We start from the raw sequence: 101,820 nt of genomic DNA, 5'->3' as shown, positions 1-101,820 counted from the left end.
TTTTTAAAAAGTCAACAGATAATATTAATTCAGTGACAATAGGTTAGATGTATTTTAACTGTGATTAATACAATTCTATCATAAATATGATAATTTAAAAATATGTTCCCAAAAGACATCTAAAGCAGCATTAGGAGTGCATAAGTGCCACCATTCCCTTTTTTCCCTTTACTTCCCTTTTTTCCCTTTACTTCCCTCTACTGACTCATGTTGTTGCATGCTTTGTCTGTCTCCTAGGCGTGTTACTTGGTTACAGAAGTAGATTGTGCAGGTCTGATCTGCAGCACCCTTTTTGTTGTACTTTGGAGAGCAGTGTGAAAAAAGGTAAGACTGAATGTTTGTGCCGTTGATTATACAACAGTAGATTTTAGTCTGATGTATAATTTAAAAAAAAAAAAGTGAGACGCAAAGTTGTGTATGTTAACTCTTTAGCAAGGGTTACTAATATACTTCACAATTTACTGCTATTGCTGAGCTATCGTCCCACAGCTTGTAACACAGTGGTTAGAAATTGATTAGAAATTTTTAATGCAACTGGTGTTTTAAAACAGTAGCCATAACAAATATAACATATTATATACTATGTCACAGCTATGGAATCAACCCTACAAATGACAAAACTGAAACGTATTATTTGTATGGAGACTGACGGCTCGATTTTTTTGCAAGAAAAAAAAAAAATAAGCAAGTTGAAGTTGTAATAACAAAGGTTGCACAAAACCTTGGGTATTGTGGGGACCACAAAAGAAGTAACATTTTTGACATTGTCACAACAGCATTGTCAGGCACTCAGCTTTACCGAATCTATGTGTCAGCTGACTGATTGACATTGCTTAGAGTTAACTTGTTACACACAATACAGCTCCCCCAGAAGGATTATTGGAAATGCCAACAGTTCAAAATATCTGCGATAACAATTAAGACTTTTAATAAATATCTGTAATACACACTTTTACGGCATATTCCATAGTTTAAAAAGACAAGGGGCTAGATTCAGAAAGATCAGCGGATCTTTCTGCTGGCGTAACGTATCTCAGATACGTTACGCCGCCCTAACTTTGGGTGCAAGTTCCGTATGCAGAAAGAACTTTCGCCCTTAGTTACGGCGGTGTAACGTATGTGTGGCGGCGTAAGCCCGCCTAATTTAAATGGGGATGTTGGGGGCGCGTTTTATTTAACCACTTCCATACAGGGCACGTATACACCTTCCCGCCCAAGCCGATTTTCAGCTTTCAGCACTGTCGCACTTTGAATGGCAATTGCGCGGTCGTGCTACACTGTACCCAAACAAAATTGGCGTCCTTTTTTCCCCACAAATAGAGCTTTCTTTTGGTGGTATTTGATCACCTCTGCGATTTTTTTTTTTTTGCGCAACAACTAAAAAAAGACTGGAAATTTTGAAAAAAAAATACGTTTTTATTTTTTTCTGTAATTTTTTTTGTAAATAAGTAAGTTTTCTCTTTCAATTATGGGCACTGGTATGGCGGCACTGATGGGCACAGATGAGATGGCACTGATGGACATCGATGAGGTAGTACTGACGGGCACAGATGAGGTGGTACTGATTGGCGGCGCTGGTATGCGGCACTGATGGGCGCTGATATGCGGCACTGATGGGCACTCATAGGCGGCACTGATGGGCACATGGGCGGCACTGATGGGCACACATAGGCGGCACTGATGGGCACATGGGCGGCACTGATGGGCACTCATGGGTGGCACTGATGGGCACTCATGGGCGGCACTGATGGGCACTGTGGGGTGGCACAGATGGGCACTGTGGGGTGGCACTGATGGGCACTGTGGGGTGGCACTGATGGGCACTGTGGGGTGGCACTGATGGACACTGTGGGGCGGCACTGATGGACACTGTGGGGCGGCACTGTTTTCCTTTTGTTGCCAGTCAGTGCCCATTTGTGGGCACTGATTGGCATCTTTATTTTTTTTTCCATACTTATTTTTATTTTTTCAAACTTTTTTTTTTTTTTTCAAACTTTTTTTTTTTTTTTCAAACTTTTTTTTTTTTTTTTAGACTTTTTTTTGCCCCGTTTTTTTTCTTCCTGCCCTTCCCTGGTGGTCCAGGGTGGGCTTCCCTGGTGGTCCATGTGGCGATCCGAGGTCAGGAGATCCCTGTCAGGAGAGCCGCCGATCGGCTCTCCTCTACTCGCGTCTGTCAGACGCGAGTGAGGAAGAGCCATCGACGGCTCTTCCTGTTTACATCGTGATCAGCCGTGATTCGACACGGCTGATCACGTGGTAAAGAGTCTCCGTGAGAGACTCTTTACCGAGATCGGTGTTGCGGGGTGTCAGACTGACACCCCGCAACAACGATCGCCGCGATGCGCGCCCCCGGGGGCGCGCAGCGGCTCAGAATCCTGAGGACGTCATATGACGTCCGGTCAGGATTCTACAACCACTTTGCCGACGTCAATTTGTCATTGGCGGGCGGCAAGTGGTTAAATTTGACTTGACCCCGCGTATTTGACATTGTTTCTGAATGGCGCATGCGCCGTTCGTGAAAAAATCCCAGTGCGCATGCTCGAAATTACGCCGCAAAGCCTCATTGGTATCGACGTGAACGTAACTTACGCAAAGCCCTATTCGCGAACAACTTACGCAAACGACGTAAAATTTTCAAAAAACTTGGTGCGGGAACGACGTCCATACTTAACATTAGCTACGCCGCATATAGCAGGGGTAACTTTACGCCGAAAAAAGCCTAACGTAAACAACGTAAAAAAATGCACCGGCGGGACGTACGTTTCTGAATCAGCAGCCTAAGATACGACGGTATAAGACACTTACACCAGTCGGATCTTAGGGGTATCTATGTGTAACTGATTCTCTGAATCAGGCGCATAGATACGACGGCCGGCACTCAGAGATACGACGGCGTATCAGGAGATACGCCGTCGTATCTCCTATCTGAATCCGGCCCATGGATTCTTTAAGGTTTGGCTCAGTGATTTAGAGATAATTAAGAAAAGGGTATCACAAAAAAAGAGGTAATACTACAACAGAAAAAAACAAAAAAGGATTTAAGAATGAGGGTACTTAAAGCGATTGTAAAGTCATATGTGAACATTCTTTTTTTTTTTTTTTTAAACAAAGATGTCATACTTGCCTCCTCTGTGCAGTTGGCTTTGCACACAGTGGCCCCAATCCTCCTCCTCTGGGGTCCCTCAGCAGTGTTCCTGGCTCCTCTTCTCAAGTGCCCAGTTTGAAAGATGCTCTCCCTCGAGGCACATATGTGGGCATGATCCCATGTCCTGCTGCTGTTTCCATTGACTTGGCTCCGCCCCCGGTTTCCAAGACATTGGATTTGATTGACAGCAGCGGGAGCCAATGGCTGTGCTGCTATCAATCTATCCAATCAGGACCCGAGACACCGGCTGGAGTGGTTGTGCTCATCCCTGACACAGGAACGATCGGGCTCAGGCAAGTAAAAGAGGGGATCTGGGGGGCTGGTGCACTACAAATTTTTTTTTTCATCTCAATGCATAGAATGCATTGAGGTGAAAACCGTGGGGTTTTGTTTTGTCATAGTCTTGTTCACATTAGCGCAGTTTACACCACATTTTCATACTAGCTCATTATGCTTTTGTCTTGCAGGTTTTTATTTTATTTCTTCAGAGGGTTTACAACCAATTTAAAAGACACAAGATTATCTTTAAATTCCTTAAAGGGGTTGTAAAGGTTTGTTTTTTATTTTCTAAATATGTTGCTTTAAGCTAGTGCATTGTTGGTTCACTTACCTTTTCCTTCGATTTCCCTTCTAAAAAATGTTTTCTTTGTTTTCTTTGTCTGAATTTCTGACTTCCTGTTTCTCCTCAGTAAGGTGTTCAGTAAGCTGTTCTGAATGACTTTCCACCTCTCAGATGATGGTGGAAAGCTTACTGAGGACAAACAGGAAGTGAGAAATTCAAACAAAGAAGAAAAGCATTTAGAAGGGAAATCGAAAGAAAAGGTAAGTGAACCAACAATGCACTAGCTTAAAGGAACCTATTTAGAACATAAAAGAAGAACCTTTACAACCCCTTTAATCTCTTTGTCAAGAGCAGAAAGTCTATTCCTTTTCCTTGTATTTGTCATGTTCCTCATTCCAGCACCTGGGTGTTGGCTGTTGCTTTTCCTCCCTGCCCTTGTTCACCTATTAGGTGATTGATCAGCTCAGTCACCTGATATAAGCAAACCAAAAACTCTATCCCTTGCTTGTGATAGAGACAGACCTGCATTGTTCTGATCAAGCCTTCCGTTTGCCTGCACTACTTTGCTGTTGGATTTCCATGTGTATGACCTGGATCAGATATCCGACCACCCCAGAACTCTGCCTGCCTTATTACCTGGACCATCTTAGAACCACACTAATTGCTAAACTGCAAGTACCGTATATACTCGAGTGTAAGCCGAGGCACCTACTTTTACAACAAAAAACTGGGAAAACTTATTGACTCGAGTATAAGCCTAGGGTGAGAATGCACCAGATCTTTCAGATTCTGCAGGGGTAGGTGCTTTAGATATTTACTGCATCATAGTTTTAGTGCAACAAGGTCACGTATGCACTTGCATCAAGGGCCTTTGTGTAGATACCCTGTTTGGACTGGCACAATAAGAGATGGGCCTCCCAGCTTGTTGAGAATCTTTTGTGAATAAACTGGGGCTGCAGATCTGGCAGTCTGCTTGAACTCCCCCTTAGTTCAATAACGTGTTCGTTGATGTCTTGACTGAGATTAAGGACGTTGGTGTGCATTTGACATGTGCAATTCGTTTTGTTTCTAATTAGTTTTTTTTCGAAAATGCGAAAATTCGTTAATTACGAATTTTCGTATTTACAAATTTTTTATTTACGAATTTTCGGACTTCCGAAAATTGTGAATTTACGAATTTACGAAAATTCGAATTTACGAATTTTCGTATTTTCGAACATACGAATTTACAAATTTTCGTATTTCCGTTTTTTTGAAGAATTTTCGAAATTCCGAATTTTCGAATTTTTCAATCTTCGAATTTTTAAATTTTCGAATTTTTCCATTTTCGAATTTTTCCATTTTCGAATTTTTCAAGTTTCGAATTTTCGAATTTTTCGAATTTACGAATTTCGAAAATTCGAAATTTCGAAAACTGAAAAATGTTTCAAATTTCGAATTTTTCAATTTCCGAATTTCTAATTTTCCAAGTTTCGAATTTTAGAATTTTTCAAATTTTAAATTTTTCGAAAATCAAATTTTTTAAATTTCCGAATTTAGAATTTTCGAATTTTTCGTATTTCCGAAAAATCTGAATTTTTCAAATTTTTCAAATTTCGAATTTTCAAATTTCAAATTTTCGTATTTCCGAATTTCGAAAATTCGAAATTTCGAAAATTGAAAAATGTTTCAAATTTCGAATTTTTCAATTTCCGAATTTCGAATTTTCGAATTTTCGTATTTTCGAACTTTCGAAAATTGAAAAATTCGAAATAAAAAAATTGAAAAATTCGACATTTCGAAAATTGAAAAATTCGAAATAAAAAAATTGAAAAATTTGAAAACTGAAAAATTAAAAAATTAAAAAATTCGAAAACAGAAAAATTCGAAATTTCTAAAATTGAAAAATTCGAAATTCTTGAATTGAAAAATTCGAAAATTGAAAAATTCGAAATTCGAAATTTCTAAAAATTCGAAATGTCGAAAATTGAAAAATTCGAAATGTCAAAAATGAAAATGTTCGTATTTCCGAATATCGAATTTTCCAAGTTTCGAATTTTTCAAATTTTAAATATTTCAAATTTCGAATTTTCAAATTTCGAATTTTCGTATTTCCGAATTTCGAAAATTGAAAAATGTTTCAAATTTCGAATTTTTCAATTTCCAAATTTTTCAATTTAAGAATTTCGAATTTGAAGATGAACTTCATTAACAGTGACTACTGAGCAACAAGCATATTTTGTACAATATAGCATAAATAGTACAGGGGTCAGGAGCATGTAATATACAGCCTTTAGCATAGGTTTGTTGGTGTAGGAAAATGTAGTTCAGCTCAAGGCTAAGCCCGAGCTGTGAATCTGGGTCAGGGTTCAATGACTCAGGGCTGGATAATTCATCCTAGCAGCCTCTCTGGTGGACCCCCCCCGTTTCCTATGGCATTGAAGAATGCTCTGGACATAGTGGGCGGGGGTTAGGAGAAGCTGCTTGGTATATTTATGAGAGCCTCAGCCAATCCCCAGCAAAGGGCTGGCAGGGCCACCTCATAAATTGGCAAGATGCCAGCAGGGGCAGTTGGGTGGAAGATGGAAACTACTGAGGAGGCTGTCAGTGGCCCTGAGGGTGCCCCCTAGTCTTGTGGGGTAACCTTGGGCCAGAGCTCAGGTGCTGGAAGAATACTGGCAAAGCACAGAGGAAGCCCTTCCTGGAGGCACAGGAGCAAGGACAGAGGACAGCAGGGGCAGGTTAGCACTACTGGGAGATCTCCTGAGAGTTAGCCGTGCGGGCTGGTGGTAAGTATCAATCTGGAGGACTGTGGGGAGAAGAACAAAAGAACCTAGCCTAAGAACAAAAAGATAAATACCACTCTAGGTCGGTCCACACCAATCTACTGCTTATTTTCGCTGGATGCTAGTTCAGATTCTACATTAATTGGTGCGCCTGAAAAGTCAGTAATTAAACGTGTGAACCAGCGCACATTGAAGCGTAAATAGCGATAATAAATACCCACATATGTAAACTGTTGCTAGGGTAACTGCGGTTTTCTCATTAACCACTTGCTTACTGGGCACATAAACCCCCTTCGTGCCCAGGCAAAATTTCAGCTTCCGCCACTGCGTCGCTTTAACTGACAATTGCGCGGTCGTGCGACGTGGCTCCCAAACAAAATTGACGTCCTTTTTTCCCCACAAATAGAGCTTTCTTTTGGTGGTATTTGATCACCTCTGCGGTTTTTATTTTTTGCGCTATAAACAAAAAAAGAGCGACAATTTAAAAAAATATATATATATTTTTTACTTGTTGCTATAATAAATATCCCATTTTTTTTTAACTATTTTTTTTCTCAGTTAAGGCCGATACGTATTTTTCGACGTATTTTTGTAAAAAAAAAAAAAAAAGCAATAAGCGACTGGTTTGCGCAAAAGTTATAGCGCCTACAAAATGGTTATGATTTTTTTTTTTTTTTTTTTACTTGTAATGGCGGCGATTTGTGATTTTTTTGTCAGGGCTGCGATATTGCGGCGGACGTATCGGACACTTTTGACACAATTTTGGGACCATTCACATTTATACAGCGATCAGTGCTATAAAAATGCACTAATTACTGTATAAATGTGACTGGCAGTGAAGGGGTTAACACTAGGGGGTGAGGAAGGGGTTAAATGTATTCCCTCATTGTGTTCTTACTGTGTGGGGGGAGGGGGTGTTTGGGGGAGGTGACCGATGCTGTGTCCCTATGTAAAGGGACACAGATCGGTCTACTCTCTCCCTCACAGCACGTGGAGCTCTGTGTTTACACACAGAGCTCCACGTCCTGCTGTGTTACCGACGATCGTGAGTGCCTGGCAGACATCGCGGCCGCCAGGCACTCGCATCGGCTCCCGAGCGAAGCGCCGGGCACGTTGTTTCCCCGCTGCGCGCCCCCAGCGGCGCGCACAGGGAACAACAACAGCAGGACGTCCAGGGACGTCCACCCGGCACTTGAGAGCCGCGCTGTGGACGTCTTTCGACCATAGTGCGGATCTCAAGTGGTTAATAATGCACCCCCAATACAGTTGGTTAATGTAATCTCATTGGATGTCTTGTTAGGCAATTAGTAGGTGTTCTCAGTTAATTAACCCTTTTCATGCTAATCTCATTCCTATCACCTCTAATATATCTTTCAAATGTGTTTTTTCTTTTTTTACATAAATCTTTCAATACATTACAAAGAACAGAGAAGTGTTTCTAAACCCAATGGCCCAGATTCACAGAGAGCAGGCGCACATTACGCTGCCGTAGAGTAACCAATGTACGCTACGCCAACGCAGCGCAGAGAGGAAAGCAATGCATTCAGCAAGCTTTTGCTCCCAACGCTGCGCCAGCGTGGCATGGGATTCAAAGATGTATACCGGCGTAGGTGGAAGTGGGCGTGATCCATGCAAATGAGGTGTGATCCCATGAAAATGATGGGCCAAGCGACAGACAGATACCTATCACGAACTGCGCATGCGCCGTGACGTGGACGCATCCTCCTGTGCATGCTCACAACCACGTTGGAACAACTGCCTAAACTACGCCGGATCACTGCGTACGGCGTGAACATAACCTACGCCAAGCCAGACACAGGTCCAACGTAAAATACGCCGGCTTGTGTTCCCTGGTGCAGACCTTTGCATGTCTGCTGCTGGGTTACACCTCCTTTATGGGGAATAACTTTACGCCGGACGTACAACTTACGCGCACCTCGCTGTTTGTGGGTCTGGCGCACAAATACGGCGGCGCACATTTGCACTTACGTCGGCGTAACTTGTTATACCTCGGCGTAAGTGCTTTGTGAATCTGGGCCAATAAATTTATATTTTTAGACCTTGATCTTTAAAAGGTCACCATACACTGTAATCAGTTATGCCCTGTACAAATAATTGGTTTGTCTGATGAAAACGGGCCGATGGATTTTTTCATCAGATATCCAATGAAGCTGAATTTCATCAGCCTTGCCTACACACAATCGATTAAAAATCCGATCGTGTCCAACCCTGTGACGTAAAACACAACGTCCTGCTGAGAAAAATGAAGTTCAATGCTTCCGAGCATGCGTCGACTTGATTCTGAGCATGCGTGGATTTTTGACCGATGGATTTCCCCACAGACAAATGTTTTTTTCTATAGTTTTTTTAACCATAAGAAAACAGGTTCTATTTTTTTTCACCGATGGGGACGGTCCATCGGTCCGTTTTCATCAGACGAACCGATCGTGTGTACAGGGCATGAGATCGTAAAAAAATTTGATTTATTGCAAGAGCCTGTTTGATTTCCTATAATTTGAATTGTTCAAGTTCGTCTTCCTATTATCTATTTTGAGTTGTACAGAGATTGGCCAATCAGATTGCATAGTGCATGACCATCTTAGGTGCCAAATTTGGAATGTAGATGTGCCATGACCAACTGGTATTTTCCAAACGATATTTCTTGGGCATTATACAAAGTACATGAAAAAACACCCTTTTTCAAGACATGCTAAAGTGATCAGGAATCTTCAAACTACGGCTCTCCAGCTGTTGCGGGACTACACATCCCATGAGGCATTGTAAAACTCTGACATTCACAGACATGACTAGGCATGATGGGAATTGTAGTTCCTGAACAACTGGAGGACTGTAGTTTGAAGACCCCTGTAATAGACCATTATTATGCCTCCAGAATTGGGAGTGTGGCATCTACCCAACTTCTCTCTGCTGATGGACACAAGAACCTACATCTATATATATATATATATATACAGTATATAGATATATGTATATATACATATATCTATATATATATATATACACACACAGAGACACTGAAGCAGTAAGCAATATATATTAGCCCTGGAAGTGAATCTGTACACAGGATGTAGGTGTGTGTTTTGAGGCCAAATCATTTACACATACACACATGACCCACACAAACACCACCCCATGTAAAAATATAATAAAAATGATCTTAATTTGCAAATGAGGATCATCTCTTCCTCAGAGAACAGTGAGCGGGGCATTGTGGTGGGAAGAGATTAGCAGCAGTACAAGCAACTTACTGGAGAGGTGCAATGTCATTCTTGTGTGCTGGCCACCGCTTCCGGGGACCAGATATGCGCCACGGGTACATACCTACGCGCACACAGCAGTTGCACATCTCACACACACAGCGGTCGTGCATCTAGATGCATTTGGCGCATCTGCCTGCAGAAACCCAATTTTTATAGAAATTATTAGTAAAGCAGATGGAGATTTCCAGGACCGGACTAACAAATGTTTATAGTGAAACGCAACTGCGGTTTTCTATTAAACAAGGTCTAAATGGGCCATCACAGTAGAACTTAGGAATGTTTCTTTGCAAAGTTAAACAAAATTAAATCCTTTCCTATTATTTCTTGGGTATAGAGTGCAGAGGGATTAGAAGTCTTGTTAGTTTTTGGGGATGTCTGCACCCCTGATAGAGGGAAGACACCACCCAAATTTTGCCAGTTTCTCCTTCAAATGTATTCACTTTCTTTCACATAGCCAAACAGGAAGTGAGGGTAAAACCCTACTTATGTCTTTCCTTGGTGACACACAGGTCAATCTAAAATGTTTTTCCATTAGCTAAATTGCACTTTGCATTGCATTGCATTGCATTTTGCTGTGTACACCCCAAATTATTAGGTATCTTGGACTTTGGGGTTTATTTACTAAAGGCAAATCCACTTTGCACTACAAGTGCACTTGGAAGTGCAGTTGCTGGAGATTCAAAGGGGACATGCAAGAAAAACAAAACAGCATCTTTGCTTCTACATGATTGGATAATAAAATCACCAGTTTGTCTAATGGGGACACTAGTTAGATTGACATATGTGTCCTGAAGGAAAGACATTGGTAGGGTTATTACAGGTTATTACATTAATGAGCTGCTGTGGTATAACCATCCACTTCAAAACCTCCCACAAAAACCCATTATTCGCTTTATCATATGCCTTCTCTAGGTCAAATGATGTAAGGATAATCAAACTATTCCTATCTTAACAAAAAGAGACAGAATTTCAAAGTGGATACACCTGTTTAGGATGTCCTTAAATTACTAACCCAAAAAACACACTCTCTGAGCATGCCCAGAAAAATCCAAGTGCTGTTCACACACAAAATGCACAAAAAAAACAAAACAATGTCCCTGAGCATGCCCAGAACAACCCAAATGCAGCTAGCACAAAATAAGCCACCCCCTGTCCAAAATTAAGCACATCACCCAACATGCTACAAAATTACAGATGGGACAAACACCCCCCAGTCCAGGGGGCAAACAAAGAGCCTAACATGGGCAAAAGTTATACAACAGATACCATTGCAGTCTATGGGAACTGACTTGTTAATTTTGCTAGTCCCCACTTGCCTGGCTTATATTCTAGTAATCGGCCTTAATATTGCTATAGGGGGTAATTTGGGGGGGGGGGGAGCTTACTCTGCCTGTAAAGTGGTGCATCTGTAGCATGTATCCAAAAATGCTGCTTCAAAGATGTACGGCTTTAGAGAAAACGTATACATCTACATTGTAGCTGCAAGATTTTAACACAAAACAAATAAATAGCCTGCCGCCCCGTGCCCCAATACATACAAGGCCATTTGGGTCTGTTAAGGCTTAAAATGAAAACCCCTACGTGAAAAATACCACCCCCAACTTAAAAAAATATTGTGCCCCCCCCACACACTAACAAACCCCTAGTCAAACACACAGCAAGCCAGCCCATGAAATTGGGTGGATGCTTGGGGGCAGGAGGGGCTCGGGCACTTCCACACAACCCTAGGCTGGGGTTGTGGGGGGCTGCCAAGAGGGCGACTTACGGAATGTGGAAAACCCCTTTAAACTAGTGGGTATAAGGTGCTCTGTGGTTGGTATTGGGCTGAGCCCAACATGCCCCAAAGGGGAAGGGTTAAATGCCCTTTTAGGAGGAGCTAGAGGAGCGAGAGTCTTTTTAAATTTCGGGTCAATAGATTTTTATTTAAAAGTTTAAAAAATGTATAGAGATACAAATAATATATTGATATAGAAAGATACATTTATTTTGAAAGGAAATAAAGTATAACAAAATTAATTAAGATAAATAAGGAAAAAGAGGGGGAGGAAGTGAAGGAAATATAGAGGAGAAGAGCAAAGGTCAGTAATCCAAAATAGGAGTTATTTCATTAGGTCCAGATCTCCCCATTATTCAAATTTAGAGATTATGGCGTTTGAAGATATTTCATCCAGGGGATCATACTTTGTCAAATTTGGTCTGTTTATCTTTAAGGATGCTGGTCAATTTTTCATTGACCATGATCCAAGAAATGTAATGTTTTACTAGGGCAAGATTGATTATCGGAGTTTTCCATGCTCGTGCTATTATAATTTTTGGTGCTGAGAAAATTTAAAAAATGAGAGTTCGAAGATGTCTAGGGATCTCGTGTAGTTGGTCTGCAAATAGTGCAGTTTTCGGATTTTGAGGTATGTTCTGTCCTGTCACAGAGTGGATCAGGGTAAAATTCTGATCCAAAATCGTTTGACTTTGGGACAGGACCACCACATATGGAACATGGTTCCCTCTTGTCCGCATCCTCTGAAACAAAGGGGCGAAGTGTCGGGACTAATTTTTTCTAGTTTCGCTGAAACTAAGTACCATCTAGACCAGGGGTGGGCAATTATTTTTTCGATGGGGCCACATGAGAAACTAAAAATATTTTGGAGGGCCGGGCCAAAAGGCTAAACTCAATACTGCATAAAATCAATTGTATTTCTAAATATCATTGTTGGAAAACTGGGGGACAGAGGCTGGGGACATGGCACAGGAGGGGGACAGAGGCTGGGGACATGGCACAGGAGGGGGACAGAGGCTGGGGACATGACACAGGAGGGGGACAGAGGCTGGGGACATGACACAGGAGGGGGACAGAGGCTGGGGACATGACACAGGAGGGGGACAGAGGCTGGGGACATGACACAGGAGGGGGACAGAGGCTGGGGACATGGCACAGGAGGGGGACAGAGGCTGGGGACATGACACAGGAGGGGGACAGAGGCTGGGGACATGGCACAGGAGGGGGACAGAGGCTGGGGACATGGCACAGGAGGGGGACAGAGGCTGGGGACATGGCACAGGAGGGGGACAGAGGCTGGGGACATGACACAGGAGGGGGACAGAGGCTGGGGTCATGACACAGGAGGGGGACAGAGGCTGGGGACATGACACAGGAGGGGGATAGAGGCTGGGGACATGGCACAGGAGGGGGACAGAGGCTGGGGACATGACACAGGAGGGGGACAGAGGCTGGGGACATGACACAGGAGGGGGACAGAGGCTGGGGACATGGCACAGGAGGGGGACAGAGGCTGGGGACATGACACAGGAGGGGGACAGAGGCTGGGGACATGGCACAGGAGGGGGACAGAGGCTGGGGACATGGCACAGGAGGGGGACAGAGGCTGGGGACATGGCACAGGAGGGGGACAGAGGCTGGGGACATGACACAGGAGGGGGACAGAGGCTGGGGACATGACACAGGAGGGGGACAGAGGCTGGGGACATGACACAGGAGGGGGATAGAGGCTGGGGACATGGCACAGGAGGGGGACAGAGGCTGGGGACATGGCACAGGAGGGGGACAGAGGCTGGGGACATGGCACAGGAGGGGGACAGAGGCTGGGGACATGACACAGGAGGGGGACAGAGGCTGGGGACATGACACAGGAGGGGGACAGAGGCTGGGGACATGACACAGGAGGGGGACAGAGGCTGGGGACATGACACAAGAGGGGGACAGAGGCTGGGGACATGACACAGGAGGGGGACAGACGCTGGGGACATGACACAGGAGGGGGACAGACGCTGGGGACATGACACAGGAGGGGGACAGACGCTGGGGACATGACACAGGAGGGGGACAGACGCTGGGGACATGACACAGGAGGGGGACAGACGCTGGGGACATGACACAGGAGGGAGACAGACGCTGGGGACATGACACAGGAGGGGGACAGACGCTGGGGACATGACACAGGAGGGGGACAGATGCTGGGGACATGACACAGGAGGGGGACAGACGCTGGGGACATGACACAGGAGGGGGACAGACGCTGGGGACATGACACAGGAGGGGGACAGACGCTGGGGACATGACACAGGAGGGGGGCAGAGGCTGGGGACAGGCAGCCACTGTTTAATCAATAACAATTGATTAAACAGTGGCTGCATGTGATGGCACAGTGGCTGCGTGTGATGGCACAGTGGTTGCGTTTGATGGGCACAGTGGCGACAATTGATGGCACAGTGGCTGCGTGTGATGGGCACAGTGGCAACAATTGATGGCACAGTGACTGCGTGTGTTGGCACAGTGGCTGCATGTGATGGCACAGTGGCTGCATTTGATGGGCACAGTGGCTGCGTGTGATTGGCACAGTGGCTGCGTTTGATGGGCAGAGTGGCTGCGTGTTATTGGCACAGTGGCTGCGTGTGATTGGCACAGTGGCTGCGTTTGATGGGCACAGTGGATGCATGTGATTGGCACAGTGGCTGCATGTGATTGGCACAGTGGCTGCATGTGATTGGCACAGTGGCTGCATGTGATTGGCACAGTGGCTGTGTTTGGGAACAGTGGCAACAATTGATTGCACAGTGGCTGCGTGTGATTGGCACAGTGGCTGCGTTTGATGGGAACAGTGGCTGCGTGTGATTGGCACAGTGGCTGCGTGTGATTGGCACAGTGGCTGTGTTTGGGAACAGTGGCAACAATTGATTGCACAGTGGCTGCGTGTGATTGGCACAGTGGCTGCGTTTGATGGGAACAGTGGCTGCGTGTGATTGGCACAGTGGCTGCGTGTGATTGGCACAGTGGCTGCGTGTAATTGGCACAGTGGCTGCGTGTGATTGGCACAGTGGCTGCATGTGATTGGCACAGTGGCTGTGTTTGGGAACAGTGGCAACAATTGATTGCACAGTGGCTGCGTGTGATTGGCACAGTGGCTGCGTTTGATGGGAACAGTGGCTGCGTGTGATTGGCACAGTGGCTGCGTGTGATTGGCACAGTGGCTGCGTGTGATGGGCACAGTGGCTGCGTTTGATGGGCACAGTGGCTGCGTGTGATTGGCACAGTGGCTGCGTTTGATGGGCAGAGTGGCTGCATGTTATTGGCACAGTGGCTTAGTGTGATTGGCACAGTGGCTGCGTTTGATGAGCACAGTGGCTGCGTTTGATGGGCACAGTGGCTGCATGTGATTGGCACAGTGGCTGCGTGTGATTGGCACAGTGGCTGCGTGTGATTGGCACAGTGGCTGCGTGTAATTGGCACAGTGGCTGCGTGTGATTGGCACAGTGGCTGCATGTGATTGGCACAGTGGCTGTGTTTGGGAACAGTGGCAACAATTGATTGCACAGTGGCTGCGTGTGATTGGCACAGTGGCTGCGTTTGATGGGAACAGTGGCTGCGTGTGATTGGCACAGTGGCTGCGTGTGATTGGCACAGTGGCTGTGTGTGATGGGCACAGTGGCTGCGTTTGATGGGCAGAGTGGCTGCGTGTTATTGGCACAGTGGCTGCATGTGATTGGCACAGTGGCTGCGTTTGATGAGCACAGTGGCTGCGTTTGATGAGCACAGTGGCTGCATGTGATTGGCACAGTGGCTGCGTGTGATGGGCACAGTGGCTGCGTGTGATTGGCACAGTGGCTGCGTTTGATGGGAACAGTGGCTGTGTGTGATTGGCACAGTGGCTGCGTGTGATTGGCACAGTGGCTGCGTGTAATTGGCACAGTGGCTGCGTGTGATTGGCACAGTGGCTGCATGTGATTGGCACAGTGGCTGTGTTTTGGAACAGTGGCAACAATTGATTGCACAGTGGCTGCGTGTGATTGGCACAGTGGCTGCGTTTGATGGGAACAGTGGCTGCGTGTGATTGGCACAGTGGCTGCGTGTGATTGGCACAGTGGCTGCGTGTGATGGGCACAGTGGCTGCGTTTGATGGGCACAGTGGCTGCGTGTGATTGGCACAGTGGCTGCGTTTGATGGGCAGAGTGGCTGCGTGTTATTGGCAAAGTGGCTGAGTGTGATTGGCACAGTGGCTGCGTTTGATGAGCACAGTGGCTGCGTTTGATGGGCACAGTGGCTGCATGTGATTGGCACAGTGGCTGCGTGTGATTGGCACAGTGGCTGCGTGTGATTGGCACAGTGGCTGCGTGTAATTGGCACAGTGGCTGCGTGTGATTGGCACAGTGGCTGCATGTGATTGGCACAGTGGCTGTGTTTGGGAACAGTGGCAACAATTGATTGCACAGTGGCTGCGTGTGATTGGCACAGTGGCTGCGTTTGATGGGAACAGTGGCTGCGTGTGATTGGCACAGTGGCTGCGTGTGATTGGCACAGTGGCTGCGTGTGATGGGCACAGTGGCTGCATTTGATGGGCAGAGTGGCTGCGTGTTATTGGCACAGTGGCTGCATGTGATTGGCAGAGTGGCTGCGTTTGATGAGCACTGTGGCTGCGTTTGATGGGCACAGTGGCTGCATGTGATTGGCACAGTGGCTGCGTGTGATGGGCACAGTGGCTGCGTGTGATTGGCACAGTGGCTGCGTGTGATTGGCACAGTGGCTGCGTGTGATTGGCACAGTGGCTGTGTTTGGGAACAGTGGCAACAATTGATTGCACAGTGGCTGCGTGTGATTGGCACAGTGGCTGCGTTTGATGGGAACAGTGGCTGCGTGTGATTGGCACAGTGGCTGCGTGTGATTGGCACAGTGGCTGCGTGTGATTGGCACAGTGGCGACAATTTATGGTGGCGAAGTGGCTGCGTGTGTTGGCACAAGTGGCTGCGTGTGTTGGCACAAGTGGCTGCATGTGTTGGCACAAGTGGCTGCGTGTGATGGGCACAGTGACCCCTCCCGGCCCTGCCTACTGTTATCACCGCGGCGGGGAACATAACAGACAGCGTTCGTTTGAACAGCTGTTTTCCCCGCTGCGCATAGACACTCCCCCTTGGACGGATCTGTCCAATCGCGAGCAAGGGGGAGTGTCTGTGTGACTCCCCCTTGCTCGCGATTGGACAGATCCGTCCAAGGGGAAGTGTCTATGCGCAGCGGGGAAAACAGCTGTTCAAACGAACGCTGTCTGTAATGTTCCCCGCCGCGGTGATTAACATGGCAGCGGCGGCGGGGGTGGGCCGGATTAAAAGGTCCGCCGGGCCGTATACGGCCCGCGGGCCGTAGTTTGCCCAGGTCTGATCTAGACAGTACCTTGTAATTTTCTTCCACTAGGGAAGTATTGAGTATTCCCCTGTGCACCATGGTCGACCATTGTCCCCAAACCTCTTCTTCTATAGTTTCGCCTAGATCCAATTCCCAAGCTATTTGGTATGAAGACTTGGCTTGTTGACTATTGAAGAGGTTATAGAGTTCCGAGATCCCTCCCCGTGAATCAGGTCTGCTTAAACACTTATTTTCAAACAAGGTCCTAGTGGTTATACTGTATCTGTCAGATCAGTTTCCAAGGATTTAATGAAGTGAGTAATTTGATGTAGACGAAAAGATTTCGTCTGGGGCATCTGTAATGTTTCCTGGAAGTAAGTTTGTAGTTTGATTCCTTTGTGATCTATAAAATGTGCTATCCTGTAAAGGCCTTTATTGGGAATTTTGTACAGGAGGAAATTGTGGATTATGAAGTATTGGGGCTACAGGGGAATGACAAGATCTCAGTGGATTTAATTTGCATACTGTGTCCCATAGATGCAGGGAATGGGATAATGTAAGGCTTAAAATGGCACAATGTTCTCTTGTTGGAAGCCACAGTAAGAGGTCCATAGTTAGTGAAGGACTGGCTTGCGCTTCCAATTGTATCCAGTCAGGTTGGTATATTGTAGAAAAAATTTGGTATAGTTGTACCAGTTGAGCAGCTCTATAGTATTTCAAGAAGTGGGGAACTCCCAGTCCACCAGGGGGGGGGGGGGTCGAGACAGCTGGTAGGCAGCTGGCAGCCCCCCCCCCCTTATCTAGGCCCCTTGTCTCTCCACAGCTGTAATATCTCTTTCCAAAAGAGGGTGGTTCAACGACTGGCTTAGTTTCTCCTAAACCTAAAGCAAACTATGCCCTCTGCACATCAGTAAGGGGTTAGGGGGGAGACAAGAGCATTTGAGAATGGATTGTGGAGTTCCCCTTTTAAAAGCAAAAGCTAGCCTAAGAAAATAATATCTATGCCCCAAAGGCAGCCAGCTATGTTGAGTGCATATGGCCTTGTATGGTTCAAGAGAAGGTTGGGCGATCGCTCTTCTTGCCCCTTTCCTAGCTGGCCCTGTTGTATGCTCTGTAGGCCTCCCCACAAGGATTGAGTCTTGTTTCTTCCTGTCCAGCAAGACTTCTTCCGCTTGCACAGTTCTGTTGAATTCAGGACGTGACGGACCTCCTAGCACCCCACTTGGGTGCGTCCGCCAAGATACAGCTTCCTCCACTCTGGAACCAGGAACCAGGTATTATAGCTGAGCATTGCACCCAAGAACTAGATGACAATAGCTTTATTGTAAACTTACACAGAATATATACCACACAAAATCAGGTAAGAGCTTGATCAAATTATCCTAAACAATGCGGTTAGCATACATAAACAAACAGTAAGCTAAATAACAACTAGTCACCTAGACAAGCCTAGGTGACTCAGGTCACTGCCCACTCAGACTTTGCTTTGATTAACCACTTAAGGACTGGAAGATTTGCCCCCTTAATGACCAGGCCATTTTTTGCAAATTAGCACTGTGTCGCTTTAACTGACAATTGCGCAGTTGTAAAAAAAAAAGTCCTTTTTTCCCCACAGTTTTTATTTGGTGGTATTTGATCACCTCTGCGGTTTCTAATTTTTGCGCTATAAACAAAAAATATATATTTTTTAATTTTTGCTATAATAAATAATGCTCCCAAAAAATTAAAAAAAAAGAATTTCTTCATCATTTTAGGCCAATATGTATTCTTCTACATATTTGTGTTAAATAAAATCGCAATAAGCGTATATTGATTGGTTTGCGTAAAAGTTATAGCGTCTACAAAATAGATAATACATTTTTGCCATTTTTATTATTATAAAAAAAAAATTAACTAGTAATGGCGGTGATCAGTGATTTTTAGCGGGACTGCGTTGGACAGATCGGACAGTTTTTGGGACCATTGACATGTATACAGCGATCAGTGCTATAAAAATACACTGATTACTGTATACATGTCATTGGCAGGGGGTTAACACTAGGGGGTGATCAAGGGGTTAAATGTGTTCCTTGGGAGGTGTTTCTAACTGTGGGAGGAGGGGACTGACTGGGAGTACAGAGAGATCACTGTTCCTAATCACTAGGAACAGACGATCACTCTGTACTTCCCTGTCAGAATGGGGATCTGTTTGTTTACATTGACAGATCCCCATTCTGGCTCTCTGTTGAGCAATCGTGGGTGGCCAGCGGACATCGCGGCCGCCGGCCACGCGCATCGGCTCGCATTGGCTCCTGCTGTTAAAGGGATCACCGTACAGCTACGGCGATTCGCGGGAATGAGCCGACCTGCTGCCGTATAATGACGGCGGCTGGTTGGCAAGTGGTTAATCAGGGATCCCACCCCAACACAGACTGTCTGGTAACAGTCTACAACAGTCTATGAAAACAGTCTATTGGTGCCTCCTACATTGCTATGAAGATAGTGCTATTAATAGTAGCAAGCATTAAAAACCTATTGGAGTGGTAAGCCTTGTATACAGTGGTAAGCATATATACAAACTATGGCCCGGATTCAGAAAGGACTTACGATGATGTATCTCCAGATACGCCGTCGTAAGTCAAAATGTGCTCCGTCGTATCTTTACGCTTATTCAGGAAAGCAGATACGCCTGAATTTTGGCAAGATACGACCGACGTACGTCTCCTACCCTGTCGTATCTTGGATGCATATTTACGCTGGCCGCTAGGGGCACTTCCGTTGATTTACGCGTCGAATATGTAAATGAGCTAGATACCCTGATTCACGAACGTACTTGCGCCAGTCGCAGTAAGCTACGCCGTTTACGTAAGGCGTACGTTCGTCGTAAGTTTACCCCTCATAAAGCAGGGGTAAGTCATGTTAAGGTATGGACGTCGGAAACGTCGGGAACAGCCGTCGTATTTTACGTCGTTTACGTAAGTCGTACGTGAATGGGGCTGGGCGTAGGTTACGTTCACGTCGCATGAATGGACCCGGTGTATCTTAGGGAGTAAATTCGACGTGATTCTGAGCATGCGCGCGCAAGTGCCGTTCGTTCGGCCATGCATTTACATGGGGTCACGCTTCATTATAATACAACACGCCCACTGCCTTGCTACTTTGAATTACGCTGGCTTACGCCGGCCCATTTACGTTACGCCAGCGTAAATATGGGAGCAAATGCTTTGTGAATACTCAGCTTGCCTCTCAATGTTACATTGGCGTAGCGCATATGAGATGCGCTACGCCTATCTAAAGATGCGCCGATCTCTCTGAATCCCGGCCTATGTATTTGCAGAAAAGGAATTTAGATAAATAGCAAAGTTCAACATTAATAATGTTGCTACTAACAGTATAAAATTGAGTACTGTTCGTGATACTTTTTTTATTTGCACTAACATACAATTTTTCAGGAAACAGTCTCTGCCACAATTGCACTAATACGGCTACAAACACGTCAAGTACTAAGGGCCAAATCCTCAAAAGAGATACGACGGAGTAACTGCTGTTACTCCGTCGTATCCCTGGTCCTAACTATGGAACTGATCCACAGAATCAGTTTTCCATAGTTAGGGAGAAGATCCGGCATGTGTAATTGAATTACACTGCCGGATCTTAGGATGCAGTACCGCATTCGCCGCTGGGGGCATTTCGTGTCGAAATGCCGCCTCGGGTATGCAAATTAGCACTTACGGAGATCCACGAAGCTTTTCAGCTTATTTTTTTCTCCGTAAGTATTAAGTTGCATGTGTAAAATTAGGGCTGCTTTTACAAGGTGTAAAGTTAGTACACCATGTAAAAGCAGACCCTTCTGTCTAGCGACGTGTTTTTTTTTCGAATTTGAATTTTTTTTTTCGCGCCGTATCTTTTTTTTTTCCCGACGCAACTTTATTGACCCGTCGCAATCCACAAAGCCCGGCGTAACGTAATTTCGCGCTATGCACGTCGGGAAAATGACGTCACGAGCATGCGCAGTACGGCCGGCGCGGGAGCGCGCCTCATTTAAATGGGAATCGCCCCCATGAAATGAGGAACGCCTTGCGCCGGCGGAATTTAAGTTACACGGCCAGAAATTTCTAGGTAAGTGCTTTGTGGATCGGGCACTTAGCTAGAAATTTTAAGGCAGTGTAACTTAAATTAGAATTTTGCCGTTACGCCGGGTCTTTGTGGATTTGGCCCTAACAGTATAAAATCCTGTTCCATTACAAATAATAGCTAAGTAGACCCATAAAGACAATTACTAAGTTTAATTAAAACAAATTTTTAACAGGTAAACATTTTATTGAATTTGTACAATGGTACACAAGGCAGTTTACAATTCAAGTGACAAATCTTGTACACAGTTGCATTGTTACCATAGCAAGTTTAATTTAGTTTTAATTAATTGCCATATACTTCAAATTCTAGTTTAAGTGTATTTTTGGTTTCCTTTTTTAACTTTTTCAGGACAATGCCAAAAAGGAAAAGTACCCCCAAGGGTAAAAAAATAACCCTTAAAGCTGCTAAGAATTCAATCAGGATTACATTTGATGGCCGTCGAAGGTTGGATCTATCAAAGATGGGTATTGCAGTCATTCCTAAATGCTTGTTGAAGCTCTGTGATGTGGAAGAGCTGGATTTAAGTAGAAATATAATTCAGAAGTTGCCTAATTGGATACATCGTTTTCAGAATCTTCGCTTGTTAGACCTGCATAGCAATCAGATTGAGAAACTTCCAGAATCTTTAGGACAGCTTCACAATCTTCTTCATCTTAATGTTAGCAACAACAAACTCACAGCAAAAGGTGTCCCTATGGAACTGTGCCAACTTAAGAACCTTCGACACCTTAATCTTGGCCTCAATGCTATTGATGTTCTACCAACTACAATAGGTGCGCTTAAAGAGCTCAAAGAGGTAGGTCTTTTTGATAATCATCTTACTACAGTGCCCCCCAGCATCCTTAAATTGCCTAAATTGAAGAAACTGAACACCAAGAGAAATCCCATATTGCCAACAAATGAAGAACTGGAGGCAGAACAACAAGAGGCCATCCAACGTGTTGCAAATCTATATCTTGTAAGCAAGAAGAATTTGTGCAGCCTCTGTGTCGCAGAGTGTCAGGCCGAAAAAAGCAAGTTGAATAAACTGAAGAATATTGCAATTCCTATGGTAAAGAAACCCCTCTTTACAAACATGCTGACCCCAAATTCAATAGCCAAAGAAATCCAAGTAAAGGATTAATAAATAAATATTAAATTGTTGCTTTGACCATAGCACCTAATACAAACTGTTATTTATATACTGTAAGCATATAAGCATACACAAATCCATACATTTTTAGACCAAGAATGCAAGTAATGTTCTATTTAGCTCACTCACCTTGATCTGAAAAGGGAGTTACCGCTCCAGGTGGGTATGCTGAACAATCAATGGCTTCTCAGGAGATAAAGGGTGCCGGCAATGCACAAGGCAAATTGTAGAGGCCAAAAATTAGTCATGGCTTAGCACTGATCTATAGTGTGAAACGCGTAGGCTGCTATCCCCATTTTTTGCTGTATTTTGTAGTGCATTTTTCCATACGTTTTACAATAAAGACAACCTAACAGGTTTTTTGGAGTGCGGCTGTCCATTTTTCAGCCTCTACAATTCACCTTGATCTGAGTTTGATGTTTCATGAAAAGTAATTTTATATATGTGTGTATATGTGTATATATATATATATATATATATATATATATATATATATATATATATATATATATATTATATTTAATATATATATTATATTTTTAACATATATATATACACACACATATACACACATATACAGTACATAATACACACACACACATAATCCCTTCAGAACACGTTGATAGTATAATGATCAAATGCAATGTTTGGAGAAAATTTGGTACAAATAAAATTGTGATAAAAAATTAACTTGCAATTTATTAGTTTAAAATCTCAGCTGCATAATTATTGTCAGGACACAAAGCTACAGTGTAAAGCGAGCTTGTGGTCAACTTTAGACTATTAAACGGGCAGAAGACTTGGAAAGCAATCACATGGAGGCACTATATACTACAAAAATACTTCCTGTTCCTCACCAAAAGACCATCGTTGTACTGGGCAGCTTCACAGACCTAAAGTAAAGCATTGGAGACTCAGGTACTCTGAAGCCCCATACACACTATCAGTTTTTCTGTTGGTTTTTCTCTTCAGGTTTACCAAAACCATCTAATATGACGAAATCAAACCTTAAGAGATTCAATTTGTTTTCAATCAGGCAGGCCCTCGCACTACTGTACATGGTTTTGGTAAACCTGAAGATAAAAACATGCAGGAAAACTGATAGTGTGTATAGGGCTTTAGGTCTCTTTTACACTGCTGTTAATGTGTCCCTGATAAGTTTTTCCCAAATGTGATCATTTTTAATTATTTTTTTTTAATTGGAAAACCAACTTTATTGAAAAGTATATGCACAGTACATAAATCAATATAAACCAACGTGACCAAAAAAGTAATACAAACATAAACACATTGAAGTATCTGAGTGACATAAAATTAAATACCCAACGGAAGTGGAGCCAGCACACACTAAAGAAACAAAGAAGAAGAGAGAAAAGAAATGAAAAAGGAGGGGTGATTGAGGGATAAACATATCAAGTACACGTTTCACCATTTGCCAATCATCTGCTCGAGACCTTCTCATACTTAAGCGGACACCCTCTATGTACATAAATAAGTTTCTTATATGGAAGTGTCGTTAACCTCTTTTTTCCAGCACTGAATTATGGGAGGCAGGGCCTTCATCCAATTACGTCCACCACCTTTCTCGCCAAGAAGAACGTCTCATGTAAAAAAGTTCACAGGGGTTTGTCAGTGTCTAATTCCAGCAGCAGACAGAGCAGGCACATCTTTGGGTCTAGAGTAGCAGGAGAGCCCATCTCGTTGTGCCGGAAACATATAACCTGCATCCAGTATGCTTGGATAGTTGGGCAGAACCATATAAGATAGAAGAAGGAGGCTGGGGTGTGGTTGCATAGGCTGCACCCTGGATTGTACATGGGTTTGAAGCGCGCTATCCTCTGAGGAGTCAGGTACTTCTTATGTATAATGTACAACTGTGTGAGGCGGTCTGACAGTTTGGGGGAGACTTTTTTCACGTCCTTTAAAATTTCATCCCAATCCTCATCCTCAATTAGTCCAACGTCCACCTCCAATCTAGTCTTGGCAGCATAGGCCAAGGCTGTGGTACTAGGGAGATGGATGGCGGAGTATAGGGTGGAGATTAGTTTGGCTGATTCAATACCTGTCACTGTGTCTACTATGGAGGGGACCTCCAGGGATGGGTTGGAGCCAGTGAACTGGGTTTCTATAGCGTGGCAGAGTTGTAAATACCTCAGAGAGGAAACCAGCATCCATTGGCTGGTGAAACTAGTCAGCTTGAGGTCAGCACGTCACAGGGGGACTGCTAGCTGTTTGCTGGAGTGAAGTGTACCTGCTTGCCTGAAGCTGGTGGTGCAAATTTTTGATCTACTGTGGACTACATTTGTTTACTGCCTGACTGACACCTTACTTAACAGCGAAGTATCTCTTCAGGCATTTCCTGGCTAATCTTGAGAGTGGCTGAATGGGTCTAAGACTACCAGAAGGACGACTGGTTTAGCAAAGTGCGGTGAGAGTATCCTCTAATCATCTCTCCTTGTTATAAACTTGCCCAATTTGTTTGGTCATTTGTCTGCCCTGCCATTAAGCTCTGCTTGATTTACCCGGATTACAAGTCATTGTCCCTGTGCATTTGCTCAACAATTTGGTATCATTGCCTGTGTCTGGACCTTGCAGTGCTCTCCTATCCGGCTATATAATTCACCTGTTAAAAAGACTGTATTATCAATTTGTGAGACTTCTCATCCAACTCTCTCAGCTGTGGATAGGACAAGCCATCAACTCATTTATCTACCCCCGGCACTTCACAACCATAGAAGCCGGATTATATACATACCAGGAGCTCCTTCCTTTTCAAGACTTCATGGCTGCATGCAATTAAGTATATAAGCTTTAATTTGCAGATCGGTTCTGAACTGTCCAATATCCTTTTGATTTACCTGGGGGTGGTATTTGTGGGTCTATTGTGTCTGCCTGCCCATTGCAACGCCATCCAGCACGGTCATCAATGTGAGCCCTCTGTGGTTTGCACTACTGCTTGATAGCCGGACTTCTGATCCAACAAGCCCTTTTGGAATTATATACACATTGCTCTGTGGGAACCCCCTCTCCCTTCTGTTTAGGTACAGTGGTATTCAAGTGGACTTGCCTTTTTTTTTTCTTTTTTTTTTCACTTGATGAGTAATTTCCTTAATATGTGCTAATCCAATTATTTTTCTTGCATGTGTGTATCCTTGGTGTGAATGAGGTATGCGCAGCTGCAATCTCACCTTGTTTTTAGATTGTATGACAATGTTGTCCTATTTTTAAATCAGTTTGTTTTGCACAATCTATTTGCTACTCTTTGATTCATTTAATTGTTGTAATCTAATTTTTTGTAATCAATAAAGTCTTTTTGTATTCATCCAAAATGTTTTGGTATACCCACTTGAGAGAACTATATTCTCTCCTTCTGTTTATGCGATTTGGGTCTACCTCAACTGCGTCCCTTGGGCCCCCTTGTGGACGAGTTTTGAATACTTTTTTTTTTTTTAACATGAACAGAATGTTCTTTTATTGAAAAAATATAAAAATACAGAAGGAAAAAAAAAGACAGTACAGATTAGTGATCAATGCATGGTAGTCATGACAAGCACATGTAGGAAGTCTGGCAACAGTACCAAAGTCATACACAGTATCACAGAATTACATCAAGAAAGGCACAAACAATTTTCTCAGGCAGTCCAGGGTTGCCAGACCCTGTCATATTTCTCAGGACAATTCCGATTCATATAGGTCATTTTATACAAAGGTAGAGCCCAGCTAATAGATTTTTCCCACAAACCCACAGAGGAGGAGGGGGGCCGGGAATTCCATTTCAGAACAATTTCCCTCCTAGCATAAAAGAAAAGGAAACATAAAAGTATTTTGGTGTACCTGGGTCTTTGGTCATCATCATGGATACTGAGAAGAAAAAGAGTAGGGGAGAGCGGCAAGTCTAAATGGAGTCGATAATTAATGAGCTCAAATAGGTTCTGTGCAGATACTTGACCTGAATCAGCCTATCCCTGGAAGATATCAGCGCCTGTGCGCTTTCTCCAAGACAGTCGTCCCAGTCCTCCCTGTCCAAGTCAGGCATGTCCTCCCTCCATTTCACCCAGAGGAGAGCCAATAATAGCAGCCTCAAGACATACCGCAGCATTGGACCTCAACCGCATGAGCCACCAGCGGACAGTTACCAGGATCGCCGCCCAAAAATAGACCCGCAGGTCCGGAAGCGCCAAGCCCCCACACCGCACCGGGAGGACCAGGGTAGAGTTGGCTATTCTAGCCAATGCACCCCCCCCCCCCCCAAATAAATCTGCTCATACATTGCTCTACCTCCTTAAAAAATGAGTTGGGCAGCCAGGTCGGACAATTGCGGAAAACATAGAGAAATTTAGGGAGGAAAACCATCTTGAGGAGGCTGATCCTGCCCATCAAATTTAGAGGCAACGAAGCCCAAGTCTGGCACTTTTCCTTAAGTTGAGTAAGTATGGGTAGTAGTAGCACAATAAGACCTGAGTACCCCGCTGGATTCCTACCGACCCGGATGCCCAAATATTTGAATTGCTCCACCCACATCAACTGACTACCCAGGGCATCATCCGCATATAAGGAGAGCTTTTCTTCTAACGGACCTATCCTAAGACCCTTAACCTGAGCTGATTCCCTGATGAGGATCGCCAAAGGCTCGAGGGCAAGAGCAAAAAGGGAAGGGAAAAGTGGGCACCCCTGCCTAGTACCCCGCTGTAAGGGAAAGGTGTCGGACAATCGAACATTTGTACGAATCCTAGCCCTGGGAGAGTCATATAACAACTGTATCCAGCGGATAAAACGGGGCCCAAACCCAAATCTTTTAAGAACCTCGCACAAAAACCCCCACTCAACCGAGTTGAAAGCCTTCTCGGCATCGAGAGAAGCTATGACTCTGGTGCCACCGTTAGAGTGGGCGACTGAGAGATTCAGAAAGAGGCGGCGGAGGTTGATGTCGGTGCCCTTGCCTGTAATGAATCCAGTCTGGTCAACATGAATAATGTCTTCCATCACCATCGAAAGTCGGAACCTTGGCCAGGATCTTGGCATCAACATTGAGTAGAGAGATCGGCCTATACAAGGCACAGTCCTCAGGATTCCGGCCAGGCTTAGGCACCAACACCACCACTGCCTCATACATAGAATCCGGCAGCACCCCCAACCACTGAAAGTCTTTGAAAAGAGAAGTGAGTCTAGGGGCAAGGAGCTCCAAATGTTGCAAGTAAAATTCCACGAGCAACCCGTCCATCCCAGGTGTTTGGCCCGGTTTAAGTTGGGCTATGGCCTTTTGAACCTCATCCAACCCTATATCCCTCTCCAGGTCTAGGCAGGTCTCGTCCTCAAGTCTAGGAAAGTCAACTCTGTCTAGATAGGCCTGCAAGTCTGCAACTGCATATGAAACCTTAGTAGAATATAACTATTTGTAATAAAGGAGAAAGCAGTCATTAATTTCAGAGGGCATACGCAGCACCACACCAGATTGATCCCTAACACCACTAATAGTAGTCACTGCAAACTGCCCCTTAGCTAACCATGCCAGTAACTTGCCGTTCTTATTTCCAAATTCAAAGATTTTTGGCGCCTGGTGCAAGCGGGACTTATGAGTCATATCTATCAGCAACAGGGACAACTGCTGCAGCGCAAACTGCCAGGCCCCATAAGCAGTGGGATTAGGGTTGGCCAGATAAGCAGACTCCTTCTGAGCAACCTCCCTCTCCAGCTCCGTCGGTGAATGCGCCAGGGCCCTGCGTGCAGCTGTTATGCGGGAAATATAGGCCCCCCGAGTCCAGGCTTTAAAGGCATCCCAAGTAGTCCCAGGGGTGGCAGAGCTCTCATTGTTAAGCCAATAGTGGCAAACACCCTCCTGCACACTTTCCTGAATATCAGGATTCTCAATCCAATCCCGCCAGGTGGCGGGAGCGACTCCCGCCAGTCAGTAGCCTCCCATGGGGAGGTAAAAAAGCTTACAGTCTCTCCATCCACCACCCGCAGTTTAGCTGGGAAAATCACACTGTATCCAATCTTCCCTGCTCTGAGCACAGGCTTAATAGCATCAAATGACCTGCGAAGTTTCTGTGTTTCCACAGAATAGTCAGGGAACAACATGAGACGAGTGTTCTGATACTGGATATCTCCAGCCTGCCGAGCAGCCCTGAGCAGTTCATCCCTGTCCCGAAAATTCAACTGGCGCAAAATAAAAGTGCGGGGGGGGGGGTGCTCCCGGAGGACCAGGCTGCGGCGGCATACGATGAGCCCTCTCCACCGTGAAATGTGGCGACAATTGAGCCGCAGGCAGGATGATGCGCAACAGCCCCTCCGTGAACTCTGTGGGGTTCTTACCTTCAGCCCCCTCCGCCAGGCCGATGATGCGGATGTTGTTGCGACGGCAACGATTTTCGGCATCCTCCTCACGGTATTCCAGGGTCCTCAGCTTGGATTGCAGCATGCGAATAGGCCCATAATGCTCCGTCACCATGTCCTCCACATGCCCGATCCTCCCCTCCGCGGTCGTCAGGCGGGAACGGACCTTGTCCAGGTCCTGGTGAACAACAAGCCCCACGTCAAGTTGCACAGCCTCTATCTTTCCAGTCAGGGTGGTCTGGCACGCGGCTACGGCCAAATGGCATGCAGCGATGGCCGCCATAACCTCCGGTATCCCCGGGGTAGCGTCCGTGGCCTGGTCAGGAAAGTCAGTCTGTGACGCCATGCTGGCACGAGTCGCGGAAGGAGCTCAGGGCCGGGAAGGACCGGAATTTCGGGGGAAAAGTGCAGTTTTTTACCGCCCTTGCCTCGGCCCGATGACCTGGACGGCATCCGCCGAATCTGGATGTCGATTTCAGTTACAAGGCCTCAGGCAAAGAGAAATCTAGGGTAATTCTCCAGCAGAGCTCTGGGATGTGCGTCCAGTCACTCCGCCATCTTAGACATGCCCCCTGAGTTTTGAATACTTAATGTACCATTACTCCCCTATATTGTAGATTTAATTGCGGTTGATCCAGGCACCCCCTCCCTTTTTTTCATTGTGCCATCAGTCCATTCATAAATGTGCATCTTCTCTCTCCGGCACTGTTCTGAGATCCCATGAGATTACAGTGTCAATCAGTTCCTGAAACATTCCATGTGACTTGCAACGTCACAGGGGGTGTAAACATCAGCACAATACAAAGCACTCCAGAGAAAGGAGATCAGCTGCATTATGTAGTCATTTGCATTTTACAAAGTTAAAAAATTCCTACACAGTTAACAGTTGCTGAAATGTTTGCCGACTTGTCTGTGCCTTACAAACTGATGGGCACTGATAGGCAGCACTGATAGCACTGATAGGTGGAACTGGATAGGCAGCACTGATGAGGAGTTACTGACAGGCATTTGAAACTTTGATGGGGCACTGACAGGCATTTATAGAGGGGGGTAGCTTGGTCTCCTCTGAAAAGGAAAGCTGCCAATCGGCTCTCCCTGTCAGCGTGAACTGAGGAAAGCTGTTTACCAGCACTTTCTGGTTCACGCGATGATCAGCTGCGATTGGTCACAGCAGGGCCGTCTTTAATAAGGTTTGGGCCCTGGGCAAACATTATTTTTGGGCCCCCCTCCAGCTTATTTTAGGCCTGGCTGGTTCACATGTATGTTTTGGCGGTCCTCATTTGTGCAGGCACAGCAGCCCATTGATTTGAATGGGCTGCCATGCCTTTGTTTCCTGCAGAAAAAAGGTGCATTCAGCATTTTAAAAATACAGTTGCCTTGAAATCCATTCTGCTTTTGCACCATGCTACTTACCTGCAGTTCTTGCACACACAAACGCACTGTGTTTTTAAAAGCGTGAACTAAACGTCTAAAAATGCAGCAAGTTTGACAGTGCGGGAACTGCAGATAAGTCACAGCAGAATAGACAGACAGTGCTGTATTTCAGTGCTTGATGGGCATAGGTGTGCCGTGTGCGCAGCCTATTACATGAGGCATGCGCTTTTCTTTGCAGGAAACGCAGGCATGGCGGCCCATTCAAATGAATGGGCTGCTGTGCCTGCGCAAATGTGGGCTGCCAAAACACATACATGTGAACCAGCCAGGCCCAAAATAAGCCCATCAAGCAGTTAAATACAGACAGTAATGCCATGTGCTGAGGCCTTACTCAGCCTGGACTTCAGGTCTGGTCTGTGATTTAAAGAGTTCCTCTATTTTACACATGGCATGGCATGGGGTCCCATGGTGCTAAAGCAGAATGGACAGACGGTGCTGTGACCCCCATGCCATGCCATGTGTAAAATAGAGGAACTTTTTAAAACACTGACCAGACCTGCAGTGAATCATCAAATACTATAAAGACTTTGGGCACACTCTACAGAAAACTTCTATTTACAATATAGATTAGCAAACAGTGTTATACCTTGAGGAGCAGGACATGAAGAAGTCAGCCTCGGGAAGAGCAAACTGGGGATGTTATCAAATCACATTCTAATTCACTTTTATATACAAGCAGCACCCAGTGGCAGGAAGGGAGAAGTGCACATCTAAAGGGAAGCCAGGGGTGCTGTACATTTTAAAACTCTGGGAAGGGAAGCAGTACTGTCACTGGCTGCGTGCCGCTGATGATTTTCAGTCTGATTTGTGGGCAGCAAGGGGCTTTATAAAAAAAAGGGGGGTTGTCATCCGGGGCCCTGGGGAACTACGGGCCCCTGGGGATCCCTAGACCTCTAAAAAAAAAAATTGGCCCTTTAATAAAAAATAAAATTAAAATATATAAAAAAAATATATTTTTTTTATTTAAAAATAAATAAAAAAAGGGGGGTTGCCATCTGGGGCCCTGGGGGCCTCCGGGCCCTTGGGGACCCCTAAAAAAAATTGTCCCTTTAATAAAAAATAAAAATATATTAAAAAAAATAATGTTTTATTTAAAAATAAATAAAAAAAAGGGGGGTTACCATCTGGGGCCCTGGGGGCCTCCGGGCCCCTGGGGACCTCCGGACCCCTAAAAAAAGGGGGTTGCCATCTGGGGCCCTGGGGACCTCCGGACCCCTAAAAAAAAAAACAGTGACAGGGCCCTGGGCAGCTGCCCCATTTGCCCTGCCGTCTTTACCACAGGGCAAAGGGGGTTGCTTTGGGCCCCCAACAGTGACAGGGCCCTGGGCAGCTGCCCCATTTGCCCTGTGGTAAAGACGGCCCTGCCCAGGTGGGTAATAAAGAGCACAGAAAAAGACACCTGTCGTGGACGTTCCGTTACTACAACTTTCACCAAACACCCCTAGACATCAGAGAAACACGAGGTAACATGCCGCCCAAAACAAACCAGCAGCTCCTTCGGGGGTAGTGCTACATAATAAAATATCACAATAATGATAATAACATGATATAATAATAGCATAAAAGTTCATAATGTAAACAATATAAAGAACCAAATTCATTGAAATATTAAAGCGGAGGTTCACACAAAAAGTAAATCTTCGCTTTTTGGATCCCTCCCCCCCTCCGGTGACACATTTGGCACCTTTCAGGGGCGAGGGGGGTGCAGATACCTGTCTGAGACAGGTATTTGCACCACTTCCGGGTCCTGATCCTCGCGGGGAATCCAGCCTGTCACGTCACCCCCCCTCCCCCGCTGTCTTCTTGGAAACACTGTTCCCGGGAGAGATAGGGGACCAGTGACATGCACAGTAGGGAATCAGGAAGTGAAGCCGCAAGGCTTCACTTTCTGATTCCCTCACCGAGGATGGCGGCGGAAGCAGCCGAGGACCAAGCGATTGCTCAGCCGAGGCTGCTGGCATTGCGGGCGTGCTGGACAGGTAAGTGTCCATTTTTTAAAAGTCAGCAGCTGCCGTATTTGTAGCAGCTGACTTTTTAAAAAAAAATCAGCGGAACCTCCGCTTTAAATATGACAATAATAATAATAACATGATATAATAATTGCATAATAAGTTAATAATGTAGACATTATAAAGCACCAAATTTGGACGTGGTCAGGGTGTATAGCAGGACGGACGTATGTCTCTGGAGCTCTGTGATCCATATACATCACCCTGTATAGCAGCGTTTCTGCACCTGCACCAAGTCCTGCGGGAACGTGTGGGAACGGAGTCCCTGCACTTTTTTCACAGCAGGAACGCAGTTCCCTTTGCAGGACTAGAGCAGCCGAGAGCCGCCGGAGCCAATCCTTCACTAAGCGGCGATGCCCAGCTCGAGTCACTGTCAGGGGAACCTTAGTAATCCTTTGTTACTGGCCGCTTCCTGTATATGGATTCATCGGGTAGTGTGCGGGTATTCCGTCACTTCCTCGATGCCGCAATGTCTCCTGGGAGCTTTGGTCATTGTTCCCAGGAGACATTGCGGAGGTCTGCCGCGAATTATCGCGGGATTTAGAAAGAACTTGCTTAAAAAAAAACCATGCAGTTTAGTAATTATGCATATGAGCGTTTCATTTTTTTTTTTTTTTTGGTGGTGGAGTGGATCTTGGGTGGGAGTTCCCACACTTTTTTCCCCAGGACTTGACCCCTGACCTGCACGAATCATGGCATCTCGCAGGATTTCATTACGCATGCCAGTCCGACTTCAGAGGGCGATTTCAGAGACATCTGTGCAGGTTCCTTGAAATTGCACCTGAAGTCGCCAAAAGTAGTACAGAAACTACTTTTGGGAATCGGTGCGGCGCCGCAAAGTCAGTGTCGCACCGATTCGGACGGTGCCACTGCCCGTCATAACCACCAATTTGCATAGCTTCCAACTGTCCCTGATTTCGAGGGACTGTCCCTCATTCTGGTCTGATCTCTATAGTTGTATATAAAATGCACTATTTATCTTTCAATAAGTGTTTTCCAGTGCTAAACCTTTCATACAATTTCTAAATTGCTGCATTAGTAAATACCAAAAGCCAATGGGGTGGATTCAGTAAGCAATTGCGTCTGCGTATCCATAGTTACGCAGCGCAATTGCTTAGTTGCGCCGGCGTAACGACTTTTCTGTATTCAGAAAGCTCGTTACGCCGACTGCAGCCTAAGATATGACTGGCATAAGGCTCTTATGCCGTCGTATCGTAGGCTGCATTCTTACGATGGCCGCTAGGTGGCGTTCCCGTAGTGGTCAGCGTAGAGTATGCAAATTGCATACTCACGCCGATTCACAACCGTACGCGCGCCCTGCGTACGCATTTTACGTCGTTTGCGTTCGTCGGGTTCCGCGTAAGGCTGCTCCTGCTATTAGCAGGGGCAGCCAATGCTAAGTATGCCCGTTGTCCCCGCGTCGCGATGTTTGAAAATTACGTTGTTTGCGTAAGTGAATCGTGAATGGCGCTGGACGCCATTTACGTTCACGTTAAAGGAATTGACGTCCTTGCGACGTCATTTGCCGCAATGCAGTTTCCCGACGGAGCATGCCCACTACGTTCGGTGCGGGAACGCGCCTAATTTAAACGATCCACGCCCCCTACGGGATCATTTAAATTACGCGCGCTTACGCCGGCCATTTTTATGGAGCGCCAACGCAAATTACAGAGCTACTGCTTCGTGAATGAAGCGTAGCGCAGGTAATTTACGGAGGCGCAGCGTTAAAACGGTACGCTGCGCCTCCGTAAGAGTGCGCAGCCCTACCTGAATCTAGGCCAATATGAAGGAATAGTAGTGGTAAAAAGCACTTGTGAGTTAAACCAATCATTTTTTTTATACAATTCTCCTTTAAGGGGGCGTGGCAGGGGTGTGTCCTATGCCTACATACTTATGCTAATAAGTGTCCCTCATTCCCATTTGAAAAAGTTGGGAGCCCGGGAGGTTTGGATTTGGCACGTGATTTGACATGCCACATTGCATTCCAAATCACATGAACTTGAACCTAGGCTACTGACCCCTGCCTGCATAAAGTGTCATCTCCATCGGGAAACAAACGTGTCCTTATCACGTGACTACATTCTTTACATGCAGTGTAGTGTACATAGACGATAAATCTTCGCTAGAAACATGTGGGAAAAAAACTTTCAGGCAAAAAATACTTTTCCAGACGTGACTTTCGCTAAACTACAAACAAACAGTACTCATGACGTCACTTGCCACGGAAGCGGAAGTATAGGAAGCCGGAAGCTTAGTGTGTTGAATTGGCGGCACGTTGTTTCGCTCATTTTTTTTCTGTGCATCGGGGTTTGTCTGGAGTTGAGCGATCCGAGTGGTGGAAGAGACGCAAGAGCCTTTATTGCTGCGGATTTACTGAAGGAAGCTGTGTTGCCATGTCTCTGACTTGCTTTAGTGAGTGTCCATTCAGCTGAATTTCATATAAAAGACGCTGATATGTGGATCTCCCGTATAGTTTCTCCGTTGTGTGGGATTATTATTGTTTTAATAGCTATGTTTTTCTTGCTGTGGCCAAAATAGATGTTTGCCAGACCCAGTTAGCTATCGGCAAGACTGCTTTAGGGTTCTCTAACATGTGTGGGCTTATAAATGTGTCTGATAGGTGACATTTGGTGTCCCTCCACGATAAAGTGTTGTGTGGCATGGCTTTTTATTGCTGCATAATGCCATGGGGGTTGGGAGTAGAAAGTGAGAGAGAATCTTTTTGTGATTGCACATTAATGTTTTTCGGTTTCAAGATTTAACCTCTTCCTTACTGGTCACTTTAACCCCCTGTCTGCCTAGACCAATTTTCAGCGCTGATGCACTTTGAATGACAATTGCGCGGTCATACAACACTGTACCCAAATGATATTTTTATCATATTTTCCCCCACAAATAGAGCTTTCTTTTGGTGGTATTTGGTCACCTCTGCAGTTTTTATTTTTTGTGCTATCAACAAAAAAAAGACAGAACATTTTGAAAAAAACACCATTTTTTTTGCTATAATATCCCAATAAAAAAAAAATGTTCTCAATTTAGGCCTATACGTATTCTACATATTTTTGGTAAAAAAAATCGCCATAAGCGTTTGGCTTGTGCAAAGGTTATAGCAGCTACAGAATAGGGGATAGATTTATGACTTATTTTTTATTTTACTAGTGATGGCGACGATCTGTGATTTTTGTCAGGTCTGTGATATTGCAGCGGACACTTTTGACACTTTTTTGGGACCATTCACATTTATACAGCGAACAGTGCTATAAATATGCACTGATTACTGTATAAATGTGACTGGCAGGGAAGGGGTTAACACTAGGGAGCGTTCAAGGGGTTAAATGTGTTCCCAGGGAGTGATTCTTACTGTGGGGGGAGGGGACTGATCGGTGTCCCTATGTACAAGGGACACAGCATCTGTCTCCTCTCCCTGACAGGACGTGGATCTCTGTGTTTACACACAGAGCTCCACGTCCTGCCTCTGTAACTGCCAACCGCGAGTACCTGGCGGACATCGTGGCCACCAGGCACGCGCATCGGCACCACGTGACACGGTGAGCAAAGCTTATCCTCGGCGGGCGTGTGGTGGGAATTTTAACAGGAAGACGTCTTTCGTCCTATAGCACGGCTCTCACGTGGTTAAGCTGAGTACACACTTTTCATTCAACTCTGCTGCATTAACCTCTTGCCGACCAGCTGCCGCAGTTTTACGGCAGCAGGTCGGCTCCCCTGTGCGAGAGCACGTAATATAACGTCGGCTCTCGCGCAGGCCACTAGGGGCGCGTGTGCGCCGCCAGAAGCGCGCGCCCATCCCTCGCTCCCGTGCCCGGCAGTCGCGTTAGACGCCAGGCACACGCGATCGCTCATTACAGAGCGGGGACCGGGAGCTGTGTGTGTAAACACGTAGCTCCCGGTCCTGTCAGGGAGAGAAATGCTGATCTTCTGTTCATACAATGTATGAACAGAAGATCAGTCATTTCCTCTAGTGAGGCCACCCCCCCACTACAGTTAGAACACACCCAGGGACATACTTAACCCCTTCCCCGCCCCTAGAGTTAACCCCTTCCTTGCCAGTGGCATTTTTATAGTTATCCAATGCATTTTTATAGCACTGATCGCTATAAAAATGCCAATGGTCCCAAAAATTTGTCAGAAGTGTCCACCATAATGTCGCAGTACCGAAAAAAAAATTGCTCATTGCCGCCATTACTAGTAAAAAAAAAAAATATATATTAATAAAAATGCCATAAAAATACCCCCTATTTTGTAAACGCTATAACTTTTGCACAAACCAATGAATAAACGCTTATTGCGATTTTTATTTTAATTTTTTTTTGTACGAAAAATATGTAGAAGAATACGTATCGGCCTAAACGGAAGGCAAACATTTTTTTTTATATATTTTTGGGGATATTTATTATAGCAAAAAGTAAAAAATATATATATTTTTTTCAAACTTGTCGCTCTATTTTTGTCTATAGCGCAAAAACTAAAAACTGCAGAGGTGATCAAATACCACCAAAAGAAAGCTCTATTTGTGGGAAAAAAAGGACGCCAATTTTGTTTAGGAGCCACGTCGCACGACCGCGCAATTGTCAGTTAAAGCGACACAGTGCCGAATCGCAAAAAGTGCTCTGGTCTTTGGCCAGCAATATCGTCCGGGGCTAAGTGGTTTAAGTGGTTGTAAACCCTTTTTGACTACCTCTACCTATAGGTAAACCTAGAATAAGTCTTTCATATAGGTAGTGGAAATATCTCCTTTCAGTCGAGAATCCCCTGTGCGCATACGCCGCTGCATAAAGGCTTTTTATTCATGTGTATTATGATTATTTTTATTTTATTTTTCTCCCTTTTCTTTTTTTTCTTTTTTCAAGAGCCGGTTCACACATGGGCGACTAGTCAGGTGACTCAGCCACCTGATAAGTAGTCTCGTTCTGTTCAATGGAACCGTTCTAATAGGAGCGACTCAAGCACAACTTTGGGGCCGACTTGCATTGGCTTCAATACAAAAGCCATTTTGCAAGTTGCCTCTGAAGTCATCTTGAGATCGCCGTGCCGAGTCGCCCCCAAAGTTGTGCCACCCCTGTGTGAACCGGCTCTTATTGTATTATTACTTTTCAACGGTACATTTTTAAGATATGCAATTGTTGATAAAGTATTGTGCACTGGGTATTGTTACTATCCACTTGGGGCGCTATGGGTGACGGGCTGCTAGCTCCTCGCCCCACTTATGCTTCCGGATCGGTGATGTGTGACGCTCTTTGCTCCCTTGGCAGTCCCCAATTGGCCCCAGCTGTAGGGTTTGCCCATACTGTTCGGATTCCCTTGGCTGACTTCCACCAGGCTGTGACATCACTTCCGGGCTTTGTACACAGTGCGAGCGGCTGCTGTATACTGGCCCCAACAGTTCCTGTGCCCGCAGTTTGGTGACCCCTGGCCCCACGGTCCTGGATGAGCCACTGACCAGTGGCGCTCCTGTATTCTTTGTGCTGGGTTTCCCTGAGCCCCTGTGTCATTCATGCGGCTCCAGCCTCCAGGTACTGTCAGTTTTTTAATCCAAGTCTCTGCATGACCATCAATTGACTGCTGTATGCCTTGGTGAACATCTTCATTAAAAAAAAAATTTTAAACAATAAAAAACATTTTTACTTTGCCTCTGAGGGTCCTATTTACGTCTGCCGATCAGCGCTGTGCACCCCTTTTTGATCATATTTTCTGTCCTCATTTGACTGAGTCTTGGACAGCAATGGCCACATTTAATTTTTCTTTTTGACTTTTAAAGGGGTTGTATGGTTTAGGAGATATTCCCCTCGCAATGAGCTGCTGACTGCAGCGGCGCATGCGCACAGGGGATTCTCGGCTGAAAGCCCGGCAAACGCCGGAAAGAAGTCTCCCGCGCACGCACGGGAGTGACGACATTGCAGCTCCAGCCACAATTTCCCTGGAAGACACGCTGAGGCAACATGTTGGCTACCTTGGCGTGGACCAGGTTTGTTACCGATGCCTTGTTCTAAGGTAAGTATTTCATAATGAGCTAGTATGCGCTGCATACAAGCTCATTTGTGCATTTTGCTTTACAGGGGTAAAAAAAAAAAAAAAAAATCTTCCGAGGGTATACAACCGCTTTAACTTGGCCTCTGGTTTGTGTCTCTGTGTTTTTTTTGTTTGTTTTACCACTCATCAGATAACGGTAATAAGCCTGTATTATGCCTTAATCGCTTTGATCCATTAAACTAGGGTTGTTCCAATACCACTTTTTTGAGACCGAGTACAAGTACCGATACTTATTTTTTCAAGTAGTTGCCGATACTTTTTTATTTATTTTTATTTTTTATGTCGTGTGACAGTGGCAGTATTTTTTTTTTTTTTTTTTTTTTTTATAGTGCTTTCTACATTTATTTATTTTTAGGGGGGGGGAGTGGATTGTCAGTGTGTTTTTTTTTTTTTTTTTTTGTTTTTTATTTACATCTCCCCTTAGAGACAGAGAAAGGGACTCGGGACACAGATTCCCCAGTCCCTTTCTCTGCAGCCTCAGCTAAAATGAATGGAGAGAAGCTCCTCTCCATTCATAAACTGAAGTATTGTAAACACAGGCTAGGATGCTCAGTTATGTGAATGGACAGGGTCAGTGATCACTGACTCTGTACATTTGGAAAAGGTAGGAGTTGGATTTAGCGGCTCCTAACTAGTCTCTCCATCCTGACAGTCAGTGGTGATCGGTGCGGCTTTGGGGCGAGTTACAAGCACCGATCACTGCTGTATAACTAACTCAGCTGAAAAGGGGGCAGATCAGTGCTTGTAACTCCCCTGCCGCACCGATCACCCTGACTGCCCAGGTATCGGGTGAAGCATCGGAGCATTTCCCTGAGTACAAGTACCCAGGGAAATGCTTGGTACCGATACTGGTATCGGGACAAACCTACTTTAAACGGATGGTTAGGAGCAGTGCTCTTTCCTATGTCTCCGCTAAGTATGGTTCTTAGGTGCTTATGTAAAAACAAACGGCCATCATTGCACAAAATTATACACATTTCTTAAAAAGCCATTAAAAAGTTTACACTCACGTTTTTATGTGCCTTAGACTGAGTCTATCCAGCGTTCCAGTAATGGCCTATGCTGGAAGCCAAAGTTCCTATCCTTAAAGCGGTCCTCCACCCTAAAGTGGAGTCCCGCTGATCGGAACCCTCCCCCCCTCCGGTGTCACATTTGACACCTTTCAGGGGGGAGGGGGGTGCAGACACCTGTCTAAAGACAGGTATTTGCACCCACTTCCGGCCACACGATACGGGCGAAAGACGGGCATTCCGTCACATCCCGTCTGTCGCCCGTTGTGTGCTGGGAACACTCGGCTCCCAGCACACAGCGTGTGAGCCAATCGGCGGGCGCAGCGCGACTCGTGCATGCGCCGTAGGGAACCGGGCAGTGAAGCCGCAGCGCTTCACTTCCTGGTTCCCTGAGCGTGGATGGCGGGGGGAGCAGCAGAGTGACGAGCGATCGCTCGTGCTCTGCTGCGATCGGCGCTGGACTCCAGGACAGGTAAGTGTCCTAATATTAAAAGTCAGCAGCTGCAGTATTTGTAGCTGCTGACTTTTAATATTTTGTTCCCATGGCACATCCGCTTTAATTTGTTTCTTCCACATTGTGGATAGGGAGTTTGAACCTCCCCAAACCACAGCAGCTTCAAAACTCTTATAAAAGCCTATATGTGCATGCACACAGACTTTTATGGAGTTTTGTTTAGGAGCTTTGGCAAAAAAATTGCCAGCAGCTGTTAAACTCAAGTTTAGCACTGGGTGGATTCTAAATGCAGCAGAAGGCTGTGCCACATTTCTTCACAGCTTTCTCCTTTGAGTCCATGGTGTGGGGTTGTGTTATAATACCTTGAGCTTAAAGCGGTAGTAAACTCTCTCGTTAACATGTTCATCTTTACCAAAAAACTCCCAATGCAGATAAGTCCATTTTTTAAAGTCCATCCTCCTGACTGTGGATAAAAACTGTGCAGTTCAGACTTAAGTTGACACATGCCCCTGCAATAGGTGTAGGCCATTTAAATACCTCCGGAAGTCTGACTGTAAGGCTGCTTTCACATTGGGGATAGAGCCGCGGTGACTGTATAGCCGCGCTATTTGTAGCGCGGCTATACTGTCGTATTTACCGCGATATTCGGGCGCTAGCGGTGAGGTTTTAACCCCCGCTAGCGGCCGAAAAAGGTTTCCCATTGATTTCAATGGGAAGGCGCGGTATAGGAGCGGTGAACACATCGCTCCTATACCGCAGTAAAGATGCGGCTAGCAGGACTTTTGGAGCGCTCCTGCTAGCGCACCGCTTCAGTGTGAAAGCCTTCGGGCTTTCACACTGAACACTACAGGGCAGGTTTTTTTCATGCGTTATAGCAGCGCTATTTTTAGCGCTGTACCGCATGAAAAACGCCTCAATGTGAAAGGGGCCTTAGGCTTCATTTACTGAACGATTTAACTTGACAGATGGTAAACCATGTTTAAAATGTTGGTTTTTGCAGCGTTTACATGCCACGTCTGCGTTTTAGAAGCAGTTCAACAAAATGCCGCGGGTTACTGCGTTTAGCCGCGCTTAGAAGCGTTTGGCGTTGGAAACTTCGGCGTCTGAACTCATTTTTTTGCCTTCACAAAAAGACCTAAAAACGTCAGTAAACAAACCGGTAACATGTACACATAAGATAACACTGAATGAGTTCAGGGGCAGGTGAAAAAAGTGTCCCAACTGCTTCTGAACGTACGTTTAGCAGCAGCAGTGTACATGGGGCCTTGGGCTTCATGTACATGGGAAGTTTTACAACCTCCCCCGAACGATTTAACTTGACAGATGGTAAACAATGTTTAAAAACGTCCGATGTGCCACGCTTAGCCGCATTTGCGTTTTTTTGTTTGTTTTTTTTGTAAATGGTTTAAAATGAGAAATGTGAGTTACCACGTTTACAAGAGAGTATTAGGCATTCACTCATTTAAAGTAGAACTACAGGCAAAATCTTTTTTTTGGATAGAGCAAGAGAAGGTCATAACCCCTGTCAGCGTTTTTTTCCCCCTGCCATCTGTGTCCCATTGCGGAGATTTCCCTTCACTTCCTGTCCCATAGCCAAACAAAGTGGGAGGAAATCCCTGCAAATTGAGTCCTGGTTTACAGCTATGAATTTTTAGTGTGTTTTGTTTTCAGTTTTGCAGAAATGCACTACAGTCCATTTTTAGCATGTTTTCCTATGGATCACGTTCACATCCTATGCATTTTATGGAAAGGGCCAGGGACTTTTTTCTGGTTTTTGGTTCCATAGACTTCAATGGACCAAAAATGTGTATTGAAAAACTCAAAATTCACCTGGCATATGCAATCTGCATAGGTGTGTACCAGGCCTCAAGGAATTTTATGGGGACCCTCAGGTCACCAGAACTAGTGTTCCCATTTGGAAGATTTCCCCTCTATTATTTTTCTGAAGCCAACCCAAAATTTGGGATTTTGTTTATCTTTCAAAGATAATGGTAAATGGGATAAATAGCAGGTGAATCTCCTTAATGGGGGGCAGACGGGTGTTCTAATGCTCCGCTCCTATCAAAAAATAAAACACCTGACTGGGTTGCTTTTAAGTTTTGCTCCAGTAAAATGAAAACCCCTCCCTTGAAGTGGAGCTGCCCCCACCCTGTTAGGGATAACTGCTTGTTTATGTCGAGGGGATTTGGTAATGTATGTTGCACATCTGATCTCTGCAGCCTCTTCTCTGGTGCAGTCTAAGGTTCTCTGGAGTCATCAAGACTTATGCAGGGTCCTTAGCCCTGCACTGGATGTGAGGATGCTGAGGAACAATGCACTGCTGGTGCATGGGGGCAGAGGACCAGATAAGTAAAATACTTTTCCTCTAGACATAAAAACAGTCAAGGGAGCCATTTTTTTTATTTTTTTTTACTGGGGTTAGGTTTTAAAGCAACCCATTCAGGTGTTAAAAAATGTGCCAAAAAAACTGATTTAATTTTCCTGTCCTTTGGCAAATCATTAAATAATTAAAAAATTATAACTGCTTTTATAATAGCCAATAGCTACGTTAAAGGTATCTTGGTTTTATTCTTTCTTTAAAGTGGATGTAAACCCAATTATTTTTTATTTTTATTTTTTTGCTGGCACAATTTAGAGTAGATGATTTCCTATAATCTGTGCCCAGTCTTGCCACACAGAGTTAATCCAGCTCTGAGCAATCCCTTTTTTATTGTTCAGTGAGATAAATCTTGACAAACGGAGAAAAACTTTGTCAAATCCTCCCCCTTGCTTTGAATGACAGGTTATTTGCATATCTCATGCACTAGACAGGCATTATTTTTTTATTCCAACCCTCACTCCTTTTCTGAAGTCATGTGGTTACTTTTCGGGATTTTGACTTTGTTACTGATCATAGCAGAATTTAGTGTAAGGAATACACAAGAGAAAATGCATGTTGACAAGGGGAGTGTAGAGGTGGGCAGGGAGTCTACTGACATCACGACTCCACCCACCGAGTTCCAGACAACAGACCCACCCACAGAATCTGCAGTTTTTCAGTTCTTAGAACAGACAGAGGGGAGACATTTGACAGGTAAGGATTAGGGATGAGCAGAACCCCCCCCCCCCCCCATTCGGTTCCTTCCCCAAGGGACATGTATCAATGCAAAAAAAAAGTTTTAAAAAGTGCAGTTTTTTCGGAATTGGTAATGGGGTACATTGTACCCCTACCATTTCACAAAGAAAGTGTAACAATTGTAAAAAAAAAAACACACCGTTGGCTAAGTTCTTTATTAATAATAAAAAAAAAAAGATTCCAGCGGTAGTAATCCACTCTCGATCTCAGCTCCAATGCTGTTGGTATCCTGCGATGGGTGATCTCTCTGGGGTCCAGCGATGAGAAGATCTCCTCTTCATCCAGGTCCAGGATCCAGCGATGAGATGTCCATCCAGCGCAGCGCATCACCTGTCTTTACCGGAGACAACCTGGGAATTAGGGTTGTCCCGATACCACTTTTTTAGGACCGAGTACAAGTATCGATACTTTTTCAAGTACTCGCCGATACCGAATACCGATACTTTTTTTTAAATGTCCCCCCACATATGCAGCCATGTCCCCCCACATATGCAGCCATGTCCCTCCACACCTAGATGCCGCCGCCGCATGGTTAATCAGCGTGCGGGGAACATCACAGCATTCATTTGAATAGCTGTAGTGTTCCCCGCTGCGCCGCGTATAGACACTCCCCCTTGCTTGGGATTGGACAGATCCGTCCAATCCCGAGCAAGGGGGAGTGTCTTTTTTTAACCCCAAGGGGGAGTGTCTATACGCGGCGGGAAACACTACAGCTATTCAAATGAAAGCTGCGATGTTCCCCGCACGCATTTTAACCATGCGGCGGCGTTGCGGTATGTGACAGCATTCGTTCCGGGGGGCGAGTATCGGATGAGGAATCGGGGGCATTTGCGGGAGTACAAGTACTCCCGCAAATACTCGGTACCGATACTGGTATCGGTATCGGGACAACCCCACCAGGAATGATGCGGCTTTAGCCAGTGACCGCTCTTATGTAGGTGAGGGCAGGGCAACCCGTCACCTGACCCCCTCTGACACTAGGGAAAATCAAGGCTTTCCCAGTCACCCCGCCCCCTCTGATGTAACGGACCTGCGTTACATCAGAGGGGGCGGGTCACCCGCACGTCACTGGGAAAGCTGTCACTGGCTGAAGCCACATCATTCCCGGGCTGTCTCCGGTGGAGACAGGTGATGTGCTGCGCTGGATGGACATCTCATCGCTGGATCCTGGACCTGGACCACTGAAATTATTATTTTTTTATTACAATTGTTACACTTGTTAAAGGGGTCTTCCAGATTCCGATAAGCCCCCCGCCAGTAGACCCCCACAACCACCGGGCAACGGTTGTGGGGATGACTCCCAAAGCATCCTCCCAATGTTGAGGGCATGTGGCCTAGTACGGTTCAGGAGGGGGGTGCTCTCTCGTCCCCCCCACTTTTCCTGCAGCCTACCAGGTTGCGTGCTCAGATAAAGTGTCTGGTGTGGATTTTTGGGGAGAACTCAACGCCATTTTTTTTTTTTTTTTTTAATTTGATACGGGGTTCCCCTTAACCACTTTAACCCACCTCCATATCAGGCCTATTCTGGCACTTCTTTCCTACATGTAAAAATCATCATTCTTTTGCTAGAAAATTATTCAGAACCCCCAAACATTATATATGTTTTTTTTAGCAGACACCCTAGGGAATAAAATGGCAGTCATTGCAACTTTTTATCTTGCACGGTATTTGCGCAATAATTTTTCAAACGCCTTTTTTTTTTTTCTTTTTTTTTTAAATAACAAAACAGTAAAGTTAGCCCATTTTTTTTTTTAAATATGAAAGATGATGTTACGCCGAGTAAATGGATACCTAACATGTCATGCTTTAAAATTGCGCACATTCGTGGAATGGCCCCAAACTTAAAAATCTCCATAGGCGACGCTTTAAAGATTTTACAGGTTGCCAGTTTAGAGTTAGAGGTCTAGTGCTAGAATTGTTGCACACGCTCTGACGCACGCGGCGACACCTCACATATGTGGTTTGAACGACGTTTACATACGTGGGCGGGACTTGCGTGTGCTTCTGAGCGCAAGCTACCGGGGACAGGGGCGTTTTAATTTTTATTCTTCTTTTTATTTTTTTTTTATTTTTTTTTTTTACATGTTTTTATTTTTTCGATCGCTTTTATTCCTATTACAATGAATGTAAACATCCCTTGTAATAGGAATAGTGTGTGACAGGTCCTCTTTAAGGAGAGATGTGGGGTCAATAAGACCTCACATCTCTCCTCCAGGCTGGAAAAAAATTCACAGATCTTATTCTTACTAGCCGCAATTGCAGTTTGTTTACTTACGGGTACCCGGGCGTGACATCATCACATCGCGCCCTGGCCTCCGACGGTCATAGAGATGACTGGTGACCATCTGCCTCCCATCCGGCGCATCATCTCATCTCTCCGGGCCTCCGATGGCGGCGGGAGGGGGGGGTGTCTCCTCCCGCCGCCTATAAGAACGATCAAGCGGCGGAACCGCGGCTATAATCCTACTTATGGTGTGCAGGATCGCTGCCGGAACAAAATATCTTAATGATGCCTCTAGGTCAGGGATATGCAATTGGAGGACCTTGAGCTGTTGCAAAACTACAAGTCCCATCATGCCTCTGCCTCTGGGTGTCATGCTTGTGGCTGTCAGTCTTGCTATGCCTCATGGGACTTGTAGTTCTGCAACAGCTGGAGATCCGCTAATTGCATATCCCTGATCTAGGTGCAGGCATCATTCACATATCACTGCACAAAGTACAGGACGTCATATGATGTTCACCCGGGATAAGAGATCCCCTTTTTGAACGTCCTATGACGGCGTGTGGTTTTGAAGTGGTTAATATCCATACCACGCATTTTTTTTAATTAATGTCTTTTTCTCTGTATTGCTGGGGGCCGACAATTCATTATAGCCGCTAGTGATTTTGATTGACTTTTTTTCCTTCAGAAATGACACTTTGTGCAGGGACAGTTCTAAGCACGGGAAACAAGCGCTGCTTTACAGGCATACTATAAACCAACCCCCCCCCCCCCCAGGTACGAAATTTAAAGGAATATTTCACTTTTATTGTTTCACTTTAAGGCTCCATGCACACTGAAGCTGATAAACTGCATTTTTTTTGGCGTTTTGTCTTTTTTTTTTTTTTTTTTTTTTAGCCCATAAACTGAACTCTATGTTAGTTTTTTAGTGTTAATGAGCTTTGGAGTTTATTGCCATTTTTCTGAACGCCCGAAATTTGCATTCAAAGTGCTGTTTTTCGGAGGCAAAAAACGCTTAAACGCTGGCGCCAGTGTGTTTTTGCGTTTTTGTTTTTTTTATCCATTAAAAAAAAAGTAAAAAAAACAAAGAAAAAAGCTACACTCAAAAACGCTGATTAAAGCTATTGCAAAAATACTAAAAAAAACGTTGAAAGGCTCCCTGCAAAGCTACTGGCATTTTTTAATAGTTTTTATCAGCTTCAGTGTGCATGGAACCTAAGCATTATTTAAAATCACTGCTCCCGAAAAAACTTCAGTTTTTGAAACTTTTTTTTTTTTTTGCATTGATACATGTCCCCTGGGGCAGGACCCAGGTCCCCAAACACTCGCTGTTTATGATAATAACTTGCATATAAGCCTTTAAAATGAGCACTTTAGATTTCTTCCATAGACTTTTACAGGGTGTTCCGCGGCTTTTCGAATTTGCCGCAAACACCCCAAATTGATCGCTGTTCGCCGAACAGGCAATGTTTGAGTCGCACATGAGTTCGACTCGAAGATCATCCCTAGTAAGGATATATGCAGGAGGCATGTATATCCTTATAGATCAGCACTATGGCAGTAGTTTAGAAAGGATGAGAGTGGCTTTACATCCACTTTAAAACATAAGATGAAGCCAAGGAAATGTTAACATGCAACGCATGTTAATGTGCATTGCAACACCCGTTTGTGATACGTGTATAAGTCAGTGCTCGACAAATCCCGGGCGCCAGGTCGCCATGGCGACTAGAAATAGTGTCCTGGCCACTTGGCTTGGAAGGTGGGCAAATGTGAGCTGGCGCCATCTGGTGGTGAGCCGTTGGTATTACAAGTTAAACAGCAATTCTAATGTCATTTTTCACTATTTTCACTGCCATCTTCTTCCCTCTAATTAGAACCCCCCAAACATTCTATATATTTTTTATCCTAACACCCTAGAGAATAAAATGGCGATCGTTGCAATACTTTCTGTCACGCCGTATTTGCGCAGCGGTCTTGCAAGCGCACTTTTTTGGGAAAAAATTACACTTTTTTTAATTAAAAAAATAAGACAACAGTAAAGTTATCCCCATTTTTTTTTTATATTATGAAAGATAATGTTACGCTGAGTAAATTCATACCCAACATGTCACGCTTCAAAATTGCGTCCGCTCGTGGAATGCCGACAAACTTTTATCCTTTAAAATCTTCATAGGCGACGTTTAAAAAAAATCTACAGGTTGCATGTTTTGAGTTACAGAGGAGGTCTAGGGCTAGAATTATTGCTCTCGCTCTACTAATCGCGGCGGTACCTCACATGTGTGGTTTGAACACCGTTTACATATGCGGGCGCTGCTCATGTATGTGTTCGCTTCTGCGCGCAAGCTCGTCGGGACGGGGTGCGTTTTCTGGCTCCTAACTTTTTTAGCTGGCTCCTAGATTCCAAGCAAATTTGTCAAACCCTGGTATAAGTGACGCTTGTAAATGGTTATCCTTTAATAAACATTTCCACTGTTATCTGTAACACTAATTCTGTGATCTTGCTGCCGACATTTCTTTTGGCTCTGCCTTACACAGCCATCCGGTTTTATGGAGAGGCCATACTCCCAAGTGCTACTGGAGGCTGTCTAGAGTATGGATGCCTATAGGATGGTATGGGGCCATGACACGCTTGCACAGTATAAGGGGTAGCTGGCTGGGTCAATGTCAGCAGAAAGATTGCTGGATAAGAGCAGAAGGGAAATCCAGTGTAGTGGGGTGTTTAGTTGCTTTGGACCAGCCTTTTTGATTTTATTTTATTATTTCAAACTTTATTGGAGGCCCAGCTGGTCAGGAAGTTATCAGGACAGAGGTAAGCATATGACTTTGGTGTCTTTACAGATCAACAATAGAAGTACTTGTTGCTCTTTGTGGTATATATTTCTATGTATGTATTTTCAAACTTATCATTTATACTGAGACTGCATAACTTTTTACACATTGTTTTCCTTACTTTGCACTGACAATGGGTAAAAACTAGTCTTGTGCTAGTTGAAATGAGCCTAAAAAAAAATGGGCTGTACACTTTATAAGCTAGTGCTTATCCATACACTTTTTCATTAATGTCTGTATATACTGTGTGTGCTTTTTCTGCAGTCAGTAATGAGGTCACAGATCGCCCTTGCGTTTCACCTGTATCGGGTCATGTATTTGATCGAAGGCTCATTGAAAAGTACTTGGCTGAAAATGGCACAGATCCAGTCTCAAATCAGCCGTTGAGTGAAGATCAGTTGATTGATATCAAAGGTCAGTAAAAGTTTGAGCATAAGCCCTGTCACAGTATCTGTTTATCCTAAAATCTTTTTGCATACAAATTGGCAACATGTGCATATTACATGCTTTTGTGTATCTTGCTCCATAGGAAACCTAAAAAAAATTTTTCATGCGTCTCCATCACTACTACAAACTTTTAAACCTTCCTCTTACTCTCCCCTTCCCTAAGTGGCTGGTTCTTAGAAAATCACTAGAGAATTATAGGAAATAATTAAAGCTAACAGCCTTAAAATTGTTTTTAAGCACTAAACCCCTTCATTACTTTATCATTATGCTGTCTATACAGCAGCATTAAAGTGATTGTAAAGGAAAAAACAAACAAACATGTTTTACTTGTCTGCTCTATGCATTGGTTTTGCACAGGGTGGCCCTGATCCTCCTCTGAGTTCCCTTCAGGCGCTCTGGGCCCCTCCCTCTTGCCGAGTACCCCCATAGCAAGCCGCTTGTTGTGGGGTCACTTTTGCATGCTCACTGAGCCGGTTCTCTGCTGCCGTAAGACACACAGAGTGCGGCTCAGCCCTGCACCCTCCTCACTGGCTGTGACTGATAATGGCTCTTGCTGCATCTCAGCCAATCAAGAGTGACGCTTTAGCGGAGTCAATTAGAATGTCAGTGAGATCTCCTGCCCTTATTAACTTGGCCAGACGGGCCCTATGGTTTAAGACCTGGTCCAAGGACTCGGTTTCAAAGTTATAACTTTGTGGGATCCCATTTACAGGGGACTTTTTTAGTCCAGAGCTGGAAACCATTTTGGACAGGACGGTGGACAAAAGGCCTTTCTGCCTAAGAGTGCCACAGAGGTAACATTTTTGTCCTTTTCAGCCACCCCAAAAAGGGCGCAGGGTCAGAAGAGGGGGCGTGCTCTTCAGACCCCCAGAACATAATGCAAAAAAGCAATGACTATTGCCTTCTGGTGGGCAGAAGGCTATAGGCCTTTTCTTTTCTGGGAGAAAGCAACGTGCTGAATATCATCAGGCAAGGTTACGACCTAGAGTTCTCTCTGGTTTCCCCAAGCTGGTTTTATGTAACCGATCTCCCAGGGGATCAAGAGAAAGCCCTGGCCATGGCATCCCTTATCAAGGAAATGGTGCAACAGGGTTATTATCCTGGTCCCCAGTGAGCAGGAGGTGGAGGGTTTCTTTGGTCAAGAAACCTACAGGAAAATTACACCTGATCCTAAATTTGAACATTCTGGACAGGTCCTTAAGATGCAAGAAATTCCAAATGGGCACCATCTTTTCTGTAAGTCTGCTCACCCCTAATTGTTTTATGGTGTCAATCGAATTTAGTGACGCTTACCTGCACATCCCAATTGCAAGCTCGTCGCAAAGTTTTCTGCGTCTGGCAGTCAACCTAGGAGGGGCAATATGTTTTCTCCAGTTCAGGGCTCTGCCCTTTGGCCTTTTCTCCTCGCCCAGAACATTTACAAAAGTTATGGCAGAAGCCTTGAAGCCCCCAGGACTGAAGAGGGTCACCATAGTCCCTACCTGGATGACCTGCTACTTTTTGAAGAGTCCAAGGATCAATTAACAGCTAATCTGCAAGTAACCCAAAAGCACCTAAACAATTTGGGCTGCCTCCTGAATCAACAGAAATCAAATCTAATCCCAGCTCGGTGAGTGAGATTCCTAGGGTACGAGATGGCTTCGACACAACAGAGAATTTTTCTCCCCTGGGGAAAAAGAGAATATTCAGTTAGCCATAAAGTTGGTACAATTCAATCTGAAAATGTCTGTACGGAAGGCCATGTCGCTGCTGGGGCTATCTACAGCGGCAATTCTGGCTGTGCAGTGGGCCAGGAATGCTTGATGCTTTCGGTGGGATATACTCCAGAGGTTGCATCGGGAGTCACTAGAAAAAAGGATCAAGATGGGTGCAAGAGCAAAAAGGTCCCTATCGTGGTGACAGGATCATGGGAACCTCTCAGGGGGTCTTCCTTGGACCTTTTCAGTAACCAAGCGTTTAACAATGGACGCAAGCGTATGGGGGTGGGGAGCCCACCTCGGAGAACTAACCGTGCAGGGCGAGTGGTCCAAGGCACTTGTCTGGAGATTCTCCAATTGGAGGGAACTAAAAGCAATACACCTTCTTCTTTTCTTCCAGCGGTCCTTGGGAAATCGGCATGTGCAGATTCTGACAGTCTTGTATCTGACAAAACAAGATGGCACAAGGAGCAGGGCTCTTATGGAGCTGGCTCATCAGATCCTATCTTGGGAGGACTGCAATCTAGCTTTACTATCAGCAATTCACCTGAAAGGTATGCAAAATGTTCTAGCGGACGTTTTGCAGAAAAGTTAAGCGGTTCCAAACGGTCATTGATTTGGGAGATCTTTTTGGTGATTACTGAGAATTGGGGATTGCCTCAGGTGGCTTTATTTGCGAATTGGTGAAACGCAAAGACGCCTGTATTTTTTGCTCCAAAGAGGCTCATGTATTAGGGTTGAATGCTTTGGCCCCCAAACGGGACTTCACCAGCCCTACGCGTACAGGAGATTATACTGCCTACATTCTGTCCAGCTCCCTCTGGCCCAGGAGAGAGGAGGCCTTTCATGCCGTAGATGTCGGAAGGTGTTTTTTGAGGTAATGAAAGACCTCGGGAAACGTCCTGTCGGCGGGAGCACACAAGGAGCATCCAAGAGTACCCTGGGAAGATGGCTAAAGCAGGCTATCGAGGAACCGTACCTGGCATTGGGTAAAGATCCTTATCAGTGCACAGTATTGTACATTTTTAGTTTTGGGTTAAATACCGCTTTTAAAAATGCATATATTTTATTTTTGTGACTTTAGATGGTGATCAGAATTTAAGGTCTTTGAGTATATCTGAAGTTATTTGTAACTGTTTAAACGGGTCACAAATCTTAATTCTATGTAATATGAATACCTCAAAAAGTTAGAAAAAACGAAACTGATTTATTTTCTTATCCTGAGCGAGCGAGTCCAATGCGCCTTTATTTAATCAGCAGAGGCCGTGCTGTCAATTCAGAAAGTAGAGGCCAGTGCTAGTTGTGATCAGCAGCTAATTAACGAGCTAGAAGCATGCGAATCAGTAGTGACAACCCTGACAATCTTCTCCCTTTGCCTGTGATGTGGTGATGGCGCTGCTGTAAATTTGTAGGCAGTGTGACAGCGCTGTCGCGGCATCACAGAAGGCTTCCTAACGTGGTGCTCACTTTCAGCATAAACTGGTATTTGTGAGACTCTGCAGGGGTATTGGGGTAAAATGATAGGTGCAAATGTACACAGCTCTGCTTCACTTAATAGATTATGGCTCTAGTTCAGGGGTGCCCAACCTTTTGAAGAGCGAGGGCCACTTAAGCAACTTTGTAACCAGTCGAGGGCCACAATGAGCTAAGCGAGCGAATGACAGGTCACGGCTACTCTATAGGCCCTCTGATCCGCCTAGATAAAGGGGGACAAACTCCTTTCTGTTTTTCGGATTGGAGGTAGGTGGGTGTAAACAGACATCTGTCACTCTATAGAGTCGAATTGAGGGTCCCATTTGGTTGGGCTGATCGTGTGAAAAGGGCCCAAGACTCCTTTCACACTGATGTGCTGCAGTTTACCCACACCGCGGGTGCAACTTAGTGCACCTGTATCATCCTGCGGGTTAGCTGAACTTTGCCATAGACTCCACCTGTGGCAAAAGCCGGCACTGTAGTGGACGCATTGGCTTATGGGGCTCTGTTTCGCAGCCACTTTCTTCCTCTACCACCAGCTTCATTCACAACACTGATTCTGTGGTATGGCAGGTCGGAAACCTGCGATCTGGGCTTGCCAACCCACCATTCCAGAGAAGGAGGACACTGGCCACATCAGAGGGCTCCGCGGGCCACATGTGCCCCCGGGCCACTGGTTGGCCACTCCTGCTTTAGTTTAAGCATTACATGGAGGTAATCTTATAACAGTAAATACTTTGTTTTATTTAAATTGATGTCTTTTTTTTTTTTTTGCTGTCTTTGTTGCCATCTTATAGTTGCTCACCCAGTTCGTCCAAAACCACCCTCTGCAACAAGTATTCCAGCAATTCTGAAGTCTTTGCAAGATGAATGGGTACGTTTTTTTTTTTTTTTTTTTTTTGCATATGATACTAGAAAATGTAATAAGAAATCTTCTATGAAAGCTAGGGGTGTAACGGATCGTCACCGATCCGTGATCCGAACGGGCCACCCCGTTCGGATCGGCACACCCCGCGATCCGCGGAGCGCTCCGGAGCCTAGGCCTAGGAAAGTACCCGGCTTCGGCCTAGCTCCGGAGCGGCGGCCAGTCTGCTTGCCAGAGCCCAGCGTGACACGCCTCCCCGCCTCCCCGGGGAGGCGTGTCACGCTGTGCACTGGGCTCTAGCAAGCTGAATGGGAATGTTGGCAGTGAAGCACTGGTGTGAGAGGAGGGGGGGGGGGGGAAGGGGGAAAAAAGAGCACAATAGCAATTCACAGGGGTGGATTAAAGAGGAAGCAGGTGAGGCTGTTTGGGACTTAAAGTACAATCTTGATGTTTTTACAGCAAAAAAAAAAAAAAAAAAAATATATATATATATCTATATCTATATCTATATATATCTATATCTATATATATCTATATCTGTAAAAACATCAAGATTGTACTTTAAGTCCCAAACAGCCTCACCTGCTTCCTCTTTAATCCACCCCTGTGAATTGCTATTGTGCTCTTTTTTCGGATCAGCAAAAAAAAAAAAAAAAAGGTTCCTTTTTTTAATTGGTCCAAAAAAAAAAAATATATTATTTTATTATATATATATATATATATATATAATTTTTTTTTTTTTTTTTTTTTTTGGACCAATGAAAAAACGGACCCTTTTTTTTTTTTTGCTGATCCGAAAATGATCCGATCCGTGACTCCTGATCCGAGGATCGATCCGATCCGTGAGTTTTTTGATCCGTTGCACCCCTAATGAAAGCAACACCAGCGACCTTTTAGTAGCTTCTACTGCCACTAATTGCTAGCCATTTAATAGCCATCTTTACTTCACTCTAAACAAATGGCTCCCAAGGTAGAATGCTATACAGTAGCATGTAGTAGCGCTCCGTTCTGTGTAATTGCGCAATGCTCTGTTCATATGTGATAAGTTTGCTGCAAGATGTTATTTATTTGGCTATTTTCCATAGGGTGCCATTTGTTCTATTTCTTTAGCAGTCGTGTGTGTGTGTGTTTTGTTTTTTTCTTCTGTAAAACTTATAACTAGGTGTGGTGTTTGATCCAGTTAGAACAGGGTTGATCAACTGCACTTCTTCCTGAACTGCGCCCTTGCTCCCAATGCAAGGGGGCAGTGTTACAATAATCACCAAAGTAGGGGTCACTTCTATTCTGACCACAGATGTTGAACACCACACTTTTTACTGTCTGCCCTGGAGAGAGTCTAAGCCTGATGCTTCTCAACCAGGGTTCCATAGAACCCTAGGATTCCTCAAAAGTTGCTTGGGGGTCCTTGAGCAATGATGGCTTCCATTAGTTGTTGGCTTAATATTATCTGGTCTTGGGGACCCTGGATAATGATGGTTTCTCAGGTGTAAAAAAAAGTTGAAAGGCTTGGTTAGAATATACAGTACTGACTACATAAGGATGTCTATACTAGATTTATACTTTTCCATTTTTCTGATGCATTTTCATTGAAATCAATAAACGCACTAAAACATACATCGGTGCATGTCGTGAGGCAAATCTCCTATCCATGCAATGCAAATTAATTTGTGTTGACACTGACTTGCATTGCAACGCCATTACAGTGTACGTCAGGGCACTGCCCTGTTAAAGCAGTTATCCCCAAAAAAAATTTCTAACATTACATTGAGCCGAGTTGTGATAATGACATGTGTGTGTGTTTTTTTTTTTTTTTTGTAAAACAAAAAAAGTGCAGACAGCTTCCATTGCCAATTGGGTCCGTCAATTGGTCATTCAGGCCTACGGTCTGAAACTTAAAGCTCCTCCCTTTAGGCTCATTCTACCAGGGGTGTAGTAACCTCCTGGGCTTTTCACCATCAGGTATCTGTGTGTCAGATTTGTAAGGCTGCTACCTGGTCTTCAGTGCAAACGTTCACAAAATGTTATCAAGTGGATGTTCAAGCATCGGAGGATTCGGCTTTCGGTCGCAGTGTTTTGCGTGCTGCTGTATAAAAACTGATGGCTATTGTTTGGCAGGGAGTCTCCCCCCTCAAGGATATTGCTCTGGGACGTCCCAGCAGTTAATAAATATTATCCTGACTGTGTCCCATGATGTATGAAAAAGAAAATAGGATTTTTTTTTTATTATACTTGCCTGTAAAATCATTTTCTTTAAGTACATCATTGGACACAGAGGTTCCTCTTTTTGAGGATTGGTAAAAAAACGGACATGTTTGTACTGCAAGCTTAAAATAATGGCACCCTAGAGTACTCCACAGTGTTAGGGGACCAGGGTGAGGTGAGGGCTGTATGAGTTCTTGGAGCTAATAATGCTTATAAGTCGAAAGCACCTTCTCTGAGCTGCCCAATTCTCAGTGCTGTGAGCAGTGACTTACACCTCTGAGCTGTCAAAATGCTCAGTGGCTCTAGGCAGTGCAGTTTCTGCTTTAGGTATAACTGTAGCTATTGCTGGTGATCATTTTTCATTTGGAAGAATTCCCATCAAGTCTCTAGTGGCTTTTTTTTCTGTTCAGTTCATGGACGGACACAGCAGCAATTGACCTTGGGTATTATCCTCCCTTTTAGGAGATTGACTAGGCAGAAAAAAACAGCATGTTAAGTGTTAAACACTCCGTACAGTACCTCCCAGGGGGCGGTTCCCCCTGGTACATCCCCCACACTCTGCTCCCCTAGTTTTTTTCTGCTTAGCAAGGAGAATGACATGGCTCCTCTGGGCCCATGTGCTCTGAGGCTTTTTCTTTTTTGTTTTTCCTGCATTTTTGGATCCTGAGATCTACAATCAACTGCCGACTGGGTGACAGGTTGGATCCTTGTAGTCCCCCCAAGTTTGGCCATTGAGCGTATGCCGGCCTTTAGCTACGCGCTGGGCCGTCCACGACATGCCCCGTTGCTTCAGGGGTGGCCTGTGACCTATATGCTCCAGGGCACACATATGACCGGGCTCTATGTCCGTGTAACAGTGTGCCGGGCCGACGGCTGCGCCGTAACTGCCGTAACCAACGTCCGGGATGCCTCCAGCCGGTGGTCGCAGTCCTCCCTTTTTTTGCATGTCGGCGGCCATTTTGGAAGTGGGTTTTGCCTCTAGTGGCTAAAATAATGGAGCGACCGGCTCCAGAACTCTTCCTGAGGGACGGCACAGCACGAAGCAGCTCTCTGGGGCAGACGGCAGCATACAGGCCTGGTCGGGTGGTGAGTCCTCTGGGGGGGCCCCCTGTTCTCTGCTGCGGCCGTGAGGGTAGCCTGTGGGTCTTGCCTTGCACTCCAAGGGTGGGTCAGCGAACCGGATGCTTCTCCCCCAGACATGCCAGAGTTAACCCTTAGTGACCCTGTGTGAAGGACTTTTTACCTATATGCTTCAGTTTAATCCTCCCTGCTTGTTTAAGGCTGTTAATGGTATTTACCCTTCTGCAGCTAGTCCTGTTTCAAATGTTATTTGTTCTAGCCCTGTGTTTACTGGTTACTGTGATTAGATAAGTGGCTCATGTTAATTATGCTGATTGCTTCATTGTGGTAATTATCTCTCTATATGCGGAGCCGAACCGGCTAGATACTGATTAGTTCAAAGAAATATCTTTATTTCAAAGGAGCTGTATTGAAGACCCCCCCACTGTGTAAGGGGGGGCGGAGATTTGTCATTGTAACAGTTTTGGAAATGACATATAAGCTGTGTGTTATAACATTAAACTCTGTCTTGTTCTAGCAGTAAGCCTGGACTAATGTGTGGCTTAATGGGCGATCTCAGGAATATTCCTCCTAGTGGAATATTGGGTGACGTTCTTATGGAAGAAGGGAATCTTTGACGGGGATATCATTCTAATACCGTCACACCCTGTACCTGCGGCATCTGTGGATGCTGACCGCAGTCCTAGAGGCGTTTTGTTGCCAGGATTGAAGCGGCGCTGGCCCGAGGGGGGGTAATTAGTGCCCCCTCCCCCGCCTTCTTCTGGGGATGTCTCTGACACCGAATCGGGCCCAGCTACTGCTCCCGGCCCTGGTTCCGAGGTGTCAGAGGATGCAGGCCTAGTCCACATGGACAGTGAGGATGACTCTGCTTCAGGGTCAGCGCATGATAGGGCGCTAGTGGGAGCTCTTATAGCTGCGGTGCGGGATACTCAGAAAATTGAGGATTCGGCGGAAACATCAGAGTTGTCGGTCCCTTTTGGGTTCCGCAAGCTGGCCCGCACTGCGAAAGTGTTTCCTTGTGTTCCTTATCTGGAAAAATGTTGTACAAGGAATGGGATAGGCCGCAAAAGGTTTTTGCTGTTCCAAAATGCTTTGCGGTCCGTTATCCTTTTGAAGAGGACTTCCTGAAAAAGTGGACCTCTCCTCAGTCAGTGGACCCCCTGTGTCCAGACTGAACAAGGCAACCACGTTGCCTAAGGAAGGGGCTCCCGCTTTCAAGGACCCCGCAGATAGGAGAGCTGAGGCTGTGGCCCACTCCATGTAAACAATGGTGGGGTCGGCGGTGAGATCGGTCTTGGCCGGGGCTCTAGTGTCAGACACCTACTGAACGGGTAAAGTTGTTGCTTCAGGTGTTGGAGGAGCATCAAGCCCCTCCGGACTGTGTGGCGCTGGCCAACCAGTTGGTGCAGGGCCTAAAATTTGTCAGCCCTGGATTCACTTCCCTTGCTCTCCAGGGCCTCGGCCTACGTGGTGGTGTTGCGCTGCCTAGTCTGGCTGAAGTGTTGGTCTGCGGACCAGTCTTCTAAAAAGGCCTTGGTGGACTTGCCCCAAAAAGCCTTTCACCCTTAAAGGGTTTCTCTAGATGACATCATAAAAGATGGAATTCCTGGGGTTGGTCCTGGCTTCCTTTTTGAGGCGAGAGTTTTTCTTCCCACGGTGAAACTACCGACACTGCGGTGAGGCGGTTGGTTGACCCAGGAGTGGTCGTCGCTTCGCTTTTGCATGCGAGTTCTGTGTCTGATGGTGGCCTCCTTCGAGGCGGTTCCGTATGCTCAATTTGACACTCGAGTGTTTCAGAGAGGAATTCTGTCGCGTTGGGACAAGCTCTCTTCGTCTCTGGATTACCAAGTCCGGGTGAGTTGCCTGGTCAGGTCCTTCCTAGTGTGGTGGCTGACATCTCTGGTACTTCGGGCCGGGAAGTCATTCCTGCCGTACCATTGGACGATGGTCACGACGGATGCCAGTCTTTCCGGCTTGTGGGGAGTATGGGGTGTTCAATCGGCCCAGGGGTGCTGGACTCGGGAAGAGTCCCGTCTTCCAATCAATGTCCTGGAACTCCGGGCGATCAGGCTGTGCCTCTCCAAGTGGTCTCTGAGACTGCAGGGCCGCCCGGTCAGGATTCAGTCTGACAACACCACGGCTGTGGCGTATGTCAATCATCAAGAGGGCACACGGAGCTCGGCTGCATCGGCGGAAGTCGCTCACATCCTCCGGTGGGCCGAAAAGGATGTTCCGGCTCTTTCGGCCGTTTACATTCTGGGCGTACAGAACTGGCAGGCGGACTACCTAAGTCGCTATACACTAGACCAAGGAGAATGGTCGCTACACCCGGATGTGTTTCAGAGTCTGTGTCTGAAATAGGGCACTCCAGACGTGGATCTTCTGGCGTCCCAACTCAATCGGAAGGTTACATAGTTAGTCAGGTTGAAAAAAGACACAAGTCCATCCAGTCCAACCAGAGCATGATCCAATTTGCTACAGCAGGGGAAAAAATTTCTTCCTGATCCCCCGAGAGGCAATCGGATTTTTCCTGGATCAACTTTACCTACAAATCTTAGTACTCAGTTATATTATGTACATTTAGGAAAGGATCCAGGCCTTTCTTAAAGCAATCTACTGAGCTGGCCAGAACCACGTCTGGAGGGAGTCGGTTCCACATTTTCACAGCTCTTACTGTGAAGAAATCTTTCCGTATTTGGAGGTGAAATCTCTTTTCCTCTAGAAGTAAAGAGTGCCCCCCTGTCCTCAGTGTTGACCGTAAAGTGAATAACTCCACCAAGTTCACTGTATGGACCTCTTATATATTTGTACATGTTGATCATATCACCCCTTATTCTCCTCTTTTCAAGAGTGAATACATTTAGTTCTTCTAATCTTTCCTCATAGCTGAGTTCCTTCATGCCTCTTATCAGTTTGGTTGCCCTTCTCTGCACTTTCTCCAGTTCTCCGATTCGTGGCCAGGTCAAGATACCCGTGGGCAGACGCGTTGGTGGCACCGTGGGGTCACTATCGCCTAATCTACGCCTTTCCTCCTCTGAAGCTTCTTCCTCGTCTGCTACGCAGAGTGGAAGCCGAGGGGATACCAGCAATCCTAATTGCTCTGGATTGGCCTCATCGTCCCTGGTACGCAGATCTGGTGCATCTGGTGGCAGATGTTCCGTGACGTCTGCCACTGCGAGAGGATCTTCTGTCGCAGGGTCCTATCTTTCATCCTGCTTTACAGTCGTTGGCTTTAACGGCGTGACTATTGAGAGCCAGGTGCTGAGGGACGGGGGTCTGTCGGATTCGGCAATCTCTACCATGCTGTGAGCGCGGAAGTCTACTTCCCGGAAGATTTACCATCGTACGTGGATGGCTTACATCTCTATGTGTGAGGAGATGAATTGGCACCCCTGTACATACGTGATGTCCCGGATTCTGTTGTTACAGCGTGGAGTGGATCAGGCTCTCGCCTTAAGTACGATTAAGGGTCAGATTTCGGTCTTGGCTGTTTTCTTTTAGCGACCCTTGGCGGGGCACTCTCTGGTGCGTACGTTTGTGCAGGGGGTTCGGCATGTGGCCCCTCCTGTGCGTCCTCCACTGCCTCCGTGGGACTTGAATTTAGTCCTATCGGTGCTTCAAAAGCCTCTGTTTGAGGGCATTAGGGAAATCCCTTTATTGACTCTTTCCCAGAAGGTGTTTTTTCTGGTGGCAATTGCATCGGTCAGACGGGTGTCTGAATTGGCAGCCTTGTCTTGCAAGGCTCCCTATTTAGTCATCCACAGGGATAAGGTGGTGCTGCGTCCGCAGCCGTCGTTCCTTCCTAAGGTTGTTTTGGCCTTTCACGTTAATGAAGACATTGTTCTTCCATCCTTGTGTCCTCAGCCGGCAAACCCAAAAGAGGCTGCGATGCATTCCTTGGACATAGTTCGAGCCTTATGGGTGTACCTGTCTGCTATGGCTCAGTTTCGGAGGTCGGATTCACTGTTTGTGTCAGTGACTGATCCTAAGAAGGGTCTGGCGATCTCGTCGGCCACTATTTCTAGGTGGATCAGGCAGGTCGTGCTTCAGGCCTATGCCTTAAAGGGGCGGGCACCTCCCTTCCCGGTTACGGCACATTCGACCAGGGCGATAGGTGCCTCTTGGCCTTTCCGCCATCAAGCGTCTGTTTTACAGGTGTGTAAGGCAGCGACCTGGTCGTCGGTCCACACCATCTCAAAGTTTTACAAGGTGGATGTGAGTGCATCTTCGAATGCCTCCTTCTGCCGCAAGGTTTTGCTGGTGGATGTTTAAGGTTGAAGTTTCTCCGTTGAGGAGCTCTGGTTTGTTTGGGGTGATGTTGGTTTTCTGTGTTTTCCCACCCCTCGATTTTTTTTTTTTTTTTTTTTGGCACTGCTTGGGGACGTCCCTAAGGTCAATTGCGGCTGTGTCCGTCCATGAACTGAAGAGAAAATAGGATTTTTGTACTCGCTGTAAAATCCATTTCTGAGTTCATGGAGGGATACAGCACCCACCCCTCCTTTGTTTGTACTGCTTGTTACGAACTGGGGCTGTAGAGCAGAGTGTGGGGGATGTACCCGGGGGAACCGCCCCCTGGGAGGTACTGTACTGTGTGGAGTGTTTAACACTTAACATACTGTTGTTTTCTGCCTAGTCAATCTCCTAAAAGCGAGGATAATACCTAAGGTCAATTGCTGCTGTGTCCGTCCATGAACTCCGAGAAATGGATTTTACAGTGAGTACAAAAATCTTATATTTTGTGAAGGATTTTGTATGCATGTAACCCAAAGAGTACGATGGCATTGTGGAGAGCTGGTAAATTCCAAGTTGGCCACCAATGGATGAGCTCCAGAAATGTGAGATACTGCTGTATTCCCCCCCCCCCCCCCCCACCCAATCTTTAAGGCTCTTGTCATTTGTATGTATGGCTTGTCTTTTCTTGAAATTATGACATTTATTTTCTTTTTCTTTTTTAGGATGCAGTTATGCTTCACAGCTTCACTTTGCGACAGCAGCTACAGACCACACGTCAAGAACTTTCTCATGCCTTATACCAACATGATGCTGCTTGTCGTGTCATAGCACGTCTTACCAAAGAGGTAACAGCTGCCCGTGAAGGTAAACCCTATATATACATTATTTTTTTTTTCTCATGGTTTAGTAAGATCTGGTTTATAAACTACCGTATATATTGAGTTTTTCAGCCCTTTTTTTAGGACTGAAAAAACACCCCTTCGGGTTATACTCGAGTCAGTGTACCTGAAGGGCTGCGAGCGTCCATTGTTTAAAAGTTGCGGCTTCCCCCTGGTACCTTCCGTAATAGGCGTTTCCCAGCAGACACTGTGTTTAGTGTTCCGCCTATCGTGGACGTTCTCTTGTCCGAGGATGAAAAGACGTCCGTGATTGGCGGAACAATGAACACCGCGTCTGCTGGGAAACTGAGTCCGAGAAGACGTCCATGATAGGCTGCTGGGAAACGGCTATCGCGGAACGGGACCAGGAGGAGACCGCAACTTTTAAATAATGAATGGACGCCCGCAGCCTGTCAAGAATTTCAGGTACACTGACTCGGCACAGTGAGGCGTGCAAATAGGCATTGTTGACCCTATTTTCCGCTTACAGTAGCTACTGCATTCTCACCCTAGGCTTATACTCGAGTCAATACGTTTTCCCAGGTTTTTTGGGTAAAATTGGCTACCTCTGCTTATACTTGGGTTGGCTTATACTCCAAGTATATACTGTATATAATGTATGCTATGTGTAAAAAATCTCAATTGTACAACATTTAATGCTGGCTTATATGTATTGAACAAAGTAAAATGTTGACTAACGTGGAGAGTTAAATAGGGAGTTGTGCTTTTGATTTCTTGGGGGTTGCTTGTGGTTACAAGCTTTTTTGATGTTTGTTATGACCTTTTAGACTTCTTGCACACTAGAAAGCTAAAAAGTACTTTAAAAATGCTGGGCACAATATGCTAATACTTACTGAGCCCTGTGTTTGTCCAGCGATGTCCATGAGTCCCTCGGCTGTCTGGGACTCTTCTCCTGATTGGCTGAAACACAGCAGCGCAGCCATTGGCTCCCGTGGCTGTCAAAGTCGGTTAGCCAATCAGGAGAGAGAGGGTGTGGCCGAACAGCAGCTCCGTGTCTGAATGGAGACACAAAGCTGTTCTGTCTGTAACTCCACACAGTAATGCGGGGCTTTCTTCCTGGTGTTTTGCGAAAGCCTCTTGAGGGGGAGGGGGCGAGCAGGAGATTCAGGACAATCTCTACTTTGCAGATAGAGAAAAGAGCGGTGTGTTAATGGGCGTCCTCACACTCCTGCTAGCCCCCTCCCCCCTCAAGAGGCTTTCTCCACACCAGGGAGAAAGCCTCGCATTACTGTGTGGAGTTACAGACAGAAGAACAGGAAGTGAGGATTTCTCAGAAGAAATAAGGACATTCAAAACCAAAATGGAAGGATGAGGTAAGTGAAGGAGGACTGCACTAAGGTAAAGGAAGCTATTTAGGGGGAAAAAAATTCCTTTACAACCCCTTAAGTATGCATGTTAGCAAAGGGGGGGAACAAGCAAGTGTCTCTGGACCATACAAGGCCACATGCCCAAAACATGGTGGGTGGGGGCTTTGGGGCAGGAGGGCTCTGCACCCCCTTCACCCTAAAGCACCATGGGGGCAAGGGTCACTTCCCGACAACCCTTGGTGGGCGGTGGTTGTGGGGGGTCTACAGGCGGAGGGCTTATCAGAATCTGGAAGCCCCCAGGTCACGGCCCCCCCCCCAATGTGAACAAATTTGGTAGAACGTACCCCTACCCATTCGCCAATAAGTGTCAAAAGTCCTTATTTAAAAAAAATCCACACCAACATCAGAGAGTGTAACTGGCACAACTGCGGGAGCAAACATTGAGAGAAGAAACATTCGGAGGAAAGACATTGGCAACAGAGGGCAAAGAACCGGAGGAAGAAGACATCGGCAGCATTTTTTTTTTTTTTTTTTTTGGCGTGGGGGCTCCTCTTAAAATCCATACCATGCCTTTGAAGTGTGGTGTTCCCCCTATAGGTTTCTTGGGAGGACATTCATCTTGATAATGGCCGCTCTCCCAAACCAAAAGAGGTTCCGCTTCCCATTGGCAGTCTTTTAATGTCGGAATTGGCTCTTGGTCTGTGGAGAAGAGGTTCTAAGGTTGGCACAAATCTAAGAGGGGACAGGGGGCATCCCTGTTGCATACTGTTGGCCATTGACTTAAATTCTGGCAGTTGGATTTAAATATAAAGCAAGGATAAATTGGAGCATGCGCTTCCCTATGCCAATCACTTTGAAGGCTTTTGTCATATAGTCCCATGTCACCCTGTCGAACGTCTTCTCTGCGTCAAGTGATAGGAAGAACCCAGGTTTGTGGGCTGAAGATAACCAATGTTGTAAGCTAATAGCTTTTAGGGTATTGTCCCTGGCCTCTATCAGGGATGAAGCTGACTTGGTCTAACAATACTAACCTAGGTAGTAGTGTTAGTCGGTTTGCAAGTACATTTTTGTAGATTTTCATGACCTCCTTAAGAAGTGATATGGGCCTAAAATTTGATGCAGTGGAGGAGTCCCCCTTTTTTTTTTTTTTTTCCCTGGCTTTGGTATCACTGTTATGTGGGCTTGCAATAGTATAGTTCCGATAAGTTGCTAATCTGTTCAGGCGTGTTTGTGGTGGTGTGTCTGTCAATCAAAGGGTTAAATGTGAGGTGTGGCAGACAAGACAATCTTGATGCTATCTGTGAGTGACTGAGGCTAAAGCCATCTGAAGTCAACCATGACACTAATAAAGCGACCTGTAAAAAGAAAAAAAAAAAAATAGATCTCTCTCCCCCCCCCCCCCCCCGGGGCAATAGGGGTTAAAAGTCAATCCTATATTTTTTTTCTATGCAAATATAAATTTCTTATAGTGTACCGTAATTGAACAAATTCTGGCTCCATTGGTTTCCCATATTAACAATGTGTTTCTGTGTGACAGCTCTTGCTACACTCAAACCTCAGGCTGGTATTTCTGTACTCCAGGCCATTCCTACACCACAAGCTGGAGCAGCGGTAAGTATATTTTATTATTATTGCATTGCTTGACTTATATTTTCCCTTCTTATTCATTATGTATTGTATGTCTTGACAGGGTTCTGTCGAAGCAATGGAACTTGGAGAACTCGTAGGAATGTCAGCAGAAATTATACAGAAGGTTTGTTGAATTGTATACTACAGTTAAAGTATAGAATTAAACTGAATTGCATAAAGAAAAAACACTAATTAAAAAACTGATAAACCTAAATGACTATTACAGATAAATGATGATAAAAGCAAAGATAATATGCAGCTGGTCCATTCACTAGAGTAGGCATCTTGACTTGACACACATGAGAGCGTGAGTTTTGGTACTGTTTTTATGATGCACATCATTTCACTCGTACTAAGACACCTTCACGCTGGTGTCCCCACAACCCCCTGTAAAGGTTAGTTTGGCTATGTAGATAAAAACGGTGCAGTTGTGAATAAAGTTAAATGATGCCCTTTCTATAGGTGTAGGCCTATACTCTTTATCTCTTGAAGCCTTTCCCAGTAGCTCTGCGGTTAGCGATGCTGCAAGAGAAAAGGTGGCGGACCCTGTGTGCGTGGGTGTGTTATGGGGGGTGAGCATTACCAGCTGGAAGTGTCTTCAGTGTCCTAACAAAGCAAGACAGGATGATACCATCCCATCGTCATCCAGGCTTCAGGAGCTGGAGCTGTAAACTGCCTACTCCTGTAGTGAGGTCATTACTGTATCCAACTTTAGACAAAGCTTCCAGAGGTTTTTTTTTTTTTTTTTTTTAATCTATAGTCATCTCTTATTTGCTTAGCCTGTGTTTGGTGAAGGCAAACAAACTTTAAGAGGTCCTCTGTCCAACTTGCTTTTTTCATACAATTCTGCGTTTTGCTTACATCTTCCAGCAGATGAGCGTCATACTTTGGGCAAATTTTTTGAACTGGTACATGTGTAGTTTGCCCGTTGATCCCTCTGTAATGGACAGCAAGTAGATATTTTCATGATAACCTTTCAAGAGTACTTTGATGCATTTCCTTTTAGCAAGAACTGTAATGCAGATTTGCTCATGGGCAGCTGTCTTGATTTTTTAAGTCTGCAGCTACAAATACTGCAGCTGCTGACTTTTAAAATAAGGTCACTGACCTGTCCAGCGCACCTGCGATGTCGGCACCCAAAGCCGATCTCTGTCTCGGCTGCTGCCGCCACCATCTTCGGTAATATAGAGTGATATATTTCAAGCAATATGGCTACCAGAAGGCTTTCTATACACATGATGTACAGAATACCCCCTAGAAATTAAATTTACTGCTTGTATTATTGGCTTGCTCATGTTCCCCGATGTCTGCATGATACACATAAGATTTTGGGCATCCCCTGCGTCATTTCTAGTGAGATGCTCTCAAAGCGAAATCACGTCTAAAGGGATGCAGACTGTGCCACTTTCCTCAGAGGCAGGACAGGTGCAGCAGCTGATTGATAATTATAAAACCACTCCCATATAGATTAATTTAGCACGTGGACACAGACAAGCAAACGCATGTTTCTTCTAAATAACAAAAGTCGGTAATCTGCAAAAAACTTTGTTAAAATGCCTGCAATGTACAAAGATTACCCAGAGGGGAGTTTTTTTTTTTTCCTCAACAAGTTTGAGTCAAGGCTTTCCACATACTATAAGAAAATCATTTTCGTACAATTTTCTTATAGTGTGTTCACAACTTTCTACAGTCGATTTCGGCCTTCTGAAGGAAAGTTTCCGAAGGAACAAGCTCCAAAAAATATTTTGGATGGTAACCGAATGCACGATTTTTGTTTACCATTTTCGTACAAGAAAAATCAGTAACAACAAAAAGTCTTTGTCATACAAGAATTTTCGTACAAATTTTCTTTCATCTGTTTCGATTTTCTGTGAAACAGTGAAGAAAATCTGACGATTGTTTGCTGGATTTTTTTAGTGTGTACCTCACTTTACTCTTGAAGAATGTTTTTTTACAAAAAACATTCTATTTGAATAACCGCTGCCCAAATACCGTGTGACATAAAGAATTGCAACATCCTCCATTTTATTCTATAGGGCAGGGATATGCAATTAGTGGACCTCCAGCTGTTGCAGAACTACAAGTCCCATGAGGCATAGCAGGACTCTGAAAGCCACAAGCATGATGGGACTTGTAGTTTTGCAACAGCTGGAGGTCCGCTAATTGCATATCCCTGCTCTAGGGTCTCTGCTAAAAAATCGATAATGTTTGGAGTTTTTTTCTAGTAAAAATGTTTTTTTCGCATATGTGAGAAGTGTCAGAATTGACCTGGTGCTGAATTGGTTAAAAAGTGTTAGTAATGAATTCAGAAAATCTTTTGTTCAGATGCTGACCCCATATGCAATCTCATAACTTGAAGTATAAAATGAGTGTCCTTTCTTTCTCTCCTCTTTTGCAGCTCCAAGACAAAGCAACTGTGCTTACCACTGAACGTAAGAAGGTAAGGTATGAGATTTAGCCTTGCTCTAAAAGGTTGAAGGCTTTACAGAAATTTACAGTTGGAAGATAAAAAAAAAAAAAAACCCTTCTTCTTAATAAGCATTTGTTATGCTTTTCTTGCCATCGCCTGTCTTGTTTGTAGATGGTAACCCTTACTGAATGACAGCTAGTTTGCTGCAGCACTTTGTATCATAAACAATTTACTTACCTTATCCATTGATGGAGACGCAGCTTTTCTTATTTATGTACAGTACTTTGTTATACTGCCACCTGCAGGAGATTGGTGGCTAAGCACTTAAATCTGAAGGCCAACTCCTAGAGATTGTAAACCATCCTTCATATTCATGCGCCACCAGGGAGCAGCGGAACCCACACATAATGTATTTTATTTGGATTTTATCTTTTAACCATCCTTTATTTGATTTTAAACAACAAGGAAAACAGAGATTCACAGGTACAAACCAAGGAAAAAGAACCCATACCCAAGGGGTATTCCTCTGATTTAGCCCCCTCAGATCACATATAACAGGGATATCAACTTAATTTCCCAAAAAAAGAGAAACAGAGGAAAAAAAAAGAAAACAATTCAAAAACATTTCCCCATCATATCATTCTTCATTTATAGCCAAGCGGAAAAAAAAAACAAATTACATTTGAATATTCTTATCTAATCCCTGTTTCCTTCCCCTCCCAAAGTCCTCTGAGATTGGGTCTCTCACCCTAATAACACCTTTGTTACCCCATTACGATTTTGTCCCCTTCATAGCAGGAGACCAAAGTCCCGCCATGGTTGGGACATTTCCCCTGTGTCTCCTTGTTTACTTTACTTGACCCCCCCCCAAAACCATAACCCATCCGCAATACCCAACAAAACAAAACCAAAACAAAAAAGAAAAAAACTAAAAGCAAAACCCCCCCCCAAAAAAAAAAAAAACCCACCTGCCTGTCTACCCCCCCCCCCCCCACGGACCCCACAGCGGTCGCCCCACCTTATTTGGATTTTAGACCAACACAAAGTGGCACATAATTGTGAAGTGGAAGGAAAAACTCTCAGGCTCCATCAGGTTGGATGGGGAGTGTTTGGTGCACAGCCCTTTTCAGATCTCTTCAGATATAATCAATTGAGTTGCAAAAGGACCCAAGAAAGGGCAGACAGCTTCCATTGCCAATTGGGGCTAGAGCTCATTCTACCAGGCGTGTATAAACCCCCTGGGCTTTTCACCATCAGGTATATATTGCTCTGGGATGTCCCAGCAGGTTATGAATATTAGCCTGACTGTGTCCCATGATGTATGAAAAAGAAAATGGGATTTTTTTTTCCACTTGCCTGTAAAAGGACCCACTCATGTGTAATATATACGTCATCATATCTCGGCCACAACCGAGATATCCATCTTTCCTGTGAGTAGTCCTTTAAACGATAACGGTGGCCTCTGCGGCGGGATCACTGTTATTGGCGGCGGGAGAGGCCTCCCGCTGCTTTTTCGGAGCCTTTGGCGGAGGCGATCGGGTCCTGCTCGGCTGGGATACGAGTGAGGGCAAGATGGCCCCCACACCCGTCTCGTAGCATGGCGGAAGCAACGTCAAAACGCCACTTCCGCCCATGCTTCTTAAAGGCATATTTTCTTCTATTTTTTTTTTCAAATGACGACAAATTTTTTATTTAAAAAATGTTTTTTGCCTATTAGTCTAAATATGAGATCTGGGGTCAAAAAGACGCGAACGGATACGTGAGTAGCGCGCGCATATAAAACTAGTGTTCAAAACCGCACAAGTGAGGCATCACCGCGATCATTAGAACTAGACCTCCTCTCTAACTTAAAAGATTCAACCTATAAAAAAATGTAAACGTCGCCTATGGAGATTTTTTAGGGTAAAAGTTTGACGCCATTCCACGAGCGGGCGCAATTTTGAAGTGTGACATGTTGGGTATCATTTTACTCGGCGTAACAATATCTTTCACAATATAAAAAAAATTTGGGCTAACTTTACTATTGTCTTATTTTTTAATTAAAAAAAGTGCGCTTGTAAGACCGCTGCACAAATACGGTGTGACAAAGTATTGCAATACGTATTCAGCAAGACCTGCATCTGGGTAGTCAACATGTACTGCATGTTGACAACATAGTCTTTTAACACGATCTGTGGGGGCACGTCCCAGCTGCTGTGTTGTAGCCAGGGCACAATTTCCAGTCGCCATTGCAACCTAGCGCCTGGGTTTTGTCGAGCCCTGGGACACACATACACAACAGGCTGTAGGAATTTAACCATGTTTTGACTATTGACGCCAACTGTTGTATTATTGACTTATCCCTTGCTGAGGGATTGGCAAATACAATCACAACAGTGAGTCTTTATTACATAACTGAACCAAATATCTTTCCTCATCCACAAAGATCTTTATTGAATGTAGCAGGTTATACAAGACAACAGGATGTGGCTGATTTGAAAAGGCGTATTTGCAGGTCAAAAGTTAGTAATGCGTTACCCTATGCGAGCAAATTAACATGTGGCCATGAAATGAGCAGCCATTTTTATGCCATAAAGACCATGTGAGAAGAAAGAGCAAATACATCATAAAATGGGAGGAAACCCAGAAGATGATGGTGCAATATGACCACAAGATGGCAGTATATTTACCAGTTATACTGAGGCTAATTAATGTAAATTTCTGATCTTAGAGATACCTTACAGGACACAGCCCTCTGTGTTCTTTGCTTACTCCTGTTATTGCTTAAAAACTGGAGTATCACAGAGTGGGTGTGGAGTTTTTTTTTTTTTTTTTTTTTTTTTTTTTTAAATTGTTTATTTAAAGATTTTTAAGTCATACAAAGTAATTACATAATCCAGACAGTTGATTGGTCAAGAATACAGGGAATAAACAATCGCATTTTCATCAGGAAACATACAAGTCTGGATGTTCACAGGTTTGTTGTAACAAAAAGAAATATGAATTAAAGAGGAGTTCCACCCAAATTTGGAACTTCCTCTTAACCCACTCCTCTCCCCCTTACATGCCACATTTGGCATGTCATTTTTTTGGGGGGGGGGAGTGGGGGCTTCAGCACGAGTGGGACTTCCTGTCCCACTTCCTCCTTCCTGTAGGCGACTAAGCTTAATCGCCTTCAGGAAGTGGCTGCTGTAGGCGATCGCCTAGGACACGTCACAGGTCCTAGGCGATCTCCTGGCCAATTACACGGCGCCGCGCGCGCATGCGCAGTGCCGCTCGCGCATGCGCAGTGGGTGCCCGGCCGTGAAGCCGAAAGCTGTCACGGCCGGGTGCCCACACTGAAAATGAAGACGCCGGCCGGGGAGGGGTGGAGAGGAGCGGAGCCCCGGCCGGCGCGTCGCTGGAGCAGGTAAGTGCCTGTTTATTAAAAGCCAGCAGCTACACTTTTTGTTGCTGCTGACTTTTAATAAACATACAAATGGCTGGAACTCCCCTTTAAGTAGTAAGTTCAACAAGAACAGCTAATCATGGCTCTGCTGAGTAGAAACCTATATCGGCAATCTATTACTTATACATAGAAAAATAAAAAGAAAACGAGAAAATAAAAGGGGTATTATCCTATATGAGGCAGAGGGGGATATGGGCAATGGGTAATCAGTTATGGTGGGGTGGGGTGAGGCTCCGTGTGGGTGTGGAGTTTTAAGTGTGCATTAGTGGTGGATTTTGCCAGTGACGATAACATGCATATAATTTATGGTCTATAAATAAAAGCCCTGCATCCTGTACTGTACTCAAAGATAAGGAATTTACAGGCAAGTCAAAATATCCATTTATTTTCTTTCTATAACATTTTATCTGCTTTTGCTTTAGTTTTTTTATTTATTTTTTGCCATCCTAGAGGTGAATGAAAACCATTATGATTTAATGTAGTTGTGTCCTTTTAAATGTTATGATGTTTTTATGCTGTAATTCTGCCCTTTTATATGTTTTGAACATTATAGAACTTTTTGTGTATGTATTGCGTATACAAATATGTTTAAAATTTACTGTGATTTGTTCCTCTGTAGCGTGGCAAAACTGTTCCAGAAGATCTGGTAAAACCAGAAGAACTCAGCAAGTATCACCAAGTTTCCTCCCACGTGGTAAGAACCTACAGTTTTATCAAGCGTTCAATTTTGTATGACGTAATCCGGTACATTTAATAGTCGGCTGACAACTGAACATTTTTATGTACAGTATATGGTGTCAGCCTTGCCCAGTTTTATTTTTCTAACCTACAGAATCAATTCCTACTTATCTCCACAGCATATAGGGGCTGAATAAAAGGCTGCTATCTGGATCAGCCTTTCCTAAAGCCTGGTACACGCTATTAGTTCTCTGCTGGGTTGAACAGAAAAAAAACTGTCAGCTCCGGTCGGAGCCGCTGTGCGACGATCTCCCCTGCTAAGGTGTTGTGTTCTGACAGGGGTGGCCCTATCCACCAGAACACTCCTATCGATGCTCTCAGCCATTGTTTGGGAGCAGAATGTGGACAAGAAAGTACAGCGCTCTAATACAAGAATGATGTGACAATGAAGTCAGGACCATGTGTGATCAATATGAAAAAATATATAATACACGTGAATATGAGGATAAAAATATCATAACATATGTAAATGAAGTCCGAAATGAACCAAGTGATGAATGAATGGCACAAAGTTCAAAATGGAAGAATCAATAGAAGTGGGGTGATAACTTCCAGAGATAAGAGTGGATGTGAATGAATGTCTGAGTGAAAAAAATATCCCATCACCAGTGTGAATGCAGGCTTACCGGAACGTGTGGACTCTGCGAAATGTATATTTCCAGAGTCAATCAGGCTTGGTATGAACTGGAAACCACGGTGTGTAGTTACTTCAGGAAGGGGGTCAACAGACGGCCTTGATGCAATAACCTGGGGATAAGCTGGAAGGTCTCTCACTCAGGGAATGCAGGAGATGGTCATCCGTGTTAAAAGTCACATATGAATGTGGAAAAGAGAAGAGGGGACGCCATAGTGTAACACCGTAAAAAAATCAATGTATGTTTAATTAAAAGTTGCACTTGCATATCTGATGAAAATACAGCGCATATCAATATAATGATGGCAACAATGGAGTTGTGTCTCCCTAAAAGAGGGATCACACGATCGATGCAGCCGCCACAGTGAAGCACGGGGAAGCCGTGTTTACATATGGCTCTCCCCGTTCTTCAGCTCCCAGACAATTTCAGACCGCCGCATGTACCGGGGGGCCAGATCGGACCCGCGGAAAGGCAGGGACGTACGGGTACGTGACATTCTGTGGACGTATATGTACATGCGGCGGTCATTAAGTGGTTAAAAGAACCTATTTAGAAAATGAAAAAACAAACCTGTACAACCCCTTTTTTTAAGTGGATTTTCCATCCCAAATTTTTGTTGCTATGCGGTCCCATGATATCCGCCTTTAAAATCACCTAGGATTCTGACATCTCCCTCTAATGCTCCTGGGAAATGTGTGTCATCATTTCCCAGGATGCAGTGCGCTACCCAATTATCACTCCCAATCCAAGACTTCCAGGAAGTTAGTGCTTGTGGGCTTCACAATGCCCACAAGCTAAATTACAACGGTGTGGACATAGTTTATAAAACTATCTTTTTTGAATAACTATGCGGAGCGGCGGCGGATTGTAAAATAGTAAGTGACCGGATTTATATTATAAAAACGCATGATGAAAGGACATACATTTAAAAACTGCTAGTTGTGTTTGGATCCCCGCTTTAAGTAAATATTATTTATTTAGGAGGGTAAAATGGTTGCCAATGACCTGCAGTTTAAGAGCAGACCATTTACCCTCTTGAGTAGTGGTGCAACGGATCGTCATTGATCCGCACGGATCAATAACTTTGGATCGGCACACACGTGATCTGTGGCCCGCTGCGGTAACGCAGAGCGGTAAAACACACATTGAAACTGTCTCTGCTCTGCTCGCACACAGCCCCGCCTGCTCCTAACCACGCTGTGATGGACAGAATGCTGGGATGTGTTTTGTCCATCACAGCGCGGGGCTAGGAGGAGGCGGGGCTGTGTGCGAGCAGCGCAGAGACCGTTTTAACATACAGGCGGTGAGTTGCTTTCTAGCAGAAAATGTGTGCAGCCTAATCCAGTACTGTGCACAACAGAGTGGAGTTGAGCAAAGTGATCACACGTGCTCTGTGGCCACCTGTCATTGCTCCCAGTGCAGTCCCTCCTCCCGTTAATTTTGGACAAACTTGACATCCTGGTCCTGGGGCTCATATTAACCTCATTTGAGGCAATTCCACACCAGAGCACCGCAGAACTATCTGAATGTGGCAGGTCCCCCTCGACTTGGATGGAGAAGTCGGTCTCACACCAAGACATCTCTGCTGCATTTACTAATGGTGTCACCGGAGTTTTCCCTTTTGCCCCTTTAAGTGGAAGATTGTATTGGTATAATTTGTCCCCTCTGAGATGGTTTAGATGTTCCAAAGGTCAGACGCTGTCCACCAGTGATTTTTGGGAGAGATTTATTTATTTTTGTATTTTTTTTTTTATATTTTTTTCAGTTGTTGGGGAACCGATCTTGCCCATGGTTTGCTGCCATAGTTACGATGATTCTAGAGAAGATCATCCTTCCTTACAGATTTTTACTTGCTGATTGTTAGTGGATTTAGTTTAGCATATTCTCTTGGTGGTCATGATCGTACCTCAATTTAACCAAAGGAGGGAAGAAATTAAGGAAAGATGTGTTTATTTTAAATATTTTGCATCCAGGAAGGATTGTTGGAGACATGCAGGTGAATTCTGTAATTGTTCTTTAATATGCCTACATGGCTTAAAACACTGTTCTCTGTCTTGTTTTCCTTACCAAGGGGCTCCACAGTGCCAGCGTTCCTGGAATTTTGGCTTTGGATTTATGTTCAACAGACACAAATAAAACTCTGACTGGTAAGGAATTTGTTCACACCATTTTTGTTTTGATACTCGCTAGCTTTAAAGGATAACTAAAGGTTTTTTATTTTTTGTTTAACATTTAATGCTTACCACCTCTGCAGTTGGTTTTGCACAGAGTGGTTCAGATCCTCCTTTTATGGAGTGCCTCAGAGGAGCTCCTAGGGCCTCCCTTTCTTGAGTGCCCTGTGTGAGAGCCACTCTCCCTCGGGGCACTCGTGCATGTGCGCTCCTATGTCCTTCTGCTGTGTCTATCGTCACAGACAGCAGGACTCGGCACAGTCTCCCGTGTCATTGGATTTGATTGACAGCAGCGGGAGCCAATGGCTGCTCTCAATCTATCCAGTCGGGACCCGAGACACCTGGAGCTTTTTACTCTGAGCAGCCCATGTGACCATAGAATCTCACACACATGGGCGTATACACAGTGGTAATTGACAGCCCACTCCTTCTCTCTATGCCCACTAACCAGCTAAACACAATGGGGGCTGGACATACAAGCAGGAATAGAAGGGACAATGTAAATTAAACAGTGTGCATTAAGTATCACCTAACCACCTCCCATCCGGCCACTGTACATTACGTTAACGAACGTCCCTCGAAGGATGGGGATTGCGCGCACGTGCCTGCGCAATTTTTTCTTTTTTTTTTTTATGTCGCCAAAATAAAGTCGTGAATTAATACCACCAAAAGAAAGCTATTAATGTGAACAAAATGATAAATTTCATTTGGTTAGTGTTGTATGACCGCATCTGTCATTGAAAGTGCGAGAGCGCTGAGAATTTAATTTAGTTTTGACAGGTTTCCACTTCCGGTCGACCGAAAATTCTCCTCTCCCCCTCCCTCCCTGCAATCTTCTGAGGCACATCACAGGCCCCAGAAGATTGCCCAGCCATTTAGGATGTGCAGCGCGACTTGCGCGTGCGCAGTGAGCACCCGGCTGTGAAGCTGCAAGCTGTCACAGCCGGGTGCCCACACTAGTTATGCCGAGAAGAGAACTGATGCTTCGGGCGGCTGGATCATGGGACAGGTAAGTGTGTTTATAAAAAGTCAAGAGCTACACTTTTTGCAGCTGCTGACGTTTAATAATAAACAAACGGCTGAAACTTTGCTTTAATACTCGGTCACATAAACGCCACAACCACATCTTATTCAGATGAGGCAGTAGAGGGAACTGCCAACCATTGTGACAATATTTTATCATATTTGGTGGGGCATCTTCTATTAATATACTGGATATCCTTATAAAGTGAGATATTTAGTTATTTGTTTCCAAAAGGAAATAGAAAGGCAAATCCTTTTCTTCCAATGTAAGGCAATTGTCTTCTTGGCATAGAAAATAAGTAGTCAGGATGAGGCTGTCCACCAGGCCCAATAGGTGGACATCTTTCACCAGTGGGAACTGAGTCAACACAAATGCATAAATGATGGATAATGCCTCCTTCCACAACTCCACAATAGGGGGAGAGGTCCAGAATGCGTGCGTGAAATCACCCAGAGCTTGACCACGTCTTCAGCACTCTGGGGTATGAGATGTATTCATCATAAGAAGTCTGGAAGGAGTATTGTAGGCCCTTTGCACTATTTTGAATTGGATCATTCTATACCGCAAGGAAACCAATACCGAATGGGAGGTTCCAGACTTCATCATCCAATTGTTGAACATCCTGTTGCCACCAGGCCCTCAAGGAGCCCAGAGGGGGTAGGGAAGTCTAGGACAAATGAGCATAAATGTGAAAAGGTGGTTTTACGACAGTCTGTTCTGAGTACAGTTTTAAGTCCTGACTGCTAGAGCTGGACAGGGGTGCTGGGGAATTGACCATTGAATGTGTGGGAGAACTGTAAATAGTTAGACTGGTAGATGGGGTACATTACATTCAGACAAATGGGACAGAGGTCACTATGCCCCTTGTTGCATAATCTGGGGAATATATGGTATGCATAATATATTTTGTTCATTTTACTTGGGTCAGGCAACATATAGAGATGGGGTAAGGAGGGGTTCTTCTGAAGAGGCATGTTAGGAGACACTGTTGCAGCAGGTTGTCCATTATACACTAGACCGGTTTTCCAGGCTCTAATTGTAGTACATATAGACAGTCAAAGGATAGAGAGCTTTTTCCAAATAAAAGCTCACAGAGGGCCTCTGAAGAGCCAACGACTGCAGCCTCCAACATAACAGAATAGTTGGTTACATTTGGAGAGAAGGTCACGGCTGCTTGGTGGCTGAGTGCCCAAACAATACTTGTGGCAATCCAAAAGCGCAAGTTCTCCTTGTGAAGAGGGTCACATAAGTGTAGTAAATTTGTATCAAAAATGGATTTTGTAATCCAATGTGGTGAAAGAGGTAATTGAATTTGGGTAGAATTTTTCATTTGGATTTGGGCGCACTGGTCCATTCAACTCCGATGAAAGGATGTCATTGAAGTCATCCATTACCAACATTTTAGCTGGCTAATACGGGGCGATGTGTTACAGAACAGTGTGTAATACAGTAGGGGCAAAGAGAAGGAATATAAACATCAACTATTGCACCTCTGCCCCCAAAAGCGTGAACACTACTATGACATATTTGCCCTGGGGGTCTGTATGTATCAATTTAATTACACATGAAAAGGATTTGTTGATTAACACAGAGACCCCTGTAACAAACGTAGAGTATGTGGCATGGTATGCCCTTTGAATCAATGGCCTCTTCAGAGCCAATCATTTGCTGCCCACAAGTTTCCTGGAGTAGCAATATATGAGGGGTGTGTGTCTCTTTAAGTTTTGGAAAAGGAGGGCCCTCTTAAATTGAGTTTAAGCCAGACATCCAGCAAAACAAATAGAAGTATGTGTGCAGCAAAACAAATGCAAGTATGCACCAAAAAATTATTTAAAAACGTACAAAACAAAGTAAATAGCCTATGTGCAATCGCGCATTCCCTGCCCACACCAAGACCTCTCACGCAATCACTAAAAAAGCTGTTAGGGCTTATACCCCAAAAAGTAACTTTAACCATCAATAGCCCAAGGCTACATTGGTAGAAAGTCTTGTGGGACATGGCGAAAACTGTGGCTAGTCTGAAAGCTAAAAGGAAATGAGATGATTCAAGGAAACAATAGTTGCCACTGTATGCGAGGACATCCACTAAGTGGTGCAGTGAAGTCTCATGTAGAATACACGTTAACTTTTGCCTTACTGAATACATTCCGTTATCAAGCCAATGGGTACAAAAAATGGTGCTGTAGACCCAAAGCCAGGGGGCTCTATGTTGATCAACATATCTATTCCAAACAGTTAACCAGATGTCTAACATTGCTGGTATACTTGCTGACAAAGTCTCGTGAGCCAAAAGCAATCCTAGTGACAGAGCTTGGTTAGCAGAAATCCAGCCAGTCTGATTCGCAGTTTTTTTTTAAGACAGTTTTTCCCCCCCAGATACATGGGGAAAAATGTCCCTGTGTCTTATCGTGCGAATAGATGACAGGCTCCACCCCCCCACCGCCGATGGCATCGCCTCCCGCCGCTGCTGGCAATGCCCCCCGCCGCCACTCGCATTGCCTCCCACCGCCGCTGGCAACACCCCCCGCCTATGTCATCGCCCCCCCCCCCCACGCCACCACGATCTTCCCGGCCATTTCCTGAGGCAGAGGAAGGCGGAAGTGATAACATGAGGTAAAGGCTGTGTTTTTAGCAATGGTCACTCTGCATTTCTATGGGCAATGGTCACTCTGCATTTCTATGGGCAATGGTCACTCTGCATTTCTATGGGCAATGGTCACTCTGCATTTCTATGGGCAATGGTCACTCTGCATTTCTATGGGCAATGGTCACTCTGCATTTCTATGGGCAATGGTCACTCTGCATTTCTATGGGCAATGGTCACTCTGCATTTCTATGGGCAATGGTCACTCTGCATTTCTATGGGCACTGGAAAATAGGTACGTCTTATGGTCAGGTGCGTCTTATGGTGCAAAAAATATGGTAATTAAGGGGAAAACTTCCCATGGGAACACAAGTTCCGGAGACCTGGAGGTTCCCAAGAAATTTCCTTAATTTGCAGGGATTTCATCTCTCCTGTTTGGCTTTGAGACGGAAAGGGAGTTGAAATCTCTCGAATGGGACACAGATGGTAAAAATAATCTGACAGGGGTTATAACCCTCCCTTGCTCGATCTAAAATGGGGGGTGGGGGGAGTTTTGCCTATAGTTCTACTTTAAGATGAAGTGGATTGCATGTTTTATTATATGGACACTAATTTACAAGAACACTCAGCGTTGATTTTTTTGACATTTATTGGGTTGCGAATGCACCCGGGCTGTGATTGTTTGTGGGAACCCCAAAATTATGTGCGAGCGTGCCCCATTGAAAGCAATAGGATGCTACCTGCTCTCGTAGCTAATCATGCCCACTTGTTTATAATCGTTTATGCTGCGACCACACGGGAGTTATCGGCCCTGGATGCAGGCCAGTTGTTGGGCCTAGTTATCCAAGCTTCCCATTCGTTGCTTGGGGGTGTCCCAGGGTCTTTGAATACTCTGCCTGCCTGTGTGCTGTACGATTTTAATAGGAAGCGTTTCACTTGCCCATAAATCAAATAACTTGGATTACAGGACACAGGCAACCCTCTCTTCCATTCCTTTTTGTTACTCTGCATTGCTTGCTACAAAAAACAATTATTCATGGAATAGGGTAGGGAGGCACCTGGGAGCCTGTCCTCAAATGCTTCATCCGTGTCTAATGACCTGAAGGTACAAACCTATTACCCAAGTTGTATGTACAGTAGGGCTGCAACTAACGATTATTTTCATAATCGATTAGTTGGCCGATTTTTTTTGTTTCGATTAATCGGTTAATTAACTTTAAAGTGTGCTGTATGATTTAGTTAATATGTTAAGTTTAAAAAAAAGGCAATTTTATTCTTAAAGGAGTTGTAAAGGAAAAATGTTTTTCACCTTAATGCAATCTATGCATTAAGGTGAAAAAAAACATCTGATTATGCCGCCCCGATTCCCCGTTTTTACTTACCTGACCCCGCGCTCGGTCCCGAGATCCTCTTTGCCGCTCAGCCTGGCCACTGATTGGCTATAGTGGCCAGGCTGTATCACGGGAGAGCGCCTGCAAGGACTTATCACCATGCGAGATCTCGCGGGGACGACCAGAGACAGCCGCCGAGGGACCCCAGAAGACGTGGATCTGGGCCACTCTGTGCAAAACGAACTGCACAGTGGAGGCAAGGATAACATGTTTGTTATTTTAAAGACAGAACAAATTCCTTTTATTAACCCTTTAAATATCTCTATGTAGTGGTAAATATAAATAACCAACTATATGGTTAGGGAGCAAAATCTCAAATCCACTCGGAGAACATACAGAAGAGATATACTGTATATACTGTTAGAGGTTGAATCTGGTAAATATCATCAGATAGTTGGACTGTTTTTTGCAGATTTTCAAACAGAATTGTAATATACTGTATTATATGCTGGCCATACAAAAACAATGTCTTCCTTCAAAAATAAAAAATTAAGAATGTTGGCTTGATTTTCTAATTGTTAGTGAGGTCAAATCGATGTTAATTTACAACCACAGTCACAGGAACATTTAGAAATAGAAAACTTCTTAGTCAAAATTTTCGGACAACATTCTTTCATTCAGCGAGTGTACAAAGATTTTTCGTATGAATATTCTTGTCTGAAATGAATCCGTATGGCCAGCATAAGGCTCGGTACACACCTATGCAGTTTGCTTTTGATCTGTTTTTACAGTGCTTTTTGCTTTGCGTTTTGATTACGTTTTTTTTTTGGCCAATTTGTTGTTGGGCAGATTGAACACAAATTGCTGCAAAAATGCATTGCATACTTTTCTGCAGCTTCTCCATTGAAGTATATTGAACCAAAAAAGCACCGCTTTGCGTTGAAAAAAGTCCTTGACCCTTTCTAGATACGCAGCAGCTGAAAAAAGCATAGATCTTAACGTGTCCCATAGGTAACCATGTAAATGGACTGTAGTGTGTTTCTGCAAAAAATACATAGGTGTGAACCAGGCCTAAGACGTTTAGTAACATAATGGGATTATAAAAAAAACTATTGGCCCTTTATAGTACAAAAAGACAAAATCGCTACTGTAAGGGATTACTTTTTTCTTTACTGCGGATCAGTGGAATTAATATTTACAGTAGCGATTTACTCTTCTTGTACTATAAAGGAACAATTTTAGTTTGTTTTTTAACCCCATTGTTACTGGCTGATTAATTTGATTATGAAATTGGTAATCGATTAATTTCATAGTCTATTGTCGATCGATTAGTTGTTTCGGACCGAATGTACAGTATACTTTGCCTGTGTACTGTACTCCAAAGATATGGAGTTAACAGGCAAGTCAAAATTACTTTTTATTGGAATACATTGCAGACTTGTTTTTTTTTTTTTGTTTTTTTTTGCTTTACTGCAAAGCTGGAGCATAATGGGAGTAGGCAGGGATATACTGAGGTAAGCCGAGCAAAAGCCATTCTAGCAGAATTGCTTCACCCTATGCCCTTTGATTTACTTCAAGCAAAGGATTTTATGGTAAAATCCTGTTTTATTCTTTGACCCTAGAAATAGGCAAATGGTAGTGTTTTAAACAGTGTAATTGTTGACATAAAAAATTGTCATAGGTTTACAAGTGATTTAAAACATATTTTGTTTTTTTGCTTCATCAGGTGGTGCGGACAAGAGTGTGGTGGTGTTCGATTCCCAGTCTCAGCAGATCCTTGCAACTCTGAAAGGGCACACCAAGAAAGTCACTAGTGTTGTGTTCCATCCCTCACAGGTTTGTTTCTGATATTCTTAAATACTTTATACCATTTCTATTCTGCTTTCTGAACAGAGACCTGTTATACTCTGCTACCTCCTGGCAGATTTTTCAGAGAGTGTTTACACCGGGAGATGGATTTTGAAACGCAGGATTGTCTTTCACAGTGGTCACACAATTGGGAGTCCATTGCGCTTGCTCCCAATAACAGTGACTGCAAGCTGTAGGCGGCCCCATAGATGCATATGTGTGGTAGCTGGAAGTTGAGGCCCATCTGCTGCCAAATATATGCATCATACTTTCAGCCAGAGTTTAAATAGTGATACAGTATCCAAGAATATTAGGTCTAGCAATTCTGTGCCTGAATGGATGTGTACTAGTTTCACCACTGTCTGACCGATGAACTTAACATCCTATCAGCAAGTGGCTATAAACAGGTCATGGCTACAGCTAAAAATAAGTGCATTTCTATGCACTGATATTCTTGCCTGTAATGTATTGATGCTCACACGTCAGATTTTGCTTTCATTCATTAACGGGGACAGACACACATCGGGTGGACAGATGGTTGGGCTGGGGAGGACCTAGCTGTCATAATGCACGTTGGCACCAATGACAAAGTGAGAGGGATGTGAAGAGTCCTAAAAAAAAAAATGATTTTAAAGATTTAGGTAATAGACTGCGGAAAAGGACTTCCAAGCTGATTTTCTCTAAATTACCTGTGCCTCACCAGAGTGGCAGCAGCAGATTAGGGAACTCAAGTGGCTGAGGAACTGGTGTAGGAAAGAGGAGTTGGGGTTCCTGGAGAACTGGACTGACTTCTCAGTCGGTTACCGGCTCTTTAGTAAGGACGGGGCTGCACCTTAATGGGGATGGTACAGCTCTATTGGGAGGAAAGATAGCCACAAAGTTGGATGGGCTTTTAAACTAGGTATTGGGGGGGGGGGGGGGGTTTAGAAGTAGCGACAACTGGCAGTGAGCATAGGACAGAGGGTATTAGTAGAGATACTAGTGATATCATAGCCATACCATCTAATTCCAGGGGGAAACTAATTTCCTAATTAGAAACGGAGCCTGAGAAATCGTATGGAAAAAAATATGCACCAATACAAAACTCTGGAATGTTTACAAATGCCAGGAGCCTAGTCGGTAAAATAAAGGAACTGGAGCTTCTATTACATGAGTAGGATGTGGATGGACTTTATGGGGATAACAGAAATTGGGTTTGACAGGTCACATGACTGGCTGGCAAACATCCAGGGGTATTCCTGGTTTTAAAGGGATAGGGAGGGTAGGCAAGGTGTGTGTGTGTGTGTGTGTGTGTGTGTGTGTAAAGCTCAGGAATGACTTGCGAGTAGAAGAACAGAATGACATTGGTGATGGGGGAAGGTAGAGTCGGTATGGGTAGAACTCCAAAAGGTGGAAGGAAGTGGGAAATTACTAGTGGGGTATGTTACAGGCCCCCTAACCTGAGTCAAGAGGTGGAAATGGATCTCCTTTTGTAGTTAGGGAAATGTCTTCATAATGGAGGACTTCTGCTATCCTCACATTGACTGTGCGAAGGGGACTGCACACTCATTAACCACTTTAGCCCTGGACCATTTGGCTGGCCAAAGACCAGAGCACTTTTTGCGTTTCGGCACTGCATCGCTTTAACTGACAATTGCGTGGTCGTGCAACGTGGCTACCAAACAAAATTGACATCCTTTTTTTTTTTTAAAACAAATGGAGCTTTCTTTTGGTGGCATTTGATCACCTTCAATATTTCTTCTTTTTGCTATAATATCTCCGATATTATATTTTTATATATATATATATATATATATATATATATATATATATATATAATTTGATATTGATAAAAACGTTTTTTCCCCCTTCAGTTTTAGGCCGATACGTGTTCTACTTATTTTTGATAGAAAAAATTGCAATAAGCGTTTGATTGGTTTGCACAAAAGTTATAGCGTCTACAAAATAGGGGATAGTTTTATGGTGCTGTTTTGGGACCATTCACATTTATACAGTGATCAGTGCTATAAAAATGCACGGATTACTGTGTAAATGTAACTGGCAGTGAAGGGGTTAAGTGTGTCCTAGGGACTGTTGGGGGGCGTGGCTACGTGTGACACGTCGCTGATCGTTGCTTCCGATAAGGAAGCAGGCGATCAGTGTCACTAGGCAGAACGGGGATATGCTTGTTTACACAGGCACCCCCGTTCTGGAGCTCCGTGACACATGATCGCGCGACACCGGCGAACATAGAGTCCGTGGGCGCGATTACTGAGCCCACATGGTGGCAAATTTAAAGGAACGTACCTGTACGCCCATTTGCCTGTCCTAGCCATTCTGTTGACGTAAAAGCGTGTTCGCTGGTTAGCAAGTGGTTAAAGGCCTGCCATTTCTTAAATGTTCTACAAGACAAGTTCATGTCCCAATTGGTGGATTCCTTGACTAGAAGTAACGCATTGCTAGATCTATTAATTACAAATGATAGATTGATTAGAGATGTGGAAATATGGGACAACTTGGGAACTAACGACCACAAAATTATTACATTCAGCATAAATCATAGGATAGGAGGCACGAGGGAAGTACAAAAGCACAAAATTTTAAAAGAGCCAACTTTTCTAAACTGTGCTCAGTGTTACAGGATATGAAGTGGGACCACATTCTCGAAATATTGAACACAGAGGAAAAATGGGAATGCTTTAGAAATATATTAAATGTGTAACCAAGTGCATTCCAAGGGGTAATAAATATAGAACAAAACCTGGGTGGCTGAACAAAAATGTAAAATGTCATATTAAGGGCAAAAAAAATGGCTTTTTAAAATTTACAAAGCGGAAGAAGGGTCAGGGTTAGCATTTTAACAATGCAAGGTGTAAGAACGCAATCAGGGCGGCAAAAAGACTGTGAAAGACACATAGCGGAGGAGAGTAAAAATAATCACAAGTTTTTTTTAAGTATATTTTAACAGTAAAAAAGCGAGGTCGGAACACTTATTTATTTTTTTTGTCACACAAATTGATCTTTCTTTTGGTGATCACCTCTGGTTTTTATACATATTTTTCGCTATAAACAGAGCGACAATTTAGGATTTTTTTTTCTTTTTTTTTGCTAGAATATAATATCCCCAAAAATGTTTTTAAAAATACAAATTTCTTTTCAGTTTAGGCCACTATATATTCTTCTATATATTTTTGGTAAACAAAATCACGATAAGCATATATTGATTGGTTTGTGCAAAAGTTATAGCGTCTACAAACTATGGAAAAGATTTGGGGCATTTTTCTTTTCATTAGTAATAGCGGTGATCTGCGATTTTTAGCGGTATTGCGACGGACAGATCGGACACTTTTGATACATTTTTGGGACAATTGACATTTTATACAGCGATCAGTGCTAAAAATATGTGCTGATTACTGTGTAAATGTCGCTGGTAGGGAAGGGGTTAACATTAGGGGGGGGCAATCAAGGATTTAAATGTGTTCCCTCAGTGTGTTCTAACTGTATGGGGATAGGACTAAGGAAGGAGACGTACCGTGTTCCTACTTAGTAGGAACAAACAAAATGTCTTCTCTCCCCTGACGAGACAGGGATTTGTGTTTACCCCGTGCTGGCTCTCGTGAACAGCTGGTGGCAATCGCCGGCCACACACATCGGGTTCCCCCGCCGTGCATGCCCTCTGGCGGCTCTTGAAGGGAACATCTATATGGGGTTCCGCGCAGGGGTGCCATTCTGCCCCTGAAAAGACACAAGCCGGTCGGCAACCAGTTAATGGCACATCACAGGATCTTCCCCTGTGGCTAAAGGAGGCCAGAGTCCGGAAAGGATTAGAGAAACTGAACATAAATCGCCAGGACTAGATGGCTTACACCCGAGAGTTCTTGACCACCTCAATACAGGGCACTTTCAGCGCTGTCACGCTTTGACAATTGCGTGGTCGTGCTACACTGTAACTATGTGAAATTTTTATCATTTTCTTCACACAAATAGGGGGATATTTATGATAGCAAAAAGTAAAAAATATTCATTTTTTTTCGAAATTGTCGCTCTATTTTTGTTTATAGTGCAAAAACTAAAAACCGCAGAGGTGGTCAAATACCACCAAAAGAAAGCTCTATTTGTGGGGGAAAAAGGACGCCAATTTTGTTTGGGAGCCACATCGCACGACCGCGCAATTGTCCATTAAAGCGACGCAGTGCCGAATTGCAAAATGTGCTCTGGTCTTTGACCAGCAATATGGTTCGGGGGTTAAGTGGTTAATATTACGTTTATTTTCTTTACTTCACTGCTTCACTTTGGGTTTGTTCTTTTATCTTCTAAAATCTGTAATGCTACTTGGGAAACTGGTACTAAATTGCACACATAAAGAGCACCACACAAGAGGTGATGTGGTAAAATGTAAATGGCACAGTGAGCTTTCTTTGCCAACATAGGAGTCAAATCAATAACCCTGCAGCTTGCTGCCTCATACTGTATGTAATGGGGTATTGCCCAACATTGAATGATAAACATATATGCTGGTATCCAGAGCTTTTTTTCTCAGAAAATAGGTGCAGGAACTCAACCACGACCCCGTTCAAATTTCACAAACAGTAGAAGGGTCTTAAAGGGGCATTAAATACCAGGATTGCATTACACACAGAGTGCAGAGCTGTCACTTGTAAACACAGAAACCAGACTTCTGTGTTTTACAAGTGATTGTGGTGAGCAGGCACCAAAGCGTCTGAGCCAGAGGTGGTGGAACGGAGTTCCCCCAAGTTCCCCCTGGAAAAGCCCTGCTGGTATCAAATATATGAATGACCTGATCAAGGCTCAAAAAGCTTGGCTATTTTAGTACTAAGAAAGCAATACTAGTGAGGGACCAACAATGAGAACCAGTAGTAGTTGCTAGCAGCAAGACTAATTTTAAAGAAGTGCAGCTTTAGGAACATGTTACATGTTCCTGCTGCTGTAGTGTTTTGGTAATCCTAGCCCCCTGTACCAGCCATCACATTTTGAAAAGAGCACGACCTCTGCCCACACAACCACGGCAGAGATCCTTTGTGGCTGTTCGCTTGTAGTTCTCAATGAACTACCACAGCGCTGTTGAGCAATGTGATAGTTTGATTCTTCCTGTCAGTGTGAAATTGCCTGTCCGTACGATGTATGGGCGGACGGCTCGCACTGACTGCAGGAGACCTGTATGGCACCAGTGATCGGCTGATTGCAGGTGCAATCCTTTCCAGGCTCCTAAAAAAAAAAAAAAAATAGTTAATGCACATTGTTGACCAGTCCATTTTTTTCTGTTTATTAGTGTGAGAGCATGAGCAGATGTCTCTTGTCTTTAGTCACATAAGTGAGCTTAATATTTCTGGTCGTTCTTTAGGTGTAAAATTTGCTTATGTAATTTAAAGCGGAGTTCCGGCCACAATTTCACTTTTTAAATATAAATACCCCTGTAATACACAAGCTTAATGTATTCTAGTAAAGTTAGTCTGTAAACTAAGGTCTGTTTTGTTAGGTTGTTGCAGCATTTAGACACTTTATAAAATAGAAATTGACTGGGGCCATCTTAAGTGTGGGCATCATGAAGCCAGACTGTGACTTCCTGGATTTCAGCCTTGCAAATCTCGCACATGCTCAGTGCTGCACAAGCAGTGTCAGATCAGGTTTCAGCACCTGTGCTATCCAAGTCACATGATTCTTTGAGACTTAGGAGTGCACAGACTCTTGTAAAGTTACACCCACTACATTCCCAGGAGTCTGTGCGGTGTAGGTTAGGAAGCATTAAGCACCTAGGTGCAGGAAGTGGGAAGATTAACTATTCTGCCTAGCAACAACACTTTGAAGGCATCTAAAAAAAATTTTTTTCGTAAAGGACTAATGACATTTTTTTAAAACTACTGATGTAATGTTATATTTATGGGTGGAACTCAACTTTAACTAAGCTCCTGAAGGGTTTACCCCATTAAGGACCAGGCCATTTTTTGCGATACAGCACTGCGTCGCTTTAATTGACTATTGTACCCAAACAGAATTTGTCCCCCCCCACACACAAATAGAGCTTTCTTTTGGTGGTATTTAATCACCTCTGCGTTTTTTATTTTTTGTGCTATAAACAAAAAAAGAGCATCAATTTTGCTATATAACATATCCAAAAAAATTATATATAAAAAAAGTATTCATCGGTTTAGGCCAATCTGTATTCTGCTACATATTTTTGGTAAAAAAAATCACAGTAAGCTGTTGGTTTGTGCAAAAGTTATATAGCTTTTACAAAATAGGGGATAGATTTAAGGACTTATATTTTGTTTTTACTGGTAATCAGCGTCGATCTGTGATTTTTAGTGGGACTGTGACATTGTGGAAGACAAATCTGACCCCAAGTGACATTTTTGGCGATCAGTGACCTTGCATTGATCAGTGCTAGAAAAATGCACTGGTATAAATGACACTGGCAGGGAAGGGGTTAACACTAGGGAGCAATCAAGGGGTTAACTGTGTTACCTGTGTGTGTTCTAACTGTGGCGGCTGGGCTGCCTCGGACAACAAAGATTGCTGTTTCTGATCACTAGGAACAGCAGACAGATCTCAGAGTTGTCCTCTGACGGAAAGGGGATCCTCACTGCGATCGCGGGTGGCGGGGAGACATGGAGTCTGCTGGACCCACGGCGGGCACATGGGAGCGCCCCCTTAGTAAAACAGTGATTGGAACTCTGCTGCAGTACTGTTAACTTACAAAATTTGCATACATTTTGTTCTTTCTTCAGGATCTCGTATTTTCTGCGTCTCCTGATTGTTCAATACGTGTTTGGTCAGTGCCAGAGGCCTCCTGCGTTCAGGTTTTGAGAGCTCACGAGGGAGCCGTGACTGGACTAAGTCTTCATGCAACTGGGGATTATTTGTTGAGTTGCTCTGATGACCAGGTAAAAACTTTTGTCTCAATTAAAAAAATGTAGAAGAACAAAGTATGTATTGCTTGAAAGCTAGTTTAATGCAAATCTGATATTTTTACTGGAAATTCACATGTGAGCCCATTTCAGTTCCTGTGAGTGCACAGCAGGGAACAACTGTCACTATCCCTCATATCTGTATGAAATTGATTAAAAAAAAATGTAGTTTGATTGTAGAGTGGTTAATTTTTCAGTGTTTGCTGTTGGACTTTTTTTGGGGGATTTTTTTTTTTTAAAGCATTTTTTTTTTTTTTTTTTTTAGTATTGGGCCTTTTCTGATATCCATGCAGGACGTGTCCTTACCAAAGTCACAGATGAAACATCAGGTTGTGGTAAGTCTTTTCTAATTTCAAAGTCCTGTTTTGCCTGTCTTTTGAACCTACTTGTATATTAATTCCAACTCTTTCTTTTCAGCTCTAACCTGTGCTCAGTTTCATCCCGATGGGCTTATTTTTGGTACTGGAACAATGGACTCTCAGATTAAGATTTGGGATCTTAAGGTACGTTTACTCTGAACCAGAGGTAGACAAACTACAGCACCCCAGCTGTTGCAGAATGACGATTCAGACAAACCACAAGCATGACTAAGTGGCATGGTGGGACTTGTAGTTCCACAACAGCTGCAGGACTAAAGTTTTCCTAACCCTTTAAGACATTTACTTAAAACGGGGCTTTTTTTTTTTTTGCAAACACTCTGAAGTTACAAGTGTAAAACAAAACCAATTCATGTATACTTGCTTGCAAAACAATATTCTATGGCTTTTACTCAGCTGCTGTGTAGGCATAGCAGCAAGTCCTGTGTGTGTGTGGTGAAATGACTGCTACAGCGCGGGCCTGAAAATCTAGGAGTTCAATAGACGACGTCCCCTTTGCACGCACAACGTCCTGGCCCCTTGCCATGTGATCAGCTGTCGGCCAATGACAGCTGATCACATGATGTAAACAAAGGATCGGTAATCTGCTTTTTTTCCTTCTCACGCTGTCGGCGTGAGGAGAAAAAAACGATCACCGGCTCTTTCACAAGGGACATCGGTCCCGAAGATGGAGGCACATCTGCCTCCCACTGTGCCCAAAAATACCGCCTGCCAGTGCCACCTATCAATGCCCACCTGTGATGCCAATCAGTGCCACCTAGTAATTCTGCCCATAAGTGCCCATTATTGCCACTCATCAGTGCCCATCACTGCCACCTTTAACAAAAAAAAAAAAAACGCAGAGGTGATCAAATACCACCAAAAGAAAGCTCCATTTGTGGGGAAAAATTTATAAAAATTTCATTTGGGTACAATGTTGCATGACCGCGCACTTATCATTCAAAGTGCGACAGCGCTGAAAATTGGTCTGGGCAGGAGGGGGGTTTAAGTGCCCAGTAAGCAAGTGGTTAATATAAAATACACAGTATGTTGGCAGTCTGTACTGCTGCACTTTAAGTGGTTTTATACCCAAAAACAAAAATTATATTTATTGCAGCTTACCAATCCTTAGAAGTGCTGGCTGCAAGTTTCCCTTCTGGCTTTTCTTTCCTTTTATTTGACCTTATCCAGCCAGCAATACAATTCCTGTCTTATGGTGTCTGCCTTCTGGCTGACATGGTAAAACAAACACCTTTGAAAAGCAGCATTGTCAGTCTGGGGACAGGTTAGTGAAGACTTGCGTGGTCTAGTACTTGCGTGCTAGAGTTCAGTTTAAGTGGACTTTACTATCAAATTGAAGCCTAACTCCAGCTAACACTGTATATGCAGTTTATCTTTATTGTACAGCACAGGACACAGACAACTTACTCGTACACCATGGGTTATGGCTTTATACCTTCAGATGAGATGCTGGCAAGCTTTTGAGTACACGCCCCCCTGTGGCACCTCCCTTATATTGTTGTGCTCATAAGTTTACATACCCTGGCAAAATTTGTGATTTCTTGGCCATTTTTCAGAGACTATAAATGATAACATAAACCTTTTTCACTCATGGTTGGTGTTTGGCTGAAGCCATTTATTATCAACTGTTTACCTCTTTTTAAATCATCACAACAGAAATTACCCAAATGACCCTGATCAAAAGTTTACATACCCCAATTCTTAATACCGTTTATTGCTCCCTTTAACATCAATGACAGTGTGAAGTCTTTTTTGTGGATGAGGCTCTTTATTTTCGCAGATCGTAAAGCTACCCGTTCCTCTTGGCAAAAAGCCTCCAGTTCCTGTTAATTCTTGCATGAACTGCACGTTTGAGATTTCCCCAGAGTGGCTCAATGATATTGAGGTCGGGAGACTGAGATGGCTCTCCAGAACCTTCACTTTATTCTGCTGTAGAAATTGACAGGTCGAATTGGTCTCGTGTTTTGGATAATTGTCATGTTGGAATGTCAAAGTACGTCCCATGCGCAGCTTCCTGGCTGATGAATGCAAATGTTCCTTCAGTATTTTTTGATAACATACTGCATTCATCTTGCCATCAATTTTCACCAAATTTCCTGTGCCTTTGTAGCTTGCACATCCCCCAAAACATCAGTGATCCACCTTCATGTTTCACAGTAGGAATGGTGTAGCTTTCATCATAGGCATTGTTGACTCCTCTCCTAATAAAGCGTTTATGGTTGTGGCAAAAAAGCTAAATTTTGGTCTCATCACTCCAAATGACTTTGTGCCAGAAGGTTTGAGGCTGGTCTCTGTGCTGTTTGGGCATAATATGAGCGGGATACTTTGTGGCATTTGCATAGTAATGTGTTTCATTTGGTGACTCGACCATGCAGTCCATCTGCAAGTGCCTCCTTATTGCGTATCTTGAAATGGCCACACCACATGTTTTCAGAGAGCCCTGTATTTCACCTGAAGTTATTTGTGGGTTTTTCTTTATATCCCGAACAATTTTCCTGGCAGTTGTGGCTGAAATGTTAGTTGATCTACCTGACTGTGGTTTGGTTTCAACAGAACCCCTCATTTTCCACTTCTTGATTAGTTTGAACACTGCTGATTGGTATTCTCAATTCCTTGGATATCTTTTTTTATATCTCTTTCCTGTTTAATACAGTTTAACTACCTTTTCCCGCAGATCCTTTTGACAATTCTCTATTCAATGTTTTTTATTGAGGTTTTTATAAGAACAACAAAAAAGAACGTTAAAGTGCAAAAAAACGAAACATGCCATACAATAACACACATTATTAAACAATGAATGATGGCGTATGATTAACAGAATGCCAGATATGATTGAAACTTAAGCGCAGGATATAGGGGAATCGTCTCTCCCCCAAAACCCCCCCCCCCCTTGCCCCATCTGGGATCAAACTGTGCCAATCGGGTGGAAGGAGACCCCCCCCCCCCCATCTGTATCTCTTATTCTCGCAATAGATCAGTGCATAAGCTTAACTTGCGTCCACCTGACGTTTGAGGCTCGCATAAGGTTTAATTAGGTAATTGCAGTAAAATTACTGAACAGAAGTGACTCCTTGTGTGGCCATAAAGTCTGCTGAATGCCGTACAGGCGCATTTAGCGGTACAGCGGTTCCTTTCAGCTAGATCTAGACATGCTCCCAAGGTCATCAAACATGTTCCCCCCTAATATCTGTCGTAAGTATTAGTATTGAATGCTGGCGAAATAACATCTGCATCATCAGCCTGGAGGGGGCTGAGGGCAAAAACCCCAGTGTTGCGAAACTCCGGTTTTCCCTGCCCAGTTGTCCACCTATTTTAAGGTGGAGAGAGCCCACTGTGAGCGCGGAGTGGCTAAGCGGAGGATTATGGACAGGGAAACTCCGTTTTTTTTTTTTTTACTTCCCACCAGAAGGCGTATTGGTTAGTCCCTACCTCCGCAGGGGTGAAGATTTCCTAACCAGCGGCAGTGTTTGCTAAAACCATCCGATGCTTACTAGCCCCCCCCCCCCCACGTTTACTTACCTGAGCCCTCGAAAGTCCTGCGTCGAACGGCTCTGTCTTCTCGGCTCCTCATTGGATAGATTGATAGCAGCGCAGCCGTTGGCTTGCACTGCAGTAAATCAAATCCAATGACCCGGGGGCTTGGCCAAGTCCGCCATTCGTGTCTATGGACACAAATGCTGGACTCATGAGCGCACCCGCAAGTTTTACCCCCCCCCATGGGAAAGTGCTTCCTAGGGGGGTTAGCTGATGCAGGGAGGAGCTGAGACAGTCGCCGAGGGACCCCAGAAGACGAGGATCAGGGCCACTCTGTGCAAAGCGAGCTGCACAGTGGAGGTAAGTATTACATGTTGTTTGTTTGTTTTTTTAAATCAAACCTTTAGTACCCATTTAAGTCTGTAAATGCCCCAGAAGTGGATGGATTCGCAACAGTTAGATCTACTTGCTCCTAGACTGACTTCCTTACTTTAACAGTTTTTTGGTTTGGGAGTCTTGCCTGATTCCATGTCGGTGCTAGTGCCCAAGCTGGGTAAGAACCCTGAAGAATGCTCCTCATACTGTCCAATATCTCTTAACATTGATGCCAAGATCTTGGCAAATCATCTTTCTAAGGTTCTTGCGGACATTATTAATGTGGATCAAACTGGGTTAATGCCTGGGAAGGACACTGACATTAACCTCTGGCGTCTTTCTGAATCTTTCAATTTCTCACGAGAACAGCGGACGCAGAGTCATTGCCTCTCTCAACACCAAAAAGGCATTTGACTCGGTAGAGTGGGGTTTCTTTTGGGAACTGATGAGCAGATTCGTGTTTGTACCCAGGTTCCTTCAGTGGTTATGTATGCTGTATAGTGCCCCCAGGGCCAGGATCAATACGAATGACAGATTATCTGAGCCCTTCTTGTTGCAGCATGGCACCCGTCAGGGCTGTCCTCTGTCCCCATCTCTCTTTACCCTAGCTTAGGAGCCATTGACAATTGTCATTTGAGATTCTAGGTTGGTCAAGGGGCTGAGGGTGGGGTACTAGAAAAAATGTTTACGCTGATTATGCTCTCCGGACCAGAACTTGTTTAATGAATTTGGTCACTATTCAGGGAACTGCATTAACTGGGAGAAGTCCAATTTAGGTATTTGGGCATCCATGTTTGGAGGGACCTGGCGAGTTTCTCTGAACTTGGTGTAATCCCACTGTTGTCCCAATTTCGTGAGAGGTGTGGCTCGTGGACCTCTGTCATTAAATCCTATGGGACGTATCAACAGTCTGAAAAAAAATTCTTCCCAAATGTTGTTGTTTTTCCATACCTGCCCAGCGTGAATACCCAGTACCTTCTTTAAGGATGTAGATTGGTGTATGGCAACTCTTATTTGGGGGGGGGGGGGGGCGTGCCCTCCCCTCCCCAGACTAGCAAGGTCGACCTTCATTCTCCCGGTGTCGTTGATTGACGCTACCAGATCTCCGTGTTTATTTTTGGGCGGCTGTCTTGGTCACTGTTCGCTGGTGGTATGCGCTTTCCCGGGCTAATGCAGCGTTGTGCCTTGAGGTATGTTGGGTTCTCTCCAGGAGTTGGAAATGTATTTACCGCCATGGTCATCAACCCTGTCCTCGGGGAACACTAACAGGCCAGGTTTGCAAGATAACTGAAATACATCACAGGTGATATCATTTGCTGCTCAGTGATAGCAGTATTCTAGTCTGCATCTCCCCAAGGTAATATGTGCCTTTCTATGGAACCCATTGAGGAACTGCTAGCTCAGGATTCATTGGCTGAATCCTTGTCTGCTCTTTACTTCTGCTTATCGTTGACTCTCCTTAGATGGAGTGTGTTTGGGATCAGTGGAGGGCTGACTTACCTGACCTTGACGGAGAGGATTGGGAGGCATGTCTCGGACAGTTCTAAATTATGAATATCTTTTCGGGATAAATTGATCCAAACTAAACTCATGAATGTTCGTCTCCAGCTGTCCCTTCTGACTACGCCTGAATTTATTCTCCTAGGTATCTAAGATGACGACCAAAGGCCTGATGTACTTATGTATCTCTTACTTGTTATATTATGCAATCATCAAGTGGAATATTAACCCCCCCCCCCTGTAGCTTCCTGGAAAACGTTTTGATGCAGCTCTTCCTATCTATAAATTGACATGTATTAAAAGGAATTGCCCTAAGACATTTGATAGGGTGTGGCAACCATGGACCCCCGCACAGGGAGTTTGTCCCTCCCCCATATACTCTTTCTATCTGTTGGAGTGGCTGCTATACTCTCTCACAGTAATTCTTTGTTTTTAGTGAACGGGCAAATCTGCTGTAGGATTTTTATACCAGATGTCTTTGTATATGCCCTGTTTTGATGACTATGCTCCGCACTTATTGTCAATCTATGTCGTATTACTTTATTTCCATCTTTGCGATTTTGTAATCATGCCTGTGTTTCAATAAAGGAACATTCTTTTTGTAAAAAAAACCTTCTGCCAGGGGAAAAAAAATTCAGGATTGCGGAGAAAACACTGTGTGCAAACGTTGATAAAAAGTAATGACTTTGATATATAATGCCATTGTACCATATGTGTTTTTTTATTTTTTTTTGCAGGAACGCTCCAATGTTGCAAATTTTCCTGGCCATTCTGGTCCTATATCATGTGTGGCTTTTTCTGAAAATGGGTATTATTTGGCAACTGCTGCTGATGATTCCAGTGTCAAACTGTGGGACTTGCGAAAACTAAAGAACTTCAAGACTCTTCAACTGGAAGAAGGTTACCAGGTATGTCTAATATTGTGAAACATAATATTTTTTTTTTGTGTAAAATTATATATATATATATCTCCATGTATGTCATGCTCACAAGTTTACACACCCTTATAGAAATTGTGACATTTTGACATAAATATTGAAAATATGCCAACAATAAACAATTTAAAGGATCACTTAAAGAAAATATTTTTTTAGCTAAATAGCTTCCTTTACCTTACTGCAGTCCTGGTTTCACGTCCTCATTGTTCGTTTTTGCTTTGAAGTAGCTGTAATCCTTCTCTGATCTCCACACTTCCTGCTTGTCTGGCTCCTTATGAAAAAGCTCATGGCAGCTTCTCACTGTGGTCCAAGCTGTGTCTAAAACTCAGAACCAATCAGATTCATTTTAAAAACAAAACACTGCCCTGGATTTGTTTGTTTTGGTGTCTCTCTCTACTTCACAGTAACATGAAACCAGTTTAAAAGTGAAAGTGAAACTAGAGGCACATTATATGATTGATTTGTATCTATTTTTAATCATTTTTAAAAGGAATCGGTTAACTTTTATGTCTCTATACCCTGTAAACAGTTTTCAGCAAAAAAATTTTTTTCCTTTAGTGACCCTTTAAGGATAGTAATCACATGAAGCCATTTATTATCACATATAGTTTTTTTGGACCCTTTTTAAATCATAACCGAAATCACCCAAATGTCCCTGAAAAAAGAGTTGCATACCCTGGAATGTTTGGCCTTGGTACAGACACAGAAGGTGGAACACAGGCTAAAATGGCAATTAAAGGTTACATTTTTCACATGTGTGGCTTTTTAAATCACAATTAGTGTCCGTGTATAAATAGTCAATGAGTTTGTTAGCGCTCACATAAATCGGTGCGAGCCGCGCACACGGCATTACAGCGGGAGGAAGCGACGTGTCAACATCAAAGAAGGCAGCAGGCGACAGAAGCCCGGGCACCCCCCCTTGTAAAAGAGCTAAAGAGAGGGGGGGCCCCCGGAGCTGACTAAATTACTTTAAAAACCTAGGGTGGGGGCCCCCTTAATAAAGGAGGCCCCCGGATTCCGATAAGCTCCCCTCCCGCAGACCCCGCCAACCAACGGCCAGTGTTGTCGGGAAGAGGCCCTGTCCTCAACATGGGGACAGGTGCTTTGGGGTGGGGGGGCCACGGGGCGCCCCCCTGCCCCAAAGCACCTACCCCCCCCCCCCATGTTGAGGGCAATGCGGCCTGGCACGGTTAGGGGGGGACGACGCTTGCTCGTCCCCACCCCCTTTCCTGACCGGCCAGGCTGCTGCTCGGATATGGGTCTGGTATGGATTTTGGGGGACCCCCACGTCGTTTTTTTTTTGGCGTACGGGTATTCAAGGGCCTGGTATGCTCCTGTAGGGGGAACCCATACCGTTTTTTTATTTGAAATTTGGCGTGGAATTCCCCCTCAAGATTCATACCAAACGCAGCTGACACAGTGCACTGCGATTACCTGCGGTTATGTGCCGATAGCTGCGGGATTTCGCAGCTGGACGCTTCCAGTTCTATTTTCTTTCTATCTGCACAAAATCGCGGTTAACAAAACTGCAGGTAACTAGTGTGTGAATGTCATATGAAAGCATTGTGTGCTTCTAGCTGTGGTAAAATCCTCAGCTAAAAGCACCATTCTATCCGTCCGTGTGAAAGGGGCCTTAAGGTTAAAAAAAAAAGGGGGGGTGCACTGGACTGCATCAAAATCGCACCAAAAACACACTGTAATGCACATGCAGAAAAGCATCTGGACTGCGTTTTCTATGGTGTGAACTGGCCCTTGAGATACTTTCTGTACTGTTTTCCCATGTAGCATTTAGATCATGACATTTTTCTTTTGTATATATGTTCCTCATGCTTTCATTTTTCTCTATACAGGTTCGATCTCTTGTGTTTGATCAGAGTGGTACTTATCTTGCTGTTGGAGGCACTGATATACAGGTTTATATCTGCAAGCAGTGGGCGGAAGTTTTGCATTTCACAGGTCAGTTTTATTTGCAAATCAGGTTTGCTTTTAAAGAGAATTGTAGTAAATCATGCCATTTTGTTAGTCAGAAATGCCATTCAAACTCTTATTTGGGTTTTCATAAATGTTATGCCTCCTTTTTCTATTCATTATGTAGTACAGCCTCTCTGTTTGCAGCAGACTGCAAGTGGGGGCACAATCGGGGTGAGAATTCCTTTTTTTTTTTTTTTGGACGGTGACATACATAATTAACCTAAAGTATAAAAACAGGGTGTACCAATATCTGCGCTAACTCAAAAGAAAAAAAGCGGCCAGCACAGTTTGTTGATTTAGAAAACACAAATAATATAGTCCAAAATGCAGCGCTTCAGTGAAAAAAATGCATATGTGATAGTCCATGTGAAAGAACATGAGATGAAAGCTGATATAACACCTTCACCAAGCTTCAATGTGCAGAGGAAAAAAAGCACACCACACCAATGTGCGCTCAATCTGCTTACCAGAGAGCTGTGACAACAGGCATGTAATCATATGATGCAGAGGGCCGGTGGTATTTGCAACACTTCAAACTTTATGGATCAAGGGCATATCCAGAGTCGTCAACATCAGAAGAGCCTCCAGGACTCGCACAAGCAGATAGATGTATTGTGCGATCAACGGGAGGTTTAACAGACAAATGTCCACCCAGAACATAATGTAGACAAGCAGTTCCCTTAGTGTGGTTTTCACGAACGGCTCCCGGTTTTCTGCAGTATCTTCGGTCAAAGTTGTTTCCCAAAGTCCTCCAGGGGATTTTGTTGCTACAGTGGATACCCCTTAAGCACTTAAGCCCCGGACCCTTTTGCTGGTCAAAGACCGGGCTACTTTTTGTGATTCGGCACTGCGTCGCTTTAACTGACAATTGCGCTGTCCCAAACAAAATTGACGTCCCTTTTTTATTTTTTTTCACAAATCGCTTTCTTTTGGTGGTATTTGATCACCTCTGCAGTTTTTTTTTTGCGCGTGGATCTCCCCTGTAAAGCCTGTAAGTGTTTCCCCTCCCAAGCCAAGTGTTGGGAGGGGAAACACGTGCTTTACGAGGGAGATCCAAGCGCAAAAAAAAACGCAATGGTGATCAAATACCACCAAAAGAAAGCACCCACGTATTAGTTTAAGGGTGTGACGGACCATCCCACACTTCGCTTGAGTGCTTTGGTCAGTATATCGCTTCCTAAAGTCCTGGAACACGAGACCAATGGATCTGGTTATAGCAACCCCCCAAGAACCAACCAACACCAGTCTTGGAGTACGGAAATGGCCTCCTTTATTTGAGATCTCTCACAAATATATGCACCAGGATGAAAATACAAACTGTAACCAGAAACCTAATTAACATGAGCTAATTAACTAATCCTTTAACCAGACAGGTAGGTGACTCAGAGATATGACCTTTCAGGGCAGCCTTGACGTCTCCTAGGTCACAGACTATACAATACACATTATCATAAATATCAACACCGAATTCCTTCATACAATAGCAGAGTTAATTGGCACAAACAACAATGGGTAAAAGACTCTTAGAAGCCATACTAGACTTGTGTACATTATAGCAGACAACACACAGGTGGCTGTAGTTGATGACAGCATCTTTTAACAGTATGTGTCCCAACAGTATGAATTGATCACTATTTCTAATATGGCATATACAGGGTTCCCAGAGTCTGTGTGTTTTGGGGGGACATGGACCTGAATCCAAAGTAACACCACCTCAAGGGTCCCCGTGCATACACCTCACAAAAAACAATATTCCCCCAAAATCCAGGGCCCATAATCGGTAGACAAGAGGCCAGCATTCAGTCCCCTCCAAAAGCCTCTGTCCCGAGTTAGTCCATCACAAAGGGTTCACACCTTCTGGTGAGTTTGTTTATGAGTAGGTGTTTCTTGGCATGATCACAAGGACCAGAGCACTGTGCTTGCACATTGTGGATTGAAACAGGTGGTTTTCATGGACACTAAAATGTGCATTGGCTACTTTGGCTGTTAAAGCCTTATTCAAGCCTGGGTAGAATCGGCACAGTTCTGCCTGCGATTCCAAATTGCGGCAAAACATGCAGTGTGCGCTTGGATGCCATTCATTCCAAACGTGGTGCAATTTTGCTGTGATTGTTGCGCATCTAAAGCGTAACAAAATTGCTTGAAGCTTGTTACCCAAAAATGTCGTTTTTTTTTTTTTTTTTTTGCACCGTAAGCATAAATGCGCATAGGGCAGCTCATTCAATTGAATCCAGTTGCCCTACTTGTGACATGCGGAAACGCATGTTCTACTACAAGAGATGTGAACAGGGCGTTAAAGTGGTTAAGCCACTCTAACCTGTATACACCATCAGCATTGCCTCCCTATTGTAGTATCCCCCTCTGTGTGTGTGTGTGTGTGTGTGTGTGTGTGTGTGTGTGTGTGATTTATAACAATAAATGCTTCAAATGCCTAATTTCAATGTCGAGATTGCGATCACATGAATATTTTTTTCCTCTGTTAGTCTGGAGGGGAGGAGAGAGCTGGCTGGTCATGTGATCGAAATCTAGGCTCTTAAATTAGGTATTTACAGCATTTATATTTATAAGTCATACACAGTGGGGGACACTGCAATAGGAGGCAGTGCTGATGGTGTATACAGGTTAGTGTTATGAGAGCAGCAGAAGGGGGAGGGGCGGCTCGCACACAGAGGGGAGGGAGGAGGAGAGCAGATAGGAGGCACGTATACTGACCATGGTGCCGGGTCAGCAGCCATGATACACCGTGCTCAGCTTACAGAGGGAAGGGGAGAAACTGGCAGTATAAGCCAGGTTTTTTTTTTTAGGTGTTACAGGGGGCCAAATGAAACCGCACAAGAACTGTCATATAACGTGCTTTAACCACTTAAGACCCGGACCTAAATGCAGGTAAAGGACCCAGCCAGTTTTTGCGATTCGGCACGGCGTCGCTTTAACTGACAATTGCGCAGTCGTGCGACGTGGCTCCCAAACAAAATTGGCGTCCTTTTTTTTTTCCCCCACAAATAGAGCTTTCTTTTTGTGGTATTTGATCACCTCTGCGGTTTTTATTTTTTACGCTATAAACAAAAACAGAGCGACAATTTAGAAAAAAATGCAATATTTTTTCCTTTTTGCTATAACAAATATCCCCCCCCAAAAAAAAAAAAAATATATATATATATATATATATATATATATATATATATATATATATATATATATATATATATATATATATATATATATATATATATATATATATATATAAAAATAGTTTTCCTCAGTTTAGGATGATACGTATTCTTCTACCTATTTTTTGGTATAAAAAAAAATCGCAATAAGCGTTTATCGATTTGGTTTGCGCAAAATTTATAGTGTTTAGAAAATAGGGGATAGTTTTATTGCATTTTTATTTATTTTTTTTACCACTAATGGCGGCGATCAGTGGGTTTTTTTTTTTCGTGACCGACATTATGGCGGACACATCGGACAATTTTGACAAATTTTTGGGACAATTGTCATTTTCACAGCAAAAAAATGCTATAAAAATGCATTGTTTACTGTGAAAATGACAATTGCAGTTTGGGAGTTAACCACTAGGGGGCGCTGAATGGGGTTAAGTGTGACCTCATATGTGTTTCTAACTGTAGGGGGCGGGGCTGGACGTGTGACGTCATTGATCGTGCTTCCCTAGATCAGGGAACACACGATCAATGACAGCGCCACAGTGAACAACGGGGAAGCTGTGTTTACACACAGCTCTCCTCGTTCTTCAGCTCCGGGACCGATCGCTGGACGCGGGTCACAGAGCTTCGGACCAGGGTGCGCGGCCGCGACCCACGGCTGGCTACTTAGAGGACATACAGGTACGTGCTTGTGCCCAGCTGTGCCATTCTGCTGACGTATATGTGCAAGAGGCGGTCCTTAAGTGGTTAAAGGAGCAGGATCCATTTTGGGGGGGGGGGGGTTGTTAACAAATGCGTTGATGATCCCCTTGGTGAATATATCGCCTGAGGATTTAATTGTTTCACAAGATTGCTACATTTATGGATGATGCTTATAGTTGCACAATTATTATTTGCAGACTATATATGTAGATATCACAATTATTATTTTGTTGTTTGAACATGGCTTTTCATGTTTAGCGCTGTGTAGATTTTTTATTAATTTTTTTTTTGTACACAAATCCCCAAAAAGTCCTGCCGTGTTCAAAAACATTACATCTCAAGTGTTTATCTTGTGCACATCAGCCACCACTTGTACTGAATAGTGAACGATCGTATATATGAACAAATTATACAGTGCTGTATAGCACTGCAATTTGAGTGTTATTAAATTGGTATGAAAGACCCAAGTGTTTGCTTGAGTTTGGCTTTAATTTAAAGCGGTGGTTCCCCCTAAAACAAATTTCTAACAATACATTCGTAAGACTGCTTACACTGCGGGTAAGCTGGCTTTTTTTTTTTTTTTTTTTTTTTAGTACATACCTCGATATCGCCGTTTCGTCCCTTGGCGGTGGGCGTTCCTAGTTGATTGACGTTCCTCCGGGCGCATACTGCGCGTCACGACTTTCCGACAGAAGCCGAACGTCATTGCGCAGGCGCCGTATAGAGTCTGCTCTATACGGCGCCTGCGCAGCGACGTTCGGCTTCTTTCGGAAAGTCGTGACGTCACGTATGTGCCCGTCGGAGGAACGTCAATCAACTAGGAACGCCCACCGCCAAGGGACGAAATGGCGATATCGAGGTATGTACTAAAAAAACAAAACAAAAGCCAGCCTACCCGCAGTGTAAGCAGTCTTACGAATGTATTGTTAGAAATTTGTTTTAGGGGGAACCACCCCTTTAAGTAATGCAGCCACCACATCTGATTGATAAGCTGCCAGTATATTACATTTTTGGTTTTGGGGTTACTACCACTTTAAAGTGCGTTATTTTTTTAATGAATTGCTTTGATTTGTTTGTTTTTTATATTATAGAAGCCTATTTTTTTTTTTTCCTAACCCCCTCTGAGACTGTCTATGTGGAAAGCTCACCCGGTGGGTTAGTGAGCCTTATAAAAGGAGCAGTGTGGATTGTTCAAAACACTATATAGTTATATATAATTCACTAGTATATATGGAAAATGTTTTTAGATGGGGATATAGAATGCATTATCTACTAATGATATTGTTCAGTATTTATTCTCACGCAGTATATTGCGTGTATTTTATTTTGTCTTCCAAAAGATAATACACTGCGGCTTGGCATAGGGTTAAGTTGGAGCACCGAATTATTTTGATTTTATTTATATATTAAATGACTAAGCATGTAAATTTCTTCTTCCACAGATCACAGCGCACTTACCACAGGCTTGGCATTTGGTCAGAATGCCAAGTTCCTAGCTTCAGCAGGAATGGATCGTAGTCTGCGATTTTACAGCCTTTGATCTGGCAAACCATGAATATGCTGCATGAGGGCCCCTCTTGTGACAAAGTTCATTTTACATGCTTATAACGTTTAACACTTTTGTGCATGTGTACAAAACCTATTTGTAATTACTGTGAAGTATTGGGGAAAATGGCAGCAATGCAATTCGTACTTTTTTTATTTTTTTCTGTAAATTTGTAGAATTTTAGTTGGTCATTGGGCTTACAGCTTTTCTTTATTCTCTTACAAGTAATTCCACCGAAGATTTCTGCAGATTTCTTTGGAACATTTACCATTTTACTGTTGACCTTTAACACCATATGTAGTTTCCACTTCTTTCTTTTTTTCTTTTTTTTTTTTTTTTAACTCTTTATGTTGCTTTCTGTCTAGTTTGTAATGTTTTCTTAAATCCTTAAAAAAATAATAAAATATGCATTAATGCTTACATTTCTCTAAATGAAGTTGGTGTTATTGCCTGTAGATGTTTCTGAGAGACGAATGTGATGGTATGCTTAAAGTAGTGCGTGTTTAACTCAAGCAATACAAGTGTGCACATGCATCCTAAAATCTTTTTAAAAAGCTGATTTGTTTATCATATAGTACAGGACACCTGCTCTATTAATCGTTGACCGTGGGTATGCAGAGAGCTTCAGGTGATTGGACACTGGCAAAAAGCACGTTGGGTAGCCCTTATATTTTACTTGAGCTCTATCCCAACCTAGTTGTGCCTAAACCACTGAGGTTTCACCCTGCATCTTCCAGGTTGGTGCCTCTCAACAGTGGCTTCAGGGAGTGCACCCAAACCCCACTTCATGGAAGATGCAGAGCCAGGCTGTAATGTTGCAGTGGGCACTTGATTCTGATTTGAGAGTTCTCCCTTGGTACAGCAGTGCAGTAAGGTGCAATTAGCAACAGGGTGCTGTACAGGGATGTGAGCTACGCATCTGGTGGAGCCTTATCCCCGAAGGCCTTCTCAGTGGCGCAGGGGGAAGGCCCTTTCAAAGTGGGTGAAGCAGGAGTTAATATATCTCCCCTTGGGAAGGAGTGTCCAGAGCTATAATGTGTTGAGTCTAGGGCTGTGCCTTCTGTGTGTAAGATTTTAGAAACAATTGATGGCGTTGGTGTACCACTAGTGCAATAAAGAAGCCATGTGTTATATGAATATATCCAAGGAGCATATATCCAGAAGCTCAAAGACCATAAAGAAAAATCTATTAAAGCACAATTTTCCATAGTCTGAAATGTAATGCTTCTAAGGTATACATGAAGGTAGCCTCAAGGAATTCAAGTCAGCAGGCACAAGCTACACAATC

General features: G+C 44.3%; 2 protein-coding genes across 2 annotated transcripts; both read left to right on the top strand.

Annotated features, from left to right (window-relative positions):
• Positions 1 to 240: 240 nt before the first annotated feature.
• Positions 241 to 22,150, top strand: LRRC18 (leucine rich repeat containing 18). Its single transcript, XM_040320789.1, has 2 exons — positions 241 to 324; positions 21,344 to 22,150. Exon 2 carries the CDS (start codon positions 21,348 to 21,350, stop codon positions 22,116 to 22,118), a length of 771 nt encoding a protein of 256 aa, XP_040176723.1. The 5' UTR covers positions 241 to 324; positions 21,344 to 21,347; the 3' UTR covers positions 22,119 to 22,150.
• An 11,966-nt stretch (positions 22,151 to 34,116) lies between these two features.
• PRPF19 (pre-mRNA processing factor 19) lies at positions 34,117 to 100,964 on the top strand. The gene is made up of 16 exons (XM_040320788.1): positions 34,117 to 34,315; positions 47,845 to 47,994; positions 51,995 to 52,071; positions 60,300 to 60,441; positions 63,321 to 63,394; positions 63,474 to 63,536; positions 65,811 to 65,852; positions 69,869 to 69,943; positions 72,694 to 72,769; positions 79,459 to 79,568; positions 86,306 to 86,461; positions 86,751 to 86,820; positions 86,903 to 86,988; positions 92,949 to 93,119; positions 95,000 to 95,105; positions 100,429 to 100,964. Exons 1-16 carry the CDS (start codon positions 34,297 to 34,299, stop codon positions 100,524 to 100,526), a joined length of 1,515 nt encoding a protein of 504 aa, XP_040176722.1. The 5' UTR covers positions 34,117 to 34,296; the 3' UTR covers positions 100,527 to 100,964.
• Positions 100,965 to 101,820: the final 856 nt, after the last annotated feature.

Source organism: Rana temporaria, chromosome 8 (assembly GCF_905171775.1).
Source record: "Rana temporaria chromosome 8, aRanTem1.1, whole genome shotgun sequence".
Classification (NCBI taxonomy): domain Eukaryota; kingdom Metazoa; phylum Chordata; class Amphibia; order Anura; family Ranidae; genus Rana; species Rana temporaria.
This window is presented reverse-complemented; position numbering and strand designations above follow the sequence as displayed.

Excerpts from the sequence above, each read along its gene's own strand:
- LRRC18 (XM_040320789.1), top strand. The coding sequence starts at position 21,348 with ATGCCAAAAAGGAAAAGTACCCCCAAGGGTAAAAAAATAACCCTTAAA.
- PRPF19 (XM_040320788.1), top strand. Across the intron at positions 63,537-65,810 it reads CAGCAGAAATTATACAGAAG|CTCCAAGACAAAGCAACTGT; the intron begins GTTTGTTGAATT and ends CCTCTTTTGCAG. Across the intron at positions 65,853-69,868 it reads TTACCACTGAACGTAAGAAG|CGTGGCAAAACTGTTCCAGA; the intron begins GTAAGGTATGAG and ends GTTCCTCTGTAG.